At 40.6% G+C, this 107,203-nt stretch overlaps 6 protein-coding genes across 11 annotated transcripts; 2 read left to right on the forward strand and 4 right to left on the reverse strand.

Moving 5' to 3' along the window:
• Window positions 1–10,306: 10,306 nt before the first annotated feature.
• Window positions 10,307–27,304, reverse strand: LOC129112241 (basic helix-loop-helix ARNT-like protein 2). 4 transcript variants are annotated; one of them, XM_054624243.1, is made up of 17 exons: window positions 26,868–27,304; window positions 19,956–20,049; window positions 19,756–19,794; window positions 19,625–19,666; window positions 19,225–19,382; window positions 19,055–19,137; window positions 18,870–18,962; window positions 17,876–17,990; window positions 17,612–17,761; window positions 15,426–15,660; window positions 14,897–15,003; window positions 14,543–14,696; window positions 14,238–14,293; window positions 14,027–14,138; window positions 13,719–13,809; window positions 12,965–13,061; window positions 10,307–11,931 (listed from the first exon to the last, which is right to left on the reverse strand). In XM_054624243.1, the coding sequence occupies exons 1-17, from the start codon at window positions 26,908–26,910 to the stop codon at window positions 11,774–11,776; spliced, it is 1,827 nt and encodes a 608-aa protein (XP_054480218.1). In that variant the 5' UTR covers window positions 26,911–27,304; the 3' UTR covers window positions 10,307–11,773. The 4 variants fall into 4 exon arrangements, with proteins under 4 accessions (XP_054480218.1, XP_054480220.1, XP_054480219.1 ...); XM_054624245.1 differs by having other exon boundaries at window positions 14,238–14,290; window positions 26,868–27,303; XM_054624244.1 differs by having other exon boundaries at window positions 10,308–11,931; window positions 14,543–14,693; window positions 26,868–27,302.
• A 9,179-nt stretch (window positions 27,305–36,483) lies between these two features.
• LOC129112379 (serine/threonine-protein kinase 38-like) lies at window positions 36,484–46,737 on the reverse strand. The gene is made up of 14 exons (XM_054624457.1): window positions 46,447–46,737; window positions 42,352–42,491; window positions 41,590–41,641; window positions 41,391–41,513; window positions 41,179–41,262; window positions 40,960–41,083; window positions 40,700–40,854; window positions 40,494–40,596; window positions 40,263–40,324; window positions 39,864–39,981; window positions 38,701–38,824; window positions 38,447–38,542; window positions 36,873–36,964; window positions 36,484–36,629 (listed from the first exon to the last, which is right to left on the reverse strand). Exons 2-14 carry the CDS (start codon window positions 42,477–42,479, stop codon window positions 36,505–36,507), a joined length of 1,386 nt encoding a protein of 461 aa, XP_054480432.1. The 5' UTR covers window positions 42,480–42,491; window positions 46,447–46,737; the 3' UTR covers window positions 36,484–36,504.
• A 2,447-nt stretch (window positions 46,738–49,184) lies between these two features.
• med21 (mediator complex subunit 21) lies at window positions 49,185–53,244 on the reverse strand. Its single transcript, XM_054624505.1, has 4 exons — window positions 53,139–53,244; window positions 52,648–52,762; window positions 52,193–52,293; window positions 49,185–49,865 (listed from the first exon to the last, which is right to left on the reverse strand). Exons 1-4 carry the CDS (start codon window positions 53,178–53,180, stop codon window positions 49,686–49,688), a joined length of 438 nt encoding a protein of 145 aa, XP_054480480.1. The 5' UTR covers window positions 53,181–53,244; the 3' UTR covers window positions 49,185–49,685.
• Window positions 53,245–53,283: 39 nt separating this feature from the next.
• Window positions 53,284–56,328, forward strand: fgfr1op2 (FGFR1 oncogene partner 2). Of its 2 annotated transcripts, none has more exons than XM_054624503.1 (6): window positions 53,284–53,542; window positions 54,481–54,617; window positions 54,820–54,937; window positions 55,148–55,290; window positions 55,475–55,588; window positions 55,897–56,328. In XM_054624503.1, the coding sequence occupies exons 1-6, from the start codon at window positions 53,518–53,520 to the stop codon at window positions 56,032–56,034; spliced, it is 675 nt and encodes a 224-aa protein (XP_054480478.1). In that variant the 5' UTR covers window positions 53,284–53,517; the 3' UTR covers window positions 56,035–56,328. The 2 variants fall into 2 exon arrangements, with proteins under 2 accessions (XP_054480478.1, XP_054480479.1); XM_054624504.1 differs by lacking the exon at window positions 53,284–53,542 and adding an exon at window positions 54,077–54,390.
• Window positions 56,329–56,901: 573 nt separating this feature from the next.
• Window positions 56,902–72,040, forward strand: tm7sf3 (transmembrane 7 superfamily member 3). Of its 2 annotated transcripts, XR_008532368.1 has the most exons (13): window positions 56,902–57,110; window positions 59,839–59,993; window positions 64,353–64,503; window positions 64,867–64,987; window positions 66,003–66,174; window positions 66,279–66,456; window positions 67,181–67,267; window positions 68,463–68,543; window positions 68,670–68,822; window positions 68,943–69,043; window positions 69,815–69,977; window positions 70,084–71,519; window positions 71,636–72,040. XR_008532368.1 is itself a non-coding variant. In XM_054624641.1 (12 exons), the coding sequence occupies exons 1-12, from the start codon at window positions 57,041–57,043 to the stop codon at window positions 70,335–70,337; spliced, it is 1,686 nt and encodes a 561-aa protein (XP_054480616.1). In that variant the 5' UTR covers window positions 56,902–57,040; the 3' UTR covers window positions 70,338–72,039. The 2 variants fall into 2 exon arrangements, 1 of the variants encoding a protein (XP_054480616.1); XM_054624641.1 differs by having other exon boundaries at window positions 70,084–72,039.
• Window positions 72,041–75,384: 3,344 nt separating this feature from the next.
• Window positions 75,385–99,393, reverse strand: gas2l3 (growth arrest-specific 2 like 3). Its single transcript, XM_054624491.1, has 9 exons — window positions 99,295–99,393; window positions 86,897–86,952; window positions 81,361–81,556; window positions 79,709–79,827; window positions 79,359–79,500; window positions 77,789–77,852; window positions 77,560–77,701; window positions 76,497–76,601; window positions 75,385–75,928 (listed from the first exon to the last, which is right to left on the reverse strand). The coding sequence occupies exons 2-9, from the start codon at window positions 86,918–86,920 to the stop codon at window positions 75,476–75,478; spliced, it is 1,245 nt and encodes a 414-aa protein (XP_054480466.1). The 5' UTR covers window positions 86,921–86,952; window positions 99,295–99,393; the 3' UTR covers window positions 75,385–75,475.
• Window positions 99,394–107,203: the final 7,810 nt, after the last annotated feature.

Consider the following 107,203-nt stretch of genomic DNA (forward strand, 5'->3'; position numbering starts at 1 on the left):
AATGTAAAAGAAAAAGGTTTTTATTTTTCTCTGTCTGTACTGCAGCAACTCATTCTGTCACAATTATTGATGTTTTATGCTCGTCAGTTTAAAGTCAATCAGGGCCCCTGGTGGATTTAAAAACATGGAGAATATATATGACTAGTATAAGTGACTGGAAATCTGAGCTGGGTCAAATAATAACTGCTAATAATAATAATCACAACTTGACTTAATTAAAGGCTTACAGGTAGGTTCAGATAAGTTGAGAATCATGTAAAACTCAATTTCAGGAAAAGCTCTTGCATGAATTAAACTAAGATGCTCTGTGTAAGTCAGAGCAATCATATGGAGGTCAGACACACTGATAGGCTGCTGTTTTGTCCTTTATACACTGGAATCTGCACTGAAAGGCACTGATAGTAAAGTTTGATTAGCAAGGTGGAGAAACTTCTCGACCGTGTCGACCTATGAACTCTGATTTGCTTGAGTTCTTGAAACGTCAGCTGCTGCTTTTACAGCTAATGTTGATATGGCTTCTTATTTAATTTTTCTTTAAATTGATAATTAACCTTTATTATTCCCATGGTATACTGTATGTAAATACAATTAAATCATAAACTCTGTCTAAGAGCCCCCACCCTGTTGCTTTAGTCAGCTTACACTCTAGCTGTGAGCTGTCTTGTTTTTTTTATAGTCGATTAGACACACTAACAAATCTGCACTTTACATTTTTTGAAGGGGGAATTTTTAAACCTTTACTGTAAACTAATTATTGTGTAATAATAATAATAATACTGCCATAAAAGCTGAATAAAGAAACTTTTGATTAGTTGAACAGTTCATGATTCTGCATGTGTTTTTCAATGTGTGCTATTCTGACAGCAGTGAGAAAGAAAGGAGGGAACTAGATGAAGGAAGAGAAAAAGGGGCAGTCAGGATATTCAGGAGAATATGGACCTAATTCATCACAGTCGAAATGAGGAGAGGACCTCATTTGCCTGCAGAGCGGCACTGACACATGAGGGAGATGGAGTGGTCTGTGTGCTCACACGGGACTTAGATGACAGAAAAGGGAATCTCAAGCTGGCGTCGAAGATAAAAGATATGTGATGCCAACATGAGGAATAGAAAGTTGATGTAGCAACAAATAGATAATAAGAAAAAGGATGCTGGCTTCCATGACACCAATCACAAGTGAGAAACAAACATAAACAGGCTGGGTCTGTGTGAAATCAAGTTATGACAGGGGGAGGTCTGTCTAAAGCATGCTGGACTGTAAAGGTCTGGTAGATTTTCATTCAAAAATTATACTTTTTTCATGAAATCAGGGCTGGAGAAATGAATCTGGAAAAAGTAAATCTCCACTAAACACAGTAATTTTAGCATAATGAATTTCTCATAATTTTCTTTCTTCACAGCAGAACAGAAATGAACATTTACAAAAAAAGAAACTGATGAATTTTAAAGAGTTAAAGGTTTTGAAACTTTGATAATGAGAATTGTCCCTATATAGACAGAGTGACCACAAGCATGGTCTGTGGTCAAAGGAAGGCCGGCAGTAAAATCAGGCAGTAAACACGACCAATGGAAATTACCTGTACTGCAAAGACATACATTCATATTTGCATTAAGGGTGGAAAATCTACACTAAACATCTGCTCATTTGTTTTCTCTGCCCTATAGATAGTTGTGTGTGTGTGTGTGTGTGTGTGTGTGTGTGTGTGTGTGTGTGTGTGTGTGTGTGTGTGTGTGTGTGTGTGTGTGTGTGTGTGTGTGTGTGTGTGTGTGTGTCGGGCGTTCAGTTGAAAATGAGCAAGAACTGCAAGAGAGAAGAGAGGAAAAAGAAGACAACAAAGAGGTTGGAGTTTTTTGATCTGATTGATTGCAATGTAGGTTTTATCTATATATATTTTACATTAATTCATATTTAAAGATGTTTGAGATCCCTCTGCTTACTGCATAAAATGTATCTACAATGACTTCTCTCTTTTTTATAAATATAGGTAAATGAGACCAGCTTGAAGGGTCAGTAAACCCAAATTCGACAAAACATATTTTCTCATGTAGTGGTAGATGGTTTTGGTTGTATTCCTCCACGTTTTGAAATATCATCCTCTGTCATTTATGCATCCACTTTAAAACAGAGGAGGTGAACAGTATTTTTTATTTGTAGCACTCACAACTTTAGATAAAATACATTTAAAGAATGGAACAGCTACATCTCTCTCCAGAATCATTTACCTCGTTACTTTAATTGCATGCGTTTGTTTCACCTTCGTGCTGCAAATGAGGCCCTGAGAGCAAAGAACAGAACAGACATCTGGTTAAAGTCTGAAAATACCCTCAATACTCGGCAGGGATGCTCCACTGTGTTTATGACTCTCAATGTGCACAAAGTCTCTTCAAATTCCCAAGTCCTCTCAATGTGCCTGAGAGCCCAATGCAAGACAGAAACAATAGTCGGAGTAAGTTTTAAGGAAGAAGAATTTTCCACCCTCTCAATTCTACCTGGTCATTTGTAACTATTTAGATATATATCTATCATTTGTAACTATTTAGGTGTATGTATCAAAAATAGCTAATTACCTCTAACATTTAACAGTACTTGACACAACAAGGACGTGACAAATAAACGGTATTAAAATTCGAAATACACGACTGTATAATATTTATAAGCGCAAAAAGCGGCACTGAAGGTTTTTCTTGATGGAAAATGGGTTTTCTTTCTTCTTTCGGCTGGTTTGAATGACAGATGGTTCGTCCAATCACCTGCCAAGTAAGCAAGTGCTGTGTAAACCATTTTGCGCCTCAGGTTATTTCATACCAGCAGCTATGAGAATTTGCGACAGCTGCTGCGCCTTTTCAATAAAAGCCTATTGACCCAGAGCAGCGTCTCTCAGTCTCAGTGACGTAAATTATTGCATAGCCTAAGCTACTGTAAGTTATCTTATTAAGTTTCCTTTTAGCAAAATGCTCTCAGTGAATTTTACTTCCCTCTGGTCTAGGGTCTAGGGCTTTTATTGTGAAAGGTAAGAATGGAAGGAGTTTGCCATGCCTTTGTCAAGGTTGAAAGGAGTAATAAAGTTTGCCTTTGTTGTACACTAGGTGTAAGTTTTGATTATTTGTCTGTTCCACACAACCTGATTGGTTGTTGCCTTTATTTGAGTTGCGAAAGCTTAAAAAATCAACCTTGTTCTTGTTTGTTTTTCAGAGGTGTAATTTTCCCATTTTGTGTAAAAGTAGTCATGACAAAAACAACACTTCAAAAAAAATATAAGCTCCGGATGTGTAAAGGCCTTAAAGCTAGGATGGGTAATTTCTTTACTGATAATATTTGGCAAAACTGTCCTAATAGCCAGTCAGCTATATGTAGGTGAAGTGCTCTGAGAATATCTGATAACTTTGCTCTCCCCTGCCTCTGTGGGCCGCACCCAAAAATTGCCACCGCTCATGTACACTTTGACCAATCAGAGTGAGGCTCCGATTCTCCGTTCTTATTGGCTGTGGGACTGTCCGGTTGGCAACGGCGTTGCAACAGGCGTTTGCGTCCCTGCGTGTTTCTGTCTTCCTATCAATGTAACTGAATTCACATGAACGCGCATAACTGACGTTCAGTGGGAGGAGCTACAGCATTCAAGCGTGGCAGGAGAGGCCAGCTGAGTTACGCAACCCAGTTAGAATCTCAACATTTTCTCCAAAATCGCCCACCCTAGCTTTAAGACAGGATGTCAAATGTTGATAATCACTCTCTTTGACTTGGCAGAATTCAATAAGGTGTAACACTGTATCAGATATTGCCAGCATGTCAGCCTCACCTGCCAAGAAATTCAGACCAGAGGCCAGTTATATCGATGATATTAACAAGAGCTGTCGCGGAAACGGGTGGGACACATCTGGTTTGGCACTGCCAAATTTTCATCCTGATCACAGGCGTGTTGGCTAACATTAGCCAACACATGAATAATTTCAGTAAATTGCCATGATTTTTCTTAGGTGAACCATGTCTAGCCATTTTGCACTTTTGATCAACTGCAGACCGTCACTTCAGTGCTGACCTTTGAGTGAATGGAGAACCAGAGATTCTAAAATAGAGGAAGTTATCATATTAGCTGTGTCGGACCATCCACTTTTATATAGCTCTGCCCCGCCAAAGTATAAACCGCACCCAAAAAGACGCATGTCTCTTGAATACACTTTTAGCTTTTTGTTCGATTAGTGACTGAATTAGCTATAACTCCCTTACTGCCAGTTGGCAAGTCTGCTTGGTAGTCTATCATGAGCGACTAGCGCTAGTTTGTCCACAGCTAGCTAGGAGGTTACATGCCGTTAGCTCCCTAGCTACAGTAATTTGCCAAGTAGCGCAAGTATAGTAACACCCATAGTGTATTGAGACACACTGATAAGTTTCCCTGTTTAACGTGTGTTCAGACCAGACAACAAAGCTTTGGTTTTACTGTCCACAAAGACTGTGGCACAGACACGAGTAGACATCGAATTGTGATGAGTAACCGTTTGGATCTTTTATACTCTGTCTTGGTTTCTCCTCATGGCCAACCAACATTCCCAAATCACCTCAAAGTTCTCCCCTTTCTCCACCCATCCATGTCTACGTAGTTAGAAAATGTTGGATGTGCGTGGACAGCCGTGCCGTATAAGTAAAGAGTATCTCCCAGAGGGCTAATACCGGCGCATAAAATGTACATCAAAAGACCTATTCAGTGTAGAGTTGATTTCAACATTACCTGTGCTGGTCAGTTATTTTACCCGAGTGCGTATGTGACCCCCACCCCAATAATAGAGAGCCACACTTACCTTATCACTGTTATCAGATAACTGCATATGAATGTAGAATCTGTCGGCAACGGGACACAATGTTGGTATCAGACACGTTCTGGTTTCCAATGTCTGTGAAGTATTGACCAATCACGTTTAAACAAGCTTTGGTTCAATGCAGGTATACAGTCCCAATAGAGAGCAAAAGACACAGAACCATAGACTTTATATAATGAGGCCGAAGTCATCAAGAAGTCACCCATTGGTTTATGGACTGATGTTTTGAAGCCTCGAGTTCGCGATTTCACCGCCATTGGATTACGGCTATCGTCTGCTTGGCTTTTTTGCAACCAATTAAAATACCTACGTACTGACCCGTTTACGGCTCTGGTAGCGGCAGCGACCTATCAACCACAGAAAGCCTGCACTAAAGCATACTCCCCTTTATGGCCTATTTTACTCTAAACTGGACCATGTTGTACTAAATTAACATCATGCTGTATTGAAGAAGACTTGAGACTATCGATTGAGACCATAAACTCATGTTTACAATGTATACTGAAGTAATACATCAAGTGAGAAGTAAGGTAATTTTCTCATAGACTTCTATCCAATCACACTTATTTTTGCAACCAGAGGATTTGCTCCCCAGTGGTCAGGAGAGAGAATGCAAGTTTTAAAATACTTCAGCATCAGCTTCACTCGGCAGAACCGGAGGTTGTCGCCTGGATGGAACACATTGGCCTAAATGCAATCTTGGAACCCACCGGCTATCATTTATCGACAATGATTTATCTTTTTATTGGTTTAGAGATCAGCTTGTTAACTATCTGCTTCATCATATGTCATACACGTTGTCTCTCAACTCCAACTCCAGTCTCACATCTCAAGTTGCCAATTGACCGTTAACAATGAGCAGTGCATGGGAAAGGAAGTCGAATATCCGCTGGCTAAATCCACAAAACTACAGAAAAATTGCCCCTAGCCGCCAGAGGCTTATCCATCGTCAAACCAATTGTTACGGAATGTGGTGTGGACCCAAAAAGCAGAACGACCAGGAGACAGATAAAGTTCTGTAGCTTTATTTAAAGCGGAGAACTCAGCATACAGACAGGCAGGATAAGACTCACAGAGGGAAACAGGCAGGGGATCAGGCAGACAGAAATCAGAGGAAGCGGAGGTTAAACTCGGGGTCGGGGACAGAAGGCTGAGTCGTTGACCGGGGCACAGGCAAGGCAGGTAAGTCCAGACAGGCAGGCAGGGTCGGCAACGGGAAATCAGTCCGGGGGATAACGCTGGAAGGTCTGGCATAATGCGGCGTACGATCTGGCAGTGAGTGTGTGTGAGACTGGTGTTTAAATACTGCAGAGTTGATGAGTGGATTGAAGGCAGGTGTGTGTGGCTTGGAGCAGGTGAGTATGCTTGGCTGATGAGGTGATTAGGTGAGTGAGGGAAGAGTGTGGTGACACACCCACCTCACAGACACACACAGAGATAAACAAACAAGGGAAAACACATGAAACACAAGGAATAACCAGAGACATGGCCATGGTCATGACACCAATGGGCTCATATGACGATTTACAATGGATCTCTGAGTTTTTTCCATGGGAAGAGCTGCTTGCCCTACTTTTAAAATGTTATTTTCTTTTTTTATCAGCTTGTTGTGAAATAAGAGTTTTGTGTGAAGTTGTAGTAAATTAATTAATTTTGCTAACCCAATCCTCCGATGTTTATCCTGTCCAAATGTTTTTTAGAAAGCCTTCAAATTTGACTGGAATAGCCAAGTGCTAACCATGTAATGTCTTTTCAGCCATTGCCTGGCAACATCCCAATACCACACATCCACTGAATGTGGCAAGCGAAATCTTCAGTATTTTCAACTGTATCGGCTGTCCCCTGCTGCTGGCCTGTATGTGCATTGAGCGCTACCTGGCCGTGGTTAGGCCTGTGCTGTACCTGAGAGTGAGGAAGTGGGAGTACCGAATGGCAGTTTCTGCTGTGGTGTGGGCTTTCACCTTGTGCTTCTGTCTTACTGCAGGTAGGTGTTGGGTGAGAGTTCGCCATAGATGGCTCTGTACTGCCATCATGTTTGAGGATAATCTTGGTTTAAAAAAAATCAACTGATGAATTACAGAAAACAGCTTCCCTCCAAAGTGGAATGTTTTAAGTTAACATTTTATTTTCCTTTTTTTTTTACAGGTTTAGTGCACGATTTAACTGTTATGATGTTTCCTGTTTCCATCATCATCTCATGCCTCTTCTGCCTAATGCTCGTCTGCCTTGGGGGAGTGGTCTGGTCACTGCAGCAGCAAAGTCCTGCCCACACCACGTATGGTAACCAAGCCTGCTCAGAGTCACCCCTAAAGAGACGGGCGGTGGCTAATATGGTGGTCGTGGTGGTGCTTTCAGTGATGGCTTACCTCCCAGTCCTGGTGTTATTTTTTCTGGTCTTATACTTATACCTTTGGGATGGGTCTTTAAATAATGTAATTTGTAATATTTTTGAATTATCTTTGTTATCCCCCATGTTTGGTGTATTCATAGGCCCTCTGTTCTATCTCTCTAAAGCAAGACAAATGTGCTGCTTACGTGTAACAGGAAAGCCATTTAATGAATAAAGACATGGTGCTCTAATAACTATGAACAGTGAATGTGTGACGTATTGTTTTATCTTTTTGTGAGCACTGTAACTTAAACTAATGTAGCTACAGAAGACACATAACTTTTAAATAACTCACCCACACATGGCGTAAAATTACATGTGAAAAGCCTAAAATGCCTAAAAATTAAGCACAGAAATGTTGTGCTATTTCTATGCCTTCCCATGAGATTGGGTTGAATAATGAAGTGGATGACTTTACATTGTAGTTACTTGAAAGCCCAGTGTGTTGCATACAGACAATAAGCGATTTTTATTTTCTGTCTTCCATGGGAAGAACGGGCAAGAAGTTAGCCTTTTTTGAAAAATGATTTATTAGATAACAATAGAAAGGGCAATAACAAATGAGGAAAGCATTGCCAGGACAATCTTCAACTCAGAAATTGATTGGATGTGTGAGCAGGTGGGAGCACAGCGTTTTTTGTTTAGTTTTTTAAAGACATGCAGGTTAGGTTATTTGATGTCTCTAAATTGCCCCGTAAGTGTGAATGTGAGTGTGAAGGGTTGTCTGCCTATATGTGTCAGCCCTGTGATAGTAACCTATCCAGGGTGTACCCTGGATTTTCACAATTTCAGCTGGGATCAGCTCCAGGATAAGCAGTTACAGATCATGAATGGATATTACGGAGGTATTTCAAATCTGAGGAAAAAAGCATAATGTCAGATTTAGTAAAAAAAAAAAGACATCTACTACATTTAGATTATCTATAATTGCTATGGCCAACCTTTATATTGTTAGAATAAATCTTAGCCCCTTTGAGATGATAGATTACGATAGTATATTTGGCAACATTGTGGAACAGCCTACAAGCTGACACGGTGTATTTTTAGCATTTACTGATATGTTCTTTATCTTTTTTTTGTTGCATTAGTCCTCATTATTTGAGGTGTATAAATAAAGATTCTTTATATTTATTCCAAAATGTTGAACACCCATGTGATACCAATATGAAAAGACAGCAATGTTTCTTAAAAATAAGACACTTTCAGTAGTATCAAACATTTTATAAGTGACATGACAGCAATTCTTATTTCCTGCAAGTTTGGCTTTTAATGCATTGTGTTAAGGCCAACAACTCTGTTAAATAAATATTTAGGAAATAAATAATTTTTTGGCTTCTCATTTGTCCCTCTTTACCTCAGCATTGTTTCACTGAGGAAATACTTTATATAGCTGATTAACAATGTAGGAGTTATGCACAACATTCCTGCCTCTGGCTAAAACAACAGCTACTTTACATGATATGACAAAATTGAAATTGTGGCAAAGACTAAATAGAACTTGGACCATTTATGAAAAAATGTTTTACTTTCAAAGACTTCAATCTCCATTCCTCGTTACAGCAGATACACAACGACAAATTTGACATACAAATATCAGACATTTTGTATTTTCATAGCAGGGCATGTTCAATATGCTGTAGTGCCCATTATTAATGGCTTTGATGGCAGCAGCAAATATATTCCAACAGTGTTGCTTATAAAACCAAAGAGAGCACATAACGGTTGATTTACAATTGAATCTTGTCAAAAACAACATGTGTTCAAGGCAAAACAATCACATTATGCTTTCAAGATTTGAGTAACCAGTGATATAACCAGAGTTTACAGGTGCTGTACAGAGGTCTGTCATTGAGATTAAAAGTAAAACCACAGATGACATGGCATTTACCAGTTTACCAAAGTTAGGTCATAAGAAGATGAATAGTTTAATAATGTAATCATCCCTGATCGTGGCCACAACCCTTGCTCACACTTAAACCTGTCGGTTGGCTTTATTGCATTGGCCTTTACTTTAAGGCTGATGAGGGGCTTAAATCTGTTCTCCCTGTTCTGCCTCTCCAATGATGAGTTTTTCCTTTTGCTCACTGATTTAGACAACGAATGTTAAAAAGCCACCTAAAAACTGAATTGATCCAGATTAGCTGTTAGTATAGTGATTTTCTTTTATAAAGAGGCATTCAGACATATAACAGTATTGTCTCCCTGGCAACACAAATACTATGGCTAATGTCTGTGCAGTGTAAGGCTGTTCAATTACTATTTTTGGGCCAACAGGAAGGATAAGGAGAGAGAGCACATAAGACAGTACACAACAGTAATACATTTTGGCCTAAAAACATTGGCTTGTCCCTTGTTAACACTGGAAAACATCCTCACATCCACGGTGGACCATCCGCATCTTCCCAAGAGTTCAGTGCACAATTGTTTACCCTTCACATTACTGTCTGGAGTACAATACATATGTGATATGTGAACACAGTATAGGCATACCAGGGCTCACTCCTTTAGTGCCAATTCAATATGAAAACAGACACTTAACCTGAAAAACCTTAAAAAATGTGTTTCCCTATAATAACAATTTGGATTTTAACTTAACAGGTGTGAGATTCAGGGGCTGCACGGTGGTGTAGTGGTTAGCACTGTCGCCTCACAGCAAGAGGGGCCCGGGTTCAATTCCCGGGCTAGACAACCTTCTGTGTGGAGTTTGCATGTTCTCCCCGTGTCAGCGTGGGTTCTCTCCGGGTTCTCTGGCTTCCTCCCACAGTCCAAAGACATGCAGCTTAGGTTAATTGATGACTCTGAAATTGCCCGTAGGTGTGAATGTGAGCGTGAGTGGTTGTCTGTCTATATATGTCTGCCCTGTGATAGGCTGGCGACCTGTCCAGGGTGTACCCTGCCTTCGCCCATTGACAGCTGGGATCGGCTCCAGCACCCCCGCGACCCTTAACTGGATAAGCGGTTACGGAAGATGGATGGATTCACCTAGCAGGCTGTATTTGTGACAGCACACCTGGTAGCCAATCAACATGCGAATTACACGTATGCAAAGTGTATATATATATATGTATATATATATATATATATATATGACTTCTCAGTGAAGGCTGCATCAAGGGGTTCAACTTACAAACTAAAGATGTAATGTTCAGTTTCGTCTTCCTCTCCTATTTTCCAAGGAACATCACAGACAGGATTGACCGTTCGTTAAGTCCCTCCCCTCCCACATACTACTGAATGTTTACACATGCTGCTTTTGCTTTTTAATGAATGCCCGGTGCACAATGAATAAAGGTCCACCCTGCTTTACAGGAACATTGTTATAAAGTAATTTCATTGTCTTGTCTAGATCACCAGGTGACTTAGTGGTTCACTTTACACTGTGATCCGCAGGCTTTAGCTTCTATCTTTATCTTTTTAAGCTCTTTTGACTGCCAAATCAGTTTGACATCTTGGACATATCCTTCAAATGCATATTGTTATAGCTTATTGTAATGTAGAGCATGTTTCCATGCCAACTATTTGACCTGGGACCATTATTGTAAACAGGAGTCAATATTCAAGTATTAATTTCATTAAAAACAGTTCCCGAAGTAAAGATTCCACCTTAAAACACATTGCCGTGGTAGATTTTGATAGCGTTAGTACTCAATGCTAATAGCTCCGAAAGCTGTTAAAGCTAGCTGGTAAAATTGTATGTTGATGGTGCCAGATGTCAGTCTCTTGTAAATTCTGTGGAGAAAAACATTTTGCCCCAATCATTTTCCAACGGCAGTTGCAGTGTTCTGACAAATGCAGACATGCTTTCTTATAATTTTCCATATACAAAGACATTAGAATCATCTTGAATTCTTACATTCGAATTCTTAAAAGATACAGTACATGTGGTTTGTTTGCGTGTGCGAGCTAAATTCTTCCAAATGGAGGATAACTAGACCCGTAGTGGTAGTGGTAGCGGTTGTGGTGCATCTCCATATTTGCATATTTAATAAGTGTAGTCCTCTCTAAAGAGAAAAAAGGGATAGACTTTCTTTTTAGCCTTTTTCAGCTCTTACTGGACACAATATTGAGAAAACATGACTTTACAGACCTTTAAAAAAAAACAGAGTTAAAAAATAATAGAACAATCAGACCACTATCTGAGAAACATGCAAGTCATCACTGGGTACCAAAGGTTTGGCAGATGTCAAAAGGTTTGAGGAGTCTCTCTAGCAGCACTGCACATGGCAGGAGTCTGATTCTCCTCCAGACCTTGGTCACTCACAGGGGGCCGAGCAGAGCGATCGTTCTGCTGTGGAAAATCTGGCTTTAAGCCGAAGTGTCACTGAGGAAGACACTGAACCACCACATGCTCCGGGGACACTAACCTCACAGTCCTTCAGCTGAGGACCAACAAGGTAATTACAGTAACAATAATTCCTCTTAACTCTTGTTAGGCTCTCTCAAGTGCGACATGGAACGAGGCCAGTGGGTTCAATTGTGCAAGGCCGGCTCAGTCGGCCACAGAGTGAACAGCTGAGTTCTCTGTAAGAGAACAACACAAGAGCGTGTGAGAGCTTAAAGTCAGTGCGTCCCCTAGAAAGGCCAGTGTAGGTCCTCAAAGTCTCCCGATTGACCCATGTTCACATCAGTCTCCAGCAAGCTCATGATGACCGCCATGGCTGCCTCGTCGCTGCTGAAACTGCTCAGGCCTGGCACCACCATGCTGTCCAAGTCCAGCTGGGACTGCTCGCCTGGGTGGAACATGGCAAAGAAAAAGAAAACTTTAGGGGGGAAGAAATGCACAGAAGTTGTGGTATGTTGTTTTAGATGAACCCATTGTTGCATTACAAAAAAAATGAAGGATTAAAGTGTAAATTTCATGGAACATCGCTGTATTGATCCGACGTCATGAACACGTGGGCAACTATAACCTCACGAGAGCGAGGCGACTGCAGGTTTTAGAGCCAGGCGCCGCAGTTGCTCTCCACTGACTGCATGGCCCAGTGCATGATGGGAAATGCCTGGCTGTCTCCTGATCAAAGAGCTGATTGGCTCTTAGTTTTGTAGAAAATTCTTATTTTCTGTGTAAATGTAAGATTTGACGCTAGATTGTTGGCTAGTGGACGTTGTGCAATGATTTGGCTGATAATAATAATAATAATTATTATTATTATTATCATAATATATAAGGTTATTTATTTAGTATCTGTAAATAAAGATATTCATTGAGAAAGCCTAATTCCAACTTGATGTCAAAAAAATTGCAGTCACAGAACTGGAATCTGTGAAGTCCATAGATTAACGATTGTGAACCATCAGAAAACTTTTTAAAAGGAGAGCACAATTGTCACTGATGGACACGCCATATAACCCAAACGTAGTCTGCAAACTACAGGTAGCCTACAAATGTAACGAACAGGATGTAAACATTTCAATGACTGCCTGTGTTTTCATTGAAGGCGGCTGAAAACTGTTCGACTTGATTGCAGTTTTTTTTCAACGCCCCCTGCTGCTGCCGCCTGCTCTCGTCCACTTTCGAGGCGAGGCGCAGTCAACTCGAACGAACCTAATTAGATCACCTACTGATTAAGGGCCTGCAGCTGTGAAATGGTGGGTGGGGTCAACTATACAAAGACTGCAGCACTTTAATTGTCGTCAAGAAGCCTTTTTGAAGCCTTAGGAAAAAAAAATTGTGAGGGTGGCATTTACTTTTCTTCTTCTTTGCATAGATGTAGAGAGAAACTGGTAGTACCTTTGGATTAATGATTATCTCGCTGACAGTACCTGAACTTTCAGAAGTTGCACTGCCGGCGCCCACTGCTGTCCTCGAGTCAGACTGGGACTGTGAAGAACTGCCAGCCGCCTCCTCTCTGCTCGAAGCCTGGAACGTAAAGTAGTGTTACGTCAAAACACTGCACAAGGCCTCATGTCTCACCTTTCTCCACTGGAGTGTGTGATTAAACTCAGGAAAAAAAGTTGTAGAATTAGCCGCTGCCCTGATGGACAATTTTTTCTGCAAATATCAGATATTTCTCTTACATTTCAATAATAAGAGAATGCTGTCGTAGAAATACAACTCTAATCATTACTTTAATTAAAATAAAAGTACGATGGAATCATTCTTTGAAAAGTGACAGCACTTCATATTAGTGTTACATGAGGTGGCGATCTCAATCAATTATCTGGTCACCTGCAAGCTGCTTCCACATGATGTGCCTACGTCACCAGAAGTCCTCATGTCAACATTAGTTTGCTTGAAAATTAACAATGTATAAGCAACTAGCCTGAATATGCAACTTTAGCATAAACTGACATATGTCAAAAATATCTTTCCATACAAACTCCATATGTATGCATTTGAATAAAACATCCTTACGCCACTAAAATCGACAATAATACAAGTTAAAAACACAAGACATGCCAGGTGTTCCTGAGATATCGCATTCACAGGAATGGAACAGATTCTTCATTATAAAATAAAGAAATAGTGTAATTCGCCTCTGTGTAAAAATGCTGTAATGGTAAGGAGGACACTCACACTTGTACTGGTTTGCGGGGAAACCAGTGGACATTTCTCCTGGGCCGGGCCAAACGGACTGGAAGCTCCACTTGATGGAGAGGAGTTCATCCTGTTTGAAAACAGGTGGGAACAAAGCAGGAGATTAGATCATTTTTTAATTTAATTTTAATTTATCACCTTATTTATATCCTATTCCTATTTGATGTACACTACACCGACATGCCACTGCATTTACTCCTATCAATGCCGACTTTAAACCCATTTCTCTGTAGGCTCTAAAAAAATGTCTTCCCCTCCAATCTCATACATAAATACACACAATGCACCTGTAGGAGTCGATGAGCTCATTAGCAATTTGGGTCCCTATGCTGCCTGCATAGATCATAGTGCCCACACCGCTGGAAAGGCCGGGAATTATGGGTATCTGCTTTGAGTCCTCTGGAGAAAAAGAACAAAGTAAATCGACCGTTATGTAAAAACATAAAATCACACACAAGGGATAAATGCCCAAAAGAATACACAGCATGTATTTCTTACCCTGAAGTGCTTTAGAGCCGCCGGTCTCCTCATCTTTTGTGTGACCGGGCCCCCTGCTGGTGCAAAGGAGTATTTATGCTGCTATTTACGTCAACATGATGAGAAGCACAATGTGTGTATCAAATCAGAAAAGAAACTAAGCTTTTGGAAAATCGGTGTCGTGAAAATTGTATCGTTGCTCTAAAAATCTAATTGTTTGTTTGGCTGTAAAACATGAGTTTGTGACAACACCTTCCTCCAATTGTGACATTGTATCTGAGACAGGTAACACTTGTCCACATCTTCATTGAGGAATCAATACTTACGAGACAACCCTGTTTGAAGACACGATAAACTCAACTTCTTTGGTCCAAGGATTGGTGAAACTAAACCACTGACTTTGGAGGGAAACGTAGGAGCCGTATTTCGTTTTGAACTTGTAGCACTGTGTCTCGATCTTCTCTTTGCTTCGAAGAACTGCTAAGAGATTTGACACCAGTGTTACAACAGAAAATAGTAAAGATGGTCAATTTCTTGAGCTTCTCCACAACAACAACACACACACACACGGCCGCATTTGTCAAACACGTCTTGTTTATGGGGTACACTCGTCTCAATTGAGTTCTTAATTTAAATCAGATTTAGGGTTAAAGTTGCAAACCGCGGTTGCTTTCCATCACCTTGCCTGTGTTTCTCCGCGAGGTGCCGCAAGTCGTCCTGGTGGAAGTACTCGTAACACGACGTGCCGAGAACTTCCTGCGGCAAATAACCAATGACTGTCGTGGCTCTGGGAAAAACGCAGAAGGAGTTCAATTACTCTGGCTTTCTCTGTCTCTTTTAACGCCGGGGCGGGTCAAAAAACAGTGCAGAGTGAAGGCTGAACGCTGTATAAAATGAGCCTCTCCACATGTAACATTCAGCAGTCACACATATGTGGATTTTAAATGATTCACTATACTTGTGGTATGAAATAACTTCCCAAAAATGAGAAGCGATTTTCATGTGATGCCATCAAGATGCATAGCCCCCTCTGAGAAACAATGGCAAAGAAAGACAGAAAGGATTATATCCACTGACAGTTGAACTGCCAACTCTGACTGCGCTCTGAGGCCTCCTGGCCACAACTCTGCCATTTCTTTCTCAGCGGAACAAATCCATGACTCACGACGGAAAGATAAATGGTTACTTTGAATTGGGGGAAAAACTCACTGTTGTTCTACAAAAGTGAACTTTCCGTCGATGGCACAGCGGGTGACGAACTCAGAGGGCTTGATGTTGATGTCTTTGGAAGGCTGGTTGGGAACGTGGGTGAGAAGGCGGCACACCGTCACCAGGCAGGTCAGGTTGGAGGTTTCCTTCTCTGCGTCACCCTCGGAGTCCAGCTGGCTGCTCGGCCAACTCCGCATGTATCCAGTGCAGTGGAGGGTACAGTATCTGTGAGTGTCTGTGGGCGCATAACAACGAGTTTGTGTAATTTGAAGATTTGATTAATGTCTGTATAACTGCATCTAAAATCAATCAAATCAAATTCCTATCAAATCTTTTAAAAAAAGAGACTGCTATGTTTGTGTATACGTTATCTTGGCCATTTAGGGTCAGTTATAGTGTTAACTTGTTAGAGAAATAAGACTGCAGTTACTTTATTTTTTTTCATTGTAAACAAAGACAGTAATGTGCTTAAACTTTTTGTGTTCCTCGCCTCAAAACAGCCCCAAGTCAATTCAATCCAAACCAAAGATTGAAATCTTTAACAATAAGTATTTTTTTCATTTTTTTAAAAGCTAAAAAATTCCAGCTGCAGATTTATACACAGTTGGTATGCAAAAACAAAAATATCTGACTTTTTTATTTAATAGAGTCATTGAAATCCTTTTATTCTAATATGATGTATGATAGAAAAAGTCACTAAAAGAGAATATAATGCGACCCAAAAGTTTAATAGGCATTGCTTTCCTTTTAGACATAATGCAGTGCCGTTGCTTACATTGGCCACTGAGGGGCGTCACACCTCATGTTTCTGTCACCACTATTGAACTTAAAGTTCTTACTTTGTGGTTATACAATGCCGCAGCACTGACCTACTTCCTGCGCAGGACAACATGTTTTTGTTTTGTTTTGTAATGTGGCATCTATTCTCTTTAGGAAAGGTCAAAATCGTGTTTGTTTTAACAAGAAACAGTACCTTTTTTTGTTGCTAAAAATGAATCAGTAACAGAAAATAGTGTCTGTGAACTGGTAAACGAGTATCAGTATTTAATGATTACCTAAAATAAGCAGCTACAGAAATAAGAGAGTAGTTTTTGTTCAGTCTTTGTTCAATTCTTTCCATGGAAAAAAAGGTTTAGGCTCATCTACTTGCACTCAACCTCAGCAAACCTTTGCCAAAGGGTTGAGGGAGGTTCACAACCCACCCACCGGATCAATTCTTTATTTCCTCTTAGGCAGGCCAGACAGGGCACTCATTTTCCACTATTTTGTTTGTTTTTTCACTGGCTGCCTAGAAACGTATTTAAATGCATTATCAATCCTTTGGTACACATCCTTATCCTCATTTGTTTGGACCAAAGTGCCCTGCAGGTCCAGAACCTGAACATGACTGTATATAAAAAGCTTAATAGTTCAAGAAATAGCTCAGTCAGGCGGTTTCCTCTTAGCTGAACGGGAGCGGGAAAACAGAAATAAACCGATTCCAAATAGCGCTGATCCACGGGAGCTATGGCTTTGAGTGGATCTGTGTTTTTCTCTGTGTACCTACATACTCTCATATCCCTACAATAATATGGTATAATAATGTATAAGATAAAAGACAAGGCTCCAGTATATTAGAAAAGCATTTTGGAGGTTACATTTACCTATCCTAAAGTAGCAAATGAGTGGGGTTTACTGCTTCGACCCTATTCAGTGGTCAGTTAGGTTATCTATGGTTGAACTGATATGACATTGTGAAAGAAAATGCAAATAAATCTGGAGCTGATTAGCTTAAATGTCATGTTAATATTTGACCATTTGCATGTCAACATAATTTTCTGTGCAATTGTGTAGTTTAGAGAAGAAAAAAAAAAAGCCTCTGAAAAACAAACATCGGTTACGGATAAGCAGCAAACCTCACCCCTCTGGTATTTCAAGAAGTTAAATGAGAATCATTTGGAAGTACTTACTTGAAAATTAGACCACTCTTGTTACAACCAGTGGTCATGTGAACTGAAGGGAATTTGAGGTTTTTGTCTCTATCTGTGCATATTTATCTAAAAGGAACTCAAAGCAGAATCAATGTTGCTGCTCCGATAAATGTTCAATCCTTTACTTAAGTGTCTGCGATGAACTGACTTGGAGCTAAAACCAACATTTCCCCAATGATGATGTACTTGTGACATCATAAAATGCACGAAACCCACCTTTCTTTTTGGGAGCACAGGGCAGCAAGTGTTTATCCTCCTGCTTCCCCGCCACCCGACTGTGCTTCATCCGGCAGAAGAAGGATCTCCGGGCTCCAGTGGACAAGTGGGGCGGCCTGGCGGGGGCATCCACCTGGACCTGAACCCCAGCTGCACACAACAAGACAGTATTCTTAGCAATATCATATAGTGTTAGCTGTCAGCTTTCTCAGTTATCTTCTGGTCTTCAGTTGTTTCTCAGACCTGACATGGCGACAGACTTACTGGCAGCATCAATGAGGCGTTGGCGAGGGTACTCCGAAGACGACAGCTGCTCCTTCACCTTGTTGATGTCTTTTGGGTGGATGAAATCGAACAAGCTCTGCCCAGTCAGCTCAAACTGTGAATGCAAATGACATACACCCATTTATACAACGTTAATGTTTAGGTTTTATTTATTTGTCTTTGTTCATACTCTAGCGACCAGTTGCTTAATTGTTGTTGTCATAGAGCTCATTGTATCTACATAGAATAAATGCATCTGCACTATTAGAGAGTTGCTCCAGCATGTATCCAGTCAAGGTTTACTGGTAAGCCCTGCAGACATGGTGTCAGATTACTTAACAAGCTTTTCTTCGCCATTCCTCTCTGCTTGCCAACAGTCCGTCTCAAAGCTGGTAAATGTGGTCAAGAATGTAGAGCAGGTGTGGTTAGCATGTATGGCTGCCAAGCCCTAAACTAACAAAAATGTATAAAGCCCAGAGAATGTTGGCCCTGCAAATATAAAACTAGATTTGGCCTTGGTTATCACGTTTTACTTGCAGTATTATCAGACCTTGATAAGAGCTTTAGAAAACGTCATATGTTTTGTGAGCTCATAAAATATGCAGAGAGAACAGTTAAGTAAAAAAGGTTTGGGGGAAAAAGGGGATGTTATTTTAACATTAACTATTCTGTTGAAATCAATTAAAGAGCAAACTGAATAATTGAATTTATTATTATCTATTGACATTTTTATTTATATTGTTTGTGGAACAATTTGACTTCATTTTGTCAGTTTTATGGCTCCATACATTTATGCCATTTTATGCCTCATTCTGCAAATTAACATTCAAAAGCGAGAAAAGAAAAGTTCCAATTAGGGTTCACTTCAGGTAAATGTCTTGCATCTAATTTAAGTGACATCTAAGCCATCTGAACCAACAGGATGGCCAGCTTTTTAATAATTACAGCTGATGACTGCAGCAAAATGAGTGTGTGATGTAGAAGTGCAACATACCCGACTAAAGTTGAGGATCTTGGCGACGGACTCGGAGATGAACAGGACTTTAGCCCGGTCACAACTTACAATTAAGAGGAAACCATCAGCAGCCTGGAAAAATGGATAAAAAGGACTTATCAATACTCAGATAGATAGATGTAATGATCACATGGGACTAATCTGGGTTGTACATGAGTACCTACCCTGAGCAGAAGGTGCCTGAGGTCATCTTGAGGCAGGATTGAAGGCTTGTGGTTGGTGTTTGTAAAGGCGCTACTCGTCCCAGCTGAAAACAAAAAAGGGAAAAAAGTTGTAAGATGCATCGGAATAGACGTTGCTGACATTTTAAATCCTCAGGTGGGTTCAAAGTTACCTTTGAGGGCTCTCAGGTGTTGCACGGCTTTCCGCAGGACAGTGAGTTTGTCAAGTTTCCGAGCCATGGGCTGACAAGCGGGGATCATGGCGGCCAGCTCGTCGATGAGGTTGTTCATCTTATCCCTCCGCCGCTTCTCGATCTGCCGGTGGGGCTCTCTGCAGTCAGAGATCAGACAGACATTTCAACCTACTGTTTCTATTTTTTTGGGTGGGGGAGGGGTAATACCTGGAGCTCATAAAGAAATTATTTTTAAATTATTTATGAAAGTCATCATAGATTTTTTTTTAAAGCCAGTCACATTACACAGTACCATTTACATGAGACCAATCAAAGCCACGAAGGATTTTCAAGACACGAATGGCACAATAATTTGATGTAAAAAAACAATAAGAATTACCTGAAGCATTTTATTTTGACTTGCTGATCCTCTTCCTCGGATCTACAAATAATGGGATAAAAAAATGGAATTCCTTGCCAGTATTCTCTCATAAGACAGTGTGTGAACAAAACAAAGAAGAAAGAGTGTACCTGCCAAGGTCATCATCCAATTGGAAGTCGACGCTGTGCCTGTATGATCAAACATATTTTTGGTCATTTAATAATAATAAGAATGTATGCATTGTGTGGGTTTTTAATATTTTAATATATATATATATACACACACATACACATACATATATATATATACACATATATAGCACTCCTTTTACTGTACATGGATGCCTGACCTCTCCTCCACATCTCCCTTCCGTTTCCTTGGCAGCTCGACAGCTGGCAGCGAGGAGCCCGCTTGGTTTGGGCCTTCCTCCTCTGCAGCGAGATCTGATACATAAAACACAACCATCACAGAGATGTGAGAGACTGCATGTGAATGCATCAACCTTGAGAGCTCCGTGGCGCTGGCTTGTCAGCTGCCCCCTTAATAATTCACCATGAATGATAAATGAATGAATAACACTGCTCTGCCACTGGAGAATAAATATAAATAATCAAGACATGAATGAAGCTGATTCCTTTTCTTATTAAGTGCAAATGCCTTGAACAAAATGTTGAAAATGAATTATTACTTTTACTTTTAAAATGGACTTACTTTAGACTTTAAAGAATTTGTATATTCATAGAAATCAGAAAGCCCACACCTGGATTGGATAACAGAATGACAACATGGTAAACTGTGTGACAACAACAAAGACAATGCACCTTCAGGCTGTGTAAGATATATTGGGCTAATTTCTGGCAACCATGGCAACTGTTGTACCCAATCATTTTGACGTTTTAATGATTATTTATAAGTAATCCTAGGCCTCAATGCTACTTTAAGAAATAGATTAGTAAGCAAAGACAAATAAGAACAATTAAAAACGGTTGGACTGTTCAGGGCTCAATAAGAAGACGTACCTGCCCGCACTGGGCAAGTAAAGTGCCACGTCGTGCAAGTAGTCAATCTATCTTTTTTATTACTGAAAACTTCCATTTTCTCAATTAGTGAATCCTGAATATATGTACTTAAAATGAATAATAAATATTTTTAACTTGCACTGCTTGAGAATAAATCTAAAGGATGGGATTTCAATGTGTTCATGGTCATATTTTACAAATAGGTTATTAAGTTGCTTATACATTATTTAGTAGTAGTAGTAGTAATATTGGTATTACTGGTCGACTTTTTTTGTGAGCAAACTCATAACGGTGTGTTTGCCGTAGTGGCTGGCAAATATTTTTAAAAGGCTGATATCTGATCTGTTGTGATCTGTTTCTTTCTGCGTGTGCACTGGCTGAAGGTTGCCATTGAACGGCGCCAAACGTCCAGCTATGCCCTTGACTGTGTCATTTTGAAGGCACGTGAGAGTAAATGGGGTTTGGGCTATCGTCTTACCTAACGTTTATATAATGCAGAAACACTGACCTACTTCACTCTCAGGACTACTATACTTTAGATTGTGACATTTACTAAAGGAAAAAGTGCTTATAAAAATGGAAGAAAGCTTTTCAACATAACTGTTGATTGTGACTGACCCACATTCTCCTGCTTTTTCTTACTTATGAGACGAACTGATAAAAAATGAACACAGATTTGAGCTGAGCAGATGAGCAGTCACGTATAAAACACTTTCTTTTTTGAGCTTTCCCCAACTTTGCACAGCGATACATAAATAAAACACTTTATGTTAAGTAAACCAGTGAGGGAAGCAAACATGAGAGGTCGCAGTGACCTTTTCCACAGGGGCAAAAGTCCAACCTCACAAACAAACATAACACGCTTTTACAAACAGGTGTAACTTCCACAACTCAATCAGCAGTGGAGGTAACTTGAATGGTATTGAGATTACTACGATTATAGATTATAGACTTGATGTATAGCCAGGAAAAGTCCACTAGAACGCCAGTGAATGCAATGGCCTGATTTGATACAATACAAACCACTGCAAAGCTAATTCAGCAATTAAAAGTAAATTCCCAATAGCTACCAGGCTTTTGACACACTTAATGGATAGTAGACCATACTTTGCTTTTTAAAATACAGAAGCTTAAAATGTCTTCCTAAAAAAAGAAAACACAAGCAAAGCAAGTTCTGCCATGTTTCCTACAACGTTGAGCACAGTGATAACAGAAAAAACACACACACCAACACCTGAAAGGTAAGCAGGGAATGTTTAACCGTGTCCAAACAGCATAAATTACAATGACCGTCTGTGCTTAACAGCCAGAGCAAAGATCGGCATACAAGCTAGGTTTAAGGGTTGACCGCTCGTGTTCAAATGTATAACTACTTTTTAATTCTAAAAAAGTCCAAACAAACTGGAAAAGGATTTCCTGGTTTGAACGTAAGACAGCGTTAAATATATGAAAGGTTGCATCTGTATTTAAATAATTCCGCAAATAAAACTGTTTGATATTTAGTTATTCTTGGCCTTTGGTTTCCAACAGTGGATAACCACCACTTTTCAACATATAAAAAATGTTGACAGTGAACAGCAAATAGTACAGCCAAGTCTCTTTAACTGTATCTGAGAGAGGAGGACTAAGCTGTCCTAGCAGCATCAAGACCAACATTTTTTTTCGCTTACCGTAAAAAAGCATTTTCTTCTTTTATGTTACATTGGCAACCATTATTTTCAGATGCGGCAACCAAAAGCTGACGACTGGTTGCCAGTGTGGCAACCACTTTTAAAAGTAAGTTTTGAGGTGTGGATATATGACGACAGTGATCAGGTTAATTAACAATAAATTTAGCAATTTAAGGTGTAGTTATTGGCATTTTTAGTGGCAAATCACTGATTTCAATGATTTTTTTCTTGGAAATATATGCACATACATGACGCTTCACAAATTACAAACACGTGAGGGGTTAAAAATCATATTTTAAATTAACATTTTGCAAACTGTATCCTCTTTATGTTATCAATGAACTTTGGAATATTGGACATTTGACAGCACATAAACATTGAATGAAGTGTTCATTATATTTGTTAATTGTGATTTTACCAATCTGAAGTTTGCTAGTATTGATATTACTATTTGGATACCTTTCTCAGACAGACACATTGATTATGTAATTACAGAGAGAAGAAGCGTATCATGTAATAAACTTAAAACGCTCAGCAGTCTATCAAAAACTGTATGTTCAACATCGTATTTTGTTTTGAATAGATGCTTTAACTCTTAGTTTATTAATAAAAATATATGTATATACACACACAATGCTATGTGAATGAGATAAGTTTTTACTTTTTCTTAGCTGGCCCCGTTGCAGCCTATAAATGCATCTGTCCTCCATTACTCCCACACTTTGATGCAGAAGCGTAGATCAATGATTTGGCCAAGATAGAAAGACAAACATATACAATTGCAGTTTTAAGTGTCAAATCTTCCAAACCTTTCAAAGAACAAATATCTAGCGTTTGTGTGTTTTTCAAAAGGATGGATAGGCTGTATTCACACAGCTATTGGGCAAAACCCTCTTTATATATAGAGGCATACGAGAGCACCTCCTTTGTTGATGTTCAGCACCGGATGGTTGTGTCAAGGCCACAGTTCCAAGATCCATCAACAGTGCATGGATTGCTATCTTTAGCAGTTTTATTAATCCATGTTCAGAACGCTAAAGTGTTCATATGGATGTAAACAGTGACCTTCATGCTCTGTCACAGCACCTTCATTTTTCCACAATGCAATATCACATAACCTCTGTCTATACTTATTTCATACATTTTGTACGCATAAACTGTGATAACAGTAGCTCCTATATTTTCCATTTGTTACAGTTTTTTTCATATTGTTCATTAGCAGTACTGGAATTATGGTTGTAACTAATAGTTTTCATTATTGATTGATCTTTTCATAATTGTCTTGATTAACCATTTGAAAAGTCACATTTAGTCTCCAGAAACTATAATAGGTGTATCAGAAAGTATCTGATTGTTTAAAAAAAAAAAAAAAAAAAAAAAGATAGATAGATACAGCGGGTAAAATAAGTATTGAACACGTCACCATTTTTCTCAGTAAATATATTTCTAAAGGTGCAATTGACATGACATTTTCACCAGATGTCGGTAACAACCCAAGTAATCCATACATACAAAGAAAACCAAACAAATAAGTTCAGAAATTAAGTTATGTGTAATAAAATGGAATGACACGCTTACTGAAATTTTTTCTTTTACCCGCTGTATATATTTCAGGGGAGAAATAAACTACGACTCCCAACGTGTCGTAGTTTATTTCACCTAGCTAATAAATTCTTGTTTTGGGCACCGCCAACAGCAGGTGGACGCTGAATATTATGCTGTTAAGAAAACAGATTCTGTAGTCGGCAGTTTAAATCACTTCGATTTCAATTTTGGGGTGAGCTTTAGTTGAATTCACAAACTGTGATGCTGCGATTTGTTAACAATGATGCTATAATTCACCACTGTTGACTACAAAGAGACACTAAATAACTACAAAGACAAGCACAACAACAACAAAGACAATGAATTACAACTCTAAATAGCTACAAAGACACAGAAAACTACTACTGCCACTAAAAAGAGACACTATAACTTCTAAGAGATGCAAAATGACCATAAAGTTCACAAAATTACTACGAAGATACTCAAAATAACTACAAAGACACACTAAATAACTAAATTATGCAAAACTGCCACAAAGGGACACTTAATTACTAACAAGATACTCAGAATAACTACAAAAAAAAGCACAAAAGTACTCTAACACGTAGAATATTATCAAGTTAAATATTTAAAACTGTGTTATCATCTCAGCTTGAGGAAAGTATGGTGTGTTTTTGATCTGATCCTCCTCAGACATTTATAAAGTCACATTATGCCAGGTCTCTGTTTGCTTGCTTCTAGGAACATAACCGCGAGCGGTTATTTTTACTTCTGGCTGACTGACCTGTAAGTTCTGCAAATCTTTACAACTTACAAAGCACATGCAATTGTAAAAGGACTTTTTAGGGCAGTTCTTGTCCCTGTACACAAAACCAAGAGATTGCACTTTGTGACTATTTCACAAACTGCAGTGAGACCGTGTTGGATTATAAACGTGGACTATGAAAGTTAAAAGCAATAATAACCGAGACTATGCATACTAACATATAAATAGCCTGCCGATGTCGTTGATTGCAAAGATTTTGCATACAAAACGTTCCATAAACAAGATGTCATGTAAAAGTTTTAACAACCAACATCAAGCAATATTGACATATTACACATTTGAGCAACAATAAATTAAAACTGAGTGTGAATAATTTTTTACCTTTGATACTTAGCAAGATTTTTCAATACTTAAATTGAAATGTAGCATTTTTCTCATTTAAAATTTCTGCTTTAACTTAACCTTATTGTGAAATACACTTCAATATGGTATTGACAAGTTTCTGAGCTTGTATAGACTGCTATTCTACCAAAGAAAATCAGAGTAATATAGAACATAATTAATATAGGGTTTACATGAAGTAGCCTATTAAAATATGTTGTGAGGACTTAAGTCACGTTTTCTTGGATGGGTGAGAACGAAAACACCCATGTCTAGGAAACAAGGACTCACACATCGCTTTTCGGTTAATTCATGCCCGTGTTGACTTGACAAGGGTTACTCGACGTTTTGATAACACGGCTGCAACCCGTTCATTCAGCTGCTCTGCACTCGTGAATCAGCATCCCTTTCATTTAGAAAATGAAAGAAGAAAAAAAATCATGTCACATTGTTTTTCTCCTCAGTGAACTGGCTGACCCCGTTTCTCTGCAGGAAGCTGGATGACATTTGCACCATGATGTATGCTACTTTAAATGTAGGGTTTCAGAATAGTCAGCCAAATGCAATTTATTTGTATCCTTTATGCATTTTTGCAATTTATTTGTATCCTTTATGCATTTTTGCAATTTATTTGTATCCTTTATGCATTTTTGCAATTTATTTGTATCCTTTGTGCATTTTTGCAATTTATTTGTATCCTTTATGCATTTTTGCAATTTATTTGTATCCTTTGTGCATTTTTGCAATTTATTTGTATCCTTTGTGCATTTTTGCAATTTATTTGTATCCTTTATGCATTTTTGTGCAAATGTGTAAATGTGACTGTTTTGCACTGTGGCTGCCGTTTGCATTTGGCCGTAAACCATAACTCGGTCAAACTGGATTTTCCGGATTGTAATGAGACAGTGACAACGCTGATTCAATAATTAACCTAATTCATTTCTGATTTATGTTCATATTGTTTATAAAACAGTTGAATAGGGTCTTTCAATGTTCATGGCCATATATATTAGCCTCCAAAATAAGATGTTTTTTAAGGTTTGGAGTGGAGCGCTCCCTCTGCTGCTCGGTGACGTCAGCGCTGCTCCACTGATCCACTGACCCAGTTTACAGAGAACACAAGGAACCTCAAGGAACCACGTGACGAGCTAAGCTCCGCACGCACAGTTTGGGGAACGTTAGACTAATTAAAAAACACTTTGACCGGTAAAAGAAAGAGTGTGGCGGGAGCAAATTAATATAGTTAAGCCTTACAACAAAAAATATATTTAGTTAATATCAGGATGAAAATAGTTATCGTCGTCGCCATGGTTACAGCCAGGCGGTTCAACGAGGTTCACCCTCCCGAGCAGGAACAATGCTCACCGTCCACGCGCGCGTCCAATCGGGGACGAGCACGTTGTACGTAATAATGAATGGACGAGGGTTCAAAGAGACACTAAATAACTACAAAGACAAGCACAACAACAACAAAGACAATGAATTACAACTCTAAATAGCTACAAAGACACAGAAAACTACTACTGCCACTAAAAAGAGACACTATAACTTCTAAGAGATGCAAAATGACCATAAAGTTCACAAAATTACTATGAAGATACGCAAAATAACTACTCTAACACGTAATATTCTACGTGTTAGAGTACTTTTGTGCTTTTCTTTTGTAGTTATTCGGAGTATCTTGTTAGTAATTAAGTGTCCCTTTGTGGCAGTTTTGCATAATTTAGTTATTTAGTGTGTCTTTGTAGTTATGGTGTTGTGGAGAGCCTGAACGGACCGCAGACTCCTCTGTGTCCGGTCAAAGGACGGGACAGAACCGAACATAACGAGCACTAAAACACACGATGAACACGGGAGTGACTCGTCCATGAGCGACCCACCTGCCCGCCGGTCCGCCGTCCCGTCGGAGCCGCCGGCCGACATGCCTACAGACTGGAGCCGGTGTCCCCGGTGATGGCCGCATGCGGAGCCGCCGGCTGCAGCAGTGACGGAGGAGAGGGAGCCGCAGGGAGCCGGGTGTATAATTGACTTAAATGTTCTCCTCACCCTCCTCCTCCGGTATTTTTCTTTCTTTTTTTCTGTTGTATGAAGGAGGCGGGGTGGTGGGGTGTTGGCCAGTAAACGTGAGGGATGGGTGAGAACGAAACACCCATGTCTAGGAAACAAGGACACACACTCGTCTCCTCCTTCGTCTCCTTCTCGGTTAATTCATGCCCGTGTTGACTTGACAGGGTTACTCGACGTTTTGATAACAACCCGTTCATTCAGCTGCTCTGCACTCGTGAATCAGCATCCCTTTCATTTAGAAAATGAAAGAAGAAAAAAAAAATCATGTCACATTGTTTTTTCTCCTCAGTGAACTGGCTGACCCCGTTTCTCTGCAGGAAGCTGGATGACATTTGCACCATGATGTATGCTACTTTAAATGTAGGGTTTCAGAATAGTCAGCCAAATGCAATTTATTTGTATCCTTTATGCCAAATGCAATTTATTTGTATGCATTTTTGCAATTTATTTGTATCCTTTATGCATTTTTGCAATTTATTTGTATCCTTTGTGCATTTTTGCAATTTATTTGTATCCTTTATGCATTTTTGCAATTTATTTGTATCCTTTGTGCATTTTTGCAATTTATTTGTATCCTTTATGCATTTTTGCAATTTATTTGTATCCTTTATGCATTTTTGCAATTTATTTGTATCCTTTGTGCATTTTTGCAATTTATTTGTATCCTTTATGCATTTTTGCAATTTATTTGTATCCTTTATGCATTTTTGCAATTTATTTGTATCCTTTATGCATTTTTGCAATTTATTTGCATCCTTTATGCATTTTTGCAATTTATTTGTATCCATTTTTGCAATTTATTTGCATTTTTGCAATTTATTTGTATCCTTTATGCATTTTTGCAATTTATTTGTATCCTTTGTGCATTTTTGCAATTTATTTGTATCCTTTGTGCATTTTTGCAATTTATTTGTATCCTTTGTGCATTTTTGCAATTTATTTGTATCCTTTGTGCATTTTTGCAATTTATTTGTATCCTTTATGCATTTTTGCAATTTATTTGTATCCTTTATGCATTTTTGCAATTTATTTGTATGCAATTTATGCATTTTTGCAATTTATTTGTATCCTTTGTGCATTTTTGCAATTTATTTGTATCCTTTGTGCATTTTTGCAATTTATTTGTATTTTATTTTTGCATTTTTGCAATTTATTTGTATCCTTTATGCATTTTTGCAATTTAATCCTTTATATTTTTGCAATTTATTTGTATCCTTTATGCATTTTTGCAATTTATTTGCATCCTTTATGCATTTTTGCAATTTATTTGTATCCTTTGTGCATTTTTGCAATTTATTTGTATCCTTTATGCATTTTTGCAATTTATTTGTATCCTTTATGCATTTTTGCAATTTATTTGTATCCTTTATGCATTTTTGCAATTTATTTGTATCCTTTATGCATTTTTGCAATTTATTTGCATCCTTTGTGCATTTTTGCAATTTATTTGTATCCTTTGTGCATTTTTGCAATTTATTTGTATCCTTTATGCATTTTTGCAATTTATTTGTATCCTTTATGCATTTTTGCAATTTATTTATCCTTTTGCATTTTTCCTTTATGCATTTTTGCAATTTATTTGTATCCTTTGTGCATTTTTGCAATTTATTTGTATCCTTTATGCATTTTTGCAATTTATTTGTATCCTTTATGCATTTTTGCAATTTATTTGTATCCTTTATGCATTTTTGCAATTTATTTGTATCCTTTGTGCATTTTTGCAATTTATTTGTATCCTTTATGCATTTTTGCAATTTATTTGTATCCTTTGTGCATTTTTGCAATTTATTTGTATCCTTTATGCATTTTTGTGCAAATGTGTAAATGTGACTGTTTTGCACTGTGGCTGCCGTTTGCATTTGGCCGTAAACCATAACTCGGTCAAACTGGATTTTCCGGATTGGAATGAGACAGTGACAACCCTGATTTAATAATCAACAGATTCATGTCTGACGCTGGCTCCGTCCTCACGGTGCCGGTGAGATCGATTCCTCCGGTGATCCTCTGTTGCAGCGACACAGCGGCGAGAGGCGGGAGGTCTCACTCTGTCATCATTTTCTGGTGTATGATCTGCAGAATCACACTTATGGGTAAATCGCAAACACTGTATGTAAGAAGTTAAACCGTGGCATCAAAAGAACCATACGGAAATAAGCACACGGGTTTAATATGAAGACACTATTAGAATTGTATTGTGTTTGAATAGCATTATATATATAAGATATGCTTTGAAAACATAAACATACTAATAATGTGTGTTTAATATGGTCCTTCCAGATAAATTACAGTACAAAACTATTAAAAAGTTATCTACAATACTACTTTCAAGTCTGATAATGGGGTCATAAAGAGTGAAACAATCTTGCTGCGTTTTACATAAATATATTAAACACAGTTACATATTATTATGTTGATTGGGTAGAACATTAAAGGAACAGGTAGGGTAAACATGTTGTCAACTTTAAAACTGTTATATACGTGTCCTGGCTCTGTGAGAATAGGCTACTTTAAATACTACTTTAAATACTTAAGTCGAACACAATCGATGCGAAAAGCCACTAAAGAAAACAAGTCGGCTGCTCAATGTTAAGTGTTCCGATGGTGTCCTCGTTTCCACCCAGTTAAAAAATAACAATCAAAGTGAGGCGTTTTATCGGATATTGACGATCTTCGGCCATCACCTACATAGTGTAATTCGAGAACTTTGCACGAGATTTTACGTAAAACAAGACTGCACGTGCCAACGAGAAACGTGTTGACCTATATATTATATAACGGTCACGTGGCTGACCCAGTTTAGTCCCAGTGCATTTTATACCAACCCGGAAACATCGTGAGTGGACAGGAAACACGCTCATGAATCCATTGAAGCTGCTCAGTAGAGGATCACACATTACTGTTAATGGTGATATCCATCATAGACTGAGAGGCGTTCACAGCTCTGTTCAATCCATATTGGGAGGTTTATCTTAATATCCTACATTTAGCTCTTTTGCTTTCTTCTCTTGAGTAATCTATACACAATGGTTTGTTTTTCATTTAGTTACAAGTTTCACAACTACTTTAGATGAAATATACATTAACAAATGACTTGAACGCCCCTCTAAAATCACAGTGTAGCTTTTGTACTCGCTTTTACACTTTCAAAACAATGCGATGTATAAATAGGTGGGTCTGGAATGCAGGTCAAGCTCCGCCTCCAGGTGTGACTGCTCATGGCTTCCCTCCTGTGACCTCACTGCGTCACTAAGCTTCACCCAGTCTCTCCTCAGGCGAACGCTTGATTCGTGACAGGGGAAAACAACAAAACGAGAGATGGACCCGCAGGTACAGACAGCAAAACATTTAGATGTCCTCGTTTAATCCCTGATGTGGTGGTGTAGAAAAGAAGAACATACTTTTAAAGAACGTTTAAACTGAGGGAAACAACTTTGTATAAGTCCGAAAAGTGACATATGTGTAATCATTCTTCTTTTTTAATTATAGGTGTAGGTTTGACGCCACCTGTACGTTATTGAGCTACTGACACTTAAGGGGTTTGTCATTTTACTGATTGTTCATATTCAAATTAAAGGCGTGTAGACTAAGTCCACCTCACATCCCAGTCCAGGTCTGTTTAAATAGCATGTCTGCTTATGCAAACACACAAAATAACTTGAAAGCATTTCAATGTCAACTGAAAACAGCCATTGTGACTATTGTAAATATTATTATTATGGTTTCTTAATGTAAACCAGAAACCCGCTTTTCTTAATCGGGGTAAGGGATTAAAGTAACTCGGTTAATACAACTTTTTTTGCTGAAAAAAAAAGACACGCAGGACTTCAGTCAAGGAAAAACGTGCAGGATGAGTGGGGAGACATTTACATGTTGGTGCGTCCTTGTTTCTAAAATGTACAAATAATAAAACTGAAATGAAAGAGAATAAATTAATTTCCACAGCCGAACATCAAACTAATATTAAAACAGAAGGTAAATGAGGCTGGAAGTTCAAATGCCCCGACATGGCGAAAAAATGAATGATATTAGAATTAAAGACAATAGCTTATGTATATTTTATATTTTATGTTTGTTTTTTTTTTTTTTTTTTTGCATTACACATCAGAATAATATTTCTGTAAAAGTCTGTGACATGAACCATAGAAATAGAATGTATTAATATCAGGGAATTTGTTGTTATTGCTGTCAAATTCCTTTCCTTTTTAGCAATGTTTTTCACTGCAGTATCATCTCTATCCACAGGGAGCCTTTAATCCTTTATAATAAAATCATCAACCGACCCTGGGGATAAAAGATTTCACATGACAACACAGCTTTGAGCCAAAGAGTCCATTCATAAGACCCTGATCCTCCACGTGTACCAGGAGCTCCCTCTAGTGGACTCAGTGGATCACAGCAACCAGCTCTAGCTTGTTTTCTCCTTTATTTGCTCAGTCAGGGCTCTGTTTTGGAAATTCTTACTTTTTGTTGAATGCCTTTACCAAACTTAATTTAGATTTTAGTCATATATATATTTTTTTCTTCCCTGGTTGCCTCTTTATTTGATAGTCAGCAGTGTGGAGATAAACAGGAAACACCTCTATCAGATCATCACAATACTGGATATGTTCATCATAGAATTTTAGTTATTGTTTCATATAAAAATAACATATTTTTACAGATATTTTCTTGGAGTAACTCAGTATTTCCTACATTTGTTCAAGGTAAAATGATAATTGTGACTGTATTTTGTGGCGTCATTTTGCGTTTTCTGTTTTGTATCTACCACAGAGTTTATTTTGACTCAAGACTCTCTGAACTAATGTCCAAACTAGTTAGTCATTTAAAATACAGAAAGCGAAAGTAATACTGTAATGCTGGCAGCTCGCCTTACATTTTATAATCGAATCACATTACTTCGGTCACTTCCAAAGCTTTCTCCAGGCCTCCACACTCCCATGTGTTCATGGGACATGCAGTCTTTATTTAGAGAACGACTCCACAATATCTAAGACCCATCCGCTCCCTATATTCCCACCAAAAAAAATGAACCCCTAAAGACTTTAAGTGTTTCATTTTTATTGTTTTAAGCATTTTATCAACATGAAAACTCATCAACATGAATGAATATATTAATGAGCATTTCCTCCATCGCTCCACAGGCAGTTTCCTTCAAGTGTCTACAACAATCTGTACACAGCGTTACACAAAATACCTCACGATACAGTCCTGGCCTGTGGAGATCTTTAACTTGAGAATCTTGTGACTGAATTCTTGCTTTAACAAGGGGGGAGGTTACATATGATTATCTAAGTCACAGGGCGCTGAGGTTTCCAAGGCATCGACAGCTTCCATCTAAAACTATACTCCATAGATGTGAATGGGCCTTTAATCAGCTTTTATCCTTTTAGTTTGAGTTAACTGCTTTTCTGAGAGGATAACTACACGTTCCCCTGCTATCAGAGTGATTTTTCTAAACATTAATCATGAAATATGGGACACTGTTTTGATTAAGAACACAAAAGGTCAGTTGACAAGCTGGTTTGGTCCGTCAGAGATGAATTGTCTGGCCCAACTCGACAGTGAAACATTTCCTGAACTCTTCTCAACCTCGCGGATAAATGAAGTCCCAATAATTTAGCTCCCTTTAGATAAAGTGCCACAGTAATGGATCTCAAGTCATCTCACACATATGTTGAATTGTATGGATGCCAAATGCAGTATTTACCCTCCTGTTTTCATCTCCTGTGCATCTACTTTTGAAGGGGAAAAAAAAGGTTCTCCATAACAACACAGAACATGAGTTTGACATTGAACAAGGTCACACATCACCTCACAACAACAAAAAAGTATCTACTTCTTGAAAATGTCCTTCTCGTCCATAGCAGTTCCTCTCACGCAGTCTCACACACACACACACACACACACACACACACACACACACACACACACACACACACACACACACACACACACACACACACACACACACACACACACACACACACACACACACACACACACACAAGTTTCTCACGAACAATCTGAAACCGTTTGGCTGTGAAACAGGACGCTATGAATACAGTGGTTTGGCCTCTCCCAGGTCGTGTCGGTGTGTGCCAGTGATTAGACACGACTGGAGAATCTGCAGCGGCAGCCATCAACAAAATCCCCCATCATGCATCAGTAGTACCACATCTTCTTCCAGACTGGTCTTAGCTTTGATTTGTATTTGGGTCAGGATTTTTATTATGGGGAGAAAATACTGGCCAATCAGGTTTGCCTGTCTGATTTGATGCTGATGTGTATCCAGACATTTTCTGTTTGTATTTAAAGGGACACTCCACACTTTTTTCCAAATCAAAGTCAGTTCACTCCTAATCATGTCCTGACCCAAAGTCATGGAGAATACTATTCCTTCCTATGAAAATAGTTGAATGACTTTAGAGGCTCTAAAAGGTGGTGCTCTAAAGTAAAAAAAATGACCCTGATGACATCATAGTGATGTCATCAGGGTGATTTCCACGGTTGGGAGCCTACCGGTTTCTAACAGAAAGCCTGCGTTACAAACACAGGCGAGTTTGAAAGACATAGGCATTTACTAGACAGAAAGGGTATGAAAGGCGCTTTCCAGTTGCATTGTGGGGAGTGTAGGATTTACTGTTTTTGGGACTTGGGCTATATTAGGGACTAAAAGTCAAGATTTTAATACATTTTGACCATCGTTTTTAAAATCTGTCTCGACTTTACAGAGGTGCAACACTAAATCATTGGAGTGCCCCTTTAAATCTGATATGAAAAGCATCCAATTTAAATGCACTCAATATTAGGACAAAATCTCATCCATCAACCAACATAAAAAATTTAAAATAATGCACAAATATACACATCAGTTAACCCTAATTTGTACATTGCCTATGTTGTTTGCAAACAAACAAACAAAGCAAGTCCTTATGGAGCGTTCTTGGCCAATTGTGACAAGACTACCTGGTTAAACAGATCAAGTATAAGGGGAGAGTACAGGTGTATTATATTATACACACAAGACCACTTATCGCCCCCATCATTTCCTCAGAAATAGCATCACAAACTGTTTAATGTGGGATTCCTGTGATGGCTACAGCTGATCTTAGTCCAATATGGTAAAGTCCTCAGTATACTTTCTGTCCGTTTTTGTACACTTATAGCTTTACTTGCATTTTGACACACTTAACAGATGTGCTAACTCAGAAACATCTGTCTCTGCCCAATTATCTCCCGACAAGCGTAGAAATGTAAATGGCGAATTATTCCGTAGCCAAGTTCTCGTGGAATGGTGTTTTCTTCAGAAGGTAGTTTAACGTTGAGTGCAGTAAGCGACCACTACATCTGAACCTGAGTTCAGATCGACGACGTGTGATGATCAGAGTTCTTTGGTTACTATTTTTAGAGCAGACTTGATGGTTAAATGGTATGTTTTGTTCAGTAAAACAGGCCTGACATTAGCTTTTTAGGGTGAGGAGGGGGGAAAATAACATTAAATACATCTAGAAAATAAACAAAGACATTTTAAGAAACTAACGTACATGTGTCTAAGATATCTACAATGTTAATCTATTCCTATTATATCTCTATTTCAGTTTCATTTTTGACAAACACACTTTGATCGTTGTTTGCCTCGAGGCATCGTTTTTATGAGCCCCTTGTTTAATTATCTAACCTTTACTGCCTTTGTTTCATCACCTGTATTACTTCACACCTGTTGTATCACTCTGCAGACACTAATATACCTGACACATCAGAGCTTTCTTTTTGCTTGAAGAGAAAATTGTTGCTTTCTCACAAGTTGACTCATAAAGCTTAGAATTTTTCCCTTTACCTTTCAGCTTTCCCTCCTTCAAACAGCTTTAATATTTCTTACAGTAATTAACAACCTCTGATAACATCGCTAACAAATCTGTTTAAATATTTATCTGCTATTTTCAAGGCACTTTGCATGTTTTGTCCATCTAAGAAGTGACGTGATCGGCCCTCTGGCTGGTTAGAAATAAGCACTGACATAGCACTGATCTGAAAAAACAACACAACTGGCTCTGAAGGGAAGTGACACACTCGGCATGTGCGTGAATGGGCAACGCTCCACAGTAACGGATGTCACGCACAGGGTAAACTGCTTTGACGCGTTCCCTAGCAACAAGTCGTGCGTCTGTGAGAAATGCAGCTGCGCCAAGGCAACGCCAGAGGCAGAGTTTTCCCAAAGAGCTGACACATAGTTGCACTGTGCGCCACCACCGTAATGTTTAAAGGAGGGTTCCAGCATGATTTGTATTTGGAGTTTTCTCTCCCTTTAATGTTGATTGTTACTGAAAACCGCTAGACACTTCCAATTCAATCACCCCCATTACAGGCAAAAATAATGATACTACTATTACGATAAAACATTTACAGATTTAAAGGATTCCCTGTCACTTTTTCTCTAGCGTTAGCACTAGTACAGCTCGGGGTGATGGGAAAGTCAGTTGTTAGCTTAAGAGTTATTTTTGGTCATAAAATAATAATTACAAAATAAAATATTGGACAAACTATTTGACCTGTGACGGTGCTAAAAGAAAAGTTATGGGAACATAGACGTTATTACACTTCATCTAATAGTAAAAGCTACACCGCTAGCAGGGCTAACAATGTGTCTAGCCTGTAAAAGCGAAGGCTTATAAAAACAAAGCTGTTTCCCTTCACCCTCTCAGCATTCCTATTTGTCTCAGAATATTGTGATGCTAACTGCGCTTCCATTGGGATCCACTAGCATTTTGCTAACTAGCAATTGCTAACTACCACCACCACCCTAAAGAGAAGATTTTTCACACTTTACGTTTTGAAATGTATGCTGCCTTTGTTAGTGGGAGTCTCTCCTAAATACAAAGCTGAAATTGAGCCAAAACCCTTAAAATCATGCTGGAACTTTCCTTTAAAATCCACTAGCAGGGTGTAAAGGTATGGACGAGAACAAGTAGGAGATGTACCTGTTCTAACTAACTTATCATTCTGACTACAGTGATTAGAGCTCGTCTTCAGTATTAGAAATGGTCAGAGCTAATTTAGCCACCAGAGTAGAAACTATCGCTGTGAAGATGTCAAAGCAGTTAATCCTCGTTCCCACTGTTGCCTCTGGCCAGTGAAACGTCTTCTCCAGACTGTACATGCAGATATGCTGATCTAGTGTCCTAGTTAGTGAGCTGGCCTGAGAGCTGTGGCTAAAGACGGCACGTGTATACGATATAAACAACCGAGGTAATGCGGTAACGCTCCTTTATTTCAGAGCTCTTGGCGTTCTTGCGGCGGCTGAGCAGACCTAAATGACTTGTGATGAGGGTTAAATTTATACTGAGAAGCCCGACGGCGCGGCCTTTCAGCACCAGCGGGGCTCGGTGGCCCGACCCTGTGTCCGTAAACGTCTGTCCTTTTTTTTTTTTTTTTTTTTCCTGCCTCCCCGTGTCAGGCCTTCCCTGCCTTCATGTATGTGGGGATGGTGCCTCGCTGAGTCAGGCCCTCGAAGCGTTTGTACGTGTAGTTGAGGAACACCCAATCCTTCGATTTGAAGTCTGGCTCTGTCGCATTGGCTGTTGATAAACACATAACAAAAGGAGGTGTTATTATTTTGCCAATTGAAGGGGTCTGCATCATGTTAATGAAAAGGCCCCTTTAAATCTGTTATAATATAGAGAGAGTAATCACTGTTTAGAATCTGCTTCAATCATCTATCATGTCTCATCTATAGTCATGCTGTATCAGAATCAGATCCCCAGGCTAATGTTTCCTGGTTTTCCTGCAGTGCGGCTAGTGGAGGATTTCACTGGACCAACCTGGCTGAAGGATGTCCGATTCGGGGAAGTCGTCAAAGTTTGAGGTGTCGTCGATGCTCTTGATTTCGATGGAGATGGCTGCGGGACGCTCCCTGTGGAGGGAGAAGAGAGGATGGACGTATAAATAAGAAGTGTTAAACATATGGGCCTTTTTAATTAAGCTAAATAATGACCTTTTTCCTGAAACTGTTCTATGCATAAGCAGGGTTACCTTTTATGCAAGAAGAGCCGAGACATGGAGGACATAACATTGCTAGCTTAATCTATGTGTTAAGTTAGGGGGGTCCCCAACTTAGACTTTACATCTTCGAATCTGCTTGCGCAAGTCTTGGCGACTGATCAATGAATAACGTTTTCTTTTGTTATTTGCTCATTGATTGACGCAGTTTTTTTGTGTAGAGGTGCAGTGCTGTCCATAGTACTGAAACGGAGCGGAGATGGACAGACAAACAGACCAACAGACACAACATGGTTTCTTAGCCTACTTGCTTATCATGGTTGTAAATAGTCTTTTGGCCCTACAGTAATTCTATTTTACCTGTTATAGCGATCATAGACAGAAGAAAAACAACAGTCCACAAGAGAGAGAGAGAGAGAGAGAGAGAGAGAGAGAGAGAGAGCTGCAAACAGCTGTTCCACACGCCTCCCCCTTCTGATTTTGATGGAGAATTGTAAATTAAAAACATATTTAGTGCTACGCTGTTATGCAGGTGCTCTGATCAATACATGTAATCTTTGATTTTGAAACAGTAGCCCTATGTTATTGTTATTTTGCCTCTCCAAGGCTAACGCCTAGCACATGAGTTATTTTCTCATTTTTATAAACAGTAATATTAATATATGTAAAAGTAAATTCTCTCCAGATATTATACTATACTTTCTCAACCATAGCATTGATGTGTTTTCACTGTTATGATCTTGTTGTATTGCTGTAATTGCTAAATGTTTATTGTTTTTATTCTGAATATATGCATACAGTACCAGTCAAAAGTTTGGACACACCTTCTCATTCAATGTTTTTCTTTTTTTTTATTTATATTTTTATATATATATATATATATATAAAAATTTCTACATTGTAGATTAATATTGAAGACATCCAAACTATGAAGGAACACATATGGAATTATGTGGTAAACAAACAAATGCTCAACAAACCAGAATATGTTTTATATTTTAGATTCTTCAAAGTAGTTGAATGAGAAGGTGTGTCCAAACTTTTGACTGGTACTGTATGTGTGTATTTATCACAAGTATTTTTATATCAAAACTAAAAAAAGTAATAATACCGTCTATGTATATTCAAATAAATAAAACTTTAATTACAAAAACAGTATTATTAATAGGCTGATATTTAAATCACATAAGATATAAATCAAGATTTATTAGGAGAAATTAAACAATTCTATGTAAAATAAGACAGCACCCCCATATAACCAGAATGATGATTTACCTATTCAAACTGCCTTCCTGACTGAATTAAAGTGACTCAGTGGTGATTCAGACATGAGACCAACATTTGAAATTGCCACTAAATTGATGTTGTTTATAAAAGGTGCTTAGTGTTCATATACCTGATGTGTTCCCAGTCGACCGACTCAAAAAACTGATGACTCTTGATCTCCTCCACGCTCACAGCTCCAACCCTGTTTTCAGCATCAGTGCAATACCTGGAACAAACAAACAGCACTGATAATATAACTGCCCAACCTTTTTAAGTATTTGGACAATTATTCACTGTCCACAGCAACATGTTTAGCGCGTTGCCTTCCTGTGATCTCGCAATAGTTAAGAGAGAAAACTGAAATAAAAACGCATCTTTACATACTTTAATATCAAGTCTTTGGCCCTCTCCGAGATGGGGACTTCGGGTGGGAAGACGAGGGTTTCCTTCCAGTTCATCACCTTCCTGTACGTCTCCTGTGGCGTCTCAGAGCAGAAGGGTGGGTAACCTGAACACAGACAACAAACATTCAAAAGAAAAAAAAAAAGCTGGTGGTACGGCAATACTACCTGCAGAAGTCCACAGATAGCAGTTGGTTTATTCATGTGTCAATCTGCCATGTGACATGTCAAATAATAGTTGAAAATGAGCTACTGTAATTGACTAGGTTGTACTGTGGGGTACCGGCACAGGAGCAAATTAATGTACTAATGGAAACAGTGAGAGCAGCAAAATGTAATTTAGACAAAAAGAATAATAAAATAAATCAACATCAGTTTATACGCTACATTTTAAATATATTCCCTGCTTAACTTTCCGTCAGACAGCCCTTCCAGACGGGGTTGTGAACTGCAGTTACATCCGTTACAGTCTTAAAGCACAATTTCCCCCTTGGGGACAATAAAGTATATCTTATCTTATATCCATTTATGGCCTCTTCAAAGCAACCAGACACCTTTAAAAAACTGTAATTGTAACTGGCAGAAGTTACTGGTCTACGGCTGCCTCAATCGGTTAGTTTGCTTGTGTCATTGTGTGACTTTGGTGAATCTAAACTAACCCTTTAAAAACACCAAAGTTAAACAATAACGCTAACTAACTAACCAACCAATCGAGGCAGCGGTAGACCAGCAACTTCTGTGTTCTGCCAGGGAAAAATACTTTTTTTGTCAAAGTAGTCTTGCAGCTTTGAAGAGAGCAGAGATAACCGCTTCATTTCCCCGTCAGAAAGGGCTGTGTGACGACGTAGAGTGGTGAACATATTCTAAATATAGTGGTTTTTTTATAGGTGGCAAAAAGCAGCTTGCTGCTGGCCCCCGTCCACAGCATTACACTGCTTAGCTCCTGTGCCAGAACTCTACTCCTGTCTGTTTCTCCAACTCCATCTACTGTAGATCATACACTGACTATGAAGTAGTACCTCATACAACCCCACTTCAAATAAATCAAAGTATCCCTTCAAGACATTTCACACATTATTCCATTTTCCATATGTATTTCATTCACCTCCCTTTGTCTGTCCTACATCCAAACAAATGCATCCTTACCGATGAGCATTTCGTACATGATGACACCCAGAGACCACCAGTCACACAGCTTGTTGTATCCCGTCTGCAGGAAGACTTCAGGAGCAATGTAGTCCGGCGTTCCCACAGTAGAATACGCCTGAAAGTTACAGAAATATAAGAGGTGAGGGCTCCGGGTTTGAATATATTTATTAAAAATAATTAAATTCAACCAGTTAAACCGACTAGTCAAACATGTTCCACTCAGGTTAATCATTTATATTAAGTTATCCAGGATTTAGAGGCTGCGGTGTCAATTTTTGCCAAAAACAGGGAGTTCAATTTCTGATCTTTTCTTCTTCTGCATCTTCCTGCCAGTATGTGCTCAATACTTACTCCTGTGCTTAGTATGCACTTCTTTCATTTAGTAAAATGGCTTACCAGCTGTCTCCGGTTCTTCTTCCATGTTTCTGCTTTCCTCTTGGAGTTCATATTTTGAAATGCTGCAAGACGCAGGAGAGTAAAGAGAGGAAAAGCGAGTGATCACATAAGTAGTTACTGTAAGACCAAAGCAGTGTCTCTGGACGTGACCACTTATTATAGTGCACATCAATATGTATCTAGTTTCATGACTGTCTGGCTATTCTTGTGATTATCAGATTTTGAACTCACAGAAATCACTGGGTGGGTTGTGCGTCAGGTTCCTGTAGAACTCTGTGCGATGAGCCTTCTTCAGTCCCGTACACAGGCCAAAGTCTGACAGCTTCACGTGTCCCTGTGAGCAAATGAACACTCGCTAAGTCACCATGTCCCCACACCACGCTGTGGGCCTTTACCGACAGCCGGGAAGCGTGCGTGGGTCTGTCCTTGTGTCTCACCCTGGAGTCCAGCAGCAGGTTGTCTGGTTTGATGTCTCTGTGGATGAAGCCCAGCTGGTGGATGGAGTCGATGGCCAGGACCGTCTCTGCGATGTAAAACTGGGTGGCCTCTTCGGACAGAGTGTCCTTCTTCATCAGCAGGGTCATCATGTCACCTGGCAACAAGGGCAGAGGTTGGAACAACATTTTGGCACAAAACATGTTTGTCTGTCCTCAAATGCTCGGGTCTAACAAATCGATCTTGAGTTATCCGTGCAAACCTCCAGGCAGGAACTCCATGATGAGGTAGAGGTTCCTCTTGTCCTGGAAGCTGTAGAACATCTTCACCACCCAGGCGCCGTCTGCCTCCACCAGAATATCCCTCTCTGCCCGGATATGGGCGACCTGCAGGGAGACAGAAGACAGCGTAAGACGCCTATGATACGAGAGCACGAATGCAGCAGGAGCAGCTTCAACATCCTGAAAACTGTGGTGCCGACCTGTTCTTTCTCCAGCATGTCGGCTTTTCTCAAAATCTTCATGGCATAAATGTGCCCCGTGTCTTTCTTCTGCACCAAACGGACCTGAGGGAGACGACATCACAGATGAGTGCTTGATGAATTCAAATGGGATTAGCTTTGATAAAAGAGCAAAGAAATTGTTTCACTCTATTTATAATTAAGAGCTTTTCCAGGCTTCTCTTCCACCGTACCTCTCCAAAAGCTCCACGTCCGATAACTTTAAGGGACTCAAAGTCATCCAAGCCAAGTCGCGTCCGCTTCAGTCGCAAGAACTCGGTCTCCTTACGGGCATGCTGCGAGCGGCGCATTACTTTCTGCGAGACAAAAAAAGATTATTATTTTTTTGCAACGTGTTGAGGTTCCTAAACGAGAAGCCGAAGCAAACTGTACCTCCTCATCTGGCAAACCCTCATCGTCCATGGCCTTCTCCAGCTTTTTCTGCCTGTGAAGAATACAATGTATTACACACAAAGAAAATCGGAGTAAGGGCTGAACGGCAAAAGAAACGTACCTCCAGTTACTTTACAATAAACGAGTGACGAGGAATGATAATATTACTTAAAACAGATCTTGAAAATGTTCGTGCGGGGGGTGTAAACAGTGAGCCAGCTGTCTTTTACCATGTAACCTGGACTACAGATCATCTTTCAGGTAATGTGGGAACACAAGAGGCAGATTATGAGACGCCCTTTGTTGTGCTCACGCATGAGATGAACCCATGCTGTATTGTTTCCTTTACAGAAGATGGCGTGACACTGGATGCTTTAAACAACAGCTACATTTGCACGTAGGGAGTGACTGAGGTGACCCTGTGGTAAAAGTTGTTTGAGGCCCTGACTGAGTGAGTGATGGGATTACACCATCGGACATTGCGCTTTCAAAATAAATACGAACCAAAAAAACAACAAAAAACTAGAATTAACCCCTCGCTTTTGTTTGCCTCCGCCATGTTGCAGTTTACATTTACGTCTGTCCAAAATGTCACCACTTCATCATTTGATCCCATTAGACGTTTGCGTGAAATTGTCATATTTAGCATATGAATTCTTTAAATGAACTTAAGAGTTAAAACGAGTTTGTGCGTGAGGTCACGGTGACTTGTGACCAGCAAAATCTAATCACATGGTCCTCGAGTCCAGGGGGATGTTTCACCTCATCTCCCGCTCCTCGTGCTGGGTGAGCAGAGTGCTGTAGAAGTTCTCCAGCGTCAGCTTAGCCACAGTCACCCTCTCTCGGGTGTGGTTGCTCATGGGAAGGGCGGCTGCAGTCTCTCCCGTCATGGCCACACTATCCTGCAAGACGATAGAAAATCAATTCAGTCCTCCATAAAATCTTCTCACCCATCAGAGAGGAATTTTACCTTGAGGACTTAAACGCACACCAAACCACACAGCAATGTGGAATCTAATAAGTTGTGCCACCTGTGTTTCTGTCCTCTATAATACCTGATGTAGGGCGCCATGATGTATCGTTTAAGCGTCGACACTGCAATGTGCACATGCGCAATAGTCACATCTCAGGATGTGCAATGTCAAGTAAGGCACATTAACTCAAACAGGTAATGCTTTTGCAACTTTCTTGCTGCCTGATACAAAAGGAAAACTTGCATGGTTATCATTTCCCATGACTAATATATACAAGGAAAAAGTCTGTCTGATAGAACATGATTTTCCCCGATTTAATGGTTCTTGGTGCGTGAGATGCAGGCTCTGCATGCACAGTGAACCAATTCATCAATTCATTAAACAACCAAAGCAGACCCCCGAGTCTTTGACCGAAAACTGAATAGGAGACACCACAGTAAAGAAAGATTTATTTGCAAAAATAAAGTGATGGTTATAAACTACCTTATGATCTCCTCCCAGGGAGAATCACGTGAAGTCAAAGCTTTCAGCTGCTTTTGAGTTAAACTTAAAGAGAGTAAGTCATTCCTCAGCCTTTTTTATTTCTATGGCGTTTTTTTCTATGGCATACAAAATCAGCCTCACAAATTTAGAATGAATAATTATTTCCAAAAGAATTCCTGAATTTTTTTCATTTGGCAAATACTACATATTGCTGAATAAAAATTCAAAGCAACACAGGCCAAGATATTATGACTTTTATTACCTTGTATGTGTCAAACTCCAAAAAACACTGAATCCTACACTTCCCATAATGCAATTTCTTAGCATCTTTCACTAGACCTTCCACATCTGGCAATTACCTATGTCTTTCAAAGGTTATTTTTTCAGATTTAAAAAAGTCCCGTCCAGAAACATTAATTCTTCTGTTTTTACACGCTGAGTACGACTATTTATGTATGATGAATTAACTGTCTATACTAACTTGTGAAATCGGTTGAGTTCCCCTTTAAATATAATATTGATGAAGTCCTTTTAGACTTTCAAATTCAAAATATCATCGGAAGTTACACGGTAACCAAGTGCTTTCCATTTTACATTTCAATGAGTGCAGCTCTGGAGCAGATCACTGACAGGAGTCGGATCCCAGGTACTAAAATATGCTTGTGACCCCCAGAACGGGGACAGGGAGTCATGTGCTGGGTGGCTCGCGGTCTGCAGGTTGCATTCCGAGAACTAGTCAGTGAAATCTCCTCTGATCTTTCTGAGTATGCATTCCTTTGCATCTTTACTAATCTCTGATAATATCAAACTGACAAAGAATGATTCTAAAACAAAAGTCACCTGAGGAGGCCAGTCATTCTTTCTTGTTCACGTCAGCACAGCACTAAGGTCCTCATTCATGGGAACTACCTTTCTCTAGAACGGCACATATTGACATCTTGGATTTGATGTGTAGAACTCGTGTGGGGGGGAATTAAAACCCCAGAGAGCAGAAGAAACAAGAAGTAAGACGTTGTTTGAATAAAAACAAAGCATTAATGATGATGTGAAATAAATAAAAGTAAGCACAAAGAGGGGAAGTTTAATTTTCTGAATCTCAACTTGAGCAGATTTTAACATACGCAATAGAGACAAAGAGGAAGAGGGTGGACGTGTGTACTTCATCAAAAGTTCTGCAGAACGCCATCAGACAGCTATGAATGGACTTGATTAGCTCACGCAGAGATAATACAGCCCTGCAGCTCTGAGATAGGACCCCATGTTTTGTCTAGTCACCGGTCTTTTTCCCGTCCCAGCCGCGTCAACAAGATGCTTCCTGACTTCTGAGAAAATTCTCTGAATCACTGCGGCACACTGCCTTGATTGGGAGGTTTTTGTTAGGATGGAAAACAGGGACACTGACAAACAAAGCTGTTGCTGAGTTACTGAGGTCTGTGCAGATGAGCGCAACATTCCAAGGAAGCTCAGCGTGAAAGGGAGACACCACTGATAATCAATGATAATATAACAATCTTGATCAAGCACAAAGCGGCACAAGCACGTTAATTACAGTCCTTATGGTCTCACTCAAGTAGCCTATGTGAGCGCTATGTAATGTCACATTTCTAAGCAGATGCACATCACCTCTATGTACCTCCAAAGCCAGCTTACGTACTGTAGGTAGGTACCATAAATGCTTGACACAGACGCATGCTTGACTCTCCTTTTTGCTCCGTTTTTGGTCCCTACCAACTCCGGAGTAACATATCTTGCTCTTTAGTTGCTAAATGCTCCATTATATTCACTGTCGTCCGTTGTTTGCAACTATTGATTTAAGCTATTAAATAATGTTTCATCACAGAATGCTATCACTGGTCTGTGTCGATAAAACATTTAAAGGCTATCGACTGTGACCTAAATTTAGAAACTTTATTTAATCAAAGCTTAAACTATTATTATTATCATATGTGTCCCTGGTCTACCAGTTTGCTGTACAGAGCTGAAACTAAATAATGGAATTAACGGAGAGACTTAAACTTGTCATGACATCAAGTACAAAGTGGGGAGCCGCTCCATAGACAATAAATGGGAGACTGATTTGGTTTGTTGTCTTTTTTATAGTACCTGGTGACATCACAAATTTGAGTTTTAGCACTTGGGAAAGAGTTGTTCATGTTTACTTATATTTTTGGATTATTTTAGACCATAAGAGTGACGTATGAGAATATTAAAAAATGGCCCTAGCTCCCCTTTAATGTTCACACTCGACTTGGATGCGTTTTTGGGCTCGTTTCCCCACCAAGGTGGAAAAAGCTGGGGCCTTTAGCTCAGTTTGAAGGGATTCTGTTCTCTTGAAGTTCTCCAGATCCACCCCTTAGCTAAACAAACAAGGCGACACCGCTCAGGCACTTATAAGGACGGCACTTTAAAAGCAAGCTCACTGTTTGGAGACTAAGGCATGCAGCCTGAAACTGGGGACAAAATCTGTCAGACCAGAACTACAATCAACAAATACAAATCAAAGGATTTGGTCACTATGAATAAAAAACAGTTTAAAGCTCAGATGTGTGTGTGTATGCGTATATTTCCATATATCTGGAAACACACACACACACACACACACACACACACACACACACACACACACACACACACACACACACACACACACACACACACACACACACACACACTCCACCCTACAAGTACTGTAAGTGACTGGACAGGAAACCCTTTCCGTCCTGAATGAAAGGACTCAGTCATGACGTCAGAGAAAGGAATAGGCGCTCAAGCACACACACACACACACACACACACACACACACACACACACACACACACACACACACACACACACACCTATAACAAAAATAACATATATTGTCTATTTTCTATTTCCCCGTTTTATTAAAGTCATCTTAACATTCTTGTAATGGGAACCTAATGGTGTCTAACAATTACTCAGTAGTATCCCTGACATTATGCAGTATAATTTTACACATAATAAGGAAATATGGTCGTTATATAAATATATATATATACACTAATTCGCAGTGTTTGTTTTTCCAGTAGTAAAACAAAAATACTCCACTAAATACGTTTTTTAAATATATTGGCAGGTGTGTTTTGCCAATGTTTTTTCAAAGTTAAAGTGGGCAAAATAAATGTCAATGTATGACTTACTCCTTTGTACGTGTGATGCGTGACGTAGCTGTAGTGCTCATCCACCTGCACGCATCGATGTAAATACACAATAAACTCACCTTCATTGAAACTTTTTGTGCCACCATGTTAAATAAAACCTCTATCTGACACCACTGCTGCATGGCACACTGTATTTCCGTCTGGCACCTTCCATTAAAAACCCTAAGGTTTACAAATAAAGAGCATTCTTAAGGAGATATAGATATATTTCACTCACCTCCGTGTCCTGCTCCAGAGTCAATTATTGGCTTGCCGCCACCCCACGATATAAGAGAAATATAGGTGATTGTGTGCCTAGTATTAAGGCAGTGGACGGCCAGAGGCTCCAGGTACCGGCCACCCTTCAGAGGAACTTATCAGGCTGCACAGTAAACATCGCTGATATCAACGCCAAATCATAACACATGTGCGCTGACGTTGACAGCAAGCTAGCCTGAAATAATTTAAAATCATTTCGCTTTTTGCATTTGTACTCCCCGACCTCGAATCTCAGCGCTTCGACCGCCTTTATGGCTAAAACAAGATATATATGAAATAAGCAGCGGGGCTTCCTGGGACCGTCGGAATCATCAGACGCTACGTCACGTAACGGCGACAAGAACCAATCACCGGGGAGGAAAGGGGCGTGTAGATTCCACTGGCCAATCATATGAGCGACGTTCACGAGAATGACGTGCTCGTCAGCCAATGGGAAGATCTAACGCCGCCCCGCGAGAGTTGCGTTCCAGGACGCAGGTTCATTTGCCTAGCAAGCATCTGCAGCTATGAAAGGCTGGATTGTAGCTATAGGAGTTGTACGTTTTGTTACATAACGTTATTGGTAATGCTTAGTGCAAACTATTAAAGAAATGACTACATTTATTATGATACTATGTTAGAATCATATGTCGCAAACAACACTGTAAATGAGTTAGTTTCTTCACACATGACATGTGAACTATAAGAGGCTATCTAAGGTCAATAAAAGGTCACACTGTGACCGAGACTACAATTTGCTGTTTTTTTTATTGCAATATTGCCCAAGAGATATTTACAGAAGAAAACAAACATATAGAAATGATAACAATACAATGTAACTACTATACAAATACAAAACTGTAATCTGTACCCATAAACATTTGATAGGACTAATTTTGCCTAAAAGCAAAATCATGACAGAGACTACAAACCGACAAGACCACATCTAATTTCTGGGAATATTTAAAGAGATATTTCTATTAAGGCAGGATCTAAGAACAATTGTGGACCATATCAAGATGACTGCAGCTTGTTTGGCCAAAAATGTGTTAAACACTTGTTCATTGTTACAACTAGAAACGGCAGATACTGTTTTCAATGTTGAAATCCAGAAATTCCATAGGAAACTGACTTGTTTCCTCCATTTGTCCCAGCAAGGATGCTTGGAAATGGATTTACCTTAATCTTTCCTATTAATCAATACGAAAAAGTAGAGGTGTATGCAGTAAATACAAAAAGAAAACTAATTACAGCTGAAAAAAAGAAGAAAACAAAACTCCCAAAACAAACTTGTGTTGATGGGAAAAAGCAGTTTAGGCCATAAATCTCCTTATTTGAGTGTTTTTACTGTGATAGCTATGATGTCAACATGCACAGAGGTGGGTGTGCCCTGCTAACACGTCTGGGTGTGGTGTCCAGCAGACAAGGCTGTTTTTATATTTCTCACATGAGTCCCACTGAGCTGTGACACAGCACCTATATTTAGATTTGGGCTATAAACTCTCTGGGCTGCAGCCTGGACTCAGACCACTGAACCACATTTTGATTTGAGTGAAATTAAGTCCACACGCCACACCACTGCTGTGTGAAGAAATAATTATGGCTATATTTTAAAAAAATGGTAAAAAACAGTTCAACCAAATACTTTTTTTTCCCCCTATTCAGTTTCCCTATTTTTGTAAGACTGTCAGAGCAGATACAACGGCTATTTTATAGAATTTAAAATAAATTACATAAACAACATTTAATAACTGAGGCATTATTATGTATTTTCCTTTTCTGTAGATGAGTGTTGGACCACTCGGCTCCTCTCAGGCCGCTTCAGCTTTAGAAAACATATACTTATAAAAAGGTATTTTTCTTATTCTTTAGAGACTTCATTTAAAAAAGGTTACAAGGGATTTTGATATCATAAAAAAAACATGAATTATCCAATTTAATGGCCAGGCTTTCCCTCCCCCTAAAAAACACAAATGACACCGGATTGTCTTAAAAGCGTTTTTTTGTTGTGTTTGCCACCTGGAATTTTCTGATTTCTCATATACTGAATATTAAATTGTTTATGGTTCCTTATATGTATATATCAGACTCATCAGCAGCTCTCTTCCATATTTTACCCCTCAGCAGCTTTTCCCCAAGCTATTTTAATCTTACTTATAAAATCCTCTCAAATGTCATGAAATATATTAAAAGCTTAGTTCCTAAAAACGTGTTTCACATTATGAAGAGGTTCTAACTGTGCAGCACCAGCATGTTAGAAAGCAGAAGTGTGTTCATTGTGAAAATTAGATCATTTCACCAAGAATGAACAGAGGCACTGAGTGCATCATTCATCATGTCATTTTGTAGACTTCTTACTTTCTGCCACGTCATGATTCATCATCATTTGAGTGATTCTTTGATGAAATATGTGGAGCTATTGTAGCATGATAAACAAACATCAAGTTAGGACAGAAGTGTCCAAAAAAGGCCCCACAGCTGTTTATGATTAAGGACTATAAAATAAAACTGGTGCATGCATTCTGGATATGAATTTAGTAATTTTTCCAATAAATTTGATAAGAGTGCTTGTTAGCACTGACCTCAACCATAAACATCCTTTGTGGTCTAAAAATATAAAAATGCTTCTTCTAATGCGCCCCGCCCCAAAGAAAACATATGAAAAAAAATATATATATCAGTTTTTAAAAGGTACAAGAAGTTTGAACAGCTGAACTCTCCAAAGTATTTGTTCAAACTTTATTTAAAAAAAAACCAAAACAAAAGGTGCAGTGAGCTGAGTGGGTTTGTTAACTGGTCTGAAGAGTTCCGAGAGGTTTTTCAGTGGAGATACTCAAAACCGAGAATTTCAATCATTTCATTCATAAATATCAACAAAAACAGACTTGATCAACATACAAGATAGAAATTTTAAAAAAACATGACATAGTGACCATTTACACATTCAGACCAGTCTTTATGAGACATATTTTTGAATCAGCAGAAGGGTCCATATACAGAACTGCGTGTACATGAAGACACATTTTTCCGTGTGCGTTTGCCGTGAGAACAGTGGCTGCTGTGTGACAATAACATTGCCAAGCAACCAAATGATGTTTCATTGACCGTACGTAGCCTCGCATTTCCTTTACAGATATATTCTTTGAGTGTTTTGAGGTTCGCAGCTGATGTCTGAGGGTGAAAATAAAGAGTCCAGGACTGCGTTATGTACACAGCGGGTCAGGATTCGGCCGGTGAGGGCTGGCTCGGTGCTCCGTTGCGTGTGCGGAGCTGAGACTGTGCGATGTCAGCCAGGGCACTCTGGATCTTCTCCAGCAGCATATCGCCGCGGTAAACCACTTCCTCCAGACGAGCTGCTGCATCATGGTTCTCCTCCTCCAGCTGCCGCAGACTGGCCGCCTGATGAGAGGGATCATACTATATTTAGAATGATATGAGGCGGTGATTTCTGTCCGTGAAATGACTGATGCGAAAGTGTAAATCTTTTTTTAATATATACAAACAAGCCTTTAAAATGAACCAAGCATAAGTAAACATTACAGACTGCCAGCTCTTACACTGCAACATCATTCACCCTCCGTTACTGTCCGTTTCTGCGTCAAACTCTGCTTAACTGATCAATGGTTGTAGGTTTGTTGTTGTCCAGAGAAGAAGCTACCAGTTAGTTTTAATCAATTTAACATAGACTGACTGCCCAGGATGGAAAACGTATCACTTTGAAGAGAGAAAATAAATCAATCAGTCACTTGATATATTTACCTGCAGCTGATAATTTCCCTACTTAGTTGTTGAATTGACAGTTATTGATGACTTAATCTTTGCCTTTTTACAGGAAAGAGAGAGTGGAATATGTTGCAGTGTTTCCTACAAGATATTCTAGGGGGTTTAAAAGTTAAATGCATCAATCTGGTTTGCACTTTGGGATCAAAATGTAGAGGCTAGACCTATGAAGAACATTGTGCCCTATTACATTTAAGCTACTCAAGTACAGTTTTGAGGCCCTTGTACTTTGCTTTTTTTATTGGAGGACATATGAAATCTTGTCACCAAACACCATATTGTGTCACACTTTCATGCCACACGTCACACATCACAACTGTATATATAGATACAGATTCACTATTCAGGTATTTCCAGCACTCATGTAAGAAACTCCAATGAAGAACCTTCCTGTGGCAACACAACAATATGTGGTACCAACAACATTTGCCCTAAGCATGTTAAGAATATTACCAGGCACTACCTTTGTATGTATTTAGCGTTATTGCATTGTTTGTTTTTTTAGTTTAGCTTAGAATTAGATTAATTTATGTTCTTATTAATGTTATTTTCTACTTCTTTCAGTCTCCTTTTGTTGTTTGTTTTGGAATTCATGCGTGACTTGGCTGCAATCTCCCACTAGGAATAACAAAGTGCTCAACCGTTCAATCTTTATGTTGGACAGAGCTTCAGACATCGTGTGATTATTTAGAGAGAGAGTAAAGTGAGGACAGCTATGGGAAGTGTCCTCACATGTCCTCTCATAACCCTAACCCAAGAGAGGAGTCCAGCAGTGATAGTCTTGGTCTCTGCTTTCTTGTGTGCCTGAATCAAACTCTTTTTCTAAACCTATACAGCAGCAACCTTTCCTCTCTATTTCCTTTGTAGGGAAAATAAGAAAATTAACTTAAAAAGGTACCTCATAAAACCTGACCGACCCTGAGAAACATTCTTTAAATATTCTCCTGAGAAGTTTTTGCATCTGAATTTCAGAGCCCATCACAAGCATTCTCATTTGCCCTTCAATAACTGCAGGACATTTTCAGAATCTACACAGAGTCTCCTTAAATCACGGGAACTCAATTTTTTGGGCATTTGAAGCCCACTTCTGACTGTTAAAAATGTTCAGAGGACCACCTTCCAGAATAAGGAAAAAAACAAACAAACATAAAAAGCCAAAGAGAAAAAAAAAAACCAGGGATGTCTATACGTGTGATTCCACTGTCAGCTGCAATGAACAATATCAATTTTCTGCTTACCCTCACCTTTCACTGCCTGCCATTATGAATCAAAATTGAATGGGTTCAGGGTCATATTCCTTCACCATATGCTTTGGAGCTTTAAGTGGAGCAAGGTTGTCTCCCACATCCCTTTTTTTATTTTAAAAAACTATCCATTTTACGTCAAAGCATCAGAGAAAACGTTAGCTGGCTTACAGTAGCAAAGCACATCATACCTTAACTGGTTATTTGTAGTGATTGGCTTGGTTATATTCAAAGGTAACTGGATATTGAAATTGTGCATTGTTTACTTTTTATTAATATTTTAAATAATCTCTACTATGTTTTTTTATTGTGAAATTATTTAGCATTACCTCTGCGGCCTACTAGATGGTGCTCCGACTGAGTGGTTGAGAATAGCCACTTTAATTGATCAAACCCTAAGTAATAATCTGATTGTGTACGTGTCAGTAATCAAAATATGTTCATCCAGGAGTATATTACTGACCTCTAGGATTCTTACAATTAATTCCTAGAAAGAAAACTGACTGTAATCATTTGGTTATTTACTTTATACCCATGAGCAGACATCATTTTCCTTGTGAAATTGTGAAAAGCAGCTGTACAAGCTCTAACTTGGCTCCCTCTGCTGACTAAAAGATAGAATAACTAGCTGGGCTTTTCTATTTGTTTATCATGGAATATGTAACTGAAATGTCTGAAAATGTTGCTTGTGCACGTGCTGACCTGCAGAGCTGCCGTGGACTCCTCACTGGGCAGGGAGTCGATTAGTACATCCACATCTTTGGCTGTTCTGGCAATCAGGGCTGCAAATAGCTGGGCATATTCTGGATAGAGATAAAAAAAATAGTAAAAGGGAAAAATGTAAGCTTATTGTTAAACATGTATCTCTAACCTGTAAGTCGTTAGCAAGCACATAAGAGAGTTAATATTAAGTGGGGAGGAAGACAGTGTTAATTAATAGAGAAATATAATTTGGGTTGGTGTAAATGATGCCAATAACATTTTATGTGTTATGGATTAACGATCACATCTGGCAGTACCCCATCAATTTGATCAGTCAAGTCAAAAGTTGACTGGTTTATCAAAGTTAAGCTGACATTTTGAGAGGCATGATGTATCAAAGAGAAGACACAGAAGTAAATAATGACGATAAGAAAATGAGAAAACAATTCATTCACCTTCGGTCGGGTTTGCTGGCTGATCTTTGTTGATAGCTGTCTGGATGTTACTGAAGGAGGCAGGAGGCGCACATTGTTGCAGGACGCCGATGGCATTACAAAACTGATCTGCAAGCTGGACACACAAAACAACACCATGTGGATTGTACTTCATTTCATGCATGAAGCTATTACGTTATATGTTATTGAGCATAATTATCGACGCTGCAAGTCAGCAACCCAGTGGCTTTGCGTCACTTTGAGGTTCACATGTTTTAAGACAATACTGTAACACATGTTTCTGACTGTGTGCAATATAACCTGAAGCTACACTTGTGTGATGACGTTACAGGCCCCTGGTCGTTAGCTACCCGGTGAGGTAGCAATGTTTACAACGTCACTGAACATACTGGGGCTACGATACAAAAGCTGCTCATTTCAAATGACATGACCAGTAAACATAGAGTAATTTTTCCGAGGCTAATGTTTAAGATCTCCAGAATTTGTCTTACCGAGTTGACAGCGTCTTGGAGCTGCGTTAGCCTGTCCGCCATATTTTCTATAATATAACAAAGTCCCGTTGATATTCTCGCGAGAGTGTCCTAGTATCACCAAAACCTCGCGGGATTTGGCGGTATCTTGGAAAGCTTTACCTGGCATATTATCGTTTAGGTTAGTTGTAGCCACTTAAATCATCGCAATACTCACTTTATAGCGAATAAAGTGTTAAAATCTAATTTATAGTTCATGTCTGCTGACGTCTCCTCGCATAGCACTGCTTCTAAACCTCTAACCTTACTTTTTGCCCCTTGATGGGGACTACTGTTAGCCTGTAGCTAATATTAGCTACTAAACATCAACAGGAAGTAACAGCGGACTAGCTAAACTCCAATGTCTTGCACTTTGAATTCCCCAGGTACGACAGCTTCTTCTTCAATTACATTTCTAAAGTTAGTAAGGAAGACCTATTTATAATGTGGGTCGACCAGGTAGGACATGTGTGTGGTTTGAACCTGAAGCGGGTTTGTGTGACAGCTGAAGGGTGGGTTGTACGTCGGCTAATGAGTTAGCTTACACTAGCGTTTGTGCTGCTTGTCACATCATTTAAACCTCACTCAATCATTTAACTGAAGCAGAAACACACTGCGTCATTGCCATGACCTTTACTACAGCTAATACTAATATGGCGTACCAGTAACTTAATATAACACTTATAGCAAGCTAATGTTAGCTTGAGCCAATAAGCTGACAGAGCAGCTGACATCCAATGTGTGACTAAAAGAAGGGGAGTAGGGTTAGCAACGAGTTAAAAAAGGCTGTTTTGGTAAGTTATTGAGAAGTCAGGTCATTAACTTTATTCTGGACATTGAACTGAGCAATTCATTCTAGTTGTATTAACTTGAGGGACTCTAATTGGACATAGTCTAAAGATTTTCACATGGGGAGTTTCTGTTTGTGTGACTCTTCACTTGGTCAGTAAGTTATATAATGAATAGCTTGATGAGGCATAATGTGCCTTATCTGCCCCAATTTATTGCTTAAGATAAAAGCCCAAATAAAGTCCAAAGTAAAGACATGTTAATTCCAATACTGAGGGCTGGGCAAGTCATATAGATATAAATCTGTTTTTATGCAAGAATTTTGAAACAATCATCAGGTAGAAGCATTCATTGAGACAGGAAGAAAGAGAACACATTAGCCCAGCACACAATGATTTTACCTGAAATATTTCCCATCTCTTAATGGCAATATTACCCTAAAAAAGTAAGGAATCCACTCTTTTCTATCAAAAGTCGAATGCAGTAGTCAATAAACCGATATAGTTCCTAGTAATGATGACTTGTACTTCCTCAGGCATGAACTGTACCTTAGAAAAGGTCCTGGCAGATGCCAAGTCATTAGTGGAGAGGCTACGTAACCATGACAACGCGGCTGAGATGTTAATCGAACAGACAACATCGCTAAACAAGCGCGTGGAAGCCATGCAACAGGTATGGTATCACATAATGTTGGTGCCAATTAAATATGAATGTTCTTTTTTTATAGATGATTCAAAGTGTAATTACTAAAAACTAACATTGGCGTACTGATGACAATAAGTGTAAGGCGTAAATCATTGTGAATTATGGGCTGTGTAAAATGTTAGACAGAAATCTTCCAGTTGTCTAACGGGAGGTGGTTTCTTGTTGGCAGTACCAGGAGGAGATTGACTCATTGAACCAGGTAGCGCGACATCGTCCTCGTTCTAGTCTGGTCCTAGGAATCCAACAGGAAAACCGTCAGATCAGAGATCTCCAGCAGGAAAACAAAGGTTGGCATTTCATTTGTGACGTTATTCTTATTTTGGGATGGTCTGTTTCAGGAAAAACATGACATCCATCATGCAATTTTTTAAATCGTCTCCTGTTTGTCACAACCACAGAGAATCTAATCGCAGCAGGGGAACATGAAGTTGACAGATGTTATCTATATATTTTCTGTATTGATGTCTTCTACAACCCTGTGTTTACTCTTCTTGCAGAGCTACGAACGTCGTTAGAAGAACACCAGTCTGCGTTAGAGCTCATCATGACCAAATACAGGGAGCAGGTGTTCAGGCTCTTAATGGCCAGCAAGAGAGATGACCCCACCATCGTGACACAGCTGAAGGAGCAGCACACCACGGTCAGTGAGGCCCACTTAATCTTTCTTTAAGTGCGTGGTTAGTTGGGGGATTACATGGGAAACGTGATTGTAAACTGAAAAAAACGTGTCAGCTGGTTAAGAATGTCATACTATTTTTTTTAATACTTTTTTAAATTGTGCTACCCACTAATCCAATGTCTGTTTTTCTTTTTCATCTTTGTAGGAAATGCAAGCACACATAGACAAGATCAATGAGATGGCCTCTGTGATGAGGAAGGCGATAGAGGTGGACGAGGGACGAATATGTGAAGACGAGGAGAGGATTAAACAGCTAGAGGTAAAAGAAAATGCCCTGATCTGTTCCACGTGTACTTCTAACAGTTGTCCAAATTAAATTATGTTACAAGGTAGGGACATGAATCAAAACTTGAGAGAAAGATTCTAAGCCAATTTTTTTTTAACTTTTTTCTAATATGTGCAAAATTGATGGTATATATGGTGATGTGATTGATTTGGAGCCACCAACGTGCAAATGTGCATTGATTGATGCCGCCTTAAATGAAAAGCCAGGCTCACATTGGCAGTATTAGAAGTAGCGGTAGCAGTTGTGGTATTATTTCACCTGTTTCTGTTTGTGTATCTTAGCTGGAGAACAGCGGCCTCCGAGAGCTGCTGGGTATCAGTCGCGAGGCTTTCCTGGTTCTGAAGAGAGAAGACGCATCAGAGAACACGTCACTGTCGCCGTTGCTGACCAGCGCCGACGTCAGCTTACGAAAGAATTAGAGAGCCCATGGTGACCGCCCAGCCATGCCCCCACTGCTGCTGCCACTACTGTGTACAGTCTCTTGCCACATACCCTTTCATCTTTCTCCCTACAGATTCTGTACTTTCCCCATTTACTGCATCCTCGTCTGGTGATTCAGACACAAGCAGTGTGAAACATCTTTCTCATTTTGTTTTTGTTGGTACTTCTGTTATGTTTGATAATTTTGCCAGCATGCATGAGTCTGTGGTGCCTGCAAGGTTTTAATGTATGAATGGGTAAAAGGAGGGCTTGAGTTAAAAATAAATCTATAAACATGTAAATTGTCTCTGTTTTTGGTTCTGTTTGGTGGCCTGTGCGGTTACTCAACTTCTCACTTTCACTTTGTATGTTGTTGTAGCAGATTGTCACCAGCAGCTTAAAAGCAGGAATACAATCATTATCCAACACACAGGATCTGCTGTAACATCCAACTTCCCCTTCTGCTGCGAAACTGCAACTAGTCAGCAGAGTAATGATTGAAAACATTCCTCCAACATTACAATGTTTATTTCAATAGCTGAAGAATATTTCTGTAAATCAAGAACAATGCTTTACATTCATTCTGTGCACATAAAATTGTGCTTGTTAACGTAAATTACTTTGTTGTTGTGATTAGCTATGGTCTGAGAATATGATATGAAAGAGCTCCCACTCTGCCACTTTTTCCAAGATCCAGAAACTTGCCATTACAATACACAACCAAACGTTTATTAATGGATATCAAATCATATCTACTTATTGCTGGATAAAAGCTGCTTGGACAGAGAGGAGGAGCTATCGCGAGACCGAGTGCGGGATTCTCGCTGAAGCCTCATTCAGCTGTCGGAGCGGCAGAGGGACGAGGCTTGTCCCACGAAACCCCTCAGTCCAGTCAAGCATGTCGCTTTTGCAGAGACTTCCACTGCCCAAATACAGGAGGCTGCGAGGTCACCAATGAGTTCACCGACCAGCAGATAGAAGAGCTCCGTTCAAGCAAAAGAAAACATGTCTCGTTGGACTCGGCTGCTGCTGCTGCTTCTTCTCCTGGTCTGCGAAGTTCAAGCGCAAGTGGAAAGTGAGTTACTACTGACTGCAATTTAATGTAACGCCACTTTCTCTTTAAGCAATGTTATTTATCTTTCTCAATCTTTGAAACCGATAAGAATAGGGTGAAATATTAGCTGGCGTTAACATTGGATAGCAGGTTAAATGACGTTTTGTTGTTCCTTGATACTGTATGTAAATCAGTGAAATGTCACTCTGTTGAACTTGTTATTTCAGTCAAAAGTACATTAAAACCAGTTTATGTATCTAAAAAAACAACAACAACAATAATTAAGTTAATTCAATTCTGTTATATATTGTTTTTAAGAAATTGGTGTATGTTTTACACGTTTTAAAAAGGGTATATGTCAGTGTAAAGGGTATATGTCAGTGTAAAGGGTATATGTCAGTGTAAAGAGATGTTGTTGGGGTCATCACTGAGCAATTCTAACAAAAAAATGGATTATTATTCCTGTGATATTAATATTGGGATGTTAATATTATATCATAGTCAATGTCCTACTGACATGTATTACAGTCTAACAACATAGCACCACATGAGCTGTTGACAGTTTATGTGCAATCCAGCATATAAGAGTAAAGAGATCTGATTTGTCTGATAAAAGTTGAATGGAAACGTCAAAGTTCGGTTAACACTGACAAACTTTGGAGACCTTTGAATCGTGTGAGGAAACGGGGTAGTGAAACCAAGCTGAGTGAGTGTGAGTGTTTACCCTGACAGGTAAATAAATACAGCCTTTGCTAGACAGCAGGACACTAGCAGTAACATGTTGAGATGCAGTGAGAGGCAGACTGGATGCTCTAATGTCTGCTGTAGGTTGAAGTCACAGATCACAGCTTTGAGGCTCAAGTAAACTGATGTCGTTTTCTGCTGCTAACTTTCATTTTGTGAGATTGGGAAAGCCTCGGAAATAGCATTTAACCCCATATGGAACACTAAACTCTGCAATACTGTCTGCCACACATATATTATATTTATATATGTTATCTTTTATGCTATATTTGAACTTTTTCACACATTTTTGCATGCAGGATCTTCTTTTTATACATATTTAATGTGCACTGTTGGAGTAAGCCTGTGATCGAAGATTTTCACTGCCAACAACGGCTTCTCTGGCACATGACAATAAAGAATTTGAAACTAAAGAAATAACTTTTTGTGTTAGCAACTCTTAAAGGCACCAAAGACTTGCATTTATGACATGCATTTATGAGAACAAAGCCGAATAGTTATTATTAGTCATTATTACTATTTAATTTGATCTGAATAGATCTTTTAATGTGTTTTTCAGTAGTCCACATCATAAAAGGTAGGAGGACACCAGGTGCAGGATATATACAATATATATTTTTAACATAAAAATAATCTCAGATATAAAGGGATTATGGTTTGTGCCAAACATTCTGCCTCACATTTTTCCTTTTGTTCACGTGTCAGAAAAATCTTAGCAGCAGGTCACTCCTGAGCTGGAGTCTGACCTGGATAAGGCAGCATGTGTGACCTGCAACAAATCTACAACAAATCTACACAGCTTTAGTCTTCATACTTGACATTCTTCCTCTCTGTATGAGCCATATCAGCACACATACAAATACAACGTGACTGTCAAGACCATACTTATGATGGCCTTTACTATTATACTACTATGATAATATGTATGTTTGTACACAAAAGTCTTTGGACAAATACTCTAATACAATACGTGACGTCTGAGTCTTCTGGAAGTCAGCTGGTTTGTGGCAAATGTAAAATTTGGTTCTAGCTGGTTGGAAAAGGTCAGAGGTCATGTTAAAAGCAGCTAGCGGCAAACACTCTCTCAAAGTTTGAGGCCAGCTCCAATCAATCAGAGTGTTCTGTGAAATAAATGAGTATTGAGGAAGTATCCCAGTGATAAGTTGAGCTGAAGAAGTTGCTTTGGTGAAGTGTAATGTTTGCCTGACAGATGTTTTAGAATGAGTGCCATAGTTATTTTTTTTGATCTATTGGTCAAACTACATTTTCTTCTCAGAGCTAATGAGTGGACCGTTGCTGTTGCAGCATGATCATCTGAAGTGGTCATGGTACAGTATTATCCATAGTGGATTCATTATTACTATTTAATTTGAATAAAGAAGAAAAAAAACAGCATTGACGTAAGCACATGATCAGAGGATGATACGCTTCACTAATACTGGCCAGTCCCAAGGTTTCCAGATAAAAGTTGAAGATAACGTTGGAAATCACGGAGCACTGACGAATAACTTCTAATAACTTGTAATATAGTTTTTGTTTACATATTCTGAAGTGTCTTTGACTTTTTAGCCAACAAGAAGCCTCTTAAATGAACAGCTGACATGTTCTGTAGGCCAGAATTAAAATTGAAAATAATTGTAGCCCACTGCAATCTTGACTTTGAAGATGTTTGTACAGCATTTTTAGATTTATTTCAAGCTGTTAAAACATTACCTCATTACTCAAACCAGAGCGCACTTCTCCATTCAGCTTTTTTTTTCTGCAAGATCCCTCCTTGATGTGCTGCTGACCTGTTCTCAGGTCGCCTTCTTGGCAAAGCACCAACTGCCACTGCTGTCTGCGATGTCAGGGAATGAAACTGTTTACTGAATGTTTCCTGGTGTTGTCGATGTATTTCTACGCAGTCACTTTGATTCCCTGAAGCAGGTTTATAGGCAGCACGCTAACAATCAATCCTCTCCTTTAAAACCATGTGATTAATCAGACTTTCCCCTCTCTGGCGCAGACCGGGTGAATTTCCTGCCGGGAACCTTTCAGAACGTGAGCGTCTCCCGGAACGAGACGGTGCAGGCCGTGGTGTCCCGGATCGCCTTGGACGTCGCCTACCTCACTCTGCAGTTCCACACGCAGCACCGCAACGCCACGCTGTCCTACACCAGGGTGAGAAAATGCTGACAAACACTTTTCAGCTTTGACTGTTGCAGGAGCACTTGTGACAGACAACTGATGGACACGTCTCTCCCCTCATTATCTGAAATATGATATGCTTTCTTGCCACTAGTTGTGGCAGAAGATACCGTTGTTAACTATACACAAAACATGAAGCTACAGTCAGCAGCTGGTTAGCTTAGCTTAGCATTTATCCTTTAAATAGAGGGAGACGGATAGCCTGGCTCTGTCTGAAAGAAAATGGTTCCTACATGAAACTGCTCACAACAAGGTCTGTGGATTATCTTGAGGAACCGGGTCATGATTTCTGGAAAGATACATTGCTGTTGAGGGTTTAGCGCTTTGAGCATCACAAGCCGAGTGCCTTATAGTCTTATTATAATCAAGAGAAGAGAAACATCTCTACGGCCGATATCGCCAACAATAGGCAACGCACATAAGACCAGCTAGATTGATAAATAGCACTACAGGTAAGAGGGAAAACATATGTTTATGATTTTGGGGTGAACTATCCCTTTTAAGGAACAAATATTTATATTGCATCACAGATAGCACACATTTTTTTTAATGAACATCCTTTTTTAGTGAAAAACAATCTTAAATAAAGTAATCATAAATCATACGGTCCCTCTGCATTGGTATTTTATTTAAAATCAGGCTCTATTTCTAACATGTCTACCAGAATTTATTTTTGAGAGCTGCTGTAGGTAAATATTTGTACATCTGGAGGCGGATGCATTGTAGTGGTGAACTGAATGTTGACAGATTCACAGATTAGCTTGTGACGAATTTCATGGGAAATCAGAAGCCGAGATGGCTGTTGCATGCAGCTAGTTTGATTTGAAATAGCCCCACCTTTTCAGACGTATTACCACTAGCTTAGCACCACTGGTCTGAGAGCACACACTGCTTGCTGGCATGTTCTTCATGGTGCAGAGATTGCACGGAGCATGACATCTATCTAAAAGTGGATGAAAGCTCAGTAGTGTTAAGAGTTTAAGATGTGTAATGTTCTGTTAAATCAGCAAATCCAATGTCTAATAATTTTTCTAGAGTTTCTCCACATTTTTTTTAGTGGTAACAGTAAAAAATAAATGCACACTGAACTTTGAAATTGGAGCAGGCAGTGAGTTCTACCTCTGTTGAATGAATGAGGCTTTGTGAGCGAAGTCGCCTGGCCCACTGAGAGAAGTGGCAGTCAGCTGATGTGCAGTCCACTGGTCATGAGTGGCAGACAGGGCGGCCCTGAGGGGGGGGAAACCTTCTGACCTTGGTCCCAGAAGTCTCAGGGGACAGCTCGGTTTGGGTCCACGCTGCACAGACGGAGGGGGGGGATAGCCTAATTTAGTTTAGCTTTATTTTCTTTCTCTGTTGATGGAAACGTTGGGAAACAAGAGAAAGAAAAACAAATTGAAGTTTCTCGGTGGCAGAGAATGTCTCGTGTTGAGCCTGTTGACGCAAATGGACGTCAACACTTGAGATGGAGCCGATCGCTGGCACCAAAACCACCAAATCTGCTAAAGGAAATTCACAGAAAAGTGTGGTTTCAAACAGAAACACACAGGGTTTAATGAGGAGTGAACATGAACACTACTCACTTTCCTTTATATTGTTATCTCTATTTCACTCATTTCCCTTTCCCTTTCTTTTTTATTACGCTCACTCACTGCAAGTAGTAAACCACAACATCCTTTTTTTTATGTTTGATATTTGTTTTATCAGCCATTGTGGCTATTGCTGCTCATGACTGTCCATTTCTACTTCCGGTTAACAAACCAGATGCATAAAACTGAAAAAAAATAATATTCCACTAATATTCCTGTTAACATGCATCTCTTCATACTCTGAATAACCAATGGCAGAGTTGTTTGACCTCCCTCTTTCATTCCTTCAACCACCATCTTAAAAGGTTGCCGCGGTGATATTTGCACATATCTTAAACCCTGTTGATATCCAAGACTTTTATAATATTTAAAAGAAGGGGTGTACCTCCATACCCTGAATAACAGTGGAATATTAGTGTGCATGTAAACGTTAGCACTGCGGTATGTGTTTCCTGGTCATATTGCTGTAAACCCTTTACACACTATTTAAATGATTATAATGGTTTGCGTTTTAAAATCAAATTAGCGTAAAACCATACCAAACGGAGTATCATTGCCCACTCCAGCACTGTCAGACGACAACAACAAGACGAGCTTCATACAATGGAGTTATTGTATGAGCAGCTGGACTGAGAGTCATACTGTGTTGGCATAGTGCTTTCAGTGTCACACAACACTGATTCAGTTTATGCTCGCTGGGAAATATGCAGAAAAATATATGGTATGTTCCCCAAAAATGATACCTTGTCCTCTGCTGTCTGTCACAATATGACAGTTCTTACTTTGATACCAGTCGATTCAGTCGAACAGTTGTTCCATGGCACGCACCATTCAGCCACAATGACCTGGTTTGGAATCCGGCTCAAATCTCTGTCAGTGTGAAGTTAGTGTGTGTGTGTGTGTGTGTGTGTGTGTGTGTGTGTGTGTGTGTGTGTGTGTGTGGTGTGTGTGTGTGTGTGTGTGTGTGTGTGTGTGTGTGTGTGTGTGTGTGTGTGTGTGTGTGTGTGTGTGTGTGTGTGTGACCACAACTTTAGCACACAGGTTTTGATCTGTCATACTAGGTGGTCATGAGACGTCAGTAAAACATTTCCATGGAAAAGAAAATACAAAGGGAAATGTTGATACCCAGACAGGTGCACAATTTTAACACTTAAATAAAAGAACTTTGGCAAAATCTGCCTCTATAATGTCAGAAAAAGTAGAAATAAAGTATAAGCCCCACTTGGTTTTTATCAGGGTCTGTTGACTTTTTGGTGAGACACGTTGATAAGATTGGAATTTTTTTTAAAAACATTTGGTAACACACATCTTATTGTTGTAGGATAACTAGTTCATGTGAACTGAGGGTTCAGGATGTGGTGGTCGGCGTCACACACTTCAACAATTGATGCAAGAACCCAAAAACCCATATGGTTGAAGTGGTGAACTTTATTTAAGTATGCCTTTAAATTAACACCATAATTTGCTCATTTTTGAAAATAATTTATTATATTTATAAATTAAAACAACAAATTAGTTATGGAAGTTTCAACCAATTTATTAGCATATTATAGTAATTTACAGAGATGTACTTTTACTGATATCTGTTATCAGTCCGACACTAAATCGAATATCTGAATCAGGAATCTGTGACAATTAGCCAGTCTGGCATTGAATACCATTATTTTCACAAATAATAGTTCAAAACATTTATATATATGTATTTATTTTGTTATATATTGTTTTAAGTAAGGAAGTCAATGTTTAAGTCAAGCCTGATGTTGCCTTTTACATTAAAGAATGGTCCCAGTCCCCTGGGGCAAATAGAGTCAGATAAGGCTGGAGTTATTCAATGTTTTCCTTATTGTAGGAAAATCCCATATAATGCATGCGTTGCTAATAAACGCATGCAGTTTCATGCGTTTATTAGCAACTAATGCAATTTGTTCTTAATACGATTCCATTTATTTTAGAGGGTGAGATTGTTAAGGACACAGACAGTCAGAAGCATGTTGACTTTTGGTCACCACAGTCTCATGAGTCTTATCAAAGGCTCAGCCATCATAAAAATGTCTCTGCCTTTAGGGGAGTAGTCTGCAGTGCATCTTAAGCCTCAGTGAGTGGCATCTTACAGGGTAGTAACACAGTAATCAATTAAACAAAGACCCACGTGTGTTGTTTGCAGAAGAGAAAATATTTCAAGTTAATGCTGGGTGTCAGGAGATCGTCTCAACCACTTGGCATGAACTTTTGTACAGATACCTGTGGCCCCCAGCTAAAATAAGTCTACCACTGACGGCTCTTTTAGCGCCACCATGAGCCTGACATTGGTGGTTTTGATTGAAAGTCATGGCAACTATTGAATGGGATTGCCAGGAAATTTGTGACATACATTCATGTCCCCCTCATGATGAATTGTTATGTCCTGGGTGATCCCTTTATCTTTTTCTCAAGAACCATCTGACCGTTGGGTCACATTTTGGTTGGTTTCTGACCAAATACTTGCAAAACAAGAATGACATTCCCATCATTCTCAGATATACTTTAAGCCAACCAAAAACCCATTAATAAAACCCTGACTTTGAGACGATGGAACCCAGAAGTGTAAAAACACTTACTCCTTTTAGGACTCATTCTCGCAGAACTCTATTGCCCAGGTCTATCCGTACACTGCCTTGTTTTCTAACTGTTTAAAGTGATTTTGCTCGTACTGTTTATTTGCTTTTTCCACAATCCGCTGACAAGATGTTATGTCTGTTTGGTTCAGATGCCAGGCCTGGGTCTCTCTCTGACGGCAGTGGACTCGGGGCTCCTGTCGGCTCTCCAGCCAACCCAAGCGGCCCTCTCCTTGTTTCTGTCTTCTCCTGATGAGGACACAGTGGCGGGCATCGGGGTCATCCTGCAATACTCCAGCACCGGTACTTCTTCTTAAACACTCCTTCTGGGCGATTATGTTCTGCTTCCCTTCTGATTTTTGCCGCTCTATCTGAGTCTTGCGTGAGAAGTCAGAAAAACAAGGAAGTTGCAGCTATGACAAAAAATAAAAAGAATTTCAGTTTGTGGTGATTTTGACTTGAGGAAGCTCGTGCAGACCATGAGAGAGCGCAGGCATTGATTGAGCATGGTTGCTCATATGCCTTGCTGGTGTGTTGTAACACCCGAACAACAAGTCATCCTGATATGGCAGGTTGCCACTAAACCCTCAAGGGCTTGTTTTTTTGTCTTCTGTTGGCCTAACATGCCCGACACAGAAAATACTAATGAATCTTTTCTCTTTTTAGATCCAGTCCCTGGAGCTTGTAACATAGAGTTCAACCTAGACATTGACCCAAACGTCTACATCCACTACAACCTCTATGAGACCACCATCCGTTTTGCACCAGCAAACTTAGGATACGAGAGGTAACACAACAGACTTGACGGGGCATCGTCTGCTCAACTTCCTGTTCAGCTTGTCTAAACCTGTCCAAAAATCACATATGCCAAACCACCTATCTGTTTATTTGCTTTGAAATGATCTTGTGCTCTCGCCTCCTCTTTCTCCTCCTCCGCTGCGGTTGATAGTACTCGCTTCATTTTCTCAAGAATGTCTGTTATGTGTCACAAAGCCGTCTTGGGGCAGATAAACAGAGGACTCGTTCACATGTTGAATCATTTCCTGTTGTGTCATTACCTGCCAGTCTGTAGCAGCACAGACTCCTCTGATTTTAAACCTCTCTTAAGGTTTGTTTATCTGAATAGTTAATGCTTCTGAGGAGGAAAACTTTTCTGCAATTCTTTATCGTGTTGCTGTTGGGGTTTCAGGGAGTAATATCTTGTTGTGAGACAATTTGAGAATGCCAAACCACCATGTGTAAAATGTGTCAAATTGAGTTTTCAGCTCATTACCAACAGTGGTTTGGACAAATACTAGGCTCTTTGTTGACCGCCTTTGTTAAGCAGTCAGTTCACTTCAGTTAAAGCTTGACTTGTTTGACTTGTCTGACCGGTGATATTTGTTATTAAATTAGGTGAGGAGTCCACATGATGACCACACCTACCACGCAGCCCGAGCTGTTACACGTGCATAGTCAATACAAAGCTTGACAGGGTTTTGTGAATCAGTCATAGAACGACAAATAATGATAGATATTACAAGAGTACGAAACAGTGTCAAGTTTCAGATTAAGTGAATCTCCCTCACATAAATATAATTAAGTATTTCCATACATATCAGAGCCAGGACTCTTGTTATCTCACCGAGTTTTAAAGCTCACATGAGCAAGGCACTGAGCCTTTCACTCATTGTAAATAATAATAATAATAATAATAGAGGAGAGCCTTAGACAAAAAGGTACATAATAAGTTATCATAATAACTGAAGTCAGCTTCACACAGAGGCAACTTGATGTGTCCTGACTGTCCTTCTCTCCATCAGGGGAGAAACTCCTCCGGCCTGCGACGAATCGACAGAAGCCAACACGCGCTGGCGTCTGCGGTATGAAATCTACCAGTACTTCCTGCCGGAGAACGACCTATCAGAGCGCAGCCTGTTCAGTGGCATTCAGGCCGTGGCGGACATCGAGGGCATGATGAAGAATGGCAGACGGGTGGGACACCAAGAACACGATCATTTTTCTAGCTCTAATAAGAACATGTTGAACAACAGCCTACATGCTGCTTGCTAACTTTTCATCACCCCGTCCCGCTGCAGGTCATGACGCTGTTATCATCAGATCTGAGCATGGCGTTGTTCAACTCTATCCCCGGTCAGGGCGTCATCTACTCGGTCATCGTCAGAGACCCGCTGCTGAACACCTCGGCCTCCTACGTCCCCGTCCACACCTACGCCTGCAGCTTTGCTTCCACTCTGGACGGCTGTCAAACACTTGGTGAGATCCTGCGTGTTCCAGATCCTGTGTTGCTCTCCGGATCTGTTACTGGTTTATTATTCCGATGCTTGTATCTTGTTTTTTGTCAGGTTTATTACTTTTTTTTTTTTTTTGCTTTCATCATGCATCAAACAAAAAATATTGAATTTAATACTAATTTCCCAAAAACTTGAAGTAAGGTAAATTTATTAGTAAAATTATTTTTGTGTTGAGATACATTTTTTCCAAATGTATCTCATTTAATCAAAGTGACGGTGCGTTTGTCTGCAAGAATAAATTGACTTTTTTCCAGTTTTCACTCACATTTTTGCAATACACTTTAAGATCTTGGTTCTTTTTAACTATATATTTAATTACTGGTTCTATTTTTTTTTTGGAGAGGAAAAGACCTCTGCTGATAATTTGGCTCCCGTTAAAAACCTCCTGTATGATTAACACTGATGAAATATAACTGGGAGAAGCTGACTGCAATGATGGCAATGGTGGTGAGGACAATATCTCCCATGACCCCATGCTACTTCAAAACGTCACCAACCTCTCTTGTTATTGGTTTGATTGAGAGACCCCATGGGCTCCAGATGAAATACAGAACATCTTACCCCTCAGAAATATCAGGAAGCTTTCTGCAGAGGATAAGGAATGCTGTGAGAGAACGTTCGACCTTTAGCTACTCTGCTTTTAACACAGTTAATGATTTATATTATTATTATTATTTGGTTTTCAGGAAAGATATCTACAAAGATTTTCTTCACCATTGCTGGCTTGGCAGGCCTGTTTGTCTGCTTCTTTGGGCATCGATTCTTTAAATGTGGTGAGTAGTATCCCTATATGTGACTTTATTATTGCGTCATATATATATATAAAATGAATTCCTCTCATAATACTTAGCCATTGCCCCATTCATACATCCACTATCTTCCGCTTATCTGGGGCCGGGTTGTGGGCTTAGCAAAGTGATCTAGACGTCCCTTACGCCAGCAGCTCTTTCTGAGGTATTCCCAGGCAGACTAGATAGATCCAGCGTGTTCTGGGTCCATCATGCCTATTACCAGTTGAAAATCCTCTTAAAGGAGGTGTCCAGGAGGCATCCTTAATCAGCTGGCCCCTTTGGACGAGGAGCAGCGGCTCTATACCAGCTCCCTCTGGATGTCCGTGCTCCTCACCCGGATTTGGGACGCTTGTATCTGTGATCTCATCCTTTTGGTCAAAACCCAAAGCTCATGACTACAGCTGAGGGATAGGAATGTGGATGGACTGTCTTGGTGATTTTAGCTGTAAATATTTGTGTTGTTACTTTTTCATCTAACAAAGCATGGAGGCAGCATTGGAATCTATAAAGGACAGTTTCAGCCAGGTCAATATCCTGTCAATGCGATTCAAGACTTAAAAATGAAGCGCTGTATTTTTAAGTCTGAGAAAACAAGTTTCTTTAAAACAGGGCTCCCTATTTTTACTCAAGCAGATACATCTTGTCTTTTTCCAGACACAGTTCACGTTAGGGTCAACACAATAGATTAGTGGGGGTCAGATGTCATGTTTGCAAGTCTTTAACTTCCCCACAGGGGCGTAAAAAACGACTCAAACGGTAGCCCAGCTATGGTATGGATACTTTTACTTAATCCCCTTTAGCTTTCATTTGCAAGTATTTGCAGATAGAATGAATATAAGAAACTCAACTTGTCGGGTGCGGTGCTGGCCTGCCTCTCATGTGGTCTCCCTGGCATGTGATGCAGAAATGTATTTGTTCTGTGAACCCATGACTGTGATCTGCTGCTGCTGCCAGTTCAGTTCTGACTGATCTGGCAGTGACAGACTCGGAGCATAAGATACGGTGGGTTTATTCTGGAGCTTTCATCCACTTCCAGCAGCTGAATCTTCAAGAGGCTGTCTGAAGACTGATCAGAGACTTGTCTGTCCTGGTTCCACAGTATGTTTGAATCACTGTAACGTGTGAAGGCACTGCATGTTATTAACTCACTCTCTGTTTCTGCCTCTCCTTCATGCAGAGTTGTTCTGCATGGGATTCAGCTTTGCAATGTTTTTCTTCTTTGTGCTGATCACAAGGACCACAGAGCTGGACTTTGACAGTGAGTTTCACACACATCATTTGCAAAGCCTTCTGTGGGTTTACATGATTAAAGCCAGTATGTAAGAGTCTGAACATCCTACAGTGAGAGTCCTCTACACCGTTGTCTGTGTCCGTCTCTCTGCAGTCTGTCTGGCCGTGTCAGCGGTGATCGGCGTGGTGGGCGGGGTCCTCCTGGTGATGAGCTGGTGGCGTTTCGGTTCGGTCATGGCGTGCATCGTCGTGGTTGGACTGATGCTTGGCTTCCTCGTCGCCTCCACGGTCCTCTTCACTCCTCTCGGTAGGAAAAAGATGCCGTCTGGTCTCCCACCATGACTTCAGTGGCTCTTTAATACGGTTATGTATAATATATACTGAGTGTGTTACATATGCGATTCTGTGTGTTGTGGTCTTCGTCCAGGTGACCTCGATGTGCTCAGACGCTCAGATGCCGTTTTCTGGGTGACGTTCAGCTGCATCATGATCATTGTTCCGCTGCTCTTCGTGCGTTGGCCCAGAGAGGTAACCGATTCAACAACAGTTCAGAGAGGAGACGGCCCACTGAGGCTCAGTTTCCTGTATCTGTGTCACATGGGTGCAATGTGCAATGTTCTGTGTAATTTTAATATTGTACAGGAGATTGTTGGTCTCATGCTGTGCAATGAAGGTTTATTCTAAAAACTAACAAATAAATATGAATAAGTGGCTACAGATCTAATCTCACAGGATGCAACCACATCTGTGACTTCCTGTGTATTCTTTAAAGGCTGCAGAAAACTGTCAGACTTTTTATCATTGCCAACTCTCCTTCCAGGCGAGGCACAGTCCATCTGGAACGTAATACCATTTCAAACCACTGACGAGCTTGTGACTGGAATCTTTGTCACAGAGCATCTTTGCTCGAACCCGAGTACATGTAGGATTTAAGCTCTTTACTTTGGCTTCATCTAGTGGTAGCGTGAAAGGATTACACAGTGATAAGCAGCACTTCATTACAAATATGCCTTATTCACATAGAGATTCTACACATGGTAACTTTAGATTCATTTTGAACAAAAAAGTAAATTAATTTAAAATGAGATGAACACTCTTTGTTGCTGAAAAAATAATAGCGGAAACAACACAAACACAACATGGTCAGACATACTACATGAATTATTCCTTTAACAAGGTCAAATTAAATTAACCATTTGTATGTTTTGTCTTAACGCACCCTTACTTGCACCTGACTGTTCAATTCATTAATGATTTATTGTGACTCAGTGATGTTTTTTTGTGTTTCTTTGACATCAGGGAAACATCGTCACGTGCGGCGCCGTCGGGGCTTACGCCGTGATTCTGGCCGTCAACGCCTACATCTACACCAGCCTGTCCTTCATCACACTGAACATCCTCAAACGCTTCCTCAACAACAACTTCAGTGCCGTGTTCACTGACGTGCCCTTCCAAGTGATAGGTGAGTTCACAACCGGAGTCAAAGTCTCAGTAACTCTAATCAACTCAAATGTTTGGTCTCATCTCAACACCATCTTGTGTTTTCGTCTCCTCCTCCCGTCGACCAGACTACGTCATGATCACAGTGTGGGTGGTGCTCGGCGTCTGCGGCATGGTCTTGCAGCTGTACCGAGAGCGCACCCGCCCGTTCTTCCCGCCCAGCCCGTACCTCATGTGGCTGCAGGATCGCGAGCGCCGCAAGACCAACGTCCTCGACCCGAGCCACCACTTCCCCCCGCTGCCCAACCGCCTCCTGGCCCGAATGCGGCAGTTAACCAAGAGGATGGAGCCGGCCGGAGAGCACACGCCTCTGCTCCTGTAGACCTCGGACGCCGTCGCCGTCTCTGTCCGAAAGACAGTCCGGGTCTGAACCGGAGAGGAAAAGATCCCTGTGATGCACTTTTCACTGGAGAGATCTGGGTGATCTGGAGGAATAATGTCCTTCATAACTGGCGCTGGACCTGTGACCCCAGATCAGCTGACTGAAAGACGGTCTCAGTAGGAATGCATCGTAAAAGACACAGAGGGGTCATACCACTGACACTCTGCTGGTGGATTTTTTAAATCCCAAAAAAGGTTTTTGTACAAAGACTTTCACCTTTTTTCCTGAATGCCACTTTTATTTAACACTTAAATGACATTTGAACAAATCACTGAAACTGTTCTTGAAGATGAGTCTAAAATGTAGCTATTGATGCTTTTCGGTGTCTGTTACTTCTTGCACTAAAGTCACAAACTACTAACATTAAGCAAAGCGAGGCATTTTACCAGTTGGATTTATACAACAATATTGTTCTCAAAGCAACAAAATATTTAATTAACTTTTTGATGCTTAGCTGGCATCTAAACATCCATTCAGAGGTTTGTTGTAGTTTAGTTTAAAACTACACCTTCAGCACAGATTTTTAATGAAGAGTACTGTTTAGTTAAAATTTTAAACAACATTTTTTTAAACAACAAATTTTTAACAGGTCAAGTTCATGTGATGATTTGATGTTTTAAACTCTTACTGTCCAGTTTAAACCTTCAAAGTCCTGCTGGGGTCACGCAGGTCAGTAAACAGTGGAGTAGAAGCAGACAAACAGGCCTGCCAAGCCAGCAATGGTGAAGAAAATCTTTGTAGATATCTTTCCTGAAGATAAGCCGAAAACAAAAACTGACGGACTGAATAAATATTGCCCAGTTTTTACTTGTTTGCATTTACACAGAATAAGAGAAAAACACTATTTTTCTCTGCATTCACTGTGTCAGAATAGATTGGTTTAACCTCTTGCTCTCATGCGTGTCTTTGTTTGGACCTAACTTTGCAGTCCGGTCCTTTTTGTTATTTGCACACTGGATTTTAATGTACTGGCTGTAAGGGTGCTGATTGATTATCTGTTAAATCTGTGGACGTCTTTAAACTGCCGCCTGTGTGCCGTGACTTTTCTCAGGGTTTCACACTCAGCTTTCAGACCACAATGCACCGAGACCAGACCTGGTCTTCAAGCCTCTAAAAATGCCTGTAAGTATTTTATTTAGCATTTTTTTCAGTCTGTGGACTTTTTAAAATGAAAAATCCAAAACAATATGCAGACATGTTTATGAAAAATGAGGTGTATAGTTATTTCCTTTCCTCAGCATTTGGAGGAAAAACCAAACAGCATTCGACCGCAGCCCAGGGCCCTGACATCGAGGCAGATAAATGAAATACAGCAATGATTCCCTTAATCATTTACAACTATGTTTCTACTGTGACATGTCAACATGTCCCATGTATTAACTTCCTCTTGCCTTGGAGGTTGGTGTCCAGAAAACAAATCATTTAATAAACAGCTGATGCCAATTAAGCAAATGGGTGGACCTCTCTGTTGTGCTGACATTAACTACTGTTGAAAGAAGCACGGTGATACTTAAATAAATTCACTTTTGTCCTCCACCGTTCCGTGTTTGACTTGTAGAAATGAAATGAATGAAAAAAAGATTGTCTTGTATGTTAAAAAGAGTACATTATTCCTCTCTTACCACATTCAACCACCCACACTAATTCAACCCTGGAGTAGTGTTTCTTTGATACCACTAGAGGGCAGCAGAGTACACTAAGTGACGCCTGCACACCATCACAGGTGATTTCACTTGTTCTGATTAGACACCTGCGTAGGTTGGCTATATTCAGAGCTCTCATGGAAACGTTGTGAGCTCACAAAAGGTTTAATTCAGAAGCAGTCTTTTAATGAGTAACCCTGAATTTTTTTCTCTGTCACCCCTTTTTTATGTTTCATTGACACTTTAACCCTGGAATTCTTCTACCCTTACTGTTGTTTTGTTTTTGCACACTTTTGCAATAAGAAAAAAAACAATACAGCTTACTTAACATGAGAGTTGGAGCTCTGTCTGCACACAGTCCTGAGGTCCAATCAGCCTGAATTTGTATCACCTGTGTGATTTCACCGTGGGTAGTTCAGGGCCTTTTTCCCCACTTTGTCTACATATGCAAGCAGACATTAGTCCCACTCATTAGTATCCCATGCACTTCCTACTCACCCCTTTATGCAACTTACCAGACAAAACAGCAATTTATATTTCATACACATATAGCCAAAAGCAGTGTGCTCACGGAGTCAACGCCTCAAGTATGCAATGTGCATTTTGCTGATTAACAAACAAATAATGCAGCAAAAAAATATTCATTATAACATCAACACCGGTGCTAATCTCCTGTCTCCACTTCTCATGTGCACAACCAAGTTCCCTCAGCCACTTGAATTAGGACTAATGGAAAACCATGCTTACCTGAACGCTAGCACCTGCTGCCTCTTCTCTTTTGGGCCAACGGCGCTAAGTTTATTCTCTTGATTTGGTGATATTGGAACTGAAGGCGATCTGTCTTCCTTATTAACGCTCCCGGAATAAATACATTTTAAGAATCACTCTATTTTTGCTCTTTCAGCAGTCTCCTCTTTTACCATTCGTATAATTGTAATCATTTTACTTGTTTAGACATACTGTAGTATTTCTCAATTATTTATTTTTCGAAGACAATTGAACTTGGGGTCAACATGCCAGGCTGCTATTGGCTCGTGAGAGCTGGGGGCTTTCTGAGTATTGTACCTGTTGTTAACATTAATAATGTGAATCATAATTACCTTTTTTTTTTATTTTATTTTTTTTATCCAAAGTCTGAATACTCTGAGGACTCTGTTGGGTTTCCAGGCTAAGACCGTTTTAAGGCTTTAGAGTGGGAAACAAAGTCTCAAAAACACTGAGTGACAACGTGCAACTGCAGAACGTGTTGAAAAAGACAAATGCAATATACTTTAGGTAGTCTTTAAAACAGTTGTCCATTTATTAATCAAAATGACATAAAGATAGCTGGAATAAGAGACACAATCGACAAAAATCAACATTCAAATTCTGACAAACACGGCGGTTCCTGTAAAGTGCCAAACAAGAAAAAAGAAAAGCCTCACTGATAATATATATGTACTCACACATACAAACACCACATAGAAAACTACATTTTGACACACAAACATTAAAAAACATATAAAACACATCTGTGCAGAGTAGATTCTGGAGTGTTTTCGGTTAAAAGAAAAGAGGCGTTTGATCAGTAGTTCATCTGCGACTCAGGCTTTTTCTCTGAGAAACCAAAGTCATGAGTGCTCATACACACTGTGCAATTTTCATCAGTAAAAACCATTAAACCCCCCCCCCGCGGCCATCTAATACATTCTAATGCCGCTCAGAAACAAGACATTTCTGATGAAGGCACACGACAGGAAGGGCCGTTCCTGATGACGCCTTGTCCGACGCCATCGAGACCAACCTCCCAGCTAGATATCACTTATACAAACATCAGACACAAGTATTATGTCTGACTATCCACCAGTGGAAAGTGTGTTCTCACTGGGGAGAAAAAAATCATCAGAACCCATGATTTGTGTTCCAGTTTTGTCACTGAACTCTAGAAATATCTTAACTTTGGTAACCTGCTGGAGAAAACAGGACTAAAGAGCTGGTTTCCATGAATAAAAACTGATCTGTTCACCTAAGTGCCTTTTACTAAACCATGGCTGTTTCCTGTGATGATGTATTGAGCTATTAAAAAGCTTTGAGGTTAGTGTTTGAATGAGTTTTTTTCTATAAAATTATATCCTTTGTTATGCAAAAGTCAGCTAACACAAATCATTTGTAACGGCTGTACATGTAACAAGTGAAAATGTAAACATTGTGCAAGTTTTAGTGTTGACCAGGTTAGCTGACTGCTCAAACAAAAGATCACCACAGAGACAAGACATACAATGCATGACACCTTTGACCCTGGATTAAAAAATAAAAAGGCTATTAAATAACATAAAAAAAACCAACAAAAATTAATTTGAAGACAAAAACAATGGTCAAAAATGAGAAACTTTTTGATGAAGATTAGAGAACGGTCTGAGTTCTAACAAGTGCTGCTTGGTGACAAGAAGCTGTGTTTGACCACCAGCCTGCTGGCTTTGAGACCGTCCCGTTACGTCCTCTGCCTCCTCCGACTGTTCATTTCAAAGTAAGTGTCCTCGCTTTTGCCCTTCATTTGTGGGTTCTTCTTGCAGACGCTGGGCTCGGTCTTTACAGCTCTGATGTTTGGGCTGGTTTTCTTCGGGGCCAGGGCAAGTCCAGGAGCGGCCTCAGGTTTTAGAGTTGACTTCCCGCTGATGGGGTTGTTGGAGGCTGCTTGCTTTCGCCCCACCCTCTGTGCTGTGGCTGGTGTTTTCTGATTGGCTCTGCTGTTGGAAGAAGAGCCTGTGTTGCCCCCTAGGACCCGCCCAGGGACAGCAGGTACTCGCCCGGGGACAGCAGCAGTGCCGCGTGGAGGGGCAGCAGTGCCGCGAGGAGGGGCAGCAGTGCCGCGAGGAGGGGCAGCAGCAACCTTGGTCGGGACCGGCCCCTTGGCTTTGCTCTTCATCAGGGAGCATGTAGGCTTTGATGGCCCCGGGGAGGCCGTCCGTGAACTGGGGGTGGGGGTCCGGGTTTGGGTAGTTGGCGTCACTGCACCTCTTGTGGCCGTCCGCACCCGTCTGGCGGGCTCTAGACGGAGGCGCGAGGCTGGGGAGCTCGGACGGCGCTGCGCAAGGCGTGAGCGCTGGCTGGTGCCCAATGGGGGTCGAGCATCTTTAGGGGCGGGGGCCCGTGCTGGTGCGGTGACGGGGCGAGGCATGGAGGCAGCGATGGGAGAGGTGCAGGGGCTTGAGGGTTTGGGGAATTTGGAAGACGGCTCGGGGCAGACGGGGCTCCTGGGATGAGAGGCGGGGCCGCGCGGTGACGGTCTGAGCTTTAGTTTGGAGGCGGGCCTCGGATCTGAAGGGGCAAGTGATGGAGCTGAGGATGGAGTCAGAGCCCTGCGATGGACCTGCCCACCCTGACACCCTGGGCTGGGAGGCTGTTTGGAGCTTCCCACAGGCGTGGAGGGCAGAGAGGAGGAAGCTTTGGTGGTTGTCATGGGCAGGGGAAGCTGGTTGGGCTTCCTGGGGAGGAAGGTGTCCCCTGCAGGTTCTTCTTGGGCGCTGACGCAGTGCCTTTTCTGGGCAACGTGGGCGTGCAGACCGGGGAAGCGGCATACGAACGACACGTCTGACCCGTGGCGGTCACAGTCGCCGTCTTACAGGCCGAGCCGAAGGAGGAAGAGGATGACGAGGTGGAGGAGGAAGAGGATGACGAGGAAGAGATGAGGTCGTTGACAGCGGCGAGGGGGTCCATGTCTGGAGGACGGGGCGGAGCTGCATTGCCATGGTGACCTCCCAGGCCGGGGGGGCCTTTCTGAAAGGCCAGGATCTTCTGCTCCAGAGTGGTGAACTGCAGCACTCGCAGAGGGTCGTACTTCATCAGGAAGCCTCGCAGTGTGTCCCAGCCGCCGCCGACGCGCACCATCACATGTTTCCCATGAAGCATCTGTGTGGGGAAATAAAATCAGCAGGTAAAAATATTTCCCCTTAAGAAAGACACGTTTGGTTTGGGGGTCAAACGGTCAAAAATCAACATGGACGCAATCCTTCCGAAAATAGCTGCTGATCTATAAATGAGAGTCTGTCCTGAGGCTTGGCACCGCGGACAGCAGAGTAATTATGATGTCATCGTCTAACGATCGGCTACTACCGAGTAACGAGCTTTCATGTGTCCAATCACAGCCTGCAGTGATGTGGTGAAGACTCCTACATCTCTGCCAGGATATCCTACGAGGCATCGTAATACGATGTAAACACAGTATTTATAAGTACTATACACTTTACAGCTATTGTTTTATACAGTACCATCAGTGATAGTGTGCTTCTGCTTTTTGCATTACACAAATTGACCATTGCAACTTTTAGCTGCATCTTTATCTCCCTTTTCTGTATTATCTGGCTGGATCAGGATTCTAAAAGCTACTACTATAATACATTTTCAAAAGCTCAACAAGTAACCAACTGAGTAAATTATCTGGATTACTGAGGTGAAGTGAGCCGAGGAGAGCACTCACCCGAATAAAGAGGGTCTTGTCTCCCAGTCTGTAGCGTCCCTCAGACAGGTACTCAATGGAGACTCTGTTGGCACAGTTGCAGGGTGGGTCGTCCAGGCCGTGCTCCTACAAGAGACAAAAGAGGCTCATAAGGCGGCCATGTTGGGAGAAACACTGGAATCTCTTTGTTAACGTACGATATGATTATTTTAAAACCCAACGGTAGGAAGCTAATTGGGTGTCACCTAAGATGACTGGAAACCAAAGCAAACCTTTAGGAGGCTCCAGTTTTTGCTGCTGCATAAGTTAGCAATAATTAAATTACACCCACCGAAAGCGAGCAGTGACATATCGAATTAAAAAAAAGGTTTCAAATGCATCTCCCAAGAGGAGACCCCAGTGACGAGGGCATGAAGACAAACTGGACCAAAACAACTGGCAACATTCGCTACAAGCTGCAGCTCACAAACGGCTTATTTTCTATGTGTAAAAATAAAAATGGATCTGGGAACAAATATACAAGTTAAATGCTTTTATCCAAACTGCCTTCCACTTGAATGAGTGTCGCTATTTTTAGCCCAGCTGTCTCCTCTGGGAATAACCCCCCCCCACAAAACACTGACAATATTTGAGCCTTGTTTAGGGGAATAAACCCCTTCAACACTGATGGTGTCAGGATCACAACTTCCATCAGATACGATTTAGAAAGTGTTTATTGAGGAGGAACCGCACAGTGAGAGAGTGCTACATGAACATCTCATCCCTGTGTGTACTCGAGGCTGTTTTCAGTGAGTCACGGTGGCTGGCCGGTCGGAAGCGTCACGTGGTCAGCTGCGATGTGTCATACCCCGTGGGGCTCCAATGAGGCGGCCTCAAATGGGTCGCACATGGACCGACGATGTGATGCTAACGAGATCAGCTGTGGGCCCCTTCAATGCTCTATGATGCTCATTTGTGCGCGGCCAGCTGTGAACCCTGTTAGGTGAAAGCTTTTGGTGGCAGCGATAGCGACTGCCAGTTGGAAAAATGTCATGTTCAAGTTCAGAAAACAGCGTTTAGCTTCTGTTCGTGGGTCAGAACTCACCCCGGGCTGGTAGAGGCCGCCGTGCTGGCAGCACACGCTGAAGGTTTTGACGGCCGGAGGCGGCTCCTCCGTCAACAGCAGAGTTTCCTCCAGCTCGATCTCCTTCTCCAGCTTCACCAGCACAGGGGGCTCCACGCCGTACCTGAGAGACACACGGCAGAGTTTACAGCGTCTACCTTTGAATCTTCTTCTTCTTCCTCCTCCTCCTCCTCTGCGTTCAAATACTCACTTGGAGACGATGCGGCCGATCTCCAGGAGGCAGAGGCAGACTTGCCGAGGCTCCTTGTGCAGCACTGAGGCAGAAAACACAACAGTTTACGGTCAGATGATGCGAAGAAGCAGCTGCCATCTCAGCTTTCTTTAGTAGAACACAGCGCAATGGCAAATTAGGGGGATGAGGTGCGATAAAAAAAATTCACGTGCTACATTTCGCAAAACGTGACACTGTGAGCGCATAAGATAAAGTTAGTGATTCCCTGAGGGGTTGTCGGGTGATTCATGCAGAAGAGGACAGAGCTCTGGGGGCAAAACTCTAAAAAGTCGCACAAGGACGGTCATTGAACAAAAGTTTATAGTATAATCACAGCAGACGTATGGCCTTTCTTAAATCACCCCGATCCGTTTTTTTTTTTTGGAGAGCCATTACATGTAATGAAGTGATCCCCCCCATACTGAGTACTCAGGGCGATTGCTCTCCACAACAGATCCTATTAAACCATTAAGAAGTGAGGCTTAAAGGAAAGAGCTCTGCAAAGGAGCTTACAGCCGCAGTCTAGTCTGTTACAACATCTTCCACAACAGTGTGGAGTTAATTATATTCATGTTAGCTGGTGTTCTCATTGAACAGATCACGTCTACATCCTAGTAAATGTTTAAAAGAACTCTAAGGAGTTGTTTGCTCTTGCATATGATTGCACAAGGTGGCTTATTTTTTTTACTTTCCTTCCACTTCCTTTTGGCCTGATTTTACAACTGTCTTGGACTCACCAGGCTCACTAAAAAAAAAATAAAAGCTTGAGAGGAAAACTTTTTTTTTCTAAAAAGGTAGACAGTGGCCAAGCACATGCAGGGAAACTCATCATGATACCATTACCAAAGTTTTAAAGCATGACTTGGCTGGTGTAAGAAAGGTCAATGAAAGTTATTTGGGCATTTTGTTGCACTTCGATCCTCTGGAATAAAAGATTATGGCTACATTCTTCTGTTGAAAGTGTCTGCTTGGTTCCACTTGCTTGGATACACAAAACTTGAACTTTGGTTCCTTCGACTTTGCATTACTTTTATTTATTTATTTTATCTGGTTATTCAAGCAGTTAGGGTTGTGACAATGTTTGCCAGAGCACCAGAAGTAGCACTTTAATAAGTGACTGTGGGTTCTACATAATCAGGAACGGGTTGCCAGGTCGTATCAAACAAACAATGTCCTTGTTTCTTAAAGTTCAAAAGGTCACATTTACTCAGACACAACTTCATTTTAGTTGGCTGGATGTTAACAAAGTTAAGGCTGTACAAGAATGAAAGAATGGGGGAGAGCAACAGAGGAGTTTAAGTAGAAAAAGTTATTTTGAAAAGAAAGAGCGACGGCAGGCTTATTTGAAATGAATATCGTTTTGGTTTTTTTGAAATTCTATCTAGAGTATTAAGGCAAATTTGACATTATGGATTCCACATCTGCTTCATTTTATCTTTCATGACAAAGAGGGGAGCATTGTTCTCGTAGAGTGATACAGAAATACACATTGAAAAGAGAATGGTTGAAATAAGTGGATAGTTTAGGCGACATCTGCTGCAGCTCTTACCGAGGCCCTCCGACTCAAACAGGTATGTCTCCTCCACGCCGACGTAGCGGCACCAGGCCAGGAAGTTGGCTGTGTTGTCTCGAGCGAAGAAGGAACCTGGAGAGGCGTCCCGCTTGCATGCGATCTTCCTCGTGGGGAACAGCTGTGAGGGAGATCACCAAGAGACATTTTGATTTACAGAAGCAGGAATCTCACGTGTGCTGCTAACCGGACTTCAAATTAATTGAGTCAGAGATTTTTCTGTTCTGTGACCCGCTGCGCTCTTCCCATAACATCCCACGTGTGTGAGCCTTAAATCTGCCCTTCTGACGACAGGTTGCAGCTATTTTCCTGGCTGCAGTCTGACTCACCTTGCAGAGAGCGGAGGGGCAACTCTGGGCGATCTTCGTCTGCAGCACGCCGATAAGCTGGCACAGCTTCACGCCGTTGTTCAGCTCCTCCATGAAAAACTCTGCTCTCACCTCCTCGCCTGGAAAAGTAAAGAGATGCAGAGTTAAAAATTTACAGCACAATGCAAATAATCCAACTTTTTCATCTGCAAGTGAACATTATAAAAGATGAGATTTGTCTTGTTTTGAGAGTCCAAAATAAATCTCCAGTACAATATAATTAAAGCCCAGATTAAACACAAAATGACTTTTCCCCTCTACTGTGTCTTTTGTTGTAGGACGTTATAAAGACAACACACTGTCAGTTGCACAGGACTCCCCTACGCACTCGTTTTATGGCGCTCCCACGACCCCTTGTTGTAAATCACCGCCCTAGGGAACTCAACAAAGGCCATGTGAACTGAATTCACATTGGGAACAAAATCCAGAAATAAACACTAAGCAACAAAAGATTGCTCAACAAAAGTGTATTTCTCCACACTACAGCGGTCGAGCCTCCAGGCCTGAAACTCTATCCGCTGCAAGCCACCTGTTTCTGAAGCGATCAGATCGGCTTTAAAAAGTCAATCAGGTCATCGAGGTCACGGTACCAATAGCTCATGATGAGTGTTCGGTACCTGCCCACATTCCTCATGAGAAAAAACTCAACGGTCTGATTCTTTAAAAAATAAAATAAGTTTCACCAGTCAACAATGGAGTCAGTTTCAGTTCCTCACTGCTCCATTGTATCATAAAGGGACAATAGATGTCAGTATAATTGTAGAGTCGGATGAAATTAGGGATTTTGTTCCACTCCCCGTTTCTGTTGTTTGCTGAGGCGCTGGTGGAAATGGCAACATCCAAATCCAATTACATGGGAGTCGATTGTGCTTCGGTAGTTTTCCTAGCCAGGAGGGGGAAACTGTAAGCATCCAACCGCCCAGAGTTGATTCACATATCAGGGCTTAACAGTATGGGCTGCCAGGTTGTCATGGGCAATCATTTTGAGAAGCCAATTCTAGGCTTTTCGTTATGATCAGTAGCAACCACTTTTTAAAAATGAAAAAAATAGGGAAACTGTAAGATGTGCACACCAAAATAAAAAATAATCATTTAAAATGTGTTGCACTAGTGATATTAAAGTACTGAAATCAGACATTGCTTCACGTGTGTTGGTGCGTTTACTTATGCTATTCTGTTTGAATAACCCGTAAACATCACAAACAAATGCAAAAATTGATTAATCTAGATGGAAAATTATACTGCAAAGCATGAACAACGTTACATGACAGGTAAACATTTCACATTTTAACACACGACACATTTCAATTATTAAAGCCGACGTATATAAGTGCATTGTATCTTAATTACTTAAAATAAATCAGGACTGAAAATGCCAACCATATTTTCAGTTTCTGCAAACAAAATCTGATGCCTGGTTGTCAGCCTGGCAACCCTTTACAAAAGGTAGGACACATCTACTCTGTGGTAATTATCCATGTACTAAAACACCAATCAGAGAGAGAAAAAAAAAATCCACATCTGTTTTCCCTGAAACATGTCAAAACAACATACCAGACAGAGAAGCACTGAGACACCACCGCTAAAAGCTGTAGTCGACACGCAGCTCTTACCCAGCATGCCGCTGAGCCAGATGGCCAGATCCTCCTGCATGGGCACCAGGGTGGCTTCGTGTCGCACTGCCAACCACTGGTCATACTGGAAGACGTCTGCGAGGCCGGGGCCGTGCCGCTGTGCCAACGGGCTACGAGGGCTCCTGGGGCTCCTGGGGCTGCGCAACGGGGCATCGAACTTCTCGCCGAACCACACCTGAAGACGAGAGGAAGAAGGATTACTAACCCTTTATAGACACAATCAAAAACCAATGTGCTCTGTCTGCATCGTCTCCTTGTATGTCTTGAAGGATTAGAAACACAAACAGAAGAACGTCTCACTAGTCTGATCTGAGTGCTACTATGGCAGTTAGTCGTGGTTTTAAGACATACTTTTAAAGAAATGCAGAACAGATTCTCTCTCTTCATGGGGAGATGAGTCAGGGCATGTCCCCGACACACGTAACGCCTTATTATGGATGGCTTTTTAACCCTGGATATAGGTTAGCCGTTTCTCCACATTATCATACTCTAGTTACCATTCAGCATTGCTCTGTGAGAATATCAGAGGACTTTTAGTGACCCATCCGTGCAGAGAGGATGCGTCATGGAGGCAGTCAAACCGTATTTCACTTCTACGCTCTAGTGGAGTTTGCAGCACGCTCCGACACCGCACGCTCTGAGTAAACAACCACAACCTCAGCCAAATCTCCAACCACCTAACCACACTATTATTAGTTTTTTTTTTTAACCTCTTTCTTCGTCCACTGATAGATAACCTATTTATTTTTATTTCACTGCAAATCCAAAAGGAAGAACAGAGACGACTGAATGCCGTTGCACTTGACTGCTTAAATGGGTGTCTGTCACTGGTTCGCAGTCCAGAGCTCGGGGCCTGAAGTGGGCCGCTGATCACGGATGTCCCATCATATCCATCTCTACTGTCACAGCCCTCCATTCCCTTCTCCCTCATACTTCTGCTCTGTCTTTTACAGCAACAAGACTTCACTAAGTCTTCATTATGAAGGAGGAGAGGCAAAATAATCCTGTTTAACATGCACCATGCAGTTTAGTGAAATTATTATTAAATTAGACATATTTTTAGGGTAAATATGGAGACAAAAGTTGGACAAAATATGCACAAACTAAATTTTTAACCCAAATTGTTGTCAAAGATTTAAATACTTAAAGAGATATAGAATGACAAAGCGTCTGTTCTTCAGAAACAGCAGGTTGTGTATAACATTTACAAAATGTTCACGTTGTTTTGCTTCAACTTTTTAATTGTTCGAAGGCAACAGGAGGGGCAACCTAGAAACCAGCGGCAGATGTGCACTATGACGACTTGTCCAGACATTACATAACTCCCCCCCCCCCCTGTCCAGTCTGTTGACATCTGTTTGAGATACAGCCTGTAATCTTGGTGTCCATCACATGTCTTCGAGCAATACCGAGACACTGCGTCCGCTGCAGTGAATGGGTTATTGTGATTAAAATTGAGTTCATCGTGTTTTGTTCGGCCTACAAAACAGGAAACCTTCTGGCCGGTGCAACAGAGAGGCTATTATACAGTGATGTGCTGCTGATGCCCCGACAGCACTGCTTAGGATACTTTTGTGTGTGTGTGTGTGTGTGTGTGTGTGTGTGTGTGTGTGTGTGTGTGTGTGTGTGTGTGTGTGTGTGTGTGTGTGTTATAGCTTTAATGAAGCTTTGGACCAAGCGGGTACTAAATGTTTATGGGACAAAATCTCTTTCTGTAAGGGGGAATTGGGGATTAAATCTCACAATGCACAGTAGAAAAGATTAAGACTAATTAGCAGAGTGACAATAAGTCTGGATTCATTATGACTGGTTAAGATTTGGCCACAACGCTCAACCTTGAACCTAAACTTTGTCAGCCTAATGAGGGGATTTTTTTTTCTTCTAAAAGAAAAGGAAAACTAAAATCTTTTATGTAGAATAACTGCAAACTTTGAAAAGATTTCACACTTCAAGGGCCAATAATTAAGTATTAGACCCCTGTAAAATTAGGGGAATATTAAGCGACAGATTAAAAAAAAAAACTAATCAAAGCAGCAGAAGTTGAGTAACGTTGACTTTTAGTCCCTGGTATGGGTCAATCCTACAATTCCCATGATGTAACTACACAGCATCTTTCTTTGATCCACCTGCATCCTTAATGACAACTCCTTCCAAACCCCATACTCCAGTTCATAATGATTTATATAAATTCCATAGGCCTGAGCCAACATATGCCTGGGGACGTTTTTTTCCACATCAAGTAGTGCTTCTTGTGACAAGTAAACTGAACTTCATGTCTCTTTAACATCCAACGTTGACCCATTTAGATAAAGTCTATGAGTCATTGGATTGTCGTTTGAAACATTTATATCCCTTAAGGCCCTCTAGTTAGCTCAGTGTTAGAATTAGCGACGTCATTGCTCTTAGAATAAACTTTTTTTTTTTTTTAATGTTTTAGCTCCACACTTGACAACATCAGGGTGACCTTTGAACCCCAAAGGGTTGTTCAGAGGGAGGACTGAGGAGCACGCACATAAAAGCGGGAGACAGTGGCAAAAAACCTGATGTACCAAACTGCAAAAAGGTTACCTCACTTCAACAACACACACACACACACACACACACACACACAACACTTCACAGCACTGTGGGTTCATAACAACATATGTGCCTTTCTCCACATCCAGCTAATTAGAAAAGCATCGTAGCGTTTAGAAGTTACGTAAAAGACAACTGGACAGTGAGGTTATGCACGCCGTCACCTGACTGCGTACAGGTTCACAGAGAGCATAAGGCTTTTACAGCAGAAGAGTGTTGTGAACTACAATCTGCATTGCACAGTGTATAGAGAAGGTAAATCTGTTTTTCTTTCATCACTTCTGGAATGTGGATTGATAATCCTGCTATGAAATGCAGCGTTCCGAGAGGCCTGTATGTTACTATTTACGTGTGAGGGGTTTATCTGACGCTCTTAACCTGAGCCACTTATACCAAGGACGTCTGAGCTCTCTGAAACAATAGTCAATGGCAGGAAGGTCAAAGAGAAGAGTAGGAAGTAGTAAAATCTCACGTAAATCAAAAAAAGAAAAGAAGTACATACATAAACACACACAAGGTTTTCATGATCTTTTCTCATGATTATGATCTTCTCTTGCTATCCAAAGATTCTTTCTCATTACATATGCTGCTCTCATGACTGCATCATCTGTTCCTTACTAAAACCTTTTCTCCATTGTGCGTCAATGATTCATGTATATGAAGCCTGAAGCAAGAAAGAGAAAGTAAAAACCTCACTGTTCTTTTGCTCACTGTAGCTTTGTCTGATGTTCAGCGACAACTTGAACTAGAAGTTACATTTGATCAAATTAAATAATCCCTTCTCCCTATATATGTAATGGGACATTTGCATTTTTTTTTTACTTCCCAAACTTCCCATGGCCTGGTTGTTGACCTTTGACTTCGCAAGGATCACGACTAAACCCAGAGGTGTTTGGTTTGGCCAGGCTGAACTAACAGGGTCATGCTGCTCTTTGCTAATACTCAGAGAGCTCCTTGGGCATTTTGTTTGGTCATTTAGATTGTGTGTGTGTTTGAGAGAGTTTCTACAGCTACCTGACAACGCTGTTTCTAGGAGACAACTAGCCCTGCCCATTGACCGGCTTTTTTTCTATTGTTGAACTTGAATTGAAGGATTACATGTTGAGAAATTCCAAAACCCATCAAGTTAACTTGTGTTATTAGCCCCTCAGCAACTATTTGTAGCCATCAAAACAGATTTTTTAAAGTTTGCTCAGACATCCGAGGCATGAATCCAAAACCTGCAGACATTATGGTTTGTAAAGGGTCCTAATCTTGCATTAATAGATGTGTGCGTATGCCACTTATACTTCCATGAGTGCGTGCATTTTCAGCACGGCTGAACAGAGCAGTCAGGAGTGTGACCAGTTATCAAATGTGACTGTGCTCTACATGGGCAGTGAAGCTCTGAGCTGAGCTTTGAGAGTAGCTGCAGTGTCCCGGTCTCTGCAGCATCACCACAGCCTGAAATGGATCAATACCCTCACAGGGTGCCTTTGATTACACCCAATACCATCCACTTTGTTATCTACAAAACACGCATGCATAAACGAAACATGTTCGCGCCGTGACAGAGAAACGAGAGACTATTTTATTTCACTTTATAGAGGATGCCAATTATAAACCACCTACTGTTGTTCTCTCTGATATTTGGTATTGAAATGGAAATGCAATGCACTGTAAAAGAAGTTAAAACTAAAAGAAGGAGAAAAAAAACAAAACAATGATTACCGATCACAGTTTATGCTGCCGCAAACCTGTTTAGTAGCATATTACATCCACGTCTGTCCAAAATGTCATCACTTCATCATTTTTATCCTATGAGACATTTATGTGAAATTGATTTATGGCCAAAATCCTGTTTTGTGTGGTCACAGTGACCTCTGACATCCAAATTCTGATTAGCGCATTCTTGAGTCAAGCATCTCGTTCACAAAAATGAACCAGACGGACGGACAACAAGAACAAGGAATGTCTCCGAGGCATAAAAACAACAAACAAACCAGGAATTGTCCTTGAAGGGTTATTCCTTTTTATGTTAAACTATTCTTACCCGCGTTTCATAAAAACTAAAAAGGATTTTAGGGAAATGTAAGGCAGCATACAACGAATCAAACTATCTACCGGCACAGACAAACACGCTAATTAACACCATCTTTTAGTGCATCTGAAGCTCGAGCATCAACAACTTCACAGCCTCGTCAACACGTCGGCATCTGTTTGAGTTGTTTCCTGCCACATGTTGTGTGCACAGCACTGGGATACATATTTTTGCATATCCACGGTCCAAGACGGGCGAGGGGAGCCAGAACTATTCCAAACCAGATGACAGAGAGAGAGAAAAAAAGCCTTTCTCACGAGGTGCTTGCCATGTGACAAATCTGTAACACGATACGTTTGTTGTTTTGGGTTTTTGGGATGGCTGACATTTCATTGCTGGGAGGGAAAGCGAAAAAAATAAATAAAAATTGTGTTGAACAATCCTCCCACTCCCTCTCCAAAAAATGTGTGGAGGAACTCCTCGGGGTCCGAGCGGTGGAACGTCAGACATGCACAACATCAACAAGACGGCGTGCTGACACACAGGTGGGCTCGCCACAGTTGTTGAGTGGGAGACAGATGTCTGCACTTCTTTATTTAACCCGAGTAACTACAGCACAGTCTCCAAACTTTTTCCCCCCGATGTAGCACACAGATTGGTGACTCACTGCCTTGACACCAAGAATGGCACTGATCGACCCAAAGAGGGCGCTATATCAAGGTCAGGTTCAGCCTTACTGCAATGTAGACATTTAAAACTAATCCACTGATGTGTTGAAAGAAAAAAGCAGCCATGTGACATTTTCTTAGTCTGTCATCTCCAACCTGTACCTCTATACACAAGGGACTAAAAGGACTATATGTTCCAACTGGGCCAATCAAAGTGCACCTAATCCAATCTAGATGGTGATGAGCCTACCTGGATGCCAGTCTGGACAGTCATGACTGCGATCAAAGATGATTCACTTCTTCATTCTGTGGAAAGATAAGACAGAGACTTGGGTCAAAAAATGTATCGTATCAAACCGGTATGTTGTACAGCCGTCACGTTGCAGTTCAGAGTGTTAATGAGGAGGTACAAATGGTCGCCTCATCAGGCAGAAACAGTTTTACATTTTAGATGAGAAGACTGATACGACCAGGAGGCAGGAGGCAATTAGCTTAGCTTTTGCTAAAGGCTAAATTCAGGGGGAAAAAGGGAATTTATTACATACTGTAACTATTTCTTGGTGAACAGCCGCCAGGAGCAGTGACTCCCTGCAGGATTGTTGTCACCTTGGAGTGACCAACTGTTGTTCGTAAATAAATAGTTCCACCACCTCCAACTCTACCAACTCCCTCTTAGACCAAAATTTTTTTTCTATTTCTGTTATTGTACGAACATAAACATATTAGACACAGCATGTGAATAAGTACATGTTAGAGGAGCTGGTAGACACATTGAGAGAGTGAAGCTAGCCTCGTCTAGTTCTAGCTCCGTACTTTACACGAGAATTGGATCGAACTTCTCAACTAACTCAAGTTTTCAATATAGATACATTGTCTGAATTTATCTATTGAAAACTTAAGTGTGATGAGAGTTAGAGATCAGCGAGAAATGAATGATATATAAACATATATGTGGTTTATCGTCCATACCGACAATGGAGCCTTATGACTCCTGGGACAAGAGAAGAAATGATAAAACCCTGAGAATGACATTGCAACCTTAACTGGTTACACACATTGAACCTCCATTTTCTTATTCTTCTTATCTTAACGGTCTTTACTTTTTGTCTTTCCTTTATTGACGTCCTGCTTTCAGATAACAATAAAGGAAATTCTATCATTCTAACATAGTCAGCAGCTGAATAAAAAGGACCTGCTTGAGTCAAGAAATGGGGACAAATATTAAGTGCCGTTATTGCAGTGTCACCTGAAGGTCACACGGTCACTGAAATAAAGAAGAAATGGTTCCATATGAAAAACGTCTCGCCACAGCGAAGCCATCGATGAGGGAGGGGGTTAAATAATCTAAGATTTACCTAGTAATATTGGAGAGTTCTACAATAGCATCATCCAATGCATCTTCAATGTAGTGAAATATACAATCCATTAGGGGAAAAACTTGCAAAATTACACGACTCCAACAAAAAGGTCTGGCTCACTCGTGTTTGTACCACAGACAGAATTCTAAATACTTGAAAATAAGGGAATGCAGCAAGTTCTCCTAAATCACTTCTACAAGCCGCTTAAGAACAAATTTGTTGTTCCAAGTGGTTCTTGAATGATGCCCGGGGACTTTTAAGCTCTATATGGAACATACTCCGATTATCACTTTTAGCATGTGCAGCTCTTTGCAATATCTTCAGACATGTGGCTCTTCCACCTACAGTACTTCCGCACATCAGGAAAGAAGACATTCCAGTCTTCAACTATTCGCTGTGTAATGAGTGTGTCATCTAATTAGTAAATAAAAAAATGTGCCAGGCGTCCTGATGTATTGGCTGGAAAAGTTTAATACCATGTAGCTACCATGACCAGAGTAGTGTGATAAAGCAGTAACCGAGGAACATTAGAGAGGACGGTTGAACATCGATAGAAGCCGCAAACGAGCACTCGGGATGCTGTGAACGGCCCTCTGGGTTAAAAAAAAAAAAAAAAAAAAAAAAAAAAGAAAACAGCCGGGATGTTGTTGTTTTGCATGACTTGCAGTGAGTTTAGAGGATCGGACTTTCTCACGAGGAAGTGATGAGGTTAGTCTGAGTGCTCCTCTCTGCCCTTTCCCACACAGGACGTGAAGGATTACCCTGACGCTCCACTGTCCCTGAGGGTTTGTGTTTGACAAAGAGAGGCAATGTGTGGGGGGGGAAGCAATCACAAGCACGTAGATCCTAATAACACTGATAATTTGGTCAACACAGCTGAGGCAATAGTCTCCTACCACCACCACCACCACCCTCCCCCCACCCATGCTCCACAGACACACAGGCATCACCTCAAATAAACCCGACAATGTACTCCAAAATGGGTTCGTGAAACTTCTAGCTGCATGTTGTTATCCACTCATGTCATCATGCACAGAGTGAAGAAATGTACATGAGAAGCAGAAAAACAACTCCTCATCTCATCTAAAAACGCCTTCAGAACCATTAAGATCACACCCTCAGCCTGCATGAGAGTGCTGCGTGCCGTCATCCGACACCAGAGCTGCAGCTCCGGGGAGAGTGAAGCTGCAAGTCAGCGGCCGAGGAAGGGAAGGGAAGGGAAGGGAAGGGATGACGACGCAAGACAACTTACCTCAGGACAAACAAACAAGCGGTACGGTTGTCAAGCAAGGGAGCTGTGCCGAAACAACTGCGATCAGCCTTTTAAGAGTACATCCTTGTAGATGCCGAGTCAAAAAAAACAAAAACCTGTGCTGCGCTCGGTGCTGTCCTGCCAGAGCGTCCCCCTTGCATCTGTGGCTCCGCGAGTGAGCGGCGAAGGAGTGGCAGCGAGAGAATGACAGGGAGGGAGGATTGATGGGAGGAGGAGGTGCAAACGGAGAGCCCTGACTAATGAAGTGGCTACGCTTCGCTAAGCTCTGGCCGGCCCCCTTCTCCCCCCCCCAAACAATCCTGTCACGGCGGGACCCTCTCACAAAGCCTCCATTGTTTTCTTAGCTTGCCACCCTCCCTACCACACACACACACCCCCCCCACACACACACACACACCTTCTCAGCCACCAAACCAGGAACTCCCCAACTAGGATGGGATGAAATGGAATGAGATCTGATGGAGGATGCGAGGTTGGTGGAAGGCAGGTGGGGGGGTGGGGGGTTGGGTACCACCACTTCCTTTTAATCCCCCACCTCCCTTTCGTCCAATCCCCCCCAAAACCTCACAAATCAGCACTCTTCAGAAAGTTTGGGTTTGGAAACAGGAAAGCAGTGAGCTTGTCTCTGTTTCTTGATGTCAGATTCATGAGAGAGGACACCTGCGTCCATGTGGAACACCAACAAGTTTTCCTTGGAGAGAGCAAACTCTAAAAGAGACATTTTTTTTTTTTATTACGTCACACTCTCGACTCGGATGCACAGATGTTGGTTTTCCACAGCTGTTCTGATGACTACAGTTCTGTTTGGCTGAGATGCACCACTAACGGGTTCGTTTTGTGAACGTACTGTGTAAGATATTACATCAAGTGTCCTGGGGCACAGAATCATGCACTGTACTGAATGCTCAGAAACATGAAAATAAGTGAATTCGAACTTGTGCTGTTCAAAGATTCAATGGCAGTCTTTAGAATCTGAAATTCCAGAGAATAACTCTTGATTTGTAAAAGAAAAGAGCATAGAAATGTTATATTAGAACAGATTTATGGAAATGGCAAAAATCTGCTTAAACGGTTTCAAAGCTTGAGCTAGTTTTTGGTGGAAAACAAATTCCTGAAGATCTCTCTCCATTTTTTAAATCTAAGATGGTTAGAAAGCAACTTGGTTTTTTTCAGTTCGCAAACTCTACTTGTGTTTACCGGCGTATTACAGCCATTTGTAGCGTACAGCGCCAACTTCTGATCAAATTACGATGTAGCAGTTTATTAGCTCCAAAAAGAATTGAAGAAAATGCCCCCAATCCGCATTTCTTTTATTGCATTTAGTTTTAAGAGTCTCTTTAAATTCACTTGACAACTGAATGGAAACAAGGCTAGTGACTGATCAAGCTTGATTTGTGGCATCTAGAACGAGCCTGAGAGGATTTCAAAAGAGTCAGTGAAGTCTTTTTAAGCAATGTCCTCAAGGCCACAAAGCGGAATAACCAGAAACAGTGACCGACCGGAGACATTTAGGATTTCAAAAGAGGAAAACAATCCAGAATGGCTCTGCTTCTTTCGTGCAAGAAGGCTCACTCTGAACAAAAAGGGCAAATCTTTGGCTCTGGACTCCAGTTGTGTGCATCTGGGGCCCCGGCAGAGCCTGAGAGCGTGACTCCCCACAGGGACCAAAGGCCCCCACACACAGTCAAATGTCAAGCACAGAGGAGGGCCAGAGAATCGGAGCCAAAAAAAGGGGGAGGCGAAGACAAAACATGTTTTATAATGGTGGTGAACTTGGGAGTGGCACGCTGGAAAGGGCAGGGTGCGACACTGTGACACCGGGCACGACCACGACCACGACCACGCACATTCCCAAAACGGTTGCCGGGAGAAATGACTTCCAACAATGCCGGCACTCTTCTGCCTTTAGATCTGAAATGTGCCGTTTCCTCCATCATCTTTTTCAAAAAGAAATTCTCACAGGAGATTTGGCAGTTTTTCAGACTATGTTCTCAGATTTCTATGCAGCGGTTATTTGATCATTTTTGCTGTTTTGGGAATACCCTGTTCACAGAACCACAATTCCCCATTCAGTTTACTCACATTAGCGTTTGTTCTGGTGCACATGTGAGCCATTCCTGTATTTCTAAAGACAAGTTGGGATTAACCGAGTCAATGAGGCACAGAAACCTGGTTCACAAAAGACCCGGGTCAGGTTTGGGTTGACCAACCTGTATTTCTCGTTATGAGCCAAATAAAACTCTTTGTTGTGGGTTTTATCCCCTCAGGAAAAGTAGGATTTCCACATGGAATCGACTCAACCATCTTTTATGCATCAACTCCAGATGATGTTTCCAGATGTTTGTAAAATAAAAAACATTGCATTGTTACACATGTATGCAATTGAAAAAAACTGCCGATTAGTCGTTTAATATTTAGATTCGCTACTGATCATAACTGCATTTCTACTAATGGCCATTCAATTTAAAAGTTGGTAGCAGACCTGCAGGGCTCCTACACGCATTCACAAACAAACAGAAAATAAAGAATTTAATGACGACTGTGTCAGTTTCTCTTAGTGCACCCACAAAGATAGATTCTTTAAACACATCTTGCACAAATTTGATTTGAAGGGATGTATCAATATAAACAAAGTGGCCTAACTAATTTAGCCAACTTTCCTCATTAAGAAGCCGGTTTTCTCCTTAAAGTGCTCAATACACAATACACTTCCTGCCAGGAAAAGCTGCTGAATACATTAAAGGAACTGCCTTTATCCCAGTACAAATGAGCAATATAATAGACTCGGAGTCTTTTAAAGAAATCCCGTACGAGCTTCCCTATATCCTGACTTAAACATAGATGCTGTGTGTGTTTTGTTGAGGGTGGGGGTGAGACATCTGTCTGCATGCTCCCCACGCTGGTCGCCTCTCTCTCGCTCTGGTCTCAGCTAGTAATCAGTTAAGAGGATCAGCACTATTCCAGACAGTAGAGTTGCATCCACCTCCACTACGCTCCGTCGCCACAACACACACAGCACGTGGCGCACGCATGCAGCCCTGCGGTGCTCCGGCGGTGCATGCGAGCACCCGTGCATAAGTGTAAATAAATAAATAAATAAATAAAAGAAAGAAAAACGCATTATGTAATGAGTTAAAAGTAGAATGTTCAGGCGCTGATGTCATTTTCATTTTCCACTACATGGTACTGTGCATTTGTCAGAAGAATAAATAAATAAAAGAGTAAACATGATGAGCAATAAAACACAACCAAAGTCGCCCATGTTCAGTTTTTAAAGAACCTCCAGTAGTCTTTGTGTTATTTGAGTCCCTCAGGGAAACTAATGTTTAATTTCATCAATTCACAATTACAGCATGGGTTACAAATGATGTTTGCTCTGCACAGCTCCCTCCAGCTTTACCTAATCAGTTAGAATGCTGAAATGGAAAAACATTTCTATATGCAAGTTTCTCATGATGTCTTTTTAATCTAATTTTAGCTGAATAATTTTCAGCCCCCTTCAATAACTCAAAAAAACAACTTTAAAAAACAGAAAATTGGCCCCTACTGTTCACCACTCTGCACGTGATGGAGTCTTAAGGGGTCAGCGGGCTTCATCCAAAGTGCTTGATGACAATCTGAAAGCGCCTGAACCCCCCCGATACCTTTCAGAGTCAGGCAATTTCCGTAACTTTCTGACACAGGCAGTTCTTCAAGCATCACCGCTTGGCCAGATGTGTAAGGCTAAACATTTATCAGGATTTGACCTTCTCTCTCAAGTGGTCTTCTTATTTTCTTCACACGATTACTTCCATCACTTTTTGTGTGCACAACCAAGTGCAACGCTATGAGTGCCTTAAAGAAGAGACTATTAAACCCCCTGTGTGTCATGTTAGCTATTTGTTTCCAGCATACCGTGCAGCCTGTAGACACAGTTTTTGTTGCATCAGATATTTTACACCTAAAGGCTTCTCACTTAGGATTCTCCTGGACACAATCTTTTTTTGAGTGTTTTTCAATGTGAAGAAGATGCCCTATTTTTAGGCATTTCCTTTGATAATTTGAGCAGACAGAAACGGATGAGTAATACCTTTGTGTGTGTGTGTGTGTGTGTGTGTGTGTGTGTGTGTGTGTGTGTGTGTGTGTGTGTGTGTGTGTGTGTGTACCCGTGGTGTGAAGTGGCTGCGGGCCAGTGAACCTCCTGCGCCCTTCCTACTTTCCTGCAGTCCAAAAAGGGTTCTGCTGGGCCAAACTTCCCCCAAGAGAATACCAACTCCTCCTCTATTAAACTCCTTCCTGCTGAGCCCTTTGTGTCTGGACTTAATTACCCTGTCGGTGGATCGTTTCATTTGGAGCCCGGCTTCCCCCTTTTCATTACAGATGGGGCCTGGCCGCGAGAGGGAAATTCATTCAGTGGAGGACAATGAAAAGTAAATATGCATCAAGGGCATGTTGTCAAACCGAGCACAACATCTTCAATAAAACCTTAGTTTCTAAAGCGACCCCCTCAAGCCTGTACAAGCTTGCTCATCACTGTTTCCCATAGAGAAGACTACTACACCCCCCCCAAGCAGGATTAAAACATTTCTTGGCCTCCTTCCTCTCGTCCTTGTTGGAGCGGTCTTTTCCTTAGAGGTGAGACACGGTGAGTAAAATCCATCTTAAAGGCTTGAATGAGTGGGAGCCACCTGCCAATCCCATTTTGATTTGTGTGATGCTAATCCACAGCTCAGTACACGCCATCGGGTCATCACCAGGATTTCAAAGCCCCCCCTCACTGCTGACTCGGGTTTAGACTCCCTGCCCTGCTTTCCATTACCTTGGCCGGTAAAGGGACCCGACGGATCAGCACAAAAGGGACCATCAGCTTGCACGTGAGCCGCCACACAAGATTGTCCGTTGGGTCAAACGGAAGATACAATCAGACATGTTTGTATCCAAAACATGTCTGTCCACGGACTAGCCCTTTTTTAAACTTGTGTTGCTTTTCAAAAAAGGACATCTTTATTCAACCTCATCTGGACTGTCCATCCTGTATGAAGCCTTGGACAATATGTCTCACTCTGTTGGCCGCCACAGCCGCCTTTGTTTACAAAGCCAGTGCTTGTTCATAGTCCCTCAGTAGAAGAGGCAAGAAGCTAACTGAACACAACAGCTAAGATGAGATGAATTGACAAAGAGATTCCTAACAATATTTCAAACCTTGAAACAGCAAATAACTTGAGAAGAGAATATCCAAACAGTTACTCCAATGTATAACAGTAGCTTCCCAAGGGCACGCCAAATATGCTCTATGTTTTAAGTAGTGCCGTTTATGAAAACATGAATGAATGAATGGGGGCTGTGTGATGCAGTCAGGTGACGCATCATATGCACTGGTTTGCTTGAAACATGCAGAGGCCGGCCTTAGCTTTAGAGTGTCTATGTCACTGCGTTCAAGTAATCCACATTAGCAGACGCTGTCTTCCTAACTTTGACTGAAAACATTACTACATGGACCAACGGCCAAACCACAACTTGTCTGTTTGTAACCACCATGGCAACACTCTCTGCCAACTGCACAGCCTGAACTTACATTTTTAAACTTTCCATTGCCTGAGCCATTAGCCTCATTCCCCCCCCCCCCCCCAATGATGTCAGCAATCAGTCGGTTGAGTCAATCAGCAGTGACCAACACAGGCAGCAGAGCATCCTTTCAGCTGCAGCAGAACTGGCAAGATGCCCATGCTGAGCCGTTTCTGCTGAACACACACACACACACACACCACACACACAAAAAATAACTGCAATTACATCATTGCTCCAGTGGCAGGGCGGGCATCAGGCAGGGCAGCAGTTTGAATTACCTGAGCTTACTCCCACACCAATCTGACCGTTGCTCTTTCCTCTGCTGTTATTTTCAAAAGTCTTGCAACTGACGGTCATCCCATAATGAACAGTGCATCACATCATGTGTTCATTTATAATTGCTCCGGGACGTGAAACTGTTGACAGATTGGCACACCAGGAGGGAACAGGCGGTTCGCAGGGACATTTTGATTTCAAAACTCAGGCATGTCTAGCCGCCACAAACCGCCAGGTCAGCATAACGGACGTCTACTACTTTAAACCTACCAGTGTAAATACAGTTTTTTGGGCACCTCCTTTATTGTCAACATCAGTTAATCATGTGAGCCCTTCCTTTATTGATAACCCCTCACATGGGTTAGATACGGTCAAACCAAATGATGTTATTCTCTGTGAGTTCTGCCAATCATTGAGGATCTGTTAACCACAAACTGAGATCGACAACAAACAATCCATGTTGCCATGTAACAAGCTTCATCAGGGTCAGTTTAGATAAGCCTCTGTAGCCTAAACAGCCCCGTCGCCCCTTCTCAACTCTTCACAGAAGGTCAGGCCAAGGAGACGTGAAAGGTCGAGGGGGTCGTCAGGCTCAGCCTAATGAGCCACGTTTGTTTGTCAGATAACCATCCTAGTTAGTGTGGGGGGGGAGGATTTAAAAAAAAGAAACTGGGTTACCTTTCACCTTAATAAGCCTCCCCAGTGCTAAGACATGGTGGGACAAACATGTGCACCCTTTGAACTTCAGCGAGCGGAAACACAATCACACAAGAAGTCGACCGATAGAGGCTTTTTAAAGGACGATATAATAATCATGAGATGTTAGGGTTGAGTTATACTTTTGAGAGAGAAGTTTTGTGGACGGAGATAAACGGGTCAGATAGGTCTGGTCAGCTTGCTGTGAAATCAGAGGTTACCGGGACCACAAAGTTTAGCACAAATTTTCTAACCCTATCGTCAGAATTATGCGTTGAGGGTTTTGTTTCATGACGAGGAGAATAACTTTTTGCTTTTTTCATGCGTTTTCATCTGCCACTATCGGAGCCCAATTCTACTGATAACGGTAGTTTGAAAAACGTCCTATCAGCGCCGATTAATCAGCAAAAACGATTAAGCAGTTGGCCTCTAAATCACAACCCCATCTAAAGGGTGGTTAAAGGATGTCTTTGGAAGTGACACTTTAAATGGAAAAATCTAATAAAACATGACAGACCTAAAACTGACAGGATATGACAATGAAAACTGTGTGATTTATGATTTTAATGTCAGGAAAACCAACTTCAAATCAACCAAATAGACATTTTTCACCAGCTTACAGATAAGGATTTTTGTTTTAAAATGTAAGAACAATACTGTTCCCACATTAGGACTCGTAGCATTAAAAGAATACACAGATTAATAAATTATCCTACATACAAATGTTTCTTATCTAAACCTTCATCTATCAATAATAAAGGGTTAGTCAGCCGTACTGTGCTACCATTGACAGTAAACACGCTTCATGCATGCACCTACAGAACACACGCACACACCAACTGGACAGTTCCTGTAAGCTGTACCCTAAATAAATGAGGGGTAATCCAAGCTTTCATTATCATCTCCATTGTATCCACACACACAGCATCGCAGCCCATATGTGTCCATGCACATGTTTAACTCATTAAGCATCCTTTGTCTCATCTGGTGTGTGTGTGCATGTGCGTGTGCGTGTGCGTGTGTCGGTCTTAACTTCCTTCGGGAGCCCTGGCAGGCCGAAACCGCGGAGGCCTGATGCCAAAGATCAAGCAGATGGTGGCTATGAAGATAAGTTGAAACTGGGGCTGCTACTCATTCATTGAGAGCTAAACAGTGACAGCTTGGTCTGAAACAGAGGGCCCTACTGTATTTACAGTGATCTGGTGACTCGTTCAGTCTGAAGGGCAAAAACGTAACGATGATGCCTTCGGTTTTACACAGTGAATCCCGCTTAAACAAAAGTTACAATTACAAAGTAGCTCCTTTATCGGATACTTTTATTGAACACTTCCTGCTCAGGATCAAACAAAATGGAGCCAATCTGATTTAAGTTTAAATGAATGAATGCAGCTGCAAGATCTACAAAGACCTGTATAATTGTAGTTCTTTTATCATCTGGACCAACAAAATATTGACTTAAAGCCACACTAGGTTACTTTATATACTGTACATTGGATCTCTAAATTTCAGCCTGAAAGGTTTGACCATCAACTTCCATTAGTTCATTTTCTGGCCAATTAGGGGCAGCTTTCACATTGTCACTGTTTCATTTGTTGAATATAAAAACATCAATTGATGCAGCTTTATATATTGATAGCTCAGAGATAAATTCACCAGAGGAAACTAAGCCGACAAGAAAAGATAAGAAAAAACTAATGCGGTGAGTCCAAGTGTCTCTGGACTGTGTTCAATAAGAAAAACAGATTACAGACGTCTAGCTTAGTGCAGCTTTAAGTAACTTAACATTTTAACGCAGACAGCACATTCAATTGATCCGTCACTTGACGCGAGTCGGTGTCTCAACAGCTGAGCAGGTGATGCCAGCAGCTTTGACCTACTCATCGGCTCATTGGTGTTGTGATCAATAGTGGAAATGATTGGACTGTGTGCCGATTAGTTACATAAGTGTGGCACAATGTTAATGGCACGTTCTGTGTTATGGTGTAACGCTAACATCCAATGAACAAGTGCATGTCACTGGATGTGGAAATATAAATTCAAAAGCCCTAATTGAAAGCAGTCTGGTTCAAGACGTCTCACAACACCGCATCTTCTACTTACTCAGCGATTCATATACAACGAATGCAGTGAAAGGATCATCAAGATAAAAAAAACGATGTCATGTACAGAATTACAACGAATGCAGTGAAAGGATCATCAAGATTAAAAAAACGATGTCATGTACAGAATTATTGCTGTTGTGAGATCAAAAAAAAACAAAACACATCTCCATGAACTCGACTGCTGAGGTGCCAGTGTGAATGACAATTCCCTGGTAAAAGCCCTCTTTGCAGGAAGCACCTGCAGAGCATTTACTTCATCCTCTTTCCTCAAACAGGAAACCAGGATTGTCACAATGTACAAGACTTCATATTAATGTACCCCTCTTTATTGTCCCAACGCAATACACCCCAGCAGGGTAAAACAGTGTGTGTGTGCTTTGATTCCATAAACATTATCTTGAAAGGGAATGTCTCATCCTAATGAACTCATCACAAACACAACACTCACTTAATCCTATGATCATCATGCTCCACCTCAGGGGAGACTATGAGACCCATCTGGGGCGGCTGTGGCGTAGTGGAGAGCAAGGTAGTTCTCCAATCAGAGGGTCGGTGGTTCGATACCCGGCTTTGGCGGTCGATGTGTCCTTGGGCAAGACACTTAACCCCAAGTTGCTCCTGAAGGCTTGCCATCGGTGTGGACTGGATGTTGCATGAATGTTAGTTAGAGTCTGATGGTGGCACCTTGCATGGTAGCCTGTCATCAGTGTGTGAATGGGTGAATGATATGTAATATACTACTGATTGTAAGTCGCTTTGGATAAAAGCGTCTGCTAAATGACTGTAATGTAATGTAATGTAATCTGCACCTGTAAACCACTGATCCTCTTACCTGGTTATTCCCACCTGCCAATCAAGGACAAATGTGTGCATGTCTGTTGTTTCACGCTCAGACCTGTCAATCAATTAACTGTCATTATGCAACAGCTGAATAAGTAAAAGGGCAGGGTTGTAAGTTAGTTTTAAACACAAGCCTTGTCGTTTAAATGGGATTGTGGATCGAAAGGAAAGGAAAGTGCATCATTTGAGTCATAAACACAACCGCATTTAGACGATTTTAGTCAAAAAAAAGCAAATAAAATACATATTACATACTTTACGTCCATTATATTTCAAATATTGCGTTAGCTCTGAGCTCCTGGCAGCGTGCCAAGGAAAGTTTCTATTTTGTATGGGACTTATTAGTGTACAAACATACCGGGCTTCACTTGTACACACACTAACAGTACTGTCAGCATTTCTTGTCCAGCAGCGTCCATGAGGCTCCCTCATGGGTTTCAGGGAGAAATAGGAGGAATCCTCTTCTTTTTGTTTTTTTCTCCTCACAGGCGAAAACTTTTCGGACAAACTTAACCCGCTTAACTCCACTGAGATGAAGTAAAAGTTTGAGACTTACCAGCAACACTGAAGGGTGTGGAGGTTTCAAGCACAACGTCGGCGCAGTTTGTCTTAATTTAAAGCCGTTTTTTCTTGTGTAAATCTTGAGTTGGTGCTCCAGCTGTCGGGGGTTACTTATGCTCTCCGCTGTGGTTGCTGTGGGCAGCGCTGTTCGAATCAGCCAATCAGAGCGCTCGGTCAGCATGGGGGCGGGGCCACCAGCTCACCTGAGTGTCATTTTACTGAATGATGCAAACCAATGCATGTAAATGAAAGTGCCTTAATAAAGCTATGAAAGCATGCTTAATCTTAGAATAAGAGTGTAGTAGGAATTACAAGTGAGATAGGCTCAGAAATAAACTGCAGTGATTCCTTTTTAGGTTTAATTTCACTTTTTCACATTGTTTTTATGCTGTCTTTTACTTCCCTGCTCGTCCCTCGTCAGCTATAGGAATCCAACCACTTTCTACTATCACTCTATGCTTTTCATTTGTTTGGTTTGTGTGAAGTCAAAATGCACTCCTATACAAAAACAACTTACTTGTTTTCTCAGTTTGATACTATACAACTTTTTACAAGAAACTGCTTATGAGCATGATTTTGATTGACAGTTTGCAGCCTTCTTCTTAGGTCATTTCTAGCCCAAGTAAAATAAACATTAAGTATGTCCTTATTTGGTGTAATGACACTGCTTTATACTATTTTCTGTATTTTGTCACCTTCGTGAAATGTGCAAGTTCAGTTTGTTTCAAAGGAAAAAGTTGCTACATGCCAAAAGAAACAAAATATTGATTAAAAATAAGATGATATTCTTTGCTTTAAAGCCAATGTCAGCAAAGCACAAGGGTAAATTCAGATATCCGCTCACTGCCTTTTGACAAGATTGTTGTCCATAATGAAGTATGTGCAACAAAGGTCAATGGTGACAACTACAATGGACAGGCTTAGAGGAAGGTGGACATTCAGAATAGATTAAGAATGAGACACATGCGTAGTATGAAATGGAAAAAAATGAAAGAAAATAAAACAAAAAAAATCATTAAAACAAAAATAGGATGAGACCTAGCTTTTTTGTTAACATTTGGCTGTTTTGGAGTATATAATAATTGGGGATACCATGACGGTTGTTTCACATCGTGAAGTGGGGAAAACATTTAATTTATACCAGTAACACTTCAACTGTCATAAAGGCCCTTGTTGCTTGGGGACCCCAGAAAATAGTAAATGACAGGAATGTAATGACATCCATGGCTTCGTCACACAAACATCACTTACTCTTCATTTCGATAAAACCACAATGAGGAGGATGAGTCCAGTTATCTCTGTTCACAGCTGCCCCATCCCATGAGGGGTAAGCTTGTGTTGAGTTTCAGCCGCACCCTTTGCCATTGTGGTGTGAAACCATGGCCTCCACTTCAGCCTTTTTTTTTTTGTCATAAATACTTCAGGAAACAGCCAGTCTTCCAGCTGCCTCCCTGCCAGCTGACCTCCTTAAGCTCCCTGAAACTGGATATTGTTCCGTTGTCGACGAGTAATAACAGACACACAGCTACAGTAGATGACGATTAAAGAAACGTTTGTCGTGAGGAACCTAAATCTTTCTTGGTACTGCAGTGTTGGACTGCTGCGTTGGTATGCAGATTAAACATTACCCTTGTGTGCCTGAGCTCCCTGAGCTGCATTTTTTCTTCTAAACACAGTGTTCAACCTCTTCAACCTCACTGACCTGATAAGCTGCTAATCAGTAACACTATGGAAGATAAATGGTGACCTTTTAACAAGGGACTTTGGCTTGTTTTCTGATTGAAAAAAAATGCTGGTGGCAAATCACAAAAGTTGACAATATATGAAATAATTTCGAGTCCTTATTTCTAGATCATTTCGGCGCACTAATTCAGTCACATTTTAATAAATAAAACTCTCTATCATTGCTCATCCAGATGCAAATAATCAACCAGCTCATGTCAGCCAAAGTCTGTTGTTCAATGTAAGTTGACACACATGTTATGAGTCAAATATTGTCAGTGCATTTCTTTTTTAATAGTCGCACAACTAACTCTGAATGCAGCATTACAAACTACACACCTTTCATATATTCTTTTTCACAGCAGACATTTTGACACCTTTAAAGCACAGGTGTTACTAATAACACCAACAACTACATGTTCTATTCATGTGTTGGCTTCCAGGAACCCTGTTTGACATATTATGACTTACTTTTTGGTTAATAAATCACTTTATTTGTCAGTTATACCTGCATCTCCCATTTTTGTCACCGCTTTAGGTATATATATATATATATCCTGTATATATCAGTCCCAAGTCCAGATGGATTTTAATTATGATATGGTGTTTTTTTTTTTAATGGCAGATATTTAGATATTTCATAGGATGAAGAGCCCAGGTGCAACCAATATCACTAATATTGGATGTATTGCAGTTAGATGTGGCACTTCTAGGCCTCTGTAACTGTGCCCTTGATTGGAACAGAGCCGTGGTTAATGTCATTAGTTACACCTGTGTGTTTCCTGAGTCAAAATGCTGTGGTAAGGGGTTGAATTGGATTCCAGGCACAGGGCATTGTCAAGTCAATGATCTGCTTATAGATTTCAAGTAGCAGTGCATATCAACAACATACAGAGTGTCTCTGAAGTTAGCTTGAATATATTACAAAAAGTCCCAAACAATACAAACTGGAGGAGGCTTTGTCGTAGGGGTGTATACATAGCTTTTAAGTAATTTAAAAAAAAAAAAAGATGGCATTTGCTTTTACGGTGTCCCTCTTAGAAATTTCTATGAAGCTGAAAAAAAGATTTATGAAATATTCAATTTGCACATATGGCCAAATCCCTGGCCAATTGCAGTTGTCATTCCATGTTCCCATACATTAAGTGTCTTAAAAAGCATGTGAGTTTATGATGTGTATATGGGCTGGGTCATTATATGTAAAAACACAGGGAAATACTGTGGTGAAAAAGTGAATAATTAAATTCAAAAATATTGCCATTAAAAGGACATATCTAATGAGAAACACCCTGCTCTGATTTAGCTCCTGATCTTTAAACACAACTGCCACCTAGTGACGAAAATTAACAAACACATCCAGAAGACAGAAGACATATTTGTACAGTACTCATTCATCCTTTTTGCAATAACAACAAATTAACTTACAATATTACTTTTTTTGTAAATGCTTTTTGATGATCTGGTTTCAATGGTTCAATGATTTATTTAATGATTTATTGGAAGACATTCAGAAGTTGAGTGGTCGTAAATGAACTCACTTCTTTTATAAAGTCACTGAGAACCTCTTATGAGGGACAGTATGATATAAATCATAGACAGGAGCCACTGGATTGCACTGACTGGCATGCATACATTGGATTTGTAATATTAAGTGGAAATACAGTTAAAATGTATAGCTCTGACTTTGTCGGAATAAGCAATGAAAAAAGTATTTCATGTCCTGATTTACTTCTGTGACCCTAACAACATGTCACAAGTTCTTAATGGTTCTAAAAGTTATTATATTAAGTTAAATCAATTTGAGCAACAACAAGATGGATATAATCTAAGCCAATACCAAGCATAAAATGTGTTCTAATTTGTTATTTAACCCTCCTGTCGTGTTCGTTTCTCCCCCCTTACTTTAGTGTTCCCGGTCAAATTTGACCGGTCTGGTTTTCCATCTGATGAATGGACATAATCTAGTGTTTCCCATTCATTTCCTATGGCGGTCACTTTTGACTGGGAACACCATGGGTGTAACAAAGTTGACTAAACCACTCAAAATTCAATGAAAGTAGTGATCAGCAATTTTATATGTTCAAATGCCTAGTGTGGAGGATATCATAAGGCCTTGAGACAATCAGATGTAAAACACAATATTTATGATTGATTAAAGTTGTAAATCGGTCAGATTTGACCCGAACACGACAGGAGGGTTAAATGACAAAAAACACATCTGTAAACTAGACAGCACAGTTCAAAATGTGATAATGTTGTGTGTAATTTATCAATTTGGATATAGATTCATTATTCTGTGGCATTTATGGGGGACATTTGTGTCGCCTTGCAAACTAGCACATGGCAAACGTCTTTAAAAAAACAGCATAAATGAAAGAAGTTAACAATGTTGTACATTATTATTGGTAAATATGGGCATTTAGAATCTATGTTGGCTGTTTGGCTGGTTTTATGATGATGAACTATTGATCATTCAGCTCTTAGTGCTATTTTTATAAAGAGACATTTTGCTCTTTGCACTGCTGCCGAGCAAAATACATGAATGATTTGGAGCATGTAATTGAGTCATAATTTTGTTGGATCGTTGTTTGTGTTTTGTGCTGTTAAGTATTAATATTGAGTTTTGTGTGTTTTCATAAATACGGGCATTGCAAATTAGTCTAGGTTATAAATGTTTTTGCATGTGGCATACATGTAGATTTAATGCGTGGCAAAATATATTTCATTTATGTTATTTATCAATATTTAATCCATAACAATCTAAGGCAAATAACGTATTTAAATAAAAGTTCCAGCACTCAAAAACACTTGTAAAATGACATCACTGTGTGTACTGTACTGCCGTATTAGGATCACCAACTGCCACCCGCCGCACACTCCCCTCATCTCCCAGCATGCATCGTGCTCCAACTGTGACTGTATCCAGTTTAAAAAAAAATCTCCCCAACTGATCCCTCAAAGTACAATGTGTTCCTAACACAGTGAGGTGGTAACTGCCAGGAGATGGAGCCATTTCCCCACCAAATGCCTCAACGTGGGGCCACCACCTCAGAGAGACACCAACCTCTGGGTAGTGGAGGAGGCCTCAGGGAGCAGGGAGGTGTAAGGACGTTACACACACTTAGTGTCCCACTGGGATCTTTTTGTCTGGGTGCTTGGAGGCAGCATGGGTGCACTGGCCCCATTTGCACCATATGCCGCAAGAGGCCTGGCTGTCACATCAGATGAGGACGTCCCCCGTGATGGCATAACTGACCGTGCAGCTTTCAAATGCACAGTCACAGTGGACCGTTCCTCACTATTTTTAAAAGCAGTTTAACTGGGTGATGTCAGGGATTGAACTGAAGTTCAAGCTGCTTTTGTGTGCAGACTTTAAGCGTACCTTTACATTTCAGTGTACCTTTATGGCATGAGTTCATAATATAGTTGGATGGCTGTCATATTAATGCAACATATATGATCTTTTAAGAATACATTAATTGAATAATGCCTGTGAAAACATATCTGATACTTTATAGATATATGATTGCTGGAAGTCAGTTACTATACCTTTTTATTCACAATTCCCTTGCATATTACGATCATTGAATTCAAGTCCTTCTTTGAAACTATTTGTGCATTCCCACATTAAAGGTCAGACTTCCGTGCATAAATCAAACACTTGAAATCTCATATGGGAATTGTATTGCTAACGTAATTTCCAGGTTTTTATCCCATGCAATGACCGCAATATCATGCCTGATCTACAGTTACTTCATTGCGATTTGTGTATGAAGTAGAGTTTTGCTGCACATTGCAACATCACCCCATTAGATATTACCTTCAATCCAACGAGAATATATCCTTTCATGCATGTCAAAAAGTTTAAATTCACAAACTGAAATTAAATTGAATTTTTTGTTATATAATCTTGGGCCCAAAAAGGTAAATAATGCAAAACAATACAGATACAGATGTCATACATTTTCACTACTTGCTATATATCAATACATTGAATACTTAAAATATATATACACATCTGTATCCTCAAGACACTCACAAGCACATATTTGATGCAAAATGTAATAGCTGCATTAAATTAATTTAATAATCCCTAACTGTATTTTATGGCTCCTATAGGACATGCCTTTATGCATGAGGTAGGCCATTTTCTAGCAAAGCATTCATGATATTACCAGTGGTTCCCATTATGACTTGAGCTGCCATTCAACATGAAAACGATGAAAGTGTTGTATTCAACCAGGTCTATAACAGTATACCACAAAGACATGTACAAACTACCTACACTCCTTTAGTGTAGCGGTGCTATAGCAAATGTGTACGTAGTCAAGAGTGGCGACTAATAAATAAACTGTGACAAAATAGCGAACAGGTGAATAAACAGAAAGGATTAATTCACGCTCTTTCCATTTAACGATATTGTTATTTGTGAACCCTCCGGTCCCACACATATAAGGATGGATTCAACATGAACTACACACACAGTAGCAAAGCGTACACCGATAGAAGTAGCAGAGACTCACAATGCAGAGTACTTAATCGTGTTTACGTTATTAAATATCATTATTAAATAGCGTGGACTGTTTAAAAACCGATGTGCAAAGCGAATACGCGTTGGTGTCAGGCACACACGGTGGCTAACCACAACACCAGCGTGTCTTAGCGGTGTTTAGAAGGGACATGACTTATATGGCAGGTAGTATCTGCTACATACAGCCAACTTATGACAAATGCAACATTGTGTTTCTCTGGGAGCGTCTATGTGAGCTGCAGGCATCCGGAGGTAGCCTACTTAGCATCATTAGCATTGTTAATGAGGGGATGGAAGCTGACATGCTAACGTGAGGCAGCTAGCGCCTAGCCTAGCTCTGATAATGACTTAATTATAAATATTAAACAGTAACGACACAAGACAGCAGACACACTGTGTGAGAGCATGCTAGTGGGTAATTGGATTAACATGAGCTGCTCAGGGCAGGTTCGTGGTCGTTTCGCTAAGTTAGCTAACGTATGCTAAGCTAACAGGCTAGCGCACCTCCGAGCCGCTAGCCCAGAGTTCGGTTTGACGGTTGTGAATCCTAACGGCCGCCTGTGAGCTCCGGTGTGCCGCAGTTTGTTTGCATGAATAAAGAGCACTGTTTGGAGAACCACACACGGGGACACGCACTTTTTCCGCTGTCTAGTGTCAATTCCTCAAAATGGGGTCTGCTAACGTACGTCTCCGCCATTTTGTGACAGGTTTTTCATTGAGCAAAGGGGTACGTGTAATGGTTGAATGTAACCCCATCAAGAAGAGATCCGCTCGGCAGCGACGGGGAGAAGGGATCAGGAGTAATTTTCAACCACCCCGGGAGATAAAAGTGGGTTTGAGCTGGTCAGCAAGGGGTAGTAGGCGCTGCACACCACAGCGTTAACAAGTCCCTGCAAGAAATGGCTCCATGAAACAAAAAAAACACCAAACACGTTTGTGACCATGTGTGAACCACCAGGAATGTGGACAACAACAGAATACTATAATATGCTTTGGTTGATTGATTGCAATGTGAAGGGGAAGAAACATCTTTAATTGACACCATAATGTAGCAGATTTATTGCCCAACATTTCCCAAATCAACAAGATTGCAAGATAATTGGGATTTAATGTCGAAACATCCCAAATCAATTTCAAATCATTCAATTGGTGTCACATTCTCAATTAAGTGCTCAAACCCCAGCTCCACTAGATTACTGTTCAATATGGCATGAAACACAGAGATATCTGATTATTTAAGTCACTTAATGAATATGTTTGGAGAAAGTATGACAGTCATAATGCACATGACCACCTATGCAAGGAGATGAGGTTTTTTTTAAATGGAAATGCATGAATGTAAAAACATATTCATTAGCCTTTAGACCGTCGTGAAAATATAAATACACAAGTAAACATCATTAATCATGATCATAGAGGTACTTGGCACATTTCCCCCTAAATGAAGGAAATTTATTTATTTGAGGAGTAAAATGTTTTTCCTAATATACCACAAAGATAATAATAAACGTCAATAGACCATACTATTTCCTGCAGTGTTGGCTTTAAGTGGCTGCATGGTATTTGCATGAAATTGATTGTTTCCCATTGTAAATGCTCCATCGTCGTTTAACTAATAGGCTACTGGTGTGGTTGAGGACAGCTCTACTAA

This window comes from Anoplopoma fimbria, chromosome 23 (assembly GCF_027596085.1).
Source record: "Anoplopoma fimbria isolate UVic2021 breed Golden Eagle Sablefish chromosome 23, Afim_UVic_2022, whole genome shotgun sequence".
NCBI lineage: Eukaryota > Metazoa > Chordata > Actinopteri > Perciformes > Anoplopomatidae > Anoplopoma > Anoplopoma fimbria.

Excerpts from the sequence above, each read along its gene's own strand:
- med21 (XM_054624505.1), bottom strand. The coding sequence starts at position 53,180 with ATGGCGGACAGGCTAACGCAGCTCCAAGACGCTGTCAACTCG. Across the intron at positions 52,763-53,138 it reads TCCAAGACGCTGTCAACTCG|CTTGCAGATCAGTTTTGTAA; the intron begins GTAAGACAAATT and ends TTGTGTGTCCAG. Across the intron at positions 52,294-52,647 it reads GCCAGCAAACCCGACCGAAG|AATATGCCCAGCTATTTGCA; the intron begins GTGAATGAATTG and ends ATCTCTATCCAG.
- tm7sf3 (XM_054624641.1), top strand. The coding sequence starts at position 57,041 with ATGTCTCGTTGGACTCGGCTGCTGCTGCTGCTTCTTCTCCTGGTCTGC. Across the intron at positions 57,111-59,838 it reads AGTTCAAGCGCAAGTGGAAA|ACCGGGTGAATTTCCTGCCG; the intron begins GTGAGTTACTAC and ends TCTCTGGCGCAG. Across the intron at positions 66,457-67,180 it reads GGACGGCTGTCAAACACTTG|GAAAGATATCTACAAAGATT; the intron begins GTGAGATCCTGC and ends TTTGGTTTTCAG.
- fgfr1op2 (XM_054624503.1), top strand. The coding sequence starts at position 53,518 with ATGTCTTGCACTTTGAATTCCCCAG. Across the intron at positions 54,618-54,819 it reads GCGTGGAAGCCATGCAACAG|TACCAGGAGGAGATTGACTC; the intron begins GTATGGTATCAC and ends TCTTGTTGGCAG. Across the intron at positions 55,291-55,474 it reads TGAAGGAGCAGCACACCACG|GAAATGCAAGCACACATAGA; the intron begins GTCAGTGAGGCC and ends TCATCTTTGTAG.
- gas2l3 (XM_054624491.1), bottom strand. The coding sequence starts at position 86,920 with ATGACTGTCCAGACTGGCATCCAG. Across the intron at positions 79,828-81,360 it reads CTGGCTCAGCGGCATGCTGG|GCGAGGAGGTGAGAGCAGAG; the intron begins GTAAGAGCTGCG and ends TTACTTTTCCAG. Across the intron at positions 76,602-77,559 it reads GCGGCCTCTACCAGCCCGGG|GAGCACGGCCTGGACGACCC; the intron begins GTGAGTTCTGAC and ends TGTCTCTTGTAG.
- LOC129112241 (XM_054624243.1), bottom strand. The coding sequence starts at position 26,910 with ATGTCGGCCGGCGGCTCCGACGGGACGGCGGACCGGCGGGCAG. Across the intron at positions 19,795-19,955 it reads AAGGGAGATGTGGAGGAGAG|GCACAGCGTCGACTTCCAAT; the intron begins GTCAGGCATCCA and ends TTGATCATACAG. Across the intron at positions 13,062-13,718 it reads CCCCGCAAACCAGTACAAGT|GCTTCGAGCAGAGAGGAGGC; the intron begins GTGAGTGTCCTC and ends TTTACGTTCCAG.
- LOC129112379 (XM_054624457.1), bottom strand. The coding sequence starts at position 42,479 with ATGACGGGAGAGACTGCAGCCGCCCTTCCCATGAGCAACCACACCCGA. Across the intron at positions 41,263-41,390 it reads GACGTGGAGCTTTTGGAGAG|GTCCGTTTGGTGCAGAAGAA; the intron begins GTACGGTGGAAG and ends CGTCTCCCTCAG. Across the intron at positions 40,325-40,493 it reads CAACCCACCCAGTGATTTCT|CATTTCAAAATATGAACTCC; the intron begins GTGAGTTCAAAA and ends TGCGTCTTGCAG.